At 31.7% G+C, this 121,896-nt stretch overlaps 3 protein-coding genes and 1 long non-coding RNA gene across 6 annotated transcripts; 2 read left to right on the top strand and 2 right to left on the bottom strand.

Moving 5' to 3' along the window:
• Positions 1-357: 357 nt before the first annotated feature.
• LOC134715374 (transmembrane protein 230-like) lies at positions 358-8,269 on the bottom strand. The gene is made up of 4 exons (XM_063577515.1): positions 8,185-8,269; positions 6,268-6,374; positions 4,034-4,156; positions 358-2,860 (listed from the first exon to the last, which is right to left on the bottom strand). Exons 2-4 carry the CDS (start codon positions 6,352-6,354, stop codon positions 2,720-2,722), a joined length of 351 nt encoding a protein of 116 aa, XP_063433585.1. The 5' UTR covers positions 6,355-6,374; positions 8,185-8,269; the 3' UTR covers positions 358-2,719.
• Positions 8,270-12,099: 3,830 nt separating this feature from the next.
• LOC134715371 (uncharacterized) lies at positions 12,100-24,128 on the top strand. 3 transcript variants are annotated; one of them, XM_063577512.1, is made up of 7 exons: positions 12,100-12,237; positions 14,399-14,475; positions 18,390-18,402; positions 19,871-21,458; positions 21,546-21,691; positions 21,953-23,514; positions 23,888-24,128. In XM_063577512.1, exons 4-6 carry the CDS (start codon positions 21,223-21,225, stop codon positions 23,422-23,424), a joined length of 1,854 nt encoding a protein of 617 aa, XP_063433582.1. In that variant the 5' UTR covers positions 12,100-12,237; positions 14,399-14,475; positions 18,390-18,402; positions 19,871-21,222; the 3' UTR covers positions 23,425-23,514; positions 23,888-24,128. The 3 variants fall into 3 exon arrangements, with proteins under 3 accessions (XP_063433582.1, XP_063433583.1, XP_063433584.1); XM_063577513.1 differs by having other exon boundaries at positions 19,871-21,691; positions 21,953-22,909; positions 23,084-23,514; XM_063577514.1 differs by having other exon boundaries at positions 19,871-23,514.
• Positions 24,129-25,487: 1,359 nt separating this feature from the next.
• Positions 25,488-33,771, top strand: LOC134715373 (uncharacterized). Its single transcript, XR_010106676.1, has 4 exons — positions 25,488-25,556; positions 26,331-26,398; positions 27,107-27,171; positions 27,492-33,771. It is a non-coding gene; the product is annotated as an uncharacterized LOC134715373 (long non-coding RNA).
• Positions 33,772-39,290: 5,519 nt separating this feature from the next.
• LOC134716650 (uncharacterized) lies at positions 39,291-76,780 on the bottom strand. The gene is made up of 16 exons (XM_063579660.1): positions 76,615-76,780; positions 75,405-75,475; positions 71,264-71,563; positions 70,744-70,782; positions 62,571-62,877; positions 62,172-62,380; positions 61,219-61,410; positions 60,177-60,452; positions 56,446-56,637; positions 56,118-56,205; positions 54,405-54,576; positions 53,861-53,971; positions 46,331-46,427; positions 41,313-41,466; positions 40,959-41,036; positions 39,291-39,712 (listed from the first exon to the last, which is right to left on the bottom strand). Exons 1-9 carry the CDS (start codon positions 76,778-76,780, stop codon positions 56,584-56,586), a joined length of 1,614 nt encoding a protein of 537 aa, XP_063435730.1. The 3' UTR covers positions 39,291-39,712; positions 40,959-41,036; positions 41,313-41,466; positions 46,331-46,427; positions 53,861-53,971; positions 54,405-54,576; positions 56,118-56,205; positions 56,446-56,583.
• Positions 76,781-121,896: the final 45,116 nt, after the last annotated feature.

The raw sequence follows: 121,896 nt of genomic DNA, 5'->3' as shown, positions 1-121,896 counted from the left end.
CAAATCTTTAGGTTTGAGAGTTCCTGATGGATGTAAATCAAGAAAAGCACTTTGAATGTATGAAATTTTATCAAGTGTTATTTTCTAAAATAAAAAGCCCTGACATGATGAAATGTAAATCAAATGACATAACAACAGCCTGAATTATGTAGAAAGCATACTTTTACATAGCCCCCATTCAAGTATTGGATTTCAATTATGTTTGTTGCTGTTAATAAAAAAAATCCTAGTTCTTAAATTGTTTTATAGGTTATAGGTTTCATCTATTTGCAAATCACGAATAAGATGGACAAGGAAATAATGTAAAACTGCTGAACAATATTGGTGTAAAGTAGGATTAAGTGAACAAAACTAATGCAGTATTCATATAATTTAATGAGAGTAATATTTACATCCAAAAAAATCATAATTACAACTTTATTTATAAGAATAACAGTTACCATGGATTTGTGAAAATGTAATAAAAAAAAGATTAAGAAATACAAGCACAAAACATTTGTATAGGTCAATTTGTTTCAGGATTATTCTGAATCAGTTTGCTTATACCACTGTCACTCTAATATGATTATAATCAATTTAACTATTGTCAGTTTATTAAATTTGAACCTTTAAAAAAATTGGAACCCCCCAAAAATTTTAATCCCCCCTTTGAGCAATTACCCCCACACTCAATCCAAGCATTCCCCTTGTAATATGCAACCTTGTAGAACAATTTCAAAGAGATCCATACTCTGAAACACAAGTTATTTTCTGGAAACTAGAAAAATGCTTGTTTTTTACCCTTTTTAGCCCCTAATTCCTGCATTTAACCCTAAACCTAATCCCAGTTTTCCTTTTGTGATATGGAACCTTGTGGTACAATGTCAGAGAGATCCATACACTTACACACAAGTTATTGGCCAGAAACTACAAAAATGCTTGTTTTGTGCCCCTTTTTGGCCCTTAATTCCTAAACTGTTGGCACCATAACCATCAAAATGAATCCAAACCTTCTACTTATGGTATTTAACATTGTGGTATATTTTCAGATCAATTGAAATATTTATACACAAGTTATTATCCTGAAAGTAGAAAAATGCTTGCTTTTGGGTCCCTAATTCCTAAACAATTTGAACCATCATCTCCTAAATCAATCCCAACCTTCCCTTTGTGGTATTGCACCACCTTATTAAATTTCATGGAGATTCATTCACTTAAACTTAAGTTATTGTCTGGAAACCAAATGTGTCTTCGGATGATGCAGATGACGACATTATATTTTATAAAAAAAATTGTGGTTGTATAAAAACACCATACATCTTCAGCCCTTCCCCCAAAAAAAACAGCTGAACAAATCACTTTGTAATTATTATCCTAGTTCCTATTAATTTTTGAAAACAATAAAATTCAATCATTCAAAATTTATGCTTTTTTAAAAAGTGAAAAGGATCTGAGATAAATCATTTCACAAGCATGATTTCAAAATACATAAATAAATCACATGATTTCAAAATATACAAATTAACCACATGATTTCAAAATATACAAATTAACCACATGATTTCAAAATATACAGATTAACCACATGATTTCAAAATATACAAATTAACCACATGATTTCAAAATATGTACAAATAAATCATATTACTTATATTTTTAGTACTTATAAGAACTGTAAAGACATTTATAATATGTAATACATGTACATTACATGTAATTACAGCTTCACCACAAACTTAAATATTGCACAGATCCATGAAATAATCGTTGTACTCCTTTACATTTTTACTACATGTATCAATAAAGGCAATATATTCTTATTAAATAAAAAATTGACAAAATTGTTTCATGTTTAGTCCACTCAAAGAAAATTGTCAGATTCATACTCATTATATTACATTCGAATAGAAAAAAATAAAAGAATTGCTCCTTCAAAATGTCAAAAATTAAAAAAAAAAACTTATACTGTCAAATGAAAGAAACTGCATTCTGCAGTCCGACATATTTTTTGCATTAAACGTATATGAACAATAAAAACTGGATTTCAGATATCACATTATGTAAACAGAAAAGTTAAAGGAAATATGACTCCTATAATTTATATTTCAAGTGAGGGCTGTTAATTAATAAATGGGAGATACATTTGTACAGTGAAAAAGACTTTTTTTTTATTATAAATTCCTTTATTTCTAAAAATTTGCTTTCTAAACAACCACCATCCACCAAACTTAACCCATTAATGAATAATATAAAATGATGGTACATTTCAATAACTCTTAACAATTATTATGAAATGAAATTGAAAATCACAAACAGCACTTTTAAAAATGTTATTACTTCTTTCAATTAAACATCATTTTTTTTACCAAAAAAACACTCAATAAATTCTTGACAAAACCATGCTACATGTAATTAGTTTTGCTATTGTAGTCATGGTTTTAAAATAAAAAATGCATACATTTATAATTATTTTTTCGGGGTACTATATTATGCATTAAAACAAAAATTGTGGTCTAAATACAAGTAACTGACACTTAAAATATATATTCAAATTATTAAAAGACACAATAATGATATGCATTTCTCATATTTACATGAGATTAAAGAAATGTTCTTTATATATATTAAGTTTTTTTCTGCAACACCTTATAAATGTCAAGAATTCTATGGTTTTTCCTCAATAAAAATGTGAAATTGCCTGATATAAAGGTGTTTTCAGGCTACTAAAATGTTCCTTGTGTTATTCATCAAATTCTGGAATGTCATCATAAGAATATCCATCATATCCTTTATAAGCATAACATGCCAGTCTAACATGATAGGCACCAGGAATAAACATGATAGCTCCTAAAATTATCACAGGCCAGGTTCTGTCACCATACTGAAATAAAATGTACATGTATATATCAATTGTTTATTTATTCATAGTTTTTCTGTATACTCAAAACTTTATACAGTTTTCTACTTAATTCATTTTAATATAGCAAAGTATGAATTAAAAATTGTTTCCATTAAATTACAGCAAGATATTTATGATACAGTCTGCTAAATATTCTATTCAAATAGCATTCTGATTTTATGGAATAAAAAAAGAACACCATGGTACAAGGCCTTGAGGTAGAACACTGCAGCAGTTATTTTTGTTTGTATATTTTGCTCTTTTACTTTAATTCCAACCAATTTGTAGGTAAGATTAAAATAGGATAAGTAAAAAGTAAAATCACAAAAATACTGAACTAAGAGGAAAATCAATTCCGAAAGTCCATATCACTTGGCAATATCAAATAACAAAACGCATCAAAAACAAATGAACAAGAACTATCATATTCCTGACTTGGTACAGGCATTTTCAAATGTAGAAAATGGGGGATTAAACCTGGTTTAATAGCACTAAACCTCTCACTTTAATGACAGTCTCATCAAATTCCATTTTATTTACATTGATGCGTTAACTAAACAGACACAATAAATAAAATAGTCAAAATATGGGTACATATTAATAAATGTATTGTCCCCAACAAAAAGTTAAAGACACCTAAGATTTGAAAAAAAATATCATAGATATCAAGACGAAAAATATTGACTGAATGATGACATGACTTGTAATTTTACAAATATTTACCATTTTTATGTGTGTTGTTTTTATGCCACTAAAATAAAGAGGAAAATGTATCACCAAGGTTGTGCAAAACAGATGCCACATGTGGGGCAGGATATTTTCATTGTTTCGGATGCACCTGAGATCACACCTGGTTTTCAATGGGGATCATTTTGTGAAGTTTTTATATTCTTGTATCAATAAACCAGTTTTTGAGAAGTTTCGGCCATTGGTCTTCTTCAGTTCTTTATTTTTCCTCACAACTACATGGCTAACATTACATTTGTATTTTCTTTTTCATTCAGAAAAAAAAAGTTTACTATGCTGTGGTTTGCATAATGATGTATGCCTTTTGATTGTTTTTTGTTTTTGCAATATCATTGTCAGTTTGTGTTTTTTATTTATGAGTTTGAATACCACTCTTGAATCTTTTGCCTCTCTTTCAAGTATTGTTACCTTAGCATCAATGTAACCTGTCAACAACATAGATCCAATAACAAGCAGGACAGTTCCTATGACAAACAGCACTGTAGCAAGTGATATAGCTTTGTATGGTATCTTTGGTGGTGGTCTCTGAAACTAAGGAATAAACTTCATTTACTGAAAGATCTTTTTCTTGGCAAGAAGTCCAAAGTAAATTAAGATACATTTTTCTAATGAAATCTACAAAACACTTTTCATATCATTTTGAATATTTTAATAAAGAATAGACATCTTTTGAGTTATGTCAGATCATTTACCAGATAGAGGGGACTACCAGCTGTATCCCTGCACTATTATAGTTCTTCAAGCGTCTTTGTTATTGTGCAGGATATACTGGCAATAATAATTGTTCTGTAGGTACTTAAACACAAATCCATATAATTATAGCAGTGCTGATTAGGAATTATAAGAATTTAATTTGTGAAACAATTTGTGCAATACTATGGATTCATTTATTTTCATGGATACCTATTTTCGTGGTTTGAGAAAAATCTACATATTTGTGGATTTTTAATTTCGTGGATTTGACAAAATCTACACTCATTCCTTTAGAAAATTTGTTATTTGTTGAACATTTGAATTGTGGTTCTCCTGTACCCACAAAATCCACGAAAATTGGTATCAAATGAATATTAATGAATACACAGTATAGCAACAATAAAACCAAAGTTTTGAAGGAAATCCAACCAACTTGTAAGATCTGATGTCTATTAACAAGGAAGGCTTTACTGGACTGAAAAGATTTTTCCTGTTCATTGTTTGATGTCTGATAATACAACTACAAATGTAGCAAGTAAAATTTGTCAATGTTATGACAAAATGATAACTAACATTTTCAAAATAAAGTGTATTTAAAGCATGGGTTACAATAAAATTGAGAATGGAAATGGGGAATGTGTCAGAGAGACAACAACTCGACCAAAGAAAAAACAACAGCAGAAGGTCACCAACAGGTCTTCAATGTAGCGAGAAATTCCCGCACAAACACATTTGTCATGCACAGAATATATATGTTTGACCTAGTATGAAAGATTTGAAATCTCATAAACTTATATATAATTAATTTAGATGAAATTTAGCTACTCAAAAGCTTTTAGCCTAATTCATATAATTAGCAATTAGTAAATTTAGTACATTTAATTGCCATATGACTGGTTTTCTCTCACTCTAGATCATTTTGTTCATATTTCGAATTGATCTGCCAAATAGAATAATAGCAACAATTTACATGTATCCTTACTAGCTTAAGTTGGTATGGGAGTCAAAAATAAAAATGATAGACTTGTTCATATGTTGCCAAAACCTTGTATATATCTATATAGATATGCATGTACATGTATGTTAAAAAATATAATAAAAAAGATAGGTTACTGTACATTTTCTCAAGTTACAAGTTGTGACAGAGTGACACATTTTGTATGTCTTATACAGGAAAAAACATCATTATGTGATTAGAAGTTTTAATTAATCAATAGAATTGTAAAATAAATACAAAAACATAGCTTAAGAAAATGCTTTGAGAATATATCAAAATAAAAGGTAGGGTCACAGTACGTTTTTTCGAGTTAAAATACAAAATAGGAAAATTCTATGTAGATTCCTTAAAAAAATGCACTGTTTCAGAATTACCTCCCCTTAGAATGCCAATTTCAAAACATTAAAAATCAATCAATAATAATTACTATTATTAGTTATAATCTTATAAATTTGTTCCTTAAAATGAATCAAATTTTGCTAACTTGATTGAAAATCTACTTGTATCTTTACTTACTTAAAGACAAATATACTTGCAATGCATTTTGTATCCTTACTTTTGTTTTACTTTGTCATTTCAGGGCCTTTCATAGCTGACAATGAGCAAATCCCATACCGCATAGTTAGCTATTGCAATAAACACTGTAATCATGAGTAATCTTAAGTAACCATGATTACTTTAAAGAAAAGTAATATAATGTAATTGATTACATATGAAAAAGGGTGTAATACTAATAGTAATGTTATCGATTACATTTTAAAGTAATTGACCTCATCACTGCTCATTGTTGAAGGTCGGACGGTTACCTGTAATTGTTAATTTCTGTGTCATTTTGGTCTCTTGTGGAAAGTTGTTTCATTTGCAATTATACCACATTTTTTTTTTTTCACTTACTTAAAAACAAATGTACCTGTATCCTTGCTTACTGAAAGACAAATGTACAAGTACCAACCTGTAAATCTATAAAGCCATCATCAACATTTCTTCTTAATTTGTGGTATTTCACTTCTTCACCTGATCCATTTCTTGATCTTCTCATTATTCAATCACAGTGCAGACCTACAAAGAGATATAGGATATATACTTTGAAAAATAAATTTAAAATAATTATAAACATCAGTCATGGACATTAATGTGGTAGATATTTGTCAATTAAAGGTACAATGTATGAGTATATCTATTACAGATTGTAATTAATTGATAAGAATATGTGAATCCGGGTCCATTCACGCCCATTCATGTTTGCCCCCTTTCACTTTTGCACCCTACATGTTCACACCCAAAGTCTGCTGGCACTCTACATGTTTTCGCCCAATTTTAATTGGTTTTGGGTTTAATTACTTTGTAATCAAGTTTTGGCAAGTAGTATTCTTATAAGTATAATGTTTTCGTTGTCTCAAAATAAAGTGAGACAGCATTTTTTAATGTGTTGAATAAATCGTAATTATGTTTTGGATAGTGTATTGTTAAAAAATTATATTCCTTTCTAAATAAAGTGGGATTCTGTCAACGTTTCATTTTGTGTTGAATAACTCTTAATCATGTTTTGGTTAGTGTATTGCTATAACTTTGTTTCATTGATTTGTTTCAAAATGGAGTGAGATTCTGACTACGTTTTTTTTTTGTGTGATGAATAAATTTTATCATGTTTGATCATGTTTTGGTTATATTAGTTTTAAACTTATTTATTTATAGTGGATTGGGAAACAAGTTTTGCAACTTAATTAGTGTTTTGCTATATTTTAATGTTTCATTGTTTCAGGTCAAAGGGACCATGCTGGTAAAATCAATGATCTTTTGTGTTTTTCATTTAAAATCTTCAATCTTTTATTCATACCAAGCTATAGATACATTCAGTATTTACATGAAAGCAATTAAGGGCATACAATACAGTAGAGATCCCTCGTTGATTTTTTCTTAAAATTTTGATAGAAGGTCAATTTAAATGTGTACTTTTCAAATATGCAAAGAAAAAGTACCTTCATGACTTACTTTTTGAGTTAATTTGGTTCGAACTTTGCATATTTGGAATAAAATCCCTGAAAGGAGTATGTTCGCTAAGGTCCTAAAATGGCCCCATTTTTTAGCAACAGAAATTAATGACGTCAGTGAATATTCCGAGAAATTTTAACGTTCTTATTAGAAACATCGCAAAATTACCACGTTCTGGTTACCAACGTCGCAAAAACAACAGGAACAGTTTTGAAAACTTTATTATCAGCTCCTGCTACTGTATCGTATTCCCTTAAAAACAACAATCATGATTTTCTAATTATTCAACTGGAATTTGAATTAAAATTGGGCGCAAACGTGTAGAGTGCGAACAGACCTTGGATGCGAACATGCAAGAGCGAACGTGTAGGGTGCAAAAGTATATTGGGTGCGAACGGACCTGATACCAGAATATGTATATGCAAACATTTCTTATCATGGGTCATTGGACCCTAGCTGCGGAACCGTAACTTTTATGGCCCTTTTTAAAAAATAATTATTTTGTGGTACGCAAATGGTCAAAAAATAACATAAGGACTTAAGAGCTACAGTTCTGCAGCTAATTGGACCCCACACTTGTTTTGCTACTATATTTCTTTTAATCTTTATTCTGGTCAACATCTTGATATAATGTTGGGCATAGTCATGTTTGAAACTTGATGGTATTTTCTTATTTATTAAGTTTGATTTACTTAGTCTTTCTTATTAGATTTCAATTAGAGTAAAAATCGAAAAAATTTACAATTATGTTCGAGCACTTGGGTGAGAACTCTAACTCAACTATACCGATAATGGGGTTAACTGAACTTTGTTCAAGGTCTATTAGTAATTCATATAAATCTTGAAGAATTTCAAAGGTGTTATTAAAAGAAAATACCGTTTGTAAAGGCTGGAAATGGGATGAGTGGTAAGGTAACACTATTTTTCTATTTTCTTACAACCGGAAGTAAACAAAGTGTAATTCACAAACGTTACCGGATGAATCCTGATTCATTTCCGAAAAATAATAACAGGATAATTTTTTAAGTGTCACAGTGGGGGAACGAAACTGTACGGTTTTCTAATAATTTAGTCATTCGGGAGATATGATTGTCAAAGTTTAAAAAAAATGGATTTAAGCAATTATAGTGATATAAAAAAGAAGATGTCGGCTATAAAATGGTAGTTTATATAACCAAGGATTTGTATAGTCTAACCACGGGGGGGGGGGGGGGTCTCAACATGGGATTTTGGGTACAGGTGTGCAGCTGGGATTTTTAAAAACACCCCCCATTCATATATATTGAATAATTGTGAAATCCCTACCTATACATATATTTCACAGCGAAATCATAACCCATTCATATATTTATCAGCTCAAGTAAATAAGTTTCAGCAGATGTGAAAATTTTAATGACAAAGAGTTTGGGAAATTCAGTGAAGATCGTTGCACAACAAACTGAAATTCATGACCCATTGATATATCACAATCGGTCAATTACTACCTATTGATATATTTCCTCGGTAAAATTGCACCCCATTGATATATTTGATGGATCAAAAAAGGGACCCATTCCAGCGGCACATATATATATACCTTTATATAGGAAGAGACCCCCCCCCCCCCCGTGAGTCTAACTATTCAAATCATTGATATAACTATGCAGATGACAATACTTTGTCTTTTTGTACTCCAGATTTCGATTTATTAACTTTGGAATCTGATTCAAAAATACTTATTGAGTGGTACAGGGTGAATAAAATGCAAGCAAATCCTGACAAATTTAAAGTTTTGGCTGTTGGCAAAAAGACCTTTGAAAACTGAGAACCCATCTATCAGACAAATTCAAAATTCGAACCTCACATGTGAAAAAACAATAAAATTATTAGGCATTGAAATAGACTACCAGCTAAATTTTGATGTTTATATCAGCTCAATCTGTAGGAAGGCATCACAGCAATTAAATGTTTTAAAACTTTTAGGCTCAGTTTTTGGATAGACTTAGTAAACTGCATTTTTGCGCCTGTCCCAATTCAGGATCCTCTGGCCTTTGTAAGTCTTGTATTATTTCAGTAATTTTAGTTTCTTGTGTACAATTTGGAAATTAGTATGGCGTTCATTATCACTGAACTAGTATATATTTGTTTAGGGGCCAGCTGAAGGACGCCTCCGGGTGCGGGAATTTTACATTGAAGACCTGTTGGTGACCTTCTGCTGTTGTTTTTTTTATTTGGTCGGGTTGTTGTCTCTTTGACACATTCCCCATTTCCATTCTCAATTGTATTACTATATTTCATACTTATTCTTAGTTTGCCCTTCAGTGGCATGGCATTTTTGCAATGAGAAAATTTCCAAAAAACTAGAAAAGGTGCAGGAAAGAGCACTCCGTTTTGTGTATGAGGATTTTACCAGCTCCTACGAGGACCTCTTACTTAAAGCTAAGGTGCCCTCCTTGCAGATCAGACGGATAAGAACAATGGCTCTAGAAACTTAAAATTATAAACAACATAGCTCCTGTGTGCTTAACTTGCACAATTTGGTGAATGTCAAAAAATCTAAATATTCTTTCAGGCATGTAAATATTATTGAAATTCCACAGGTAAAGTCAACCCGCTACGGTAAAAAACGTTCAAATTTGCTGCTGCTACTCTATGGAACAGCCTTCCAAACCATTTAAGGACTGAAAACAGTTTTTCACATTTTAAAAGTTTTGTTCAGTCCTGGAACGGTTTGGAATGTCGCTGTTCTTCTTGCAGATAATTCTTGAGCTGCTTTTTATTCATGCTGCTTTTGGTTGCTCTGGTCAAGCATGTTTTTACTTCATTCGAAATTTGTTGCTTATTTTTATTTGCATGCTATGTATATGTGAGATTTCAACTTTGTATTACAGGTTGTTTTATATGTCAAAATGCACTGTTTTTATGCTATTTATATGTTTTTATATTCGGTCAAAAGCTCCTTAGAGCTTGTGTTGCTTAATTGTACTTATGCCGAATCAAAATAAAGTTTTCTTATCTTATCTTATCTTATCTCATAAAAATTCCCGACATGAAAACTGACGGCCTATAATTTCATAATAAAACAATTTACGAAAAACATATATGACAGACATGAACCAACGACAACCACCGAACAACGGGCTCTTGACTTGGAACAGGCAAGGATTTTCTTACTATACAAATCCTTGGAACAGGTTCAGAAATACTGAATTTGACGGGGTTAAAATGTCTGTGTGCGCTCATTTCTCTCCAAAACTAGCACAAAACAAGACAAAACTATAAAAAAATCAGCTGAATGATCGGATCATCATTTAATTCTATCATTGAAGTACCAGGTGCGGATCCAGCTTTTCTGCAAAAGGAGATCCAAACCACGAAACAGCCTGAAAAGTCAACAAAATATTTTTTTCTCTCGAAAAAATGGGATTTCAACCACCAAAACTTCCTTTCCCCGCATATCAGATCCGCTAATGCAGACTACATCCATTAAAATAAAAGCTTCAAACATCAGTAACACTTTTGAGTGTGTAATTTAGGTTTAAAAAAAAATGATAACAATACCGAACTAACTGTAACTTAAATAGCAACAGAAAAAGGAGACAAAATTCATTCCAGACATGTGTTGCTTTGGATTGCAGTAGTTTTAATAAACTTCATGATATGATAGAAGTATCATGGAAAACATAAACTGATCATGAATGTGGCAGAAGAGATAGTAGTAAGCATTATCTACTTAAGAGTTATATTATAATATTAGTCATAAGTCACTAGAAACTATTACAGCAAAATGCAATGAGTGTGTAGGTAAAGGTAATACATTTGGCTAACTTGCTTGCTAGCTGTACCGTGAAGTCAGTACAAGGTAAAGTAGGTTACCCTCCTTTCGGAGTAGTCTAGTTGGCCAAACGATGAAAAGAAAGCTCCAAGCGGTTGTACAGGAAGTCTCCGAGTGATTCGGGTTGGAACCCCCCTTTTTTAGCCGATCAACGCATTTGAATGGGAACATATAGTTGGACCCCCCCCTCTTTTTTGTTGTCCTGGGCTGTGACCCCCTTTTTTTAAATAGCTGGATCTGCGCCTGTATGTTGTTTTAAATTAATAATATTATAATTGTCTGTATTTGGATCGCGCCTCTAAAATTGTGCTCTTTCCAATAAAATATTGAAGTGAATTGAATTGATTAATGTTGACATAAATCATAAATATGAATTTAACTATTTCAATTCTTAGGTGTTAAACCATAGCCAAATCAGAGCCATACACACTTAAAAAAGGCATAACAAAACGTCTATTATTAACAGGCAAATATTTCAACGTCTGAAATAAATTTATACTATATTGATAGTTTTCTCAGTTCCAAACATTTATTAAATAAATAGCATTTTTTTTCAATACGGTTACCTCTACGTTTTTTTGAATAAAAAGCCACTGAAATTTGGGAAGTCAAAATGCTACAATTGATATTATGTCCAAATATACATGTTAAAAATACTAGTATAAATGTATGTTCATTATTGCGATGCTGATATATTTTGTATTCTAATTTTTTTTAAGTACGCCCATTACGCCCTTACCTGGACCCGCCCCTGCAAAATGCATTTGTTCTGCAAACAAAAAAACAAAATGAAACAAAATAATCCTCATTTATTTTTTCTAGTGTCTTTGCACCTTAAAAATCACAATGAAACAGAAGTTGGCGTATTTTTTTTATATGGTTTTAGAAAGGTTAAACTTGTGTTTTGAACTTGAACAGATTTTACAATACTGTATTTAGGCTTCATGGTTCATTAATAAACAAAATACCTCACGGCTATTTATTGGGCACTATGATATGGCGCAATAGTCCTAACTTGTTCTAATTTGTGAACATTTATCATGAGGGATTTCATTTCGAATTACTAGCTACACAGTCACCGAGGTTGTGGTTTGAAAGTCTCTTGCAGAAGTTAAGGTAGGTGTTTTTCTTTCTTTAATAATCTGGTTTATAATCCTTCTGCAGCCAGTTTAATACGAACTTTTCAAACTGCAATAGTATCAAAACAACAAATTTAACATTTGAATAAAAGAGATAAGCCATTTTGTACATATACCTTATATTCCAATTATATATGTATATGCCTCTATTATTGCTGTTGTTACTAATTATGTAAATCAATTGTATCTGATTTTATGCCCTTTATGGGCCCTGTAATTTGGGAAAAAATAAAAATATTCTATTCTATTCTATTCTATACCAAGGAGAAACTTTGTGCAAAGCATTATTGTTTACTGTTTCACTGCATTTAATAGAAAAGGTGGAATTTGTGGCAAATAAGCTAAGATTTTTATAGAAAATCCACAGCCTTTAATACAGAGATTTTTGTTATAAAATTTAAAACGTAGATTAATGACTTGCTTTTCTATGAAGTGCTAGTGTTTAATTATTTTACAAAAAGTTCTTAACAACCTTTAAGTTGCAAAAAAACTCTGTTGAGTCATTTCAGTCGAGCGCACCTTTAAAGGTGTACTTTAGTGAGGCAGCAACCATTTGATTTTCTGGGGGGGCTATGGTTTTTCTTGACAATTTTTTTTTTCCGCATGTGGCAAAAAACAATCAATTTTTTTCGTGACAAGTCGAAAACTTTTTTTTTCTTTCAATTTTAGCATTACATATAGTGGCAGCTGAGGGTGAAACAAACAATGCATGTAATAATCCTCTATCAAGTATCGAATTGCCAAATATAAGAGTACAATTGGAAAGGCTGTGGAATTTCAATAAATTTTCCATATGTTTAGCATTGATTTAACACAAGAGTACACAATCCTTAATGAAAACATGTTAACAAATTACATGAATTAATAGTATAGTAAGAGAAGTGTTGCACAAAATGAATGTCCAGCTAACTTCTTATAAGCTTTATATTTAGGCAGCAACCATTTGATTTTCGGGGGGGGGGAGCTATGGATTTTTTTTTCTGGACAAATTTTTGTTTTCGCCTTTGGTGAAAAACAATCTATTTTTTTTGGCGACAAGTCGAAAACATTTTTTTTCTTTTAATTTTAGCATTACATATAGTGGCAGCTGAGGGTGAAACAAACAAATTTTTGTTCTTAGTCTCAAAAACAAATATTTTTTTCTTAAAAAAACTGTATTTTCCAGACATAGGCTGATATAAATTTGACTTTGAAATAATTATGATAAATCTGAAAAATAAAAGTAAAATTACCCTAGTTTCTTAAATATAATTATGTCATATGGCCATGAAATTTTAAATTTTTGTGTTTTTTGAGTTGAGAGATTTTATTAAAAAAAATAGGGGATTTTCCTGTTTTTCAGACAATAAGTGGTTTGAGCAGTTTTCATGAAACTTTGGTGACTTGTTTCTATCTATTAAAATAACCTTTTCTCTAATAGTCTAACTGAACTAAAGAAAAGTTTCTGATTGTCAATTTGGATATCTTCATATTACTTTGATTTAAGGTGGTATGGGAGTCTAAAATAAAAATGATAGAATTTGTTCATACTTTGCCAAAATGTAGTATCTATTGATACATGTTCAAAAATATTATAAAAATGATAGGTCACCATGGACTTTCTCAAGTTACAGGTTGTGACAAAATGACAGATTTTGTATGGATTATACAGGAAAAAACACAATTTTGTGAATAGAAACTAAACAAAATGATAGAATTTAAATACTTTAGGAAAAGATAGCTTTCAGACAATGCTTTGAGAATATCATAAGAAAAGATAGGGTCACCGTACGTTTTTTCCAGCTAAAAGACAAAATAGGCAAATTCCATGTATAGTCCTTCATAAAATGCACTATTTTAGAGTTATCTCCCCTTAAAATGCCAATTTGAAAATATTTAAAAACAACCAAAAATAATCAACACTTGTCACAATATTAATATTTATAGGTTATGTTCTTATAAATTGGTTCTTATAAATGAAAATTCACATTAAATATCGGCATTCCCGCATAAACTTGATAGAAAATACGGACCTTAGATTCTCTGTTTTTTACAATCCAAGATGGCGAAGACTACCACCTTAAGTATATTTTTATTTCAATTTGCTAACTGTTGTGACAGTCTCCTAAATATAAGAATAATTTTATGTGGTATTACAGACGGATGGAGCCAAGATGAACATACAGTCCTAGACCCGAAGGAAGACAATTTCATTTCAGTTGCCAGATAAGATGATGTAAGTATTGGGTCATTACAATTGTAATTGAATAGTTATCAAAGGTACCAGGATTATAATTTAATATGCCAGACGCGTGTTTCGAAACTATGTTATGATTTGTAAGGTATTAAAAAAAAATAGTTTTCAAATTTGTTGGAGAAACAGCTTGAAAAATCATTACAAATTTAGTTTCAAGATTTCTTTTTCAAATTAATATTTGAATAAAATATATTTTATAATTTATGAAATATTATTTAGTAATACAATTCTTTAAAGTTATTTAATGTCTATTAAATATTTGTTTTAATAACTTGAAATCTCATAGTTCAATAAATATTGAGATAATTTCTTCTCTTTATACCCCCGCTTTGAAAAAGGGGGGTAGGTAATACTGTTTAACCTGTCTATCCATCCATCCATCAGTTCGTCAGTCCGTCCGTCTCATGAATATTTTTTGTCACATTTTACTTAGGAACTACAATACAAGGATTTCTGAAATTTGGTTTTGGGGTTTATGTATATATCAGCTATATGTGATGCGTTTTCAGATCCATCACTCAGCAACTTTCTGTTTACTTAACACATGTATTATATTACACCTGATAGCCAAGTTGAAATTTTTCGTCACTTTTTTCACAGGAACTACAATAAAAGATTTTCTGAAATTTGGGTTTATGGTTTATACAAGTCAGCTATACTGTGTGATACGTTTTCAGAGTCATCACTCAACAACTTCCTGTTTAACAAACACTTACATATTTTTACACTATTGAAATTATCCCCTTGCGGCGGGGATATCATCAGTGACCAGTAGCTCACAGTTTCAATTGTTCAGTCGTCTATAATTATAATGTACTATGTACTAGTTGATGCTCCTGTAGTGCAGTTTGTTTAATAAAGAATGATAAGAATGTATTGTAATTTTAAATAAACAACTTGTCCTAGAATTTATAATATATAGTTATAATTTGACATAAACCATGCTTTCACATTAATTTCTAAATTAATTTCAACAGCAAATAGTCTCTCAACAATGACAATTTGGAAACCTATTCTCTTAGTCTTACTAAAACTATCTGAATGCAAGTTAAGTTTCTGATTGTCAATATTTTTTCAAAGTAATTTGAAAAATATGACTTGATGACGATTGTTTGAAATTCAGTTGATATTGAATCATTTTTTATCAAAATGTATATATATCAGATTGTTTTGGTTAGCCACCAACTTCTGATAATTTGACATGCACATTAATTTTAGAATACTGATTATATCATCTGATTGAAATATATATTCAAAATGAAAATAGTCAATGATAAGTAAACAAAAAGGCAATTGACCAATGTTGTAGCTGATTTAAAGCCACTTCTTTATGTTGAGCCTACGACTTTGTCGAAAAAGCAAGACATAGCAATCCTACATTCGGTCATTGATGGCGTCATCCACAGACATTCACTCTGTGGTTAAAGTTTTTGTCAAGCATGCAACATAGGGATAGTGATCTGGTGGCGGCGGCGTAAGCTAACTTCTAAAAAGCATTATATTTTAGAAGACCTGGATGTTTCATACTTAGTATATGGATGTTATGAAGTTTTCCGTCAGTCACATGTCACATGTCCAATGTCCTTGACCTCACTTTCATGGTTCAGTGACTACTTTTTTAGCTCACCTGGCCCGAAGTGCCAAGTGAGCTTTTCCCATCACTTGGCGTCCGTCGTCCCTTGTCGTCGTCGTTAACTTTTACAAAAATCTTCTCCTCTGAAACTACCGGGCCAAACACGAGGTCAAAATGTTTATCAGGTCAAGACCTATCTGCCCTGAAATTTTCAGATGAATCGGACAACCCATTAATAGGTTGCTGCCCCTGAATTGATAATTTTAGGGAAATTTTGCTGTTTTTGGTTATTATCTTGAATATTATTATAGATAGAGATAAACTGTAAACAGCAATAATGTTCAGCAAAGTTAGATTTACAAATAAGTCAACATGACCAAAATGGTCAAGTGACCCCTATAGGAGTTATTGCCCTTTAAAGTCAATTTTTAACCATTTTTCTTAAATTTTATATATCTTTTACAAAAATCTTTTCCTCTGAAACTACTGGGCCAAATTAAACCAAAATTGGCTACAATCATCATTGGGGTATCTTGTTTAAAACTTGTGTGGCGTAACCCGCCAAACCAACCAAGATGGCCACCATGGCTAAAAATAGAACATAGGGGTAAAATGCAGTTTTTGGCTAATAACTCAAAAACCAAAGCATTTAGAGCAAATCTGATATGGGGTCAAAATGTTTATCATGTCAAGATCTATCTGCCCTGAAATTTTCAGATGAATCGGACAACCCATTGTTGGGTTGCTGCCCCTGAATTGATAATTTTAGGGAAATTTTGCTGTTTTTGGTTATTATCTTGAATATTATTATAGATAGAGATAAACTGTAAACAGCAATAATGTTCAGCAAAGTTAGATCTACAAATAAGTCAACATGACCAAAATGGTCAACTGACCCCCTAAGGAGTAATTGTCCTTTTAAGTCAATTTTAAACAATTTTCATAAAATTTGTAAATTTTTACTACCGGTAACATTTTCCACAGAAACTACTGGGCCATGTTTATTATAGATAGTGATAATTGTAAGCAGCAAGAATGTTCAGTAAAGTAAGATGTACAAACATATCACCATCACCAAAACACAATTTTGTCATGAATCCATCTGCTTCCTTTGTTTAATATTCACATAGACCAAGGTGAGCGACACAGGCTCTTTAGAGCCTCTAGTTTAAATTCTCCCTTATTATAAGTAATGAGATACCGGTAACTATATTTGGTATGTTTGTACCTTGCAAGGTCCTCATGCTAATCAGACAGTTTTCTCTTGACCTTGACCTCATTTCATGGAACAGTGAACAAGGTCAAGTTTTGCCAGTCAAGTCCATTTCTCAGATACTATAAGCAATTATGGATCTAGTATATTCAGTGATTGGAAGGACTGTAAGGCGAACATATCCAACTGACCTTGACCTCATTGTGGTGGCTCAGTGGTTATAGATAACTTTTTGTGTTTATTCTGTTTTTCTAATACTATATGCAATAGGTCAACTTTATTTGGTGTATGGAAATATTTCATGATCAATATGTCAGTCGTGCAGGTTTTATTTGACCTTGACCTCATGTTCACAGTTCATTGCTTATTTTTAAGTTTTTGTGATTTTCTTCAACTATAAGCAATAGGGTAATTATATTTGTTGTATGAAAGAATTGTTAGCGGTACATGCCTGTCTGTCATTGTTCATCTGACCTTGACCACATTTTCATGACCCCCCTTTCATTGTTCATTGGTCAATGTCTAGTTTTCTTGGTTAAAGTTAAGTTTATGTGACAGTTGTAATAAAGCTTAACATTTATGACTATTAATATAATATCGATGATTAGTAAAGAAGGCGAGACATTTCACAGGGTGTGCACTCTTGTTGAAATTTTAATAAATTTCTTAAACTATCCTGGATTCCTACCAAACTTGGAAAGTAGCTTTGTTTATGATCATAAGATAGTTACTGTTATCCAGAATTAAATTTTGTTAAAAAAAATCCGGTTTTTCTGCTTTTTACTAATAAATGAACTTTATCTAGCATAACATAGTCTGCAGATAAAGTTTTTTTTTTAAACTTTTATTGAATTCATCAAATATCCTGGATTTTTACCAAACTTAGACAGAAACTTCTTACAATCATAAGATAGTATTGAGAGGAATATTTTATAAATGTTTCCCTCATTTTTTTTTAGCTTTCTATTCATAGAAAAGGCTAGACACAGGTCTTTTGAAAAGAAAAAATAAGCTAAAGAAGCTAATTTTTTAAAAGTTTTATATTTTGTTTGATATTTTTGAACTTATTTTGAACTTATTTTTGAACTTATTTTGTTTTTGTTTCAGATTCCAGCACCAGGTAAATAATAATAATGTTTATCTATTTCCTTTTATATGTTTTTCATGTGTATGGTTGTTTTTTTTTCTTTCTATTCTATAGGTTACTTAAAATAATTGATATGGCTATGGTTTTTTTTCTGGACAATTTTTTTTTTACAATCTATTTATTTCGCGACAAGTCAAAAACATTTTTTTTCTTTCAATTTTAGCATTACATATAGTGGCAGCTGAGGGTGAAACAAACAAATTTTTTTTCTCAGAATCAAAAACAAATAATTTGTTTCTCCAAAAACTGGAAACAAACTTTTTTTCTCCAAAAAAACCCATAGCCACCCCAGAAAATCAAATGGTTGCTGCCTAAGAAACCAACAAAATTATTTTCCCAATTTGCTCTTTATATCCTCAGAATGTTTTTGTTTAATTTTGACCAAAGCTGTATAAAGATTCTATTATATATAAGAGTTATTTCCCCTTTTGTATTTGATATAAGTGAAATGAATGTGTAACTGGAAACCATAAGTGATAGAGGCCTAGGGTCATTTGATTTGAGATCCTTGATCCATAAAAATGAATATGAGATCAAGGTCAAAGGCCAAGGTCATGTTCAAAATAATACATAAATTTGAGTTGGAAGGGTACAAAGTCTGCACTAAATGAGAGTTTTCTCCCCTGTATTATCTTAAATTACAGAAATGGTTATATAACTCATTTATCGTATATTATTAAAACATGGGTTCTTTTGATTTGAGGCCCTTGCTTTGGGTCTTGTTACGTTCTATAATCTGATCTTTGCCTTTTTATAAATCATATGTATAGATAATAAAGTCATTGGACTTTTTGCATTATGTTGAAATCCATTTAACCTTGAAAAAACAACCGGAAGTGACCTTTTCTAAATTAGAAGTAGCTATTTTTTTCACTAAATTAATGTAAAAGTATATAGAACCATATATTTTTGAAATCAGTGTCAAGTAAACTCTCAAACAGTACTGGAAGTGACATTTTTCAAAGCAAAACATTAAATCTCCTTTTTTTTTTTTTTGTATAGAAACCATATATTTTTGGAATCGGGGTACAATAAGCTGGAATCAACATTGATAATCAAATTTTAATTTTTTCATATCAAAATTATCCTTACTTGTGGAAAGACCTTCAATTGTTCACTCAACAATTGGTTTTTAATTTTCTTTGTTTTCTATAGCCTATAGAAAATATATAGTATAGGTAACTTCAAAGAATTGAAAGTGTCTGGCATGTTTATCTATTTCATTTTATTATTTTCAATTTTATCCGTTTCATTTTATATGTTTTTATGTGTATGGTTTTTTTTTTCTTTCTATTTTCTATAGGTGTATTTCTTTATTTTTAAATTTATTTCCATTTTCTATAGGTTACTTCATACAAGGATTTGTATAGTTAACTATACAAATCCTTGCTTCAAAGAATTGAAAGTGAAGTATTGTTATCTATTTCATTTTATGTTCTAGGTTATTTCCAGGATCTGACAGGCAGGTATGTTAAGATAGGATTGTGTATATTTTTGTATGCCTTTTTGTCCAAGTTTCCTCTAGGTGGCGTAACAAGGATCAGAAGGAAAGGTATGTTAAGATAAGATTGTGTATATATTTGTATGCCTTTTTGTCCAAGTTTCCTCTAGGTGGTGTCCCAAGAATCAAGAAGGACAGGTATGTTAAGATAAGATTGTGTATATATTTTTATGCCTTTTTGTCCAAGTTTCCTCTAGGTGGCATACCAAGGATCAAGAAGGAAAGGTATGTTAAGATAAGATTGTGTATATGTTTGTATGCCTTTTTGTCCAAGTTTCCTCTAGGTGGCGTCCCAAGGATCAAGAAGGAAAGGTATGTTAAGATAAGATTGTGAATATGTTTGTATGCCTTTTTGTCCAAGTTTCCTCTAGGTGGTGTCCCAAGGATCAAGAAGGAAAGGTATGTTAAGATAAGATTGTGTATATGTTTGTATGCCTTTTTGTCCAAGTTTCCTCTAGGTGGCGTCTCAAGGATCAAGAAGGAAAGGTATGTTAAGATAAGATTGTGTATATGTTTGTATGCCTTTTTGTCCAAGTTTCCTCTAGGTGGCGTCCCAAGGATCAAGAAGGAAAGGTATGTTAAGATAAGATTGTGTATATGTTTGTTTGCCTTTTTGTCCAAGTTTCCTCTAGGTGGCTTCCCAAGGATCAAGAAGGAAAGGTATGTTAAGATAAGATTGTGTATATGTTTGTATGCCTTTTTGTCCAAGTTTCCTCTAGGTGGTGTCCCAAGGATCAAGAAGGAAAGGTATGTTAAGATAAGATTGTGTATATGTTTGTATGCCTTTTTGTCCAAGTTTCCTCTAGGTGGCGTCCCAAGGATCAAGAAGGAAAGGTATGTTAAGATAAGATTGTGTATATGTTTGTATGCCTTTTTGTCCAAGTTTCCTCTAGGTGGCGTCCCAAGGATCAAGAAGGAAAGGTATGTTAAGATAAGATTGTGTATATGTTTGTATGCCTTTTGTCCAAGTTTCCTCTAGGTGGCGTCCCAAGGATCAAGAAGGAAAGGTATGTTAAGATAAGATTGTGTATATGTTTGTATGCCTTTTTGTCCAAGTTTCCTCTAGGTGGTGTCCCAAGGATCAAGAAGGAAAGGTATGTTAAGATAAGATTGTGTATATGTTTGTATGCCTTTTTGTCCAAGTTTCCTCTAGGTGGCGTCCCAAGGATCAAGAAGGAAAGGTATGTTAAGATAAGATTGTGTATATGTTTGTATGCCTTTTTGTCCAAGTTTCCTCTAGGTGGCGTCCCAAGGATCAAGAAGGAAAGGTATGTTAAGATAAGATTGTGTATATGTTTGTATGCCTTTTGTCCAAGTTTCCTCTAGGTGGCGTCCCAAGGATCAAGAAGGAAAGGTATGTTAAGATAAGATTGTGTATATGTTTGTATGCCTTTTTGTCCAAGTTTTCTCTAGGTGGCGTCCCAAGGATCAAGAAGGAAAGGTATGTTAAGATAAGATTGTGTATATGTTTGTATGCCTTTTTGTCCAAGTTTCCTCTAGGTGGCGTCCCAAGGATCAAGAAGGAAAGGTATGTTATGATAAGATTGTGTATATGTTTGTATGCCTTTTTGTCCAAGTTTCCTCTAGGTGTCGTCCCAAGGATCAAGGAGGAAAGGTATGTTAAGATAAGATTGTGTATATGTTTGTATGCCTTTTTGTCCAAGTTTCCTCTAGGTGGCGTCCCAAGGATCAAGAAGGAAAGGTATGTTAAGATAAGATTGTGTATATGTTTGTATGCCTTTTTGTCCAAGTTTCCTCTAGGTGGCTTCCCAAGGATCAAGAAGGAAAGGTATGTTAAGATAAGATTGTGTATATGTTTGTATGCCTTTTTGTCCAAGTTTCCTCTAGGTGGCTTCCCAAGGATCAAGAAGGAAAGGTATGTTAAGATAAGATTGTGTATATGTTTGTATGCCTTCTTGTCCAAGTTTCTTCTAGGTGTCGTCCCAAGGATCAAGTAGGAAAGGTATGTTAAGATAAGATTTTGTATATGTTTGTATGCCTTTTTGTCCAAGTTTCCTCTAGGTGGCGTCCCAAGGATCAAGAAGAAAAGGTATGTTAAGATAAGATTGTGTTTATGTTTGTATGCCTTTTTGTCCAAGTTTCCTCTAGGTGGCGTCCCAAGGATCAAGAAGGAAAGGTATGTTAAGATAAGATTGTGTATATGTTTGTATGCCTTTTTGTCCAAGTTTCCTCTAGGTGGCGTCCCAAGGATCAAGAAGGAAAGGTATGTTAAGATAAGATTGTGTATATGTTTGTATGCCTTTTTGTCCAAGTTTCCTCTAGGTGGCGTCCCAATGATCAAGAAGGAAAGGTATGTTAAGATAAGATTGTGTATATGTTTGTATGCCTTTTTGTCCAAGTTTCCTCTAGGTGGTGTCCCTAGGATCGAAAAGGAAAGGTATGTTAAGATAAGATTGTGTATATGTTTGTATGCCTTTTTGTCCAAGTTTCCTCTAGGTGGCATCTCAAGGATCAAGAAGGAAAGGTATGTTAAGATAAGATTGTGTATATGTTTGTATGCCTTTTTGACCAAGTTTTCTTTAGGTGGTGTCCCAAGGATCAAGAAGGAAAGGTATGTTAAGATAAGATTGTGTATATGTTTGTATGCCTTTTTGTCCAAGTTTCCTCTAGGTGGCGTCTCAAGGATCAAGAAGGAAAGGTATGTTAAGATAAGATTGTGTATATGTTTGTATGCCTTTTTGTCCAAGTTTTCTCTAGGTGGTGTCCCAAGGATCAAGAAGGAAAGGTATATTAAGATAAGATTGTGTATATATTTGTATGCCTTTTTGTCCAAGTTTCCTCTAGGTGGCGTCCCGAGGATCAAGAAGGAAAGGTATGTTAAGATAAGATTGTGTATATGTTTGTATGCCTTTTTGTCCAAGTTTCCTCTAGGTGGCGTCCCAAGGATCAAGAAGGAAAGGTATGTTAAGATAAGATTGTGTATATGTTTGTATGCCTTTTTGTCCAAGTTTCCTCTAGGTTGCGTCCCAAGGATCAAGAAGGAAAGGTATGTTAAGATAAGATTGTGTATATGTTTGTATGCCTTTTTGTCCAAGTTTTCTCTAGGTGGCGTCCCAAGGATCAAGAAGGAAAGGTATGTTAAGATAAGATTGTGTATATGTTTGTATGCCTTTTTGTCCAAGTTTCCTCTAGGTGGCGTCCCAAGGATCAAGAAGGAAAGGTATGTTAAGATAAGATTGTGTATATGTTTGTATGCCTTTTTGTCCAAGTTTCCTCTAGGTGGTGTCCCAAGGATCAAGAAGGAAAGGTATGTTAAGATAAGATTGTGTATATGTTTGTATGCCTTTTTGTCCAAGTTTCCTCTAGGTGGCATCCCAAGGATCAAGAAGGACAGGTATGTTAAGATAAGATTGTGTATATGTTTGTATGCCTTTTTGTCCAAGTTTCCTCTAGGTGGCATCCCAAGGATCAAGAAGGACAGGTATGTTAAGATAAGATTGTCTGCATGTTTGTCTTTTATTAAGATGATTTAAGTTTACATTACAGATGGAGGAGCCCAGATGAAAGTTCAGTACTAGACCTGAAGGAAAATTGTTTCATTTTAGTTGGCAGATAATGATGATGTAAGTATTTGGTCATTACAATTGTGTTTAAAACTATTTGAAAAAAATTATTAGGTAATAAAAATCCGTTTTTCGTTTTAAAGACCACTTGAAATTTATGACAAAATTGTCCATAATTTTTTATAATATCGAAAGAAATATAATTTTAAAAGATTCATTGTAATTGTAAATAGACTGATCCCCCAATTTAGGATTTGAAATAAAACATGCATCACATTTATTTCTGAATAAGTTATTACAACAAATATACTCTTAATATTGACAATTTGGATATTTACATAATTATTAACATTTTAATTGGGGAAATATGACTGTTTAGATTGTTTGTTCAAAATTGATACAAATAAAAATGAAAATGGCTAATGAATTATAGGCAAAAAGAGCAGAGACACAGAAAATTGCGCCATTGATAAAGATCTGGAAAGAAGCTTAAAGGAAGGAACAAGTGTCAGTCAAGATGGCAGATGAGTAGCAACTCCATGGAAGATGATATAGATCTTCAACCAAGTCCAAGGCTTTGCCATGTAAGCAGCAAGCAGCAAGGATAGCAGCTGGATTGAAGATTAATTATTACATTGATCTTCAACTAAGTCTGAGGCTTTGTCATGAAAGAAATAATGCAAGTATAATATTCCAGCCAATTAATTCTGTACATTATCTGGAAAAAAGTGATAGTCTATAAGGCAACACACATTTTTGTTATTTTGTACATTTACAACACACAAAAATAGATATTTATCAGTTTGATAAATGTTTTCCGGGAAATTGAATAAAATTTTATACCATGAAAAGTCCATCCTGATAGCATTTTTACTTCAAGGGAGACTTACTTAGTACAATAAACAGCAAGAATATCTCTTCCAGTGGGAGATGACTTACTATTATGCAATCAGAATACAGAATAGATTAATAATAAAAACTTAGGCTGGCAATTTAACAAATTTGTAAAATATATAATTTGTGTCAACATTAATTCCTTTTTTTTAGATTATAAAACAGTGCCAATGTTTTCATGAAGGGGTCCGGGAGTAAGACTTGTGGTATAATATATCTAAAATACAAGTAAGTATATAATTCCTCTTTACTAACAAATTTTATCATCATAAAATAAGTTTACAGGGAAAAACTTGCACTATGCTTAAAGTTGTAAATTTGAGGTCAAATGGTTTTTTTTTGTTGACTTAAGGTTCTAAAATTTTTAATTGATCACACCGATGTCATTGTAAAGACTTGTGTGCAGGCTTTGGCTAAACCACCAAATTAAGTTCCAACAAAATTTCAATTGTTCACCAGATAAGACACTGAAAATGGCCCAATTGATGCAGGTCAGGATATTAAGCTTGAAGGAATATTACTAGTCTATTTCATTTATATTGACCAACAGCAGCCTTATAGATATAATCTAACTTATAATTTTTAGTTTTTGTACCAGAAGCCGGCCAGTCCCAAGTTTCAGTCCAGATGGCAGATGAGCAGCAAGTTTACCTAGATCTTCAACCAAGTCCAAGGCTTTGCCATGTAAGCAGCAAGGATAGCAGCTGGAATGAAGATTAATTATTATATTGATCTTCAACCAAGTCTGAGGCTTTGTCATGAAAGAAATAATGCAAGTATTCAAGCCAATTAATTCTGTACATTTTCAGGAAAAATGTGATAAAGTTTATAAGGATTATCTATAAGGCAACACACATTTTTGTTATTTTGCACATTTACAACACACAAAAAATTGATATGTATCAGTTTAATAAATGTTTTTCCAGTACACAAATAAAATTTTATACCATGAAAAGTAAATTCTGATAGAATTTTGATCTCAAGGGAGACTAGTACAATAAACAGCAAGAATGTTTCTTTCAGTGGGAGATAACTCACTATTACGCAACCAGAATTCAGAATAAAATAATAAAAATTAAGGCTGGCAATTTAACAAACTTGTAAAATATATAATTTGTGTCAATTTAATTCCTTTTTAGGTTATAAAACAGTGCCAATGTTTTCATGAAGGGGAGTAGGACTTGTGGTATAATATATTTTAAATACAAGTACGTATATATTGATGATCTATAAGGCAACACCCAGTTTTGTAATTTTGCACATTCACAATTAATTAAAGTGCAACACACAAAAATATATATTTTATCAGTGTGTTAAGACGTCTTAATATACAAATCTGTATAAAATTCCTCTATTTAAACAAATTTTATCAACAAAAAATAAGTTTACAGGGGAAAAAACATGCACTAGGCCTAATGGTGTAAGAGTTCAATTCTTTTATTTTTGTTGGCTGAAGGTTCTAAAAATTTGAACTGATTAGACATGTCATTGCGGTTAAAGGAAAAAAAGTCACAGGAAAAAATGAATTAAAAAATGTCTATTTCCAAACAAATATCTATTGGGAATGTTTCCCAATAAATTCATATATATGTGCGGCCTTATGACCATTTCAATAAAAAAAAATACAAATTGGGAATGTTTCTCCTGTTGATACATGTATGTGCAACCCTATGACTATTTCATGCAAAAAATATATATTGTGACTTTTTTTCCTGTGACTTTTTTTCCTGTGACCTTTTTTCCTGTGACTTTTTTTCTGTGACTTTTTTTCCGTGACTTTTTTTCCTGTGACTTTTTTTCCTACATTCTAAAAGACTAATGGATGCAGATTTTGGCTAAACCATGAAATAAAGTACCAACAAAAATACCAATTAGTGCCGAAGAAAATAAGGAAATCCACAATCATATTACAAACCATATTCCAACATTGATTTTATATATTTTGTGAGAACTTTTGATTTACTAAACATTTTACTTTTCAGGCTAGCAATGATTACTGCTTTTTAGTATGAATAGAGTTTTAGAATTATTATTGGAGTGGACTTTTGAGGTAAGAAAGAATCATTGCATAGGTTTATGAACATAAGAACCGCTCAAAAATCATAATACCAAATAACCATGGAATTTATTTTAAATTTCAAGCATAAGAAATAATGCAAATGTCATGATTAAAAATAGTTCCCATAGTTTAAATAATAGCCTGTTATTCATTAATTACAGATCATGTAAAATGCCCTTAAATTATGTTAAGACTGTGACGTTTAAGACAAAAACTAGACTTGTGGTTTTCATTGAAGTCTAAGGATGTCGAGGGTTTGCGATTAGACGGAAAGCCACCATACTTGGTCAAATTGTTTTCCATCATGTGTAGTTGACCATAATGTACCATCATTTTAATTTGACCATTTTGAAAGAAGTTATGGGAAATCTTTCACAATTTTAAGTATTGTGATCATTAGAAAACTTCTAAACACAACTCCTCTGACCGAGACTCATTTACAGAAAGCTCCTGTACCTAATTGGATTGTTTTCCCATGTATAGTTATGAAAATAAGGTATGATTGCTAATGAGACAACTATACACCAAAGTTCAAATGAAGTGGATTGAAGCAATAATTGTCACATTGATGTGTTCTCTGCATCTTTTTTCACCTTGATATGTTATATATCGTATATTTCTATAGAATGTGCTTAAGTATACATACAAATAGTGATTCTTTTTTAACTATTTTCAATTAAGAAGCATTTTATTTTTCAGGTTAGCATTACAGCTGGTCTGTGCAGATTGATGTTGGAAATGGCTATATGAATTGACTTCTAAAAGTAAGAAAGAACTATTTTATAGATTTATAAAATTTTCTATTTAAGATAATGTAAATTCTCATGATTTTTATAATGTTTTTACAATTTAATGTTTTCTGGATTGACTTGTCAAGTTTTGGGAAAGGAAAAAATATTATTTTGGAAAAATTTCTCTGTTTTAATTGTATAAAGTTTTAAGCCATTGACCCATATTGGCGTAAAGTGCTTTTCAAACATTTCAATAAAGAAATAAAGTTATTCCCATTTTTTAATTGCTATTTGTTGCCTATTACAGTTTCTGAAAATATGACAGAAAATTGAAAAGTGTTATTCTTTTTCAGATATTAATTACTGTTGCTGAAGGATATAAATGTGTGATTATTTCTCCATACTCCTAAATTAGAACTTGTGAAGATTCTTAACATGTTGACAGCTGGGTGCTTTCTCTTCAGAAGACATAAGATTTAAAATCCCCATTCTGACACTGACATGACTGCAAATCTATATATCCTGCCTGAGTATCCTGCACTACCAAACATATGCCTTACTTTTACATGTATTTTACTGCATGTCTGAAGAAGACCAAGAGTGGCTATATTTCCTTTTGGGTCTTTCTAACTCTACCAAACAGTTTCCAATATAAACGGACCATATTAATCTTGCATAAATAAGAGAAAGAATGTAGTTGGTAAATTCTAAAATAATTAATGTAAAGATTCTCCATTTTCTACAAAAGTGGAAGTTTAAATTATTGAAGGTTAATGTATTGTGTTTTGAATTTTCGCTTAACTTTATTTCTCTCTCTACCATTAAATGCTATTGATTTTTTATTACTTGTTGCTCTACATATAAAATGGTTCTTATCAAGTTAACATTTACATTAATTGGTTAGAAATGGAGAATCTAAAGATAACAAAATTTAAGTATAGCAATGGTTTTATATGGATATGTATGTAAAATGATACATTCAAGAGATTACAGGTAGCAATATATAAGTAATCCTTATTTACTACCAGTCACAGACATTTCCTGACTAAATAACTAGTCTATTGCTACAGGTACTCGACTCAGTTGTAATTGATCATAAGTCTAACAGGATCAAGGGGAGGTAACACCTCATACTTTAAGTTTCTTTAGTGTTGAGCAAATATCACTTAGACATTCTCTTCTTCATTTTTTAGTATTTTGTTAGTAAATTGGCTAAGGTTGTTTTGTGAAAAAATAAAAGCAGAAGCATAGTTTTATTTTCAAAGATAGTATCAAAAGTAAAACTTGGTATTCAATTTTTTGTATCTCACTGATGAATTGACCAGTTACAGCTTAAAAACCTTCCTGGAATGTTATGAAATGAGAACATTATTATCTTTTTAACATACTATATAGTAAAATATCTTTTCTATCGATCACCGAAAAGGGAAGTCGTCAAGAACACAGTATTATTCTATTTAGGGGGTTCACTCTATACACACAAATTTTTGATGAAGAAAAAAAAATAATTATTTCTTCTTTCCATATTTTATTGGTAAATTTATTTGGGTTTTTACTGCAAACATCACACAGCAGTAGCACAGGCAAACTTTGGGGTTCTGAGTAATCCTTTCAAAAGTTTTTATTGCTGTTTTTACAAGTTGTGTAGTGTACATGTGTTCATTATTTCTACTTGTATCATATACATGTTTTTAATGGATTAAACTGTAAAACTATTGTAATTTGAGCACTACCAGAGTAAATGAACTGTTTTACAAAGCATTTATTTAATTTTTCATGCATTGAGTTACGCCAAGTCCAAAAAATTGTAGAATATTGATTAAACATCTTACTTTCAAGGAATGTAAAATAAAAGTTTCTGTAAAACAATAATTTGTGTACTTAATGTAATGTAAAATTTTGTATACTATTGAATTCATATGAAACTTTTTTCTTCTTCTGTAGGATAGTTAGTGGTTCAAATAATTTTTATGCCTGTTGAGAATAGCATTACATGCAAGTTTTTGGAATTTCCACTAAAAAGTAAAAATAAAATTTCCATCAAAGTACACTGTCTGCAAAAAAAGTTCAATGCAAGAGTCTTATAATACTCAGACTTTTTGTATCATGTCAATTAAGCATAGAAATAACCAAAAAGAAACAAATTTCTCTTTCCTAAAGCTTCTATATGCACTTTTATATGTAAATATGTGTTACAGCCTAAATTGGCCTGAACTTATTTTTAGTCATGCACCCCCTTGGACCATTTCCTAACTGTGTGGTATGCTATTGTAACTTTTCCATCCAAATAGAATTATGCAAAATTGCTTTTTTAAGCACTCCCTATTTTATTTAATACATGTACATAAAATAACAAGCCCCCCATTCATATATGGTGAAATGGGATAAAATCAACTTGGTTATCAGAATTTGTGATTATCTCCCCTCATTAAAAGAACTTATGCCAGTGTAGGAATTTTACAGGAAATATTTCGCCTCAAGTCTTTAAATAAGCCTAAATCAAACTTGATTCATCAAACACCTTGTTTTAAACTTCAGCAGAACAGTTAATATGCTGGTCAATGCCCCATGTCCTCTTCAAAATGAATAACTGTTTAGAAAGTCCTTAAATGATAAAGAATTGTTTCTTTGATCCAAACAATTGAATATAAGGGTAGGGGTATACAATAATCAACTAATGCAAAGGTTGTCTGATTTGATTTCAGTAAATGTCAATTATTGGCTTTCATTTTTATGATTGAAAAATAAGGGGAGATAATTTTGACATAGTAGAATCCTGACTGCAAAAGTAGTAGGAATGAAAATTTCCATAATTTTTATCTTAACAGCATGCTGGGTTTATTTTGAATAATGAATTTAAAAAAAGTGTTAATTTCGAAAGTTATTGTTAATAGGAAAATGAATGAGAGGTTTCCTGATTTTAACTTGATCTTTTGAGGAACATTTTTTATGCATTTGGTTCTAACATAACCTCAATAAGTAAATTCTTAGTTTCCAATTTCTGTTAAAATTAATTGCATAAATTTACTTAAGGTAAAAAAAATAACAGCATTGTAGACATATTGCTTGTTCATTTGGATCTTTAAAGGCTATTTCTTTTCTCTGTAAGATGGTTTTTTAAACCTCTAAAAAATATTTGCTAATCTGACCTGTAAAATAAGATTTTTCTTTCTTTAATTCGTAATTATCTAATATTAGGATCTATTAGTATGTCCATCAATATCTCCAATTCAAATCTCCAGTATTTAATCCCTAAAGTTCATGCCTCAGATATATATATGTAAAGTTGGGTTACATTAAACTGAATTTAAGGTTTCAGCAACACCTGAGGGATTGCTGCAGTGATTTAATAAGATAGACAAGTTTTGGTTCCTACAACACCCTCATCAGGATTAAAACTACAGAAGAGCACAAAATTCCCAAGTGATAATGTGTTCTTCACAATTTGTCACCATAAGAAGAAATTAAAAATAGAGAGTGAGTGAAGGTATGACAGTAAACTGGATTAAGAATGTTAAATAAAATATGTTTTTGCAAATTTGGACGACAATTCATTGCAATTATGTACCATTTCAACAATAGAAGTAGTATAGACCTGCAAATCCATACCCTTACATCACAGGAAGTAGTATGGTTGTCTGAGCGAAGCCAATTGGAAGTACGTACCTCTTAGTGAAGCTATTGGGAACACACCCTCTGTCTTGTTGCGAAGCTGATTGGAAGCAGTACATATATACCTCTGTCTGCTAAAGCTAATTAGAAGCAGTACCCCTGGCAGAGAGGTCCCAATTAGAAGTATGTAACTTTGAGGGAAGCCAATTGGAAGCATGTACCTCTGCAAAATTTGATTAAAAAATTATTCAACAAATTTTATTTAACATTCTTTTTACAGTTTACTTGCTTACCAACTCTCATTTTCTATTTATAATTACTCCCTTTTTTGACATTGTGACGTGCAAATTATCACTTCACCATTTAGTAGATCATTCTAATAAATCACTACAACACACGATCAAGTACTGTTATAAGTAGTATAATAGTTTATTAATTTTAGTTAATGCACCTTTAAATGATAACTTAACTTACTGTAACTTTTTGAAAGCTAAGGTTCCTCAAGATCTATAGGGAGGTTGATATAAGTTTGGTGTGAAGGGCATATGATACAGTAACAGGGGAGGTAATGATGTTGCTACTGTCTAATGTTACTTTAAGCCATGTCAAAAAGTTGCATATCAGGAAAAGACCCATTTTTTGACTGATTTAACATGAAAAGGAATTCATGGACCTCTCTTTTTAAAAATTACATCAGGCTTGAATATGTTTAAAGATTATTTGTGCCAATTTGAAGAAATCACCAATGGAATTGTTCTAAATAATATCAGTTTGTTAATTAATATTTGAGGTCTTGAAAAATCCTTGAAATAAAATAATTACTCATTGCACCAAATAGATTTTACTAGAAATTATTTTGTTATGTAGTAGTTTTAAGTGAAAATTGAAACTCTTAATATTTCTTTTAACAATTTTAAATTATAAACCTCATATATACTTTAAAAAAATTGTTTTTAATAAATTAAGACAATTTTCAGTTAAAATTCAATTTTAGAATGAATTCAAAGTTTTCCAATGTATATAGCTGCATACTAGGAATTGGTATTTGTTTACTTGACAAAAGTGGATTTTTATTTTCAGTCTTCAGGTCATGTATAAAAAATAGATTTCCAGAAAGTTGGCTTCTGAGGCTTGAACTTCTTTTCTTTACACTTCTGAACCCCAACCAAAAAGATACACTAGTTTTCTCCGCCAATTAAAAGTGCTTAAAAACAATTCAAAAGTTTTGCTATTTCAGTTATTGTTTGGATATTAAATACTCTTTTACTTTGATAGAAACAAATCATCACAATTTTAATATCTCAAAACGGACATCATGAGGACTCCCCAGTGAGAATGTGGGAGCCCTACAGTTTTCACTTTGTTCGTCTGTCTACAATTTTTGTAAAAACAAAACCTCCCATAGATAGGTAAATTAAAATTATCTTTTCTATTCACTGTGCTTCCAAGCACTTGGATTACCATTCTAGGGTTATGCCCCTTTACAAATGGAAAAAATCCTGAATGTTTTCGTTTCTGTTCTCTTAATTTAAGTTTGTCTTAACTAAATTTAATGAAATGTATATATTATGCTTATTACCACTAAACTCAGTTTAAGTTCAAATTTTGACATCTTCACTTTTACTGTTCTTGAGTTATGTCTCTTTATAAAGTTATATGCTAGCAGGGGTATCATCTGTGTCCCTATAGACGCATTGACACCATTTATTTTTATAATAGTGGAAGCAGATTAATTGTTATTTAGGTATTTTGTAGCATGATGCCTTATAATTAAATTTTGCTCGTGTTTCATAGAATTATGGTTGGAAATATTTTGAAAACCTTCACTATCTTCCCAGAGTGTCAAGTTACATGATCATGTGTTTTGTTTTGAATAGTTCTCCTTTATTATAGTATGTGTCCAAAGTATACCTCTTGAGTCAGTTCTTCCAAGCAAATAGTTACAAAACATTTTTCCACTACATATTGATTTTATCTGGTTTTAAATACTTCATTAATTATCATTATAATGATTTTCTTTATGTGTATATATTTATGCTTATGAGTTGTTGTATTCATGTATATTGTATGTATAATAATTCCTCAGTCATAAAAGTACAACATGAATTGATTGTCTTCTTGCTTATGTGTAATACATGTACATGTAGGCGTAGGAATTTTAGCATCAAAATATTTTAGTTGTAAAGTGACATCTTTATGTATTTTAGTTCTAACTTGAATTTTGAACATTGTATTTTTAAGGATGTTGAAAGAGCAAAGATTTGCATAATTTTGTATTTTGATATAAAATTAATTTTTATGAAGGTGGAATGGCTTTTATATATATAATAACATAATTGTATTTCAACTTTTGTACCATATATTTTATAGTTGTAGTCCTAAAGACAAGATTTCATTTTTACTTACATTAACAAACAAAACAAAACAATATACGTCCGAGTATGTCTCGTGAGACGACTTGTCGCATTGGGTCGGAGCATATATGACTGTTAATGCACCGATGGGTCGGACCCAGGTTTCCAGTTTCCCATTATTGGGTTTGTTTGGTTGTTCCTGGCCGGCGAGGTCGTTGATGATCGAGTTATCCATTTGTTCAGTTATTCAGTTTACATTCAAGTCAACATCTCTTGTTCCTACAAGGTTTACTTTTTCTAGCTAAGTTGTACCTACTAGTATATTTCAAGGTTTTTGTTATTAGGAATAATTGTGGTTATTGTTTTTTTCATATATTTATATATTAAGACGCATGTATGTAATTTATTAATGAATTCTGTTGTTCACTATGCTTGCTGGGCTATCGGCAACACTATATATATAGTATTCATTTATGCCTTATAATAGATATGAGCGTATAGGGTATACATATAGTTATTCAAATGAAAAAGGTTGACATGACATTATTTCTCTAGTACTGGTGCAAGTTATTGAATTCATATTGTATAATGTATGTTTATATTGATAATTTGTCTTATAAAATGGCAGCTCACAATATGCTGTACTTGAGCTAGTCAACAAACATAAGTTTGTGTTGCGTTTTTCTTTAAGGAGTTAAAGGTTAAATGTATTTAGTGGAAAGAAGACTAATTTAAGATCCTATGTCCTTCAAGCTGTCTGAGTTATTGATAAAAATCAGATGTGGTATGATTGCCATCTAAGGCTCAACTCTCCACAAGAGACCAAATGACACTAACAACCATAGGTCACGGTAAGGCCTTCAACAATGAGCAAAACCCATACTAAATAGTCAGCTATTAAAGGCCATGATAGACAAATCTAAAACAATTCAAACATTTGTTTTGTTAAGCCTATATATTTGAGGGAAAGAAGTTACGGTAATATTATATATATTTTAAATATAAGTATGTCTGAACCAGTGACGACTCTACAATAGTTCCAACGCAATCATGTTTGAACATTGTTTTCAATTTATACTTATTTATATTTTTTGTGTTTGAATAGACTCATATATAAAATGGACTTGACAAAACCTATGATAATACCCCTGCTATAAAGAGCGGTATATAGTGATGCACATGTCCATCCATCCCTATGTACTTCTGTTAGTACTATAATTTCCACTCAAGGGTTTAAGTACAGCTTGAACAAATTTTTGAAATATCAAGGCAATTTCATGGACCATATAATTGAGGGAAAGTAAGATTTTAATGGTTTTGACATTAAAGTTGAACAAGAAATGCCCAAGTTATGGCTAAAAATATGGGTTTTCATGATAATACTGCACGACCAAATCTATTGAATTAAGTTAGTATAAAAAAGATGGGGTATGATTGCCAATGAGACAACTCTCTTCAAGAGACAATAGGTCACTGTACGGCCTTCAATAATGAGTAAAGCCCATACCACATAGACAGCTAGCTATAAAAGGCCATGAAATGACAAATAAAAAATTCAAAGGAGAAAACTAACAGCCTAATTTATTTACAAGAATGGAAAACAAATATGAAACACATCAACAAACAACAATCACTGAATACCAGGCTCCCGACTTGGGACAGGCACATACATACTGAATGTGGCGGGGTAAATAAACATGTTAGCTGGATCACAACCCTCCCTAACCTTGGACAGTGGTGAAACAGTACAACATAAAAAAGAGCTATAAAAATCAGTTGAAAAAGGCTTGTATAACTCATCAGATTGATACAAATAAAAATACATCTAACAAAAACAGAGTGGACTTGATGTTTTTCACATTTACAATTTACTAGTTATGCCAAAAGTTTACCATAAAAATGGTATTTTGTATAATATTTAGGTATATATATTTCTTCTGAAAGTCTGTAATATTACTATTATTACAAATAATAGCGAAGATGTGTTTTAGAGGTCAGTTTGTATATGTTGTTTTACATGCTCATTGGAAAGTGTAGATTGTGTAGTGTAATTTTCTGCTGAAAATTAGCTTTTGTTGTCACTTGGCTTCCCTCATAAATTTTTAAAAAAAATCTTGTGTAACTATGAGATTAAAGGAGTAAAGTTTATGAAGGGTAAAAATTAGCCTTTAGAATTCCATGTCTTGTTTTAATCAGGCCAAAATACAAACTACAAATTTCACATAGAAATATTTGGGCTAAAACTATTAATACAAAATAACTTCTTTTTTGTCACATCACAATAAAAGTGATAAAGGAATGACCCCTTAAATATGCATAATTTGTGTTGTAATGCCAGTTTGGGTCAAATTTTCAATAATCTGGTCTTCCACCTTTCCGTGGAAAGACCTTTTGCTTTTGTTCTGATTATTATTTTTTTTCTTGCTCAGTCTTATTGTTTCACAAGATGTCTATAAGATTTTTGGATATAATATCGAACCATTTATATGGTTTTAAAACTGACCCTGTTTAACCAAACTCCTTTTTGTTGAGCCTTTGACTTTAGTCGAAAAAGCGAGACTAAGCTATCCTACTTTCCCTCGTCGTCGTTGTCAGCAAATATTCACTCTGAGGTTAAAGTTTTTGAAATTTTAATAACTTTCTTACACTATACTGGATTTCTACCAAACTTGGTCAGAAGCTTGTTTATGATCATAAGATAGTATCCAGAAGTAAATTTTGTGAAAATAAAATTCTATTTTTTCTGTATTTTACTTATAAATGGACTTAGTTTTTCTGCAGGGAACATAACATTCACTCTGTGGTAAAAGTTTTTAAAATTTTAATATTTTTTTTAAACTATCCTGGGTTTGTACTAAACTTGAACAGAAGCTTATTTATGATCATAAGATAGTATCCAGAAGTAAATTTTGTAAAAAGACAATTCTATTTTTTGTGTATTTTACTTTTAAATGGACTTAGATTTTCTTCCAGTTAACATCACATACAGTCTGCAGTTAAAAGTTTTCAAAACATTTATTAGATTCATTAATTATTCTAGATTTTTACCAAACTTGGACAGAAGCTTCTTACAATCGTAAGATAGTATCAAGAGGAATATTTTTATTATTTTTTTTCCTCATTTTTGTTGAGGTTGTGATTAACAGCAAAAGTAGGAGAGACACTGGGTTCCGCGGACCCTTACAAATTTTTATTATCCACAAACACTGTTTTTCTTTTGATTACTCCTTCACAACCGTAAAAAATTACAAATTTATTTTACTAAATTGCTAGTTACAACTTCAGGATTAGGATGACGATTTAAACCAAAGCAATCAGAAATGTGACAATGATAATACAACTGCATACCAAATACCATTAACTTATTATAAGTTATTCCCTTTAAACAAACCTAAACACAAACATAAACTTGTAAACTAAGTAAAACTTTCAAAGTCAATGAACCATGAAGAGGGGGTGGCCCAATATAATCTCCATGGAAATGATGCATGCAAATGCCAATAAGTTTTCATACCAAATATCATTGACTTAACATAAGCAGTTCATCTTAAACTGATCACAAACTAATACATGTACATGTAATCTGTGCAAAAGTTTCAAAGTCAATAGACCATGACTGAGGGGGCGGGCCAAACATTCTTCATGAAAAAGAGAAAAAGAGATGTGCTTTTACAACTGAATACCATGCAATTAACATTGGCCGTCCACTAATAGTTCTCCTTGAACTGACCTAATCACAAACTAAAACATGTTAGCTTATAAAAATTTTCAAATTTATAGACCATGACTATGGGGACGGAGCCAAATCGTCTCCATGGAAATAAGATATGCCAATGCTTCTAAAACTGCATAACCAAATACAATTGACCTTACACTAGTGTTTCCCTATTAACTGACCTAATTATAAACTAATACATGTGCAATAGGCAAAAGATTCAAAGTCGATAGAACATGACTCAGGGGGCAGGGCCAAATAATCTCGATGGGAATAAGATGTGCCAATGCAAATGCAACTGCATACCAAATATAATTGACCTTCCACTTATGGTTTACTATATACTAGACCAAATTACAAACTAATAAATTGTCAACGACGACACCTATCGGGCCTTTGCTGAAAACAGCATACCTATATCTCACTTTTTGACTCAGTATAAGCATGACACAAACTCATTTTGCGAAGATTTGAAATTTTTATTTACTTTGATAGCCTTCTTTGTATTTATATATTAACATAAACAATTGCTTCGCCAAGCACAGCTGAATACGACTAAGAGGTCCAATTGCGTTATTTTTAACCTCCCACCTTTTCCTCAAAAAAATTCTCCCAGAAGAAATGGTCATAATCTCAATTCAAATTTCCAAAGAAGTTTGCAACCATAATAACCCATTTGAATACATCATAAAAGTCTTAAAATAAAAAATGACATACATAATCAAGGCTAAAATTAAATTAACTCCCATCAGCATTTTTTAAAAAGTTACTTCTAAAAATAAACCTCCAGAAAATATAACATTTCTTAATACATGATTTTAAAGCGATGTAAGGGAGGTAATTGTCACTGTTGCGTTAATATTACCTCCTTTACACTGCTTTAAAATTATGTTTTATCATTTCACAGCGGTTTTATACTTGAATCATCCCTTATTTTCATTCAAACTATGTATTTACATAGTATCACAGATCAAATTTAATCGTCCATTGTGTGAAAATTCGTGTTCCTACGTTTTTAATTGAGTTAAGTCATTCCAATTGATATTTTATAATATAGTGTGTCTTTCTATGTTGTGATGTTGTACTATTGTTTCAGAAAAAGGGTGGAGGTTTGTTACCATTAAAACGTTTCATCCCACCGCAATTGTTTGCACCTGTCCTAAGTCAGGAATCTGATGTTCAGTGTTTGTCGTCTGTTTACTGGTATTTGGTTCATATAAAGTGTTGCTCGTTTTTTTTTTTTTACATAGATTAGACCATTGGTTTTCCCGTTTGAATGGTTTTAAACTAGTAATTGTTCGGTTTACTGTTATAAAAAGTTACTTGGATGAAGAGTTGTCTCATTGGCACTCATACCACATCTTCCTATATATCTATATGAAATATAAATTGAAAGGTTGCTGTTCACCGCTTTGAAAGATGCATAATCATATATTGAACAATCAAAATAAATGTAAATGATTAATTTTAAATTAAGTATAGAGTTCCCACAAAGTTACCCCTTCTACTAGAGTCAAATAAGCCTGGCTAGACCAGTGGCGGATCCAGAGGGGGGGTTCCGGGGGTCCGCACCCCCCCTTTATTTTGGCCGATCAATGCATTTGAATCGGGACATATGTTTGCACCCCCCTGCACCCCCCCTTTGCCCTGGGCTAGCACCCCCCCTTTCGAAAATACCTGCATCCGCCACTGGCTAGACTCTAAAATATTTATTGATAATAAACGTCCTGTTTGCAGCTACATAATTTGTACATTCCCATCATTAACTTATTCCTTTCGATGTTAGTTACAAAAACTGCATACCATTAGACTGCACTTTTTTATGCAAGATTTAAACAGAGTATCTTATGTCATTTGCCTATATACTGGAATCTTAAGTAGACCGTTGTTTGTGGAACAACACCAGTCTATTTGTTAGAGGGTTCAAAAATATATTATTAAGTTTTCTTTTATATTTTAATTTATTTGACATACTTTATGTGCTCTTATCCATATGATCTTATAATGACCAAGTCGATACATATTGCTACTCTCAGCTACAGTTGTGAGATTTTGAACACTTAAAAAAAGTTCATTTGAAAAATATTAATAAAACAATTTGATATTGAACACCAAAAGAGCAACTGCACCTGCACTCAACATGTCTTTTTGTAATAATTTGTTTGTAAATGCAGATCATGTTGCAAGAGTTTCTTATTTTTGCCCTTTTCTTGCATACTATGCAGAATGATTTTGCTCGTTGTTGAAGATGGTATGGTCTTGTTTTGCTAACTGTATACAGTTTGCGTTTTTCTTATTGTTGGAAGCGTACATTGTTTTGTTGTTTTTTACATCATAGCTTTGTCATTTGGTCTTTGGTAAATTCTTTAGTTCAACTACTGTCTCATTGACAATCATATCATATCTCCTTATTCTTATATAAGTTTAATATTCCATAAACAGTAACACAACCGTTCTTTTTTTCCCCATAATTTTATTAGATTAAATTCAAACATTCTTTTAATTGTTTTTTTTTTATTTCAAATTCCCAATATATTTTCTTCAAGTCTAATCTCGTGAATACATTCATCAATAAGTTTCAGGGTCATAGGTATTACAACTGCATCTTTTTGTTCTTTCTTTTCTGTGTTTTCATGCTTGTCCTTTTCTTGGGCTGCAACACATGGATTATCTCCCTGTCTTCTATTATCGTCAGAACAATCGGTTACTTCAATTGTTGGATTAACTTTGAGGGGTGATACTGATGTCACACCTATTGTTGATGTTGTTGTTGCATCTTCTGATGTCAGGAAATAAAACCTCCATGTTTTCCCTCTAAAGAATGAATTCTGTCTAACCCAACCAAAACCAACATTTCCTTCCATTAAAGACAACTTTAATTTGACTTGGTAACCTGTTGTAATAAAATAAAACATAAGATACATACTACAAACTAAACTGTACTCATTTACTGGCAAGCATGAAGCAACTAGAGTTGTTTCATTGGCAATTAAGTCATATCTTCTTATATATGTGTACCAAATCTCCTTATTTATATATCACATCTCCTTATTTATATACCACATCTCCTTATATATGTATACCAAATCTCCTTATTTATATACCACATCTCCTTATTTATATACCAGATTTTCCTTATATATATACCACATCTCCTTATATATATATACCACATCTCCTTATTTATATTCCAGATTCTCCTTATATATGTATACCACATCTTCTTATTTATATAGATTGGGGTGCTCATTTTCGGCACATCTTTCCATGTTTTCTACAGTTTATGTTCAGGTCTATATGTTTTTTAAGTATACTGATATTTCTAAATGAAGATAACTTCAAAAGCAAAATATTCTTAAGCTTCAAAACGTATTTGTTTGAAAATAATAATCTGAAAAGTTAGATTAAAGGGTGTTTGAAATTGCCTGATGTTTTGTCAATGGGGGACACATATTCACCGTTTTTATATATCTATTTAAACCCAAATAACAGCAGCTTTTAACAATAATTTTCAAATCAACTTCATTATAGATGGCAATAGCAGACATTTTAAAGGTGTGAAGAACTGAAATTCAGGGCAATCTGTAAAAGATTTACTAAGAAATACTTCTTTGAAATCATGATTTTCATTTAGGAAATTGTCTGAAAATCATTGTCAGTTTTTTTTGTCCTTTGCGGTTAGTGCTGCAATTTTGTCTTAGTTTAAAAAAATAACCATATTTGTTATAAAAATCTAAGTCACTAGCATATTTCTTCTATTTCAGCCATCTTTTGGAAGTATTTACACTTCAAAATAGTAAAACGGCGAAATTGTGTCCCGGGCAAATATGCGCACCCCATTCTACCACATCTTTTCATTCTTACATACTTTAATATTTGACAATTTATCTAAAAGAAGGATTAGTTTTACTTCAAATGTATGTTTTTCAAACTCTTGGTTCTGCATTTGAAACTTAAAAGAAGATGGTGGTTTTTAATCGTGTATTCTTCTGTATAAAGAATCAAGCTATAGGGAAAAGGGATGATCATGCTCAGTTTTTAAAAAAATATTTTGAAAATTGATTTAAGGAATTGATTTGGATATAATTCAAAATCGTTCGGTTGAAGCATTCCATCCAGATAGTAAATACTTAACAAACCTGTTTTGATGTTGAAAATTCCTCTGCTTTTTTCATCAGGTGTTAGAATTCCGTCATTTATTGGGAAGAAATAGCCTTCTAAAATAAATATTAAAATAAAATATAACATATCAAATGAAACTAAATTGTAGTTAAAGGGTTTGCTTTCTTTGAACAGCTCGAATATCTTTGTAGTTTGTACGTCAAATCCAGCTGTATTCATCTGTTAATAACAACCAACATATACTACTATGTAAATTTTCATATGCAGTTACTCAGAAATATTTTCTTTAATTACTTATAATTACTTACAATTTAAAATATAAATAAAAGCAATACCATAAATATTGTAAATATACAAGAAAGAAGAGTTACCTTTACGCCTCTCCATTTTGTCAAACAAAGATTTTTTCTATGTCTTTGATTTTCTGAAATAGTTTCACTTCTTCATTCCCAGTACTTCATAATCACACTCCTTGTAGTATATCTCGGACAACATTTAGTTGGATCCAGTGGTTTGGATAAAATCCTACAAAACAAATCTTGCATATTATCTTCCATTAAAACTGAAAACTGATGATATATTTTTGAGAAAATTACATAAGTTAAGAAGTTATTTTACAGTTAAAGTTTTGTAAGAATTTGATGTGTTTCTGTACAACACGTTATATTTATAACAAATAGTCATTGCTTACAATTACCAAAAAAAATCTCAAATTTAAACGCAGTGTTTCATATAAAAAAAATCATTTGAATTCTCATACAAGTAATCTACGATAAATATTATAAAACAGTGGCGGATCCAAAAGTTTATGTAAAAATAGTCCAGTCAATCTAGCATAAATTTGACCCCAACCCAAAGTAATTGCAAACGAAGATATTTAAGTTTTAATCTTTAGCAGGGGCGGATTTAGGTGGGTGTGTGGCGGGCGTGCGCCCCCCCCCCCCCCCCTACAATTTGCAAAGCATGGGTTGACTTCAACATATTTAAGTATCAGATAAGACCATAAAATCTTTTTTAACATTCAAAGTATATAAAACAGTTCAACAGAATCAACGTGATTACGAAACAACTGAACTACATTTTGTTAAAGTTTTGTAGAAAATTTTAAAAGGAAGGTGTCAAACGTGGAGGTTTGATGACAAATATAATAGGTTTTTAGCAGTTAAAATAAAAATAAATGATACATTGTATTTGCGGTCTTATAATCAATCCCGCTGCAAATGTTTGCACCTGTTCTAAGTCAGGAATCTGATGTACAGTAGTTGTCGTTTGTTTATGTAAATAAAAATTTGCGCCCCCCCTAACTGGAAATCCTGGATACGCCCATTTAGCATTATACCCCAAAAATACACAGAAAAAAGTCCCATAAAATCTAACTTGAGGAAGATTAATAATCACCATTTAAAATTCCTATGGAGATTTGCATTGAAAAGGGAGGTAATTCTTGCAAAAAAGACAGAAATATCAATAAAAATTGATACAAAATTATAACTTTACCGCTTCTATTCATCAGAATGTATTGATTCTTGATATTTTAGCGGTCTTTAGAGTATAACAAACAATTCTAAAGGTGTTTTCATATATTTTATCAAGCTATAATCTAGATCTAGTAATTCATTAGTTGACCATTTATTCAATTTTTCAACATGTCAATGTAAAAAATCTCAGATTTAATAAAAATAATTGAGCATACATTCTTCTTTTTGTGGTTTAAAGTTTCTTTAGATAAGTAAGTTGCTGAAAAAATATAATATACAGATATAAACAATACCAAATTTTCACATTATTTTTTCAAAATGGTTACAAAGCTGCAAATTTGCAATTTCTTCAATAAAAAATGGCAGAAAAAAATAAAACTACCCATAACAATTTTGTTTTGTACATTTCATGAGCAGAAGATTATGTAAGTTAGTCAAATACAAACTTATAACCAATCAAAGTATCATACTTTACATAAATTTTACCATCATCCCATCTTACAAATGAGGCAAAAAAGTTATGTCGTATAATATTGTAACCATGGAAACAAAATCCTTAGTTTTAATTTTTTCAATTTGCAAAAATTTCAAAAAAGTTATTTTAAACTCCAATACTGCACTAAAAAAGATTAAAAGATATATTATTTGAATCTAATATAATAACAAACATTTTAGATGTATTCGTAAATACTGGAAATAAACTTTTAACAGTGTCGCTATGGAAACCACTTTACCATGATACATAGATTTGATAAAAAAAAAATTAAAAAGTTTCATTTTTTTTTTTTATTGTGATTTACAGAAGAAAAACTAAAACAACTTACGTATGATAAAGTTATACTGAATACAAACATAATATAGATATAGGAAGATGTGGTGTGAGTGCCAATGAGACAATGTAAATATAAATTATTGTTTGTGTAGGGTCTTCAACTTATACAGTATTTTCTATTGAATGTGTTGACAACGAATAGTGCTGGCAGTCCATTTGCTGAAATAAGTTTAATTTTGACAAAAATGTATTTTGAAATAATAAAATACAAATACAAAAGACCATTCTGCTTGCATTATGCAGGTTGTGGTGATTTCAAAAATACCAACAATATTCAAGCTGCCTAAATCTTTGAAACACTGCAGTTATAGACAAAACAAAATGAGGTAAAATAACTGTAAAACCCTCAATTTTTGTGATTTTTGACACCATGAAGATTGACTAGTATTTGCTTTATGGCCAGTGACAAATTTTTCAGGCACATTCAGAACAAATATAACAGGAAGGTCTAGTAATAGGGGCTTGACAAGGATGAAAAATGGAAAATAAGTACCGATTATCAGGTTATCTACATGTTGATATCGTAAAATATCAGCTGCGAGACATAATATGAAGCTTTTTGTCGAGTGAGCGTAGCAAACGATATCAAAAAGCCTTCATATAATGTCAAGCAGCTGATATTTTACAATATGTGCCTGAAAAATTTTCAAGTTGATTCAGATCAGGGTCCAAAATTAAACTTTTGTTTGATTTCATCAAAAACTGAATTCTTTGGCTTCTTTTATATGCTGATTTTAACCATATACCTAGATTTTGGATATTGAACCATAAGAGGTTTATGCCTTATTTCAAAATTTTCAGTTGTTGGACCACATTCATTTTGTGTCAAAAACCTATGCTGTGTCATATATTCAATCACAATTCAAATTCAGAGTTATTTTAAGCTTAAAAGAGGGACAAAAGACACCAAAGGGACAGTCAAACTCGTAAATCTAAAACAGACTGACAACGCCATGGCTAAAAATGAAAAAGACAAACAGAAAAACAATAGTACACATGACACAACATAGAAAACTAAAGAATAAACAACACGAACCCCACCAAAAACTAGGGGTGATCTCAGGTGCTCCGGAAGGGTAAGCAGATCCTGCTCCACATGCGGCACCCGTTGTGTTGCTAATGTGATTACAAATCAGGTAAATAGTCTAATTCGGTAGGTCAAATTCATGAAAGGGAAGGGGATTGTAGTTACGATGTAAGGAACATATCCGATATCATTTGTGAAACGGTTATTCCATAACGGTCAACCAACTGGTGATGGCGTCCATAAAATTTACGAAGGTCACCATTTGGAACTCTTGGTTTAATAGCTTCCTTGTGAGCAGTAACCCTCTATCAAGAAAATCATGATAGGAAATGCAAGCACGGGAATATCGTATCAATTGGGAGATATATACCCCGTATGCAGGTGCTGCTGGAATGTTGCTACTTAGAAATGGAAAGTTCACAATTGGAAAGCTGAAATCATCTCTTTTGTCGTAAAGTTTTGTCTTCAACCGACCCTCATTGTCAATCTCTAGATGTAAGTCAAGATATGAAGCCGACTTAACTGTATCTGTAGTATCCTTTATCTCCAATTCGATGGGATAGATGCGATCCACATAGTCACCAAATTTTGAATTGTTTAGTGAAAGAACGTCATCTATATAGCGGAAAGTAGAGTTAAAGGATATTGCTAACTTCTTATCTTTCTTCCTAAGAAGTTCCTGCATGAAGTCAGCCTCATAATAATAAAGAAACAAGTCAGCAAGTAGAGGGGCACAGTTTGTTCCCATTGGGATGCCGACAGTCTGTTGAAAAACACGTCCTCCGAACGTAACAAATATGTTGTCAATCAAGAAATCAAGCATCTTGATAATATCGGTTTCAGAGAATTTTTTGTTTGAATCAGAATGGTTCTTTACAAAGTATGATTTATCCCTCCCTAAGACAAGATACTTGTATCTACGTTGGCCATTCTTTTTTATGAAGCAAAGTAATACCAACTCTTTTAATTTGTCTTTTAGTTTGGAATGTGGAATACTTGTGTAAAGAGTAGAAAAGTCAAATGTTTTAATACTGTTACAAGATGAAAGAGAGTTAGATTGTATGTACTCTAAAAGATCTTTGGAATTTTTAAGTATCCACATCTGATTCACGCCACCTCTAGAATAGGCAGTTTCACAATAACTTTGAAGCCCGTCTTTGATTGCTGATAAAATGGATGTTAATAATTTAGAAAGGGGTTTCGTGGAGCACTTGGAAGACCCAGCAATATACCCTTGTTTGTAAGGACACTTATGTAGTTTAGGTATCCAATACAGTGATGGAAGATCCAGTTCTTCATCTGTGGTTGAAATACCAAAGGAACAAAGAACAGACCTATGATTATCCAGGATTTCCTCTTTGGTAAGTGTCGTGGGGGTATATGTTGGGTTTCCAAGTGAATTGTCTATACCTAATCCGTTTATCAAGCAATTAATGTAATGACTTTTACAGATAAAAACGATGTTATTTGGGGCTTTGTCTGCGGGGACAACAACATATTCATCATGGAGGTCAGATAGGTGTTTAGCAACATTTGGATCTTTGAAGATTGACGTAGCCTGGGCATTGATGGACCCATTTAGTTTCTTAATTCTGATTTGTATTAACGACCTCACTGCCTTAATCCATTCGGATAGAGTGTCTACATCTTCCTTCTCGCGCTTAGCCCATTGCCTGGCATAATCCTCGACTGAATCCATAAAAATTTTAAAGTTGTGTTTCCAATTGATGGATTTAGGCTCACGATATTTCGGACCTTTCGATAACACGTTTCGTAGAGAAGTGTTATTAACAATGTTAAGGTCACCGGTAATAACGTGGCCAGCATGTTGTGTTCATGGTTTGAACCAAGCTCTGGTTGTATCAAGCTGCGCTTAGCAGAACATTTCAATAAAAAAAAAAAAGGCATGCTAACACATCAACACAATATGATATGACATTTCATGCAATACCTAGTTTTTGTATTGTCTCAGGCAGAAGCGACTACAACATAAACTTTTACATTTCAGAAGTTAGAAGATCTGGGTGCTTCATCTGATATATATACTGATACCTTATGTTATTAAGTTAATTGTTTGTCATGTCCATTGTCCTTGGCCTCATTTCCATCAAGGATTTATAGATACAAATTCTTGTTTCTTTCCTCAGTGCTTGAAAATAGTAAAAAATAATGTCATGTTAATTTATTCCCATACTATGAGTAATATGATAACTATATTTGATATAGATAGATGGAAACTTTACATAGCAAAATGATCAACAAGATAATTTCCACAAATAAGCAAATTTTTGTCAAAATTCTTGGTTTACTTTTTATAGTTGGTTTGCCTTTATACTTGAAATTTTCATTACTGGTTTTTGTGTTTAGAGCAAAAACTAAAGAAAATAGAGAGAAACTTTAAACAGAAATTAAGCAGCAAAAAAATCAAGATCAAAAAATATTTTTTTACATGAATTATATTCTAATCCACAATGTTATTGAAGATGCCCGTTGACCAAGGCGAGTGACACAGGCTCTTTAGACAGGATTTCAAGTTTGTTTTTCTATCAGAACTGTAGTATTATATACATATTAATATGAAGATTAGATAAAATGAACAATATACATGTATTGTAAGAAATATACTAAAAGTAGAGCCTTACACCAGATTACCAATTAACTTTACTTTAATAAATACCAACTGAATAATGTTAAGGATCTATACTAAGTTTAACCTGACAACTTTGGTTTGATATACATATTGAAAAATGTTGTTAAATTCAAGAGAGAACAATTTGAAAAAATGTTTATTATTAGTTAATTAATACAAAGTAGAAACACTAACTTATTAAGTATAACAAAGAAGATTTGGTATGATTGCCAATGAGACAATTCTTCACAAGAGACCAAATGACACAGAAATTAACAATTATAGGTCACCATGCAGCCTTAAACAAACAAAACCCATACTGCATAAATTCCTATAAAAGTTCCAGAAATGGCAAATGTAAAACAAGAAAACTAACAGCCTAATTTATGTGCAATATAAAGAATGAAAAACGAATATGAGTCAATATTGTATGTTTAAAAACAGAATCGAAATTTTATGATTGCATTTTATGTCCCATCAAAAGTTCAATGAAGGATAAAAAACTTAATTCACATAGTTTTTTTCACTGACACCCCCCCCCCCCCCCCCCCTCTTAACTTAATTTGGGAAAAATTGATGATTGATCAATAGGGATATATGTTAAATCGATTTTAGATTAACTTGCAGCAAAGTTGACCCCCACCTCAAACTATTTGATTTAAGTTTTTTATCCTACAATCTACATCAATCTTTTGATGTCGTCCCTAACATCCTGAAAAAAGCCACTTCATAAATCTTTCCGACTTTTTTACTTGCTTTTCAACCACATCCTATATACTGTTGTCCTGTTGGAGTGGATGCAAAGGGGAATGGACATATTATACCTATGTCTTATTGACTTAAGTAGCAAACCATGACACAAGGTTTCCCTTACTATCTAGAATATGTATGACATAAGTTTACAAGACAGTCACTATAACATTGTCTGCTGGAATTGTCACAAATCTGTTGGGTGTAAATGGTTTCTAAAGATGTGATAACGACACTATATATTAGCTAAAAAATATACATTAAAATAAGTCTATGTCTACAGGGGTGTACACAGGGGATATAGAGGGTGTATGATTGCCCCTCTCCCCACAAAAAAATCTCATCACACAATTCATAATGATTGAATTTATAGCATAGAATTGTTCCAAAAATTATTTTCATGTATGTATATATATATCTTCCTTCCTTTGGAACACAAAAATCATGCTCGAAACATGAAATCAAGCATTTTGATTGGTTGATTTGCAGTACGAGTACAAAATTTGTGCTTGAAATTTTTATGACCGCAAGGCCTGTTCTGGTACACGTTATTTTTCTGTTGTAATCTAGTTCATTAGAGTTGGTCTGCCGCGTTAAGACCTCAGTTCTTAGATCATTTATTAAAGTTTAGGTTACATGAATGATTAAGTCCTTTCCCAGATACTATAAACGAAGGTAAATTATATGTGATGAAATGACTAAGGGGTAAATGTCAGTCTTGCAGGTTTCATGTGACCTTGACCTCATTGTTACGGTGTCGTTTGTCGATCTATGATAAGTTTTTAGTGTTTTGACTGTTGTTCAAGTTCTATAATTAGCAAAAGGTAAACTCTGTTTGGTTTATGGAATGAATGTTAGGTGTACAGGTATTCCTAATTTGAGGATTGTATATACACAGAAGTAGTATACCTAAAACGACAAAGTTATTTTTCATTTACCTGTTATAATCATGAAACTGGTTTTTTTTCAAAATTGATGATATTCTAAGGGTTGTTAAATATTTCGCGAAGGTGTCTTGTCATGGCTTTGTTTGCTTTTGGTCCCTCATTTTTATTAACTATGTATTTGCATTCAGGTATCGCAGATCAAATTTATTCGTTCAAAGTGTGTTAATTTTATTTTTTTTGAATTTGAGTTAAGCCTTCCAATTGATATTTTATTGTGTGTTTTTTATGTTGTGATGTTATACTATTGTTCCAGAAAAAGGAAGAAGGTTTGGTACCATTAAAACGTTTATTCCCGCTGCAAATGTTTGCACCTTTTCTAAGTCAGGAATCTGATGTACAGTAGTTGTCGTTTGTTTATGTAATTTATACGAGTTTCTCGTTTCTTGTTTGTTTTATATAGATGAGACCGTTGGTTTTCCTGTTTGAATGGTTTTACACTAGTAATTTTGGGGCCCTTTATCCTTTATAGCTTGTTGACCGCCGTGTGCGCCAAGGACCCATGTTGAAGACCTTACATTGACCTATATTGACTTTTATAAATCGTTATTTGGATGAAGAGTTGTCTCATTGGCACTCATTCCACTTCTTCCTATATATATCTATGTCTGTCTAGCCGATTCCATCTGACCTTGACCCCATTTTTATGGTTCATTTATCAATGTAAGATTTGTGTGTTTTGGTCGGTTTTCCGAATACTAATAGCAATAGGTCAGCTATGTTTGGTGTATGGAAAAATTGTAAGGTGTAATGTGTATTATCTGGGTATTGCTAAACGGCTGAAACGGAATAAGAACGGAAAGAGAAACAAAAAGGAAAACGGAAAAAAAATATTCTATGGACAGAATATAAGGAGAGAAATGGAAAGAACTACGAAAATCAATATACACTGAATTAACAAAATCACACAACAAAATGAAATATGTTGACATTTCATCTATGTCTGTGTGCATCTAAACAAAGGGAACTCTCCAACATTATAGACTTGAATAAACCATGACAAAAATCACTCTTTCTTTACTTCTTAACCCAAAACACAAGAGATGATTAAAAAAGTTGTCATTTAAGGGCTATCATTACTTGAAAAGTTTACTGACTAAAACAAAATTTTGATCACTCTTTTAACCCAAAACACCGTGCAAGAGAATGTCAACAATGAAAGTAAAACTACGGTAAATCATTTGATTACTAATTCGATGCACATAAAATCATTCTTATACGGTTAAAAGCAACGAGAAACATCTATTTTCAATCTATAAAATAAAATCAAACAGACCTATAAAAATCCAATTGCACGTGTTGGTTTAATCTAATCATATCTTTATTTATGTTTTAATTACATCGCTTATATGGTCATCTGAGGTCAAATCGATAGTTAATTAGATGGCGTGTAGACTAAAATACACGAGAAACAAACCTATATACTATCTACCCCATGTTCTGATTATTTTAAACATTTGATAATTTGGATAAATGTTTTACATTGTTATAAATCAAATATGAGAATTTGAGTCAAATCGGTGACCATGAATTTGACAGCTAGTGCCCCTTTAACCACATACTGTATATCTCCTTATCAATTGCAAAAAGAAATTCCTTTTTAGTTAAAAAAAGAGGGACGAAAGATACCAAAGGGACAGTCCAACTCATAAATCTAAAACAATTGACAACGCCATGGCTAAAAATGAAGAGACAAACAGACAAACAATAGTACACATGACACAACATAGAAAACCAAACAATAAACAACACGAACCCCACCAAAAACTAGGGTGATCTCAGGTGCTCCAGAAGGGTAAGCAGATCCTGCCCCACATGTGGCACCCGTCGTGTTGCTTATGTGATATCAAATCCGGTAAATAGTCCAATTCGGTAGGTCACATTCATGAAAGGGAAGGGGATTGTAGTTACGACATAAGGAACATATCCGATATCATTTGTGAAACGGTTATTCCATAACAGTCAACCAAATCGTGATGGCGTTCATAAAATTTACGAAGAGATGATTTCAACTTCACCATTTGAAACTCTTGGTTTAATAGCTTCCTTTTGAGAAGCAACCCTCTAGTAAGAAAATCATGATAGGAAATGCAAGCACCGGAATATCGTATCAATTGGGAGATATATACCCCGTATGCATGTGCTGCTGGAATGTTGCTACTTAGAAATGGAAAGTTCACAATTGGAAATCATCTCTTTTGTCGTAAAGTTTTGTTTTCAACCGACCCTCATGGTCAATTTATAGATGTAAGTCAAGATATGAAGCCGACTTAACTGTATCTGTAGTATCCTTTATCTCTAGTTCAATGGGATAGATGCGTTCCACATAGTCACCAAATTTTGAATTATTTAGTGAAAGAACATCATCTTTATAGCGGAAAGTAGAGTTAAAGGATATTGCTAACTTCTTATCTCTCTTCCTAAGAAGTTCCTGCATGAAGTCAGCCTCATAATAATAAAGAAATAAGTCGGCAAGTAGAGGGGCACAGTTTGTTCCCATTGGAATGCCGACATTCTGTTGAAAAAAACACGTCCTCCAAACGTAACAAATATGTTGCCAATCAAAATATCAATCATCTTCATAATTTCAGTTTCAGAGAATTTTTTGTTTGAATCAGAGTGATCCTTTACAAAGTAGGATTTATTCCTTCCTAAGACAAGATACTTGTATCTACGTTGGCCATTCTTTTTTATGAAGCAAAGCAATACCATCTCTTTCAATTTGTCTTTTAGTTTGGAATGTGGAATACTTATGTAAAGAGTAGAAAAGTCAAATGTTTTAATACTGTTACAAGATGAATGAGAGTTAGATTGTATGTACTCTAAAAGATCTTTGGAAGCTTTGTGTGCTTGTATCTGTCTTTTTCTTTAGGTTGTCCAAGTATTTTGAAGGCCCACTCAAAGTTGTTTTAGGCATCTTTGTCTGATTTTATGAATCACATTTACAAGTCATCTGTAACTTTCCTCTACGTCTTAGTTCTAGGATCATGTCATAAACTTACTAAAGTTGGTAAATGCACTGAGGTTTCATTTTAGATCATGACAACTATTTAAAATTTAGCCAATGACATTCAGTATAAAAGAGGGACGAAAGACACCAAAGGGACAGTCAAACTCGTAAATCTAAAACAAACTGACAATGCCATGGCTAAAAATGAAAAAGACAAACAGAAAAACAATAGTACACATGACACAACATAGAAAACTAAAGAATAAACAACACGAACCCCACCAAAAACTAGGGGTGATCTCAGGTGCTCCGGAAGGGTAAGCAGATCCTGCTCCACATGCGGCACCCGTCGTGTTGCTTGTGGCAGATTTTACAATAAGAAGGAATTATTGTTTTTTTGTATCCATCAAAAAAGCAATTGCTGAAACTGTGAAACAGACTGTGTAATGGAGTAATGCATTATGTTATTGAATAAAATGTGTCTTTCTGAGTAAATAAAAATAAAAATTACTCTGTGTTTGTGTTTTTTGTTAGATTTAGAGGGTTTTCAATTTCAAAATATTGGACATGGAATAGACATCATGACCTACTTTACTGACATCCAGCTTATTTGGAGTGGAATTTTGAAGTATTATTTATAAGTTGAGCCTAATAACATGGACTTATATTTTAATAAAAAGTCTTCTTTTGTGTTTTAATCATAACTTTAAGGCAGATTTTTTTTGGTAAAGGCTAAAAAAGGTAATTTAATAATATTGTTGCTAACGTCACATCTTTTCCGTCCATTGTGGTATGTCACGATCGCAATTTTCTTGTTGGTTCTCAGACAGGCCATTGTAGTTATTTTTATCCCGGGTTTTATAAATAATTGAAAATAGCAATCATATTAAATTTGGATGACGTAAGGGGGTCAAAGGACTGGAGGAATCAATATCATTGGCTGTTTTATTTTTTGCGAACGTTACTGCTCAAGGTTTCCGTCCTAATCAGTGTCACGTGAGCAACATATATTTAGATCTGTAACTCTCCTGTATAGGAGTTACGATATCGCCCTTTGCAGAAATAGATTCGGAGTCAGTTCCTTCACATGATGGGGAAGCAAAGAAGGTCAGTTGTATGTAATATTGTTACAAGAGGACCTTAAATGTATTCCGTCCATCAAAAAGACGTTCGCAACAAAGCAAATAGTAGATGTTGCTAATGTTACTATTACGAATTGGTTTCTTGTGTATTCATTTGATATAAAGTACACCTACAAATGACATTCTGTATATTTAGAAATTCTAAACCAGACTGTACAATTTTATTACTCCAGGCATATATTAAACATCACTGTGTGCATACATTTTAACTTTTAAAGATGTTGTTGCTCATGTGACATGTCCAAATGTCGCTAACGTTACTTTTTTTTTGGTTTCTTGTGTATTCATTTGATATAAAGTACGCCTGCAAATGACATTCTGTATATTTAGAAATTCTAAACTAGACTGTACAATTTTATTACTCCAGGCATATATTAAACATCACTGTGTGCATACATTTTATCTTTTAAAGATGTTGTTGCTCATGTGACATGTCCAAATGTCGCTAATGTTACTCATTTTTGTCTCTGTCACGTTAGCAACATGAAAGTAGGAGACAGAACACAATACTGTAAAATCTGCCTTATGTGATTACAAATCCGGTAAATAGTCTAATTCGGTAGGTCAAATTCATGAAAGGGAAGGGGATTGTAGTTACGACGTAAGGAACATATCCGATATCATTTGTGAAACGGTTATTCCATAACGGTCAACCAACTCGTGATGGCGTCCGTAAAATTTACGAAGGGATGATTTCAACTTCACCATTTGGAACTCTTGGTTTAATAGCTTCCTTGTGAGCAGTAACCCTCTATCAAGAAAATCATGATAGGAAATGCAAGCACGGGAATATCGTATCAATTGGGAGATATATACCCCGTATGCAGGTGCTGCTGGAATGTTGCTACTTAGAAATGGAAAGTTCACAATTGAAAAGCTGAAATCATCTCTTTTGTCGTAAAGTTTTGTCTTCAACCGACCCTCATTGTCAATTTCTAGATGTAAGTCAAGATATGAAGCCGACTTAACTGTATCTGTAGTATCCTTTATCTCCAATTCGATGGGATAGATGCGATCCACATATTCACCAAAAATTATAATAATCACAACATTAGTGCAATGCTTATATCTCATCCAATGGGAAATATTTTCCTTATCTAATTTAATATTTTCTTAATTAAAACATACTGCCAGCTGAATGCAACATTATTATTTAGGATTTCTTACCTTCAGTACTCAAAGATCTGCTGACAGTTTCCTCATTTGTCCAGTTCAATTTGATGAGAAGTTCAGCTGGCTTAGGTGGAGACCCAAGAGATTTCCAGGGAATAAGTTGTCCTAAAATAAAGGAAACAATTATTTTTTCTACCAATAGGATCTAAATGATAACATACCCTTAGATGTAAATGAAACACTTAGCAAAGTCATCAAGTCATTCATGCAGAAAATATTGGTCACACTATATATGCTTACAGCTATCACTTTTATGACTGGTAATGGTTTCGTGAGGGACAGATGGATGGACAGTATATGGCCGCAAAAGCTTGAGTTGCTTCAAGGTTAAAGTGATCAAATTATTGGGTTGAATTATAAATACTTCTTTAAACATTACTGATAAAGCACATATACTTTGACAGGTCTAGAATTGTTAACTTTTTATACATCGGGACTTAGATGGATACATTTTTTGTAGTTGTCTTATTGACACTGATATCATATCTTCTTATTTATACTGAGAAAGTATCTTTATGTAATTCACAGGTCCCTTCACCTTTTCCTATTTTGTACGCTTTCCATACTTTCAATCCATCAGACTCAAATTGGAAGTTATGGAGTTGGGTAATTCCTGCAATTGATTTGGTATTGTTTTTTTCACCATCGGTAACGGTTACAGTGTCCACAACTTTAATTCTAAATTGACCATTTTGTCTTGCATCTATGGCCTAAAAAATATAAGTTGTTGATACATGTATGTCTGAAATCACATTTATATAAGACCCATAATACAGTAAGTAAGTAAGTAAGTAATTAGTTTATTACAGTGTCACAATCTAACATTATACATAATATATTATACATCAGATAAAAACAGCATAAAAATACATTAGATTCCTGCCTTAAAAGACATATGAGACACTTTTACCTCATGCACATTAAATGCATACACAATTTAATACATTTTTCAAAAGTAAAATTTAAAAATACAAAACAATTACTTCGTAAATTAACAATTTTTAACTAAAAAGTACGAAAAGGGTAGAATTGATTTAAAAATCTTTAATAATATGCAAATAAATAATAATTAAAAATTTTAAGTTCTTTAAAAGTTATAAATTTATCTTTCTCCTCTTAAACATCAAATGCAATGTTTTAGCTAACAAAAATTGAATTTCATCACAGCTCATAATATAATTAAATTTCTCTTCTACACTCAAGATTATAAAAACATAGTTTGATAAAAAGGGTGAATTTAAAAGTTCCTCTCTCAAGTCCGAATAAAAATTACAGTTCATTAAAAAATGTTGTTCAGTTTCAATCGTATTTCCATCACAAAACTGACAAATTCTTTCATTTAAAGGTGTAACTGGCTTGGTGTAACGTCCTGTTTCAATGGCGAGTGGTAATGAACCACAACGAAAGTTTGATAAAGTTCTACGATAGTCTCTAAACTTGACGGATTTCACAAAACTGCTTGGCTGAAGATTACTTTTATACTGTCTAATACATTAGTAGGGTTTTTATTTTATGATGTATTAATTTCGTAACAAACTCGGCATCCACAAATACAGGAAAAGAGAAATCACTGAACTATTCAGCACTGTTTTGTCACTGAAGTTTGTCCATCAATTCATAGTTTAAAGGACTTATGAAGTTGGTTTACTTTAAATAATTTCTTTTTGCATGCTAAAAATTATCATACAAAACAGTTGCATTTTACATGTGAATATAATGCTTCCCTGAGCACAGCCTGATACGGCTGCAGAGATAAAATTCTAAACATTTAGGGCAAATTTGGACAAAAACATTCAAGCTTGATACTGTGAATTTGGATTGTGATCAAATTGTTGATATATAATATAGGTTTCTGACACAAAATAAATGTGAACAAAGATATAACAAATCTATTTTGCAATAACTGTGCAATTGAAGATTTGTTCTTGAAACTTTTGAAAAATTTGAAATTTTAAAAAATTATAAACCCCTTAAAGAAATTGGAAAAAAATACTCTCCCCCCTTTTTGGACCAATTACCACAAAACTCAATCCCTGCATAGAAAGCACCATTCACTTATACATAAGATATTATTTTAAAAAATCCATGCCCTTAAACTTAAGCTGTTGTCTGGAAACCAAATGTCTTCGGACGACAAGGATGATAACAACAAAGTAATACCAAAATACTACTGGAAATATTTATTAAGTTGTTTTGTGGTCATATAAAAATGATTACTGGATATCTTTACAAATTTAATAAATATACATACTACTTTCATTTCTTCAGCTGAAGTAACATCATGACCTTCATTTATGTATCGCTTGATAACTGACTTAATATGGGAGGCTCTACGATCACTAAAGAAACAAAATCCAACTATTAAGCTAATTAATTCAGTATCTGCACAGAAATCTGCAGGCAGTGTCATAATTTTTACTTTAATTTTTAAAGAAATTCATTAGACATTTTGCCAATTTTCTGTAAGCCGTCCTCATAATGTTAAGTTTTAAAACAAAATAAATTTTGAAAAGATTCAACAGTGAATTTATTATATGCATTTTTTGTCAAGTGTATACAATAAATGCTGCAGATCCTACCTTTGCCATCCTGAGCTTCTGAAAAGTTGTACGATTTTATTTTATTGCCAACATCTCTTCTGAGTTAAGCCATCATTAATGTGTTTTTATAGCATCCTGCATTGTCTGAATATATGTGGATTTCTTGAATATCTGGTATCAAGGTATGAAGATCAGCAACAGTGTCGATGTTATGGGGGAATCTTGAGATATCTGAATAACAAAATGTTGACTTAATTAATACATGTAATAAGACAAATAATAACAAGACACATATTTCTGAACTTAAATTTGAAACAACAAATATGCAAAAATGTTTGTTTTCAAACTTTATTTTATTTTTTCTTTGCAGCATTTGTGCGTATGTAACAGTAAATTTGGTCCGGTAGGAAAATTTGTCCGCCGGACATTTTCCCCTAGGTAATCAAGTCCATGGCCATAATTTTACTAGGAATAAAAGTCCTAGGACAAATTCTCCTAGGAAAATAAGTCCATAGCCAGTAAAATAAGTCTGGCATTTATTTTCCTAGAAAAATTTGTTCTAATCAAGGCTTCCAAAACGGTCATATATTCCGGACATGACCGGAACTTTTATAAAAAGACCGGCTGCTCTCAGCCTCAAACGGTCTAATAGAATTATTTTTTCAAGACATTTTTCATAAAACGGTCATTTCAATTTTGAACAACTTTCGATCATTTAAAAAAATGTCCGTTTGGGTTTTGGACATGTCCGCTTGGGCATACTATTTCACAAAGATATTTCGGTCATAATTGGGTTTATTACAACAGATGCAGCATATTTAAGATTCTTTGAAGTGTCTCAGTTAGTCTAATTCTCTGGGAACATAAATGTACGGCTTGGTCTTTAGCTTGTGTACATCAATAAAAAGTAGAAAAAACATGTTTTCTTTTATTTAAATAACAACAAGCTGTCAAACAATTATCCCTTCAATAAGTTATATTGAAGCCATAAATCATTCACTGATTACAGGTTTGTTACCTTTGACGAGGTGTCCTTAGCTTGTCTCTTTATCAATAGAACTAATGATGCATAACAAGGTACACAAAGGTGATCAGGTAACGAGGTCAAATATGTAAGCGTGTACTGAACAACATCATATTTAATGACGCTTTATAGATATTATTTTAAATTAGCATTCAGTTTAACAAAGTTTCCTGATATTTAAAAGTGATAATTTAAATAAGTATATTTTTAAATGAATTAGTATGATATCAGATATCTAAATTTTATTTGACACTGTACATCGTGTTAAATACTGGGGTACTACAAAGGGGAAAATTAATTGAAATATATATTAAAAACACCAAGAAAAGCTTTGCTTGTGTATACCAAGCTGACTTGTCCAATGAATAAGAGGGCGGTCTTTATTCTTGTTTTCATATTTAAAAAAATGTTTTTACAATTGAAATCATAAAGAATAATATCCAATCATGACAATCTCTGACTCTTATAAAGACTTTGTCTGAAATTGAAATTGAACTTTATAAATCTGCCAGTCATGGGCAAACGTAAATTATTAATCAACAGAGTATGTTTTTATTTATTCTTGATTTTCTAAATCCGGTTCGAAAATTGTACAACAAAAAAAAGTTTATCACTGTTCAGTAGATTGTACACCGTTTAAAACAAGATCCTTCATTGGGCCTCTTCAATGTTATCTATAAATACCGCAAGTTGTAAAGGTCACGTGGTCAGGTAATCAATACACAAAAAAGAAAAGTATCACGTGTATCAAGCTGTACTACAATAATAAAGTCAGTTGTCATCAACAGTTTTAAATAATATGGCCTTAATTAACAAGTGTAACTAAAGTACCCACAGAGAGAAGATAGATTATTTAAACAAAAACAAAAACATGAGAAAAGTCAGGTACTGAAGCTGACTTATGCAATGCTGGTTCCCGATACACAGAAAAATGACACAAAAACGAGGAAAATATTTTATTCATTTTAAGAATAAAGACAACAAAACAGTTATAAATAATTTATTGCATATAACACTTCTAATTACTTAGACACATATAGCTTATGCATCCTTCAAGTTACATTTAAGAATCCAGCTGATCATTGACCATCAAAAATATTTCTTTGTAAAATGTCCGGCTGTCGTCAGGAAATTTTGGAAGCCCTGGTTCTAATACATGTTTTTCTAGTACTAAGTGAGCTTCAGTTCTATTTAAAACTATAATAGAATCATGACTGGTGATTTAAACATTGATTATCTTAAAAACAAAAATCACTACTAGAAACAATTTTATGATGAAAACTATTGAATAAACAACCCCATCTTAGTTAAGAATTGAAAGTTTTGATAATTATTTCCAATTAACATAAAAAAAAAGTGGACAAAATTTCCTAGGAAAATTAGTCTTAGGAAATATTTCTTTTTTAATCTAAATACATAACTCTTTAAAAATATCAAAACAACACTTAAAAATAACAAACATGGACGTTTCTACCTAGGAATAATAAAAACATGGACATGATTTCCTAGAAATATTAGTCTGGGGAAGAAAAAAAATTCTTCATAATATCAATACACAATTTTAAAACAATATTAAAACAACACAAGCCATGTTAATTAACCTTTAAACATAATTGATATGGGTGTCTTTATCTATGAAAAATAATGACATTAACATGGTTTCCTAGGAAAATTAGTCTGGTGACATAAATTAAAAAAAAATATTAATACATAACTCTAAAACAATATTAATATCTATTATGTAAATAAACCTTTGAAATTAAATGATATGGATGTTTTTATCTAGGAATAATTATAGCATGGACATGATTTCCTAGGAAAATTTGTCTGGGTACATATTTTTATCATATATTATTACATAACTCTTTAACAAAATCAAAATACATGAAAAGGTACTGGAAAAAGTTAAGTTGGTTAAAAATAATCTTTAATTCAAATTATAAAAATCATATACATTTTTTGCCCTCAGTATTAATATTAATACCACGGACATGATTTCCTAGGAAAGCTAGTCTGGTTACTTACATTTTATCCAAAATATAAAAACACAACTCTTAAAAAAAATTTCAATTATGTAAATGAATTATATGTTTCAGATTTAAAAAAAAAAAGAACATGGACATTTTTACCTCGGATTATTAATGACATGGACTCAAATTCCTAGGTAAATTAGTCTGGGGACAAAAATTACTAACATCAGACTATATTTACTAGTAAAATTTGTAACCATGGACATTTTATACTAGGAATATGGGTCCGCTGGACATATTTTACAAGGACAAATTTATCGCTTACACGTATACATGTTAATTCTTTCTGCTTCCTGACAAATATTTTCTACAAATTTATCTTGTCATTGTTGTAGGGCAAATTGTTCTGTTTTTGACTATAAAAGAGTTTGTGAACATATCTTATTAGTTATTCTGTAATTTGTTGATAGCCCTTCTTATGTGAGTAAAACGGGCATAGATGTAGAACTACTGTTTGCTATTGGTACTTTATTTTTGTTGAAGGCCTACATGCAGGTACTTTCTGATCCAGAAAAAATAAATATAAGGGCTGTTGCAATGCAATTTTTTTTATTATTTCACTGTATGTGAGTTTACTTGTTGTTTTATGCACATTTACTGCATAGTTTGATATATGCAGTGACAACATGTTCTTATCACAATATTCTAAAACTAACATTAAAAAATTGGTGAGTGAATTAAATGGTATTTTAGCAAGTAGAAATATAGAATCATACCTGAGCTGAAAATATATGCACATGTGTGAAGTTTTTGATGCATCCCTGTTCTTTAAAAACTGACACGGCTATGTGCCAGTTCATGCCTCTCTTTGCAAACCAGTCGGTTTGACCCTCCATATACTTTCTTGGCAACATCTTCATTGCCCAATCACACGTCACTAAAACTTGTCCGTTTTTCAAATCTCGTACAAGATCTAACCTTGCATCTTCTTGGTTTCGTGATCTCATTATATGGGCTTTCCAGTCTGTAATGCTATCAACAGCTGACTCAACCTGATGGAAATTTAATAAATATTAAAAGGTTATACTTCAAGCAATTCAACTTGTAATTGAATATCAATTTAAAACAAGAATATGTCCATAGTACACGGATGCCCCACTCGCACTATCATTTTCTGTGTTCAGTGGACCGTGAAAATTGGGGTCAGAACTTTAATTTGGAATTAAAATTAGAAATATCATGTCATAGGGAACATGTGTACTAAGTTTCAAGTTGATGTAACTTTAACTTCATCAAAAACTACCTTCACCAAAAACTTTAACCTGAACTTTGCACTATCATTTTCTATGTTCAGTGGACCATGTAATTGGGGTCAAAGCTATAATTTGGCATTAAAATTAGAAAGATCATATCATGGGGAACATGTGTACTAAGTTTCAAATTGATTTGACTTCAACTTCATCAAAAACTACCTTGACCAAAAACTTTAACCTGAAGCGGGACAAACGGACGCACAGACGAACGAACGAACGGAGGCACAGACCAGAAAACATAATGCCCCTCTACTATCGTAGGTGGGGCATCATAGGTGGGGCATAAAAAGATGTTTTAAAAACAGATACTGCATTCATCAGACAAAAGTATTTAAAAAATAAAAAGGAAAACCTCTCTCATGTGAAATGACATAATGATAACCTACTTGACAAATGGTCAAAAAGGGAGTACTAAAAAAATGTCTCAAGAACATTCTAAATCATAACTACATAATGATGCAATCATGTTCTAATTATTTTACAGTAGAAAAAACATGTTTAGTACCTGAAAAAGTACTGCATCTTTGTTTTCCCAGTTGACACTCTGAACAATGGTGGAAATTTCATTCAAGATTTCATCAAGATTTCTGCATTGCAGACAAATTTCTGTATGACTGTGACCACACTGCTCTTCACCTTCACTCAATGCAAAAAGTCTGCAATGATCTGCTATATTTGATTCAGCCTCTATGTGAACCTATAAAAATAAAATGTTTCTGTAATTTAAGTCAATATTTGACAATTCTTGAAGAAATAACATATATCATGTATATCAACAAGCATTAATTTGATTCTTGAGTCTTATGTTAATTTTTGCATTTCATGACTGATGGCATAAGATAAATACTTGATCTTGTAAAGATCATATATGTTTAGTTGCTACTTTTTAACATATCTCCTCTAAAGTTGGATGGTTAATCAGCCACATCTCATATAGTTTATAAGCTATCTCATATAATTTTCTTCATATCTTACAAATTACATGAGATTACTAATAAATTATCCCTATGATATAGCTTGTAAACTAAATAAGATAGATATCCTACATACAAAATGTTAACAAGTTATCTTTAATATAAAAAGTTTAAAAAAAGATATCTTTATATCTTATAAAGTAATATATAATAAATTTTATAAAGTTAATTAATAAAATGTATCTCATAAAAACTATACTAATTGAGATATATAAATGTTATAAATCATATGACATATCCTACTTATTATATGAAATATCTAACATATTATATGAGATATCTTTCATATTATATGATATATCTTTTATATCATATGAAATATCTTAAAGTTAGAATAGAAACAACAAAGGCTTGCCACAAATAAATCTTAGTTGAATATGAAGTTATATTGCCCATGTTCTGATTTATTAGCCTTTCAAGTTGTTTTTTCAATATCATTGTTCTAAATATTCTGGTTTATATGTGCATACTCTATATATATTACCTTAAAGTCTGACTTTAGATAGCTTTTACCACTAAGAAGACATGAAATCATCTGTTTCTTTCTCTCATCAGTGATCTCTAATTTTTCTATAATGTTTTCCAGGTCTAGGAAAGATCTTCCTCCCTCAGCCACATAGTAGCGTAACCCCTCTATACATTTTCGTACAGATGCAGAACAGTCATTTAAAATCTTGTATAATGTTAAGGATCCTGTAAAATGAAGTATAAATTGTGAATCTTGAAGATCCAATTTTAAGTTGGAGGAAGATAAAAGTAATATTCATATAGTTATTATATAGAGGTTCAACTTAATTTTTATCATGTGTCGTTATATGTCTGATTAGCAAAATTAAAAAACATTTCAAAGAAAAAATATGCAAACTCTAATATTCTATTATACCTAATGATTTGATATCTACTGCTTCACAGTATTGTGTGTACTGTGTTATCAGTAAAGATGGTGCTAGGCTTCTAATGAGGTATGGAACTTCAACAATCTCTCCTGAAGAAAGTTTCATGGTCTTTGTCCCATAAGGCAAATCCTTTATAATGTTAGATGACAGTATGTAGTCAATAAAATGTTCAAGTTTTTCATTGTCTACCCTGTTCCTACATTGTTTGTCAAGTGCAACTGGCATACCACATCCAACATCATTTGTATGGTGCTTGGCTTTATTGAACTTCCAGGCTGACACATTAGGTAATAACTGAAACTAGAGGCTCTAAAGAGCCTGTGTCGCTCACCTTGGTCTATGTGCATATTAAACAAAGGACACAAATGGATTCATGACAAAATTGTATTTTGGTGATGGTGATGTGAATGAAGTTCTTACTTTACTGAACGATTTTGCTTCTTACAATTATATCTATCATGAACTTTGCCCATTAGTAACAGAGAACTATATTTGGTAAAAATTTACATAAATTTACCAAATTAATGAAAATTGTTAAAAATTGACTATAAAGGGCAATAACTCCTTAAGGGGTCAATTGACCATTTAGGTCATGTTGACTTATTTGTAGATCTTACTTTGCTGAACATTATTGCTGTTTACAGTTTATCGCTATCTATAATAGTATTCAAGATAACCAAAAACGGCAAAATTTCTTTAAAAATTACCAATTGAAGGGCAGCAACCCAACAACCAGTTGTCCAATTCATCTGAAAAATTCAGGGCAGATAGATATTGACTTGATTAACAATTTAACTTCTTGTCAGATTTGCTCTAGATGCTTTGGTTTCATAGTTATAAGCAAAAAACTGCATTTTACCCCTATGTTCTATTTTTAGCCGTGGCGGCCATCTTGGTTGAATGGCCAGGTCATCGGACACATTTTTCAAACTAGATACCCCAAAGATGATTGTGGCCTAGTAGTTTCAGTGGAGATTTTGTAAAAGATTACTTAGATTTATGAAAAATGGTTAAAGATTGACTATAAAGGGCAATAACTCCTAAAGGGGTCAACTGACCATTTTGGTCATGTTGACTTATTTGTAGATCTTACTTTGCTGAACATTATTGCTGTTTACAATTTATCTCTATCTATAATAATATTCAAGATAATAACCAAAAACAGCAAAATTTCCTCAAAATTACCAATTCAGGGGCAGCAACCCAACAACCGATTGACCGATTCATCTGAAAATTTCAGGGCAGATAGTTCTTGACCTGATAAACATTTTTATCCCATGTCAGATTTCCTCAAAATGCTTTGGTTTTTGAGTTATAAGCCAAAAACTGCATTTTACCCCTATGTTCTATTTTTAGCGGTGGCGGCCATCTTGGTTGGTTGACCAGGTCACGCCACACATTTTTTAAACTAGATACCCCAAAGATGATTGTGGCCAAGTTTGGATTAATTTGGCCAAGTAGTTTCAGAGGAGAAGATTTTTGTAAAAGATTACTTAAATTTACGAAAAATGGTTAAAAATTGACTATAAAGGGCAATAACTCCTAAACGGGTCAACTGACCATTTTGGTCATGTTGACTTATTTGTAGATCTTACTTTGCTGAACATTATTGCTGTTTACAGTTTATCTCTATCTATAATAATATTCAAGATAATAACCAAAAACAGCAAAATTTCCTCAAAATTACCAATTCAGGGGCAGCAACCCAACAACCGATTGACCGATTCATCTGAAAATTTTAGGGCAGATAGATCTTGACCTGATAAACATTTTTATCCCATGTCAGATTTCCTCAAAATGCTTTGGTTTTTGAGTTATAAGCCAAAAACTGCATTTTACCCCTTTGTTCTATTTTTAGCCGTGGCGGCCATCTTGGTTGGTTGACCAGGTCACGCCACACATTTTTTAAACTAGATACCCCAAAGATGATTGTGGCCAAGTTTGGATTAATTTGGCCAAGTAGTTTCAGAGGAGAAGATTTTTGTAAAAGATTACTTTAATTAACGAAAAATGGTTAAAAATTGACTATAAAGGGCAATAACTCCTAAACGGGTCAACTGACCATTTTGGTCATGTTGACTTATTTGTAGATCTTACTTTGCTGAACATTATTGCTGTTTACAGTTTATCTCTAACTATAATAATATTCAAGATAATAACCAAAAACAGCAAAATTTCTTCAAAATTACCAATTCAGGGGCAGCAACCCAACAACCGATTGACCGATTGATCTGAAAATTTCAGGGCAGATAGATCTTGACCTGATAAACATTTTTACCCCATGTCAGATTTGCTCTAAATGCTTTGGTTTTTGAGTTATAAGCCAAAAACTGCATTTTACCCCTATGTTCTATTTTTAGCCGTGGCGGCCATCTTGGTTGGTTGACCGGGTCACGCCACACATTTTTTAAACTAGATACCCCAAAGATGATTGTGGCCAAGTTTGGTTTAATTTGGCCATGTAGTTTCAGAGGAGAAGATTTTTGTAAAAGTTAACGACGACGGACGACGGACGACAGACGACGGACGACGGACGACGGACGCCGGACGCAAAGTGATGGGAAAAGCTCACTTGGCCCTTCGGGCCAGGTGAGCTAAAAAGTGATAAAGTAAAATATTTTTAATATTTTGCCAGGAAATTTATGTTTTAATATAACTATATGTAAGTCTAGAAAGTAAATTATTTCCTGTCAATAATATAACATCTGAATTAGGATCTGATAACTACATTTTTTTATTGGCAAAAATCCCAACAAATTCTAAAAAAAAAATCTATTTTTTGATAATTATTAAACCCATAAAATGAATTATTTTTGGAAATTAATCATGAACCTTAACCCTCTAAATATTTGAAAATAAAAAAAAGTCTTTTATGGCATACACATAACTGTAGTAAATGATGTCGTATACAAGTTGCAATTTTGTACAGGTTATAACATTTACAAAAATATTGTACAGGTTAAAACTTGTATAATGCAAAAATACAAGTTATAACATGTACAAAAGTACCTCATACATGTTATAACCTGTACAACATATTGCTTAAAAATAGTTTTAACTTGTACAAAATTTAAGATAAATCTTAATGAAGTAAAATATACATTTAAATTCACCAATGCATAAAGAACAACAATAAATAGGTGAGAACGTGTCTTTTTCTGTTAAGGACAATGATCACAAAGTTTCAGAAATATATGTTTCATGAATAATGTTGGCGAAATGTGTTTTCATGTAATTGTATTTTTTATGCAGTCCATCATGGCTTAAATAAGTGTGACACTATTTACAAAAAGCTTGCATTTCCTCAATGACAATTACATTAGATACTAGTAGCTAAATTCTTCCAAAAATTTAAGAACAATGCCTAATAATTTTGGGTAATACTCCGCCCTTCCGTTTTATAGCATGCACAGACTTAAACAATGTCTTATATGCTTACTCTGAAAAAACAAGAGAGAGCTGAAATAGTTTTAGATCATTTTTTAGTAGTAATAAACAAAAGAACTATGTCAATTGGACATGCTTTGATACTATTTATGCGCTTGAATTTTTACTTGATAACATTTTTGTTCGCTTTGGAGATTCCGTATATCGTCAAGTTATTGGAATTCCAATGGGGACTAACTGTGCACCTCTTATTGCGGACCTGTTTTTGAATTGTTATGAGTTACAATTTATGACTAAAATTAGCAAAGACCCATCAAAACAACATTTGATACAAAAATTTAACAATACTTTTAGATATTTGGATGATATATTGGCTCTCAATAATGACGACTTCAGTATGTATACTAAAGAAATTTATCCTGTAGAACTTACTTTAAATAAAGCTAATACTAACAATGACCACTGCCCTTTCCTCGATCTTGATATCTATATCATAAACGGGAAGCTTAATACAAAAATTTATGATAAAAGAGATGATTTTTCATTTCCTATTGTTAATAACCATTTTTAGATGGTGACGTTCCCTTGTCACCATCTTATGGTGTTTATATATCTCAACTTGTACGATTCACTCATGTATGTAACAACGTATTAGATTTAAGCGAGAGAAATTTATGTATTACTGAAAAATTATTACACCAGGGTTTTCGATATCACAAACTGGTCAAAACATTTACTAAATTTTATCACCGGTATAAGGAAATAATTTGTAAATATAACTCAACATGCAGACTCCTTATACGTTCAGGTATTTCACATCCAATTTTTCATGGAAATATTCTTTATAAAGCACAAAAATTTGTCAATATTCTCCTCAGAAACTAACAAAACCTTTAAATAGACTTATTAAAAGAGAATATAGTTACGATACTGTTGTCAGGTCATTAAAGATTGCATATTTTGGCTTTAACATTGATTCACTGATAGGGTCTTTGCATAGGAACTAAACACATTTATTTCTAAAAAACAGTTGTTGGCATGACACGGGTTATGTTCTTCTCATATATTTTATGATAGTATGATACTAAACCCCTAACGGGAGGGATTGTACCTGATATTCATATGATGAAGACATAATCTTTCAATCAGTTTAATTGAGGTCTGGAGCTGGCATGTCAGTTAACTGCTAGTAGTCTGTTGTTATTTATGTATTAATGTCATTTTATTTATTTTCTTTTGTTACATCTTTTGACATCGGACTCGGACTTCTCTTGAACTGAATTTTAATGTGCGTATTGTTATTCTTTTACTTTTCTACATTGGCTAGAGGAATAGGGGGAGGGTTGAGATCGCATAAACATGTTTAACCCCGCCGCAATTTTGCGCCTGTCCCAAGTCAGGAGCCTCTGGCCTTTGTTAGTCTTGTATGATTTTAAATTTTAGTTTCTTGTGTATAATTTGGAGTTTAGTATGACGTCCATTATCACTGTACTATTATGCATATTTTTAGGGGCCAGCTGAAGGACACCTACGGGTGCGGGAATTCTCGCTACATTGAAGACCCATTGGTTGCCTTCGGCTGTTGTTTGCTCTATGGCTGGGTGGTTGTCGCTTTGACATATTCATCATTTCCTTTCTCAATTTTATTCATCGGACATCGCTTCATTATCAATATCGATGGATCTACTCTTCAAGATTTTTGGCCTTCGGCATGACATATGTAAATTTTAAACTCATTTTTTTATAAACTGTAAGATCATTTCATAAGGTGAATGTCATTTTGAGGCTTTACATATATATCCTCTACTTTGAAATTATGTATTTGTGGCCTTTGGATGTTAACTGCTCCATGAACGGTTGACCATTATGGAATAACCGTTTCACAAATTATATCGGATATGTTCCTAACTTCGTAACTCCAATCCCCTTCCCTTTCATGAATGTGACCTACCGAATTATACTATTTTCCTGATTTGTTATCTCATAAGCAACAGGACGGGTGCCACATGTGGAGCAGGATCTACTTACCCTTCCAGAGCACCTGAGATCACCCATAGTTTTTGGTAGGGTTCGTGTTGTTTTTTTTGTTTAGCTTTCTATGTTTTGTCATGTGTTCTATTGTTTGTCTGTTTTTCTTTTTTTATTTTTAGCCTTGGCGTTGTAAGTTTATTTTTGATTTACGATTTTATTTGTAGACACATCTATCCTGGCTATCCTCTTATGTCTTTTAGTTTCAACTAAAATGAAAGTATTTTACTATTGCCTTCAAAGTGGACACTCATAATTATAATTTATCAAATAACTATATGTCCATAGATAGTCATAAGAGGATCATAAAACATGTCCAAAATAAATATCTTATGACAGGTCTTAGGAATTCTTTGTAATACCGAGCCCTGGACATTAACTGTATTTAAAAAGGACAAAACATACAAACATGAAGGAATAATAAAAAAGTTATGAAAATATTTTTGAGGTTAATAAAATATGTTGCGATAATAGAAACATATCCTTATTTTTGGATTTTGTACAAGTTAAAACCATTTTTAAGCAATATTTTGTACAGGTTATAACATGTACGAGGTACTTTTGTACATGTTATAACTTGTATTTTTGCATTATACATGTTATAACCTGTACAAAATCGCAACTTTTACACGACATATATAAATATTTATCATATACTTAGACTAAATAACCTATGATTTTTACTGTATTATAAAAAAGAAGATGTGGTATGATTGCCAATGAGACAACTATCCACAAAAGACCAAAATGACACAAACATAAACAACTATAGGTCACAGTACGGCCTTCAACAAAGAGCAAAGCCCATACCACACAGTTAGCTATAAAAGGCCCTGATAAGACAATGTAAAACAATTGAAAAAAAAACAAGAAAAGTAACGACCTTATTTTAGTAAAAAAATGAACGAAAAACAAATATGTAACACATTAACAAACGACAACCACTGAATTACAGGCTCCTGACTTGGGACAGGCACATACCTAAATAATGTGGCGGGGTTAAACATGTTAGTGGGATGATTGATTATTATCATTTAATTCATGTAAAATCTGTATGTTTCAAACTGGCGCTTAGCAAGCAGATATGAAAAGTTTATCACATGCCTTTCCACAAAGTTATCGCTTGGAATTCTGATGATACTTTGCAAATTCCGGAAAATACACTTAAATGATACATTTTAATGTTTTATCTAAAACCGTGAAAAATTAACTAGAGGCTCCAAAGAGCCTGTGTCGCTCACCTTGGTCTATGTGAATATTAAACAAAGGAAGCAGATGGATTCATGACAAAATTGTGTTTTGGTGATGGTGATGTGTTTGTAAATCTTACTTTACTAGTCTTGCTGCTTACATTTATCTCTATCTATAATGAACTTGGCCCAGTAGTTTCAGTGGAAAATGTTAATAAAAATTTACAAATTTTATGAAAATTGTTAAAAATTGACTATAAAGGACAATAACTCCTTAGGGGGTCAATTGACAATTTCGGTCATGTTGACTTATTTGTAAATCTTACTTTGCTGAACATAATTGCTGTTTACAGTTTATCTCTATCTATAATAAAATTTAAGATAATAACCAAAAACAGCAAAATTTCCTTAAAATTACCGATTCAGGGGCAGCAACCCAACAATGGGTTGTCAGATTCATCTGAAAATTATAGGGCAGATAGATCTAGATCTGATTAATAATTTTACCCCGTGTTGGATTTGCTCTAAATGCTTTGGTTTTTGAGTTATAAGCCAAAAACTGCATTTTACCCCTATGTTCTATTTTTAGCTGTGGCGGCCATCTTGATTTGATAGTCGGGTCACCGGACACATTTTTAAAACAAGATACCCCAAAGATGATGATTGCCAAGTCTGGATTAATTTGGCCCAGTAGTTTCAGAGGAGAAGATTTTTGTAAAAGATAACTAAGATTTACGAAAAATGGTTAAAAATTGACTATAAAGGGCAATAACTCCTAAACGGGTCAACTGACCATTTCGGTCATGTTGACTTATTTGTAAATCCTACTTTACTAAACATTATTGCTGTTTACAGTTTATCTCTATCTATAATAATATTCAAGATAATAACCAAAAACTGCAAAATTTCCACAAAATTACCAATTCAGGGCAGCAACCCAACAACGGGTTGACCTATTCATCTGAAAATTGCAGGGCAGATAGATCTTGACCTGATAAACATTTTTACCCCATGTCAGATTTCCTCTAAATGCTTTGGTTTTTGAGTTATAAGCCAAAAACTGCATTTTACCCCTATGTTCTATTTTTAGCCGTGGCGGCCATCTTGGTTGGTTGACCCGGTCACGCCACACATTTTTTAAACTAGATACCCCAATGATGATTGTGGCCAAGTTTGGTTCAATTTGGCCCAGTAGTTTCAGAGGAGAAGATTTTTGTAAAAGTTAACGACGACGGACGACGGACGACGGACGCCGGACGCAAAGTGATGGGAAAAGCTCACTTGGCCCTTCGGGCCAGGTGAGCTAAAAATATAAGGACTATAAAGCAATTTTTTTATTTTTTATTTTATTAGGTCAATAGTATAAGGGAGATAATTCCAATTGAGGTAATAAATAAGGGAGATAATTCCAATTGACGTAATAAATAAATGTACTAAAATTCATTAGGACAATATCAGCCAAGCAAATTGCAAGAAATTACTCTAAATCAGGATAAAATTTCACGCAAAGCAGCTAGCATCAATTTTTTTTATTTCTATAATTACATGACCTTACTTCCTTAATCTCTCCAAAAGTTCTGTCTAATGTTGTAATCTATTATAGTAACAATAGAAAATTTTTAGAAATGTGAGTCAATATAATATACATGTACATACATATATGGTGATATTCCACATAAAGAACCAACACTGACTGAGACTGAACACTAAATCTATGACACATCAAAACACAATAATTATGTTATTACATGATCAGTTAGATATATAATAAAGAGTTCTAGAAAAACAATATTTTAATTGTAATGTACATGTACAGACGTATATAGATATCATTAGAGTAATGGGGTCATACATCATTACTACAATTTAAAAATATAAAAAAGACATGTGGTATAATTGCCAATTAGACAACTAATATATAATCCACCAAATTTCAAACATAGTAGATGTAAGCAATTATAGGTATTTTTAAGAAGGCTAATTTCCATTTGATTTGTTCTATATTCAGGGACAATTGTTTTAACTATAGATTTTAGTTTATCATGTTTAACTGCCATGTTTGCAATTTAAATTACCTTTTCATTAAGAAGAGTTTGTTTTGCCTGTAAAACCTTGGTTTCCAATTCTTCCCCTTCACCTAGGCATATTGTGCTGCAAATAGCAGTAAGGCACTCCAATGCTTTGGATAGACACTTCTTTCTTGTTTTCTCACAGGAAGTAATTAATGGTGTTGTCTTTTCTTTTACTGGAGAAACATTTGTTATTTCAAGATAAGCATTAAGCTTCTCAAGTTTCCAAATGCCACACACAGAAGCCTCAGAGTGTTGGCTGAATATTGGCTGGCTTTCACTATCAGCATCAGAAAAACAATTTACCTGTAAAAGTGATAGAAAACTTGACTATATGAAAGACATGGATGTCTTAATCAATTGTGTTAAATTAAAAGAAGCTCACTAATATTTTAGTTAGGTCATTATTTACCTTTACAATGTATGTTGGTTTTCTGTTTCTTTAAGACTTCTTGTTAAATATCCTAACAATCAAATAGAAACGTATTGCATTGTGGGAACAAACTTAGGTCAGAGCTATTTTAGTGTAGGTGAAAAAGGTCAATCTAAATATATCATAGTGGATATTTCTACATAAATATATTGCAGTATGGTATTTGCTCATTGTTAAAGGCCATACAGTGACCTATAGATGTTGATTTTGGTTTCTTGTCTTGTGGAGAGTTGCCTCATTGACAATCATACCACATCTTCTTTTTTAAATGTACATGTATATGTCATGTACAAGTTGCTATTTTGTACAGGTTATAACATGTACAAAAATATTGTACATGTTATAACTTGCATGATGCAAAAATACAAGTTATAACATGTACAAAAGTACCCCATACATGTTATAACCTGTACAAAATATTGCTTAAAAATGGTTTTAACTTGTACAAAATTTTAAATTAAATCTTAAAGAAGTAAAATATACATTTAAATTCACCAATGCATAAAGAACAACAATAAATAAGGCTAATATATCTTTATATCAATATCTTTGGATCTATTCTTCAACATTTTTGGCCTTCAGCATGACTTATGTCACTTTTTGTTTTTAAACTATAATATCATTGCATGAGGCGAATGTCATTTTGATGTTTTAAATATATATCATTTACTTTGAAAGCATTTATTTGTAGTCTTTGGATGTTGTCTGCTCCATTTGCGGGTTGTTGTCGTTAGACACATACCCAATTTCAATTTTCAATTTAATTTGTAGACACATCTATCCTGGATATCCTCTTATGTCTTTTAGTGTCAACTAGAATGAAAGTATTTGACTATTGCCTTCAAAGTGGACACTCACAATTATAATTCATCAAATAAAGATAAGTCCATAGATAGGCATAAGAGGATCATAAGACCTAAGATATATGGGTCGTTTTCAATAAATCTTGAATTTTCAGTACACCCATGCTAACTTTTTTTTATTTCTAATGGAAATTTCAGTTGTAATGGTTTAAATGAAAGCTTGTCGATTTGTGATTCAGAACATTAATAATAAACACACCTTACATCTATTTTGATAAGATTATACTGCATTTAAGACCTATTTGGGGGTATTTGTCTGCGTACAGTGTCAGAAAATCACAATTCAAATGATTTTTTTGCGATTTTCTGATCGGCTTGATATCTGCAAACGGTACTTTTTAAGAACGTTAATATTACTTTAACGAAAAATCGTAGCTTCTATATCATTGTATGTAACATATTATCTACAAACTAAATCGAATCTGCGTACAGGAGGTACATGTCTTTCCTGTTACCGCTACTTAAATCAGCCGTTAAATTATTCTCCCTATGAATATTGAATCAGTCAGTGTTGATCTCAAAAATACAAAGTAATCTTTAAGAATGATACTGCCTGCTGATGAGGTAAATATACGGTTTTATTGACTTTTAAAGTGACTACCAATAAATGATTTCAAAGTTAATGATATATATTTAAAACATCAAAATGACATTCGCCTCATGCAATGATATTATAGTTTATAAACAAAAAGTGAGTTATAAATTTACATAAGTCATGCTGAAGGCCAACAACGTTGAAGAATAGATCCAAAGATATTGATAATGAAGCCTGGTCCAATGAAAACTATTTCAGCTCTCTCTTGCTTTTACAGAGTAAGCATATACGACATTGTTTTAGTCTTTGCATGATTTAAACATGAGAGGGGGGGAGTATTTCCCAAAATTATAAAAAATCGATCTTAAATTTGTTGGAAGGATTTAGAAACTAGTATCTAATGTAATTGTCATTGAGGAATGCAAGCTTCTAATAAATAGTTTCACACTTATTTCAACCATGACTGCATAAAACATACAATTACATGAAAACACATTTTGCCAACATTATTCATGAAACATATATTTCTGAAACTTTGTGATCATTGTCCTTAACAGAAAAAGACACGTTCTCACCTATTTATTGTTGTTCTTTATGCATTGGTGAATTTAAATGTATATTTTACTTCTTTAAGATTTATTTTAACTTTTGTACAAGTTAAAACCATTTTTAAGCAATATTTTGTACAGGTTATAACATGTATGGGGTACTTTTGTACATGTTATAACTTGTATTTTTGCATCATACAAGTTACAACATGTACAATATTTTTGTACATGTTATAACCTGTACAAAATCGCAACTTGTACACGACATATATACACAAGTTCTAATTACAAGCATTATTTACTGTTCAGGCTGTGATTCAATTGCTTATTATTTGTAGCTAAATTAATGTATTGACCTCAACAATAGTGTGTCGTTTTCATTTTTCCTCAGCAATTGCAATGCATGATGTGGCACCCTCCTACAAAAATAAAATAAATTAAAAATATTATTTAGAGAAAATGGCCTTAATACACCTATGTACTAGTATCCTAAAATAAAAAAACAGTTTTGCTATTTCACATTTGCATATGATTGTATATTAAAGTTTTATAATATCACTTGAAATTGTTGACTCTAAGATGAACATGTACAATTAATAAAAAAAAAAAACATGTACATGTATGCTGATATATAATACATCCACAAGTATACGTTCAAATTGTATTAACAAGAGAAACATCTTTAATTCTTCTTATAAACTATGTTCCTTTTTATAATATTTTTGCATAAAATAAGTGTGTTATTACTGCAAATAAGACTACTTAATCTATTGAATGAAATGGATATATTAAATATGTAAGGAAACATCATTACTGTTTAGAAATGTGAAAAACCCATACTACTAGAACACACCCGTGATATCGCGGGCACGTGACTGAATTAAAGTATATAACTATACGCAAGACTTATTTTTGTATTACTATTGTCATCTGATAAAGTCATGCCGATTATAAGATAGTTATCACAATTTTCTCTGTTTTCAAATCTTTCTGTTTGAAACCGTCTAACTGGAACTTATCAATTATTGGTAATATTAATTATTTGGAAAACAAAAGGTCCTGGGATGGAGTATTTTTTTAATCAACAGCATTGTCCTATATTAGTTATAAATAAAGTTGAATTCTTTGATTCGCTGTTTTACGTCATGCCCGCTAACAAATTGAAAACTGTACATATACGCCTTATTTTTAGTATTCGTATTGTTATCTTATAAAGCCTTACTGATTAAAATACTACAATAGGTAAAAATTTGACAATTTAGTAGTGTCAACCCTGTGATTATGACCCGTGCATATAGCATATCCTGACACCGTTTGGTGGTGCGCCTGTCATTTGCAGAACATACAGATAAGGTAATAGGTAACAGATGAATATACTATTGGTATCGGTATCGGACTCGACCCGGAACTTCTTAATTATTGGCAATATTAATTACGTGGAAAACAAAAGGGCCTGGAGTGGTGTAATTTTTAATCTACACCTTTGTACTATATTAGTAATATATAAAGTTGAATTCGTTGATTCGTCGTTTTTACGTGATGACGGCTGACAAATTGGACCTCGTAATTTTAGTATTATAGATATACATATAGTTGAACATTGTTGAACAAATAAAAGGTTTCATCTTGACAACTATGAAAAAATAAGAAAACTGACAAACTGAAATTTAAAACAAAATAATTTATGGACAACAAATATGAGACTGAAACAAGTAAAGTGTGCAACTGGTATAGTTTTTGTAAACCATACATTTTGTAAATAACTTACTGCATAAGATTCATGGCAAATAGTCTCTACTGGTTTAACTGACAACTCTTTTCTGCAGTTTGTGCAAATTGCTGGAAAAAAATACAGTTTACATGATTATGTATATATATTTGTGGATACATTTAGTACTAGGAAATTAGAAAAAGTCATAATGTGCAAGCTTAAGATAAGTTGGTATAGCTCTGAGGTCCTTTCAATTTATTTTGTTACAATACACCTCTGTAAGTGTCCCATGTTTTGTTCCATTCATATATGACATTTTACATGTACATTTGAGAATTAAGAGTATGTGTAGTGTCTGTGTCTCATCCAAAATTGTTGGTCGGCTGTTAAATAACTTATTGTCAACACACATGTCACAGTACAATAATAAAAAGTAAACTTGCACCAATATTTCACAAATAACAAAAATCCTTCTCTAGGTTGAAGTTTTTTCTCCTAGTTCTTTACAATGAACAAAAACAGCCAACAGTTTACACAGACAAGAGGCAAAAAGTTTTAACAGGCTTCCATACTTTGATAAACTATATATAAAATTGTGAACTTTGAAATCAACTTCTCATCTTTTATTATAGCTACACGAGCCTTAACAGTCATGTGAAATTATGAAAGGCAATAAAGGTGTCCAAAAACATGAAGTATTTTTTCATTTTTTTTTTTTTTAATCATATTCACAATTAATGTATGTAAAATTGAAAGAGTGAGACTACATGTACATTACTAGATGTGTATCTGATTTAGTAGATACATTTGTACTAGATTTCACTTTTTTTCTTAGTGTCAAGGAAAACATTACTGGATCCCCCTTTTTTCTAATTTTTTTTTTTACTTTCAAATAATTTTAGGGGGACAAAAAAAGGAGAAGAAAAACTGCAACCCTCCCTCATGTATAAAATTGAAAGAAAAGCCTGGCCTCTTATGAAAAAAAAATAGGAAATTGTTAAACTAAAGAATTGTAACTATAAATTAATATATTCTTGAAAGAGGGGCGGCATGACCTTTTAAGAACATCAAGATCAGGTGTTTTAAGCTTGTAATTTCGGGATTGACCCTTTCTTTTTAAAGTTCAGGATGTCGGATTTAAATTTCTTTAAATTTGGGACCTCAGGATTTCATGTTTTTAAGCCCGGAATTTCAGGATCAGGACCCCTCCAACCCCCCTCTTGAAAATAAGGCATATGTTATAAATTATAAATATAAAACTACTTACGTGCACCAATAGGCACTACAAGTCCAGTTGTAGTAAGAATTTTATGCATGACATCCTTTGTTATTTTTCTGTCTCCTTTATCCACACTTCTTCTTCTTCTTCTTCTTCTTCCATATAAGAGTTGGGTTCCTTTAATGAAACGTTTAAACTCTGCGGGACTACGCATGGTGACATCACATAACTAGTCCCCTAAGGCTATATACAGTATTTACAATAAAATCAGGTTGTTACGGTTAAAATTATGTACAATCGTCCAGTCTGGTATTAATGTGTTGTCTGTAGCCCTGAGCGAAAATCTTCAACTGATCCCGCTTCAGCAACCCTGGCAGGTAATGTATTCCATTCCATGATTGTTCTTGGAAAGAAGGAGTTCCTGTAGACATCACTGGTGACCCTCTGTTGGTAAAACTTGTGTCCTCCACGAGTTCTACTGTCGCCACCTTTGAGGTAAGCACTCTTGTTGATGTCTATCAGCTCATTCTGGATACGATAGAGCATGCATAGCCTGTTGTCACGGCGTCTTGTCTGTAATGTGTCCCATTTTAGATTTTCTAACATTGTAGTGACGCACCCTGGTGTGCGTGATGTGTAGTCATTATAGACAAATCTAGCAGCTCTCCTCTGTATAAGTTCTAGTGTGTTGATGCTTGCTTGGTTGGTTGGGTCCCATATAGTAGAAGCATACTCTATGACAGGTCGCACGAGTGTTGTATAGCCAGCAGCCTTTACTTTCCTGGTACATTCTTTAAGATTTCGTTTGACAAACCCAAGTGTTCGGTTACCCTTTGCTGTAACACTCTGGATATGTTTGTTCCATGAGAGGTTGTTTGATATTGAAACTCCCAAGTACTTGGCACTATCTACTGGTTCGAGTATGTGTCCATGTAGAGTGTATGGGTATTGTATAGGTTCTTTGTTCTTTGGTGGTATGCGGATAATATTGCATTTTGTTGGATTGAATCTCATCATCCATGTTTTTTCCCATTTTTCTAATGCTTCAAGGTCTTTCTGAAGTTGTTCTGTATCTTTGGTGTTACTAATTTCCCTGTATAGTAGACTGTCATCAGCAAAGAGGCGGACATCTGATTGAGTATATCCGGGCATGTCATTGATGTATGTTAGGAACAATAAAGGACCTAGTACTGTGCCCTGTGGCACACCTGACAGAACATCGTCTTGTTGAGATCTAGCCCCTTCCAATACTACCTGTTGTTTCCTGTTTGATAGGAATGAACTGATCCAGGAGTTTGTCCGGCCCCTTACTCCATAAAATTGGAGTTTGTACAGCAGTCTTGAATGAGGAACCTTGTCAAATGCCTTTTCAAAATCCAGGAGTATGATGTCAATCTGGGTTCCATTTGAAAGGTATTTGGCTATTCGATCGATGGTGATGATGAGCTGACTTTCACATGATCTGCGTTTCCTGAAACCATGTTGGTTGTCACAGAGTATATTTTGTTGGTCAAAATGTTTCATTATGCTGCTGTGAACTATATGCTCTAACAGCTTACAAGTGATGGAGGTAAGGGAGACTGGACGATAGTTGGCCGCTTTTGTGTGCTGAAGTTGAGGATGGAATGCAACATTTTCTCCTGACCCATGAAAGACGATTTTCTTCTTTAATATTCTTTAAATGTTCAAAACAAATGGCATACTCCTCTGTTTTGTAGGTGTTGAACAGACCTATTTCAGATAACAGTAGATCTGCATCGTCCGATTTCAGAGATGCTAGTAGAAAATTCTTTCCATCACACCTCACACCTGCATATTTCATGTATTTACTGTCTTTAAATTTACAACTCATTCCATTCACGTACAAATTAATGTTTTTTTCTACTTTTGTTTCAACAGCTCCTCATATGGCTTTTAACTAGGATCTCTTTTGAAAAATTAACAAATGTTTCAAGACATTTTAAAGTATGGATAATATTTTTTGCTTTAAAAAATTGTGTTCAGATTGTGTCTGCCAAACACACACTCCTTACTGACTTTTACACTGAAGAGTTCTGCAAGGGGAAATAACTCTTGTGTAAAATGAGGGAAATTGAGGGAATTCAATAGGCCAATGTTTCTAAATAAGCATAGACCCCACCAATTTTTGTTTTGAAATATGTAGTTTTATATTTTTTCTTCCAAATGGGAAAAAGAATTAATTCTTCTGATTTTGACAAAATATTTTTTTTGTGTTCAAAAATAGGTCAGCTGGACCGAATCTAGGTCATATTACTAAGTTTCATGGGACAACAAACTTATTTTTTTTGCATAAAGTTTTCTTTCTCCAAATTTAAGAATTATTTGGATATCACTCTGATAAATTGAACCAGTAATGGAGATTTATTTATTAGAGAAAGAATGAAATTCATCTTTGTAGTAAGTAAGCTATATTTTCACAGGAAATGTGGAGTAAGGAACATTTGCATGCCGTATCCATGGTAACCAAAGCATTTCAATGAATCAAAGTTATGTTTTTCAACATATGTTAGGAGGTCCTTCAAATTTATGTTGAAATTCAAAAAATATGCAACCATGCATTTCCAGCTAATTTTGGTCATTACATATAATTGCTTTTTAAAAGTATCCACATCTGATTCACGCCACCTCTAGAATAGGCAGTTTCACAATAACTTTGAAGCCCGTCTTTGATTGCTGATAAAATCGAAGTTAATAATTTAGAAATTGGTTTCGTGGAGGACTTGGAAGACCTAGCTATATACCGTTGTCTGTAAGGACACTTATGTAGTTTAGGTATCCAATACAGTGATGAAAGATCCAGTTCTTCATCTTTGGTTGAAATTCCAAAGGAACAAAGAACATACCTATGATTATCCAGGATTTCCTCTTTGGTAAGTGTCGTGAGGGTATATGTTGAGTTTCCAAGTGAATTGTCAATACCTATAATTCGTTTATCAAGCAGTTAATGTAATGACTTTTACATACAAAAACGATGTTATTTGGGGCTTTGTCTGCGGGGACAATTAGCAACATATTTATCATGGAGGTTGGATAGGTGTTTAGCAACATTTGGTTAAAAACGGGAAATTAAGAATATGAACTCATCATTATGCTCTTGGTACTCTTTTGAAAATTAAAAAAAAACTTCTGCCAACTTTCGTAAACTATTTCATGAAGGTTTGACCAAGTTGTTGATATTAAAAACAATTTAACAATATATTGAACCTAAACGTTGACGCCGCCGACAAAATATAGATTCACTATTTCTTTTCTACGCGTCATAAATGCCACAGGCTCGGCTTAAATTCAAAGCACATATCGAATCTCAGATGATTATAAATTGCTTTAAACAAAAGAAGAATTCCCAGTAGATTCCGACTATGATTGACAGAAAATAAAGAAATATATAATAGGGTTATATTTGATAAAAGGAAATTTCATCACTTTTATTCGAAATTGCAAGCTATTGAAGAAAGATTTACAAGACTGATGTGCTTTAAAATCAGATCTTTTTAATTTATTGAGATTAAAATATTTTTTTTACCAAAATTCAAGTGTACGCCCGGGCTTTTCAGCCCAATTAATTCGATATACATTCATAGTCTTTTTCAACAAGAGTGCACACACTGAAATGTCTCGCCTTCTTTACTAATCATTGATATTATGTAACTATTGTTGATAGTCCTAAATATATGTAGCTTTATCACAACTGTCACATAAATTTAACATAAACCAAGAAAACTAAACATTGACCTTTGAACCATGAAAATAAGGTCAAGGTCATATGAACCATGCCAGGCAGACATGTACAGCAAACAATTCTTCCATACAACAAATATAGTTGACCTATTGCTTATAGTTTAAGAAAAACAGACTAAAACACAAAAAACTTAATACAGAGCAATGAACCTTGAAAATGAGGTCAAGGTCAAATAAAACCTGCGCGACTGACATATAGATCATAAAATATTTCCATACACCAAACAAAGTTGACATATTGCATATAGTATTAGAAAAAAAGACTAAAACTCAAAAACTTAACTTTGACCACTGAACCATGAATATGAGGTCAAGGTCATATGACATTTGTCAGCTAGAGATGAACACCTTACAATCATTCCATACACCAAATATAGTAGACCTATTGCATACAGTATAAGAAAAACAGACCAAAACACAAAAACTTTACTATAACCACTGAACCATGAAAATGAGGTCAAGGTCAGATGACACCTGCCAGTTGGACATGTACACCTTACAGTCCTTCTATACACCGAATATACTACACCTATTGCTTATAGTATCTGAGACATGGACTTGACCACCAAAACTTAACCTTGTTCACTGATCCTTGAAATGAGGTCTAGGTGAAGTGAAAACTGTGTGACTGGCATGAGGACCTTGCAAGGTACACACATACCAAATATAGTTATCCTATTACTTATAATAAGAGAGAATTTAACATTACAAAAAATCTTAACTTTTTTTTCAAGTAGTCACTGAACCATGAAAATGAGTTCAAGGACATTGGAGATGTGACTGACAGAAACTTCGTAACATGAGGCATCTACATACAAAGTATGAAGCATCCATGTCTTCCACCTTCTACTGAAATAAAAAGCTTTAAAGAAGTGAGCTAACACCGCCGCCGCCGACGCCGGATCACTATCCCTATGTCGAGCTTACTGCGACAAAATTCGCAGGCTCGACAAAAATGATGAACGGTTCTTTATATTGGTATGTAATTATTTTAAACGTTTCAAATTTATGAAATTATATTCGTACATCAATGTTTTTGATACACCAATAACAAAAACTGAAATATATTGAATTGATACACTTTCAGATATGCTAATTATTTAAAATTATATCAGAAACTTAAACTTAATTATAAAATAATGAACCTGTTAAGGGGAGAGAATACTCGCATAACTTTTTCGAATTGACACATAATACAACGAAATGTCACTCTTGCATACGAATGGCACATCAATAGAATATTTTAACTGCGCAATCGTCCGCCACCTTCAATGATGATTCTAAATTATAAATATAACCAAAAGTTGTCAATCTATAGATAGTGAAGACTAATGAAAGCTAACCCACTGTAAAAATATTGTTTTGCAATTTTTTAAAACTTCCTCAGAAAAATGCTCGAGCCACTTGACTTTCAAAGCTCAAAATTAACGTTTTTACACAATAATTGAATAAAGTAGTTAAAGATTATTCGCCTCTCAAAGTGTAAGACGCCATAAAAATCGTATGATCGCACCTTCCTACCGAAATGCGGATTTAATTAAGTCCTGAACATTTCGACATTTCTTCGTATATTTATAACAAAACAGGTTTTAACCAAATCACAAGTACGTGTTTTAAGATCCGACTAAATACCTATTTCCCGATATGGTCAGGTAAAATTGCTACTAAGAGGCGCTATCCAACGTGCAATGTAGGATAAAAAAAAACTTAATTCACATATTTTTTTTCTGCCCCCCCCTACCCTTAACTTAATTTGGGGAAAATTGATTAACCACTATGGATATAGGACGCAACGTCAGATATTGCTACCATTTAGTGTAACAGAAAAATGACGTTAAATTGAAAACGCACACTATCTAATTCTTCCTGCTTTCCTTTTTTGGTAAATGCAAAGTATAACACACAAGTGTAAATGCTGTGAAAATCCAATCCAGTATGATTTTATAATTAACATAGGAAATGCAATTTTACTGCTAGTAATTATGTGTTTTTGGAGGAATTTTGCTGCATTATATATTCAACCCGAGTATGATTTTATTCAAGCAGCAACATACAATAGCTTATAGTTATGATACTGAAGTTTTCTTACTTTTTGATCGTCTTATAGATGTGTATTTTTGTAATGTGTGCATCATTTCGTTTTGTTGAAAGCAGGACATTTATATATATATATAGTGGAGGAAGGAACAAGCGAATGCAGTTTATGCCGTCCCTATAGCTAGCATAATGCTTCTGGCGACGTCAAATTATGATAACGGACAAACTTGCAAGACATTTTCATTAATCCGTATTTTTTATAGATAACCCTGTAATATTAATGCTATTTGGTGTACCAACTTCAACTTTAAAAGTACTTTTTATTGGTATGGTTATCAAAGCCGAAAAATAATCTTCACGAAATCAAATCTCTGTTTTTTTGGCCGTAAAAGTTTTGTGAAGGCATGAAAGTTTAACTCGAACATTTCCGCAAGACATTGCAAATCTATTGTTTTGAAAGTTTAACTCGGACATTTCCGCAAGACATTGCAAATCTATTGAATTTGATATGTAGCTCAATTTATTTTTCGATTCGACATTTTGGAAGCTTATACTTAGTACAAAACGATCGTGCTGACAATTTAATGAATTTTCTGTCAAAATTTTATTTTTTAACTGAAATGTTTGAAGTTTCCAAATTAAATTTCCGATGGGACATTTCCGTACATCATATTCTTTTGAAAATATGTATGCAAATTTTAAATGGAGACAGCCATGTTAACCAATACTGAAATATATCACGTCATAGAATGTTCATGCAAAATTTCGAAGAGTTGCGTGAACATTTCGCGAATTGTGCGAGTTTTATGTCCCGAGTTTGTTACATGGGACAACGCTAAGTAAACGTTTTTCGGATAATATGTGTCTTCCTAAGCCTAAGTATATTATATTTTTATTCTTTCTCTATCATAATGTGAAAATGTAAGAATCAATCTTTATTTTCATGTATAATTTGAAATATTTATTTCAGCATTTCTATAAAAAATTTCCGGTCAAATATTTACTTAACGCTATATTTCGTGGTAGTAGCAATATCTAACGTTACGTAATAATTATATGTAAAATCGATTTTGGATTAAAAAAGCTTGCAGCAATTTTGATCCCTAACCCCAAACTTTTAGATATAAGTTTTGTATCCTACATTGATCTTTTGATGTTGTCCCTTAAAAAGTGTATTACTTGTATCAGTAACTCTTGTTGCTTTATCAATTATACCTCCTAGATTGAATAAATCCAAAGTGTCAATAAGTTTTTTTTTATTATTGACAATACACAGATCAGAATTTTAAAGGTCTCCAGTGACCACTATATTTTCGTATATTTGTAAGGCAGTTTGAACTTTCTATTGCATGATTTTATCGTGCACAGAAGTCGGTGTCCGCATTCGGTGGATATGAATGACCGAGAAGGAAATGTTTACCTTAAGCTCGTACATTTGTATTTCAACCCAAAATGAAAATGTTTCATCAAAAGGATTTTCTTACGGACAATATTCCGTAGAATATAAATTTGTTTCTAATACATATTAATATGTGTCACCGTCATATTTATGTGTCTATTAAATGGTTATTCATCAGTTCATTTATTTCATTCATTCATTCATTCCATTTTCTGTTTCATCATACTCATTATGACGATTGACTGAGACTGACGACATTTCTAATATACGTCACTGCACAATTTCATATACACGTCACTTCACACCTGAACGATTTAAATAGAATAAAATATAACTGCACGAGCGCGGGAAAATATGTGTACGCCTTATTTTTATATAGAGATTTAGGATTTCATTAACTGAATAGCCGCCTTTCAAAGCTGACGCTTAAATGCTAAAGCAATATTTACAGGTTAGTTAATTTTGTTATTTGGAAAATATTATTTAGTTTCTAGATAGAGTTTCATTCATTAAAAGTTAAATGGAAATATTATGATAGTTTTATCATAATTTGCAATACGGCTTTTCCGTACTGTTTACATAGTTTTTAGTAAAGTTCAAAATTACTGTTACAGCTAGAAATTGTTTTATTGGCGATACTAATTCATGGCATAATTTTAAAGTGCTTTGTCGAATTCATTAGTCCGTCAGTCCTTGTCTTATTGTAGTTTGTGGTTTTATATTTAGAGTATGAATGAATGTAATTGTTTTCGAATTTGTTGAAAGATTTGTATATGTTGAAATAAATGTATATTTACAGTTAATAAAAGTGGTATCAAAGTCACTGACTAGTTATAGCCATCACGATAATTTGGTGTATGTCAAGTTTACTGTGACATATGGATTTATCGATCTCAATTCATCAGGCACCAGAAGGTGTACTCGAAATGTTATTTTCATCCAGCAAAAAAGATAATTTCAATCTTGGGATTTATTGACTGTAGACAAAATAATCACGAAAGAACACAGAAGAAGTCATGTAAGTTAATTTTTATTATTTCTAAATATGTATAACAGTGGTCACAGTGAAAGTTTTAAAGCTTGAAATAGTTTTGAAATTCTAAATTTGTTGATAAAAAACAGTTAAATGCAGATGTTCACGAACGATTTTATTTCTGCAGATAATAATTTTACCATAAAAGAGTTGAAGGGAGTTTCCCGTAAGATTTTAAAAGTTGAACTTTAAAAAATGAAAATGTAAATATCAGCTATATTAGGCTGTCAGTTTTTTTTCGAAAGATCGAGAGAACACTAAAAAAACATTTCACTAGTTTTATGGAAGGGCAGATTAGAATTTATCAGAGAATGCAGATGAGATAACCTAGATAAGCCTAGTACAGAAATAAGGGTTTTTTTAAGTTTTGCATTTAAAAATTCCAAAATAAAGTCTGTTATCAAGGATTTTTGATAAAGAATTAAGGGAGAGGGAGTGAACGATGTCTCCTACTTTTCTTGAGTGAAAAATGAGTGAACGGAAAAAAATACCAGACTAAGAAATACACTTTCATTTAAATATTGGTAATATCACGAAGCTTTTTTTAATAGTTTTATGTGTCAAACAAACCTTCTCTATAGTAATGTCTCGTTATTAAGGTATTTCATTTCACCCATTTATTGCATTTTCTTATACTGTGAATTCTTAGTAATATTATATTAAAATACAGCCTTTATATTCTATATCTAAAAAAAATGAATCTAAAGCCAGATATATCAAACATTATTTTTATTTATGCGTTTTCAGGACAAAACAATCAACTCAACCCAGCCACGTCCACACCTTTTTCAACTGATGTTTATGCATTCGTCAAAGACGGGACGTATTATGGTATACAAATGTCCAGTGTCCGTCTATCCGTCTGTCCGTCTGTCTGTCCAGCGTAAACATGTCGCACCGTATCTTGAGAACGACTTATCCAAATTTTATGAAACTTAATATAGTTGTTTCTTATGATGGTCAAATGATCTGTATACTTTTTGGTGAAAATAAGATTAAAACTTTTTGAGTTACGGCACATTGCAACTTAAACAGGGGTGTGGTTTTTTTCACATGTCGCACCGTATCTCAAAAACAATTCTTGATTGTGACTTAAAACTTTAAGGTTTATGTACCCTTCTGTAGCCATTTTTGTACGAACTTTTCAAACCTCAATTGTATCAAAATTACAGATATAATGAATCATAGAGATAGGCCATTTTGTACATATTCCAAGGGGAAACTTGATGCAAAGTCCTATTTTTTACTGTTTCATTGCATTTAATAGAAAAAGAGGACTTTGTGGCAAATAAATCAAGATTTTTATAGAAAATCCACAGCAAAACACATATCATTAAACAATACACCTAAATTATCATTCCACCAAGGTTTTTTAATTCTCTTTCTCTTATTACAATACGTACTATCAGACATGACAATTACTTTTGAATGCAACTTCTGATTCATTTCTTCGCTGACAATAGCACAAAAATCAGTATAAACTTGATCAATATTACATTGGGATACCTCATTTGTTTCAAGACCATTGATAGTGTCCAAAAGTCGCAAATGTATATCATCGCCGTGACAAAAAATTGAAGGTATGTTTTTTACATCAAACTTAATAAATTCAGAACTACGATTTCCTGAGGTATGACACGACGGTAATGAGGCACGGATATTTAACTCACAATACAACAAAGAATGGTCGGGTATCGATCTCGCATCCAACCCAGTCATATTAAGCTTAGATTTTAAAATTAAGTCCGAAGCTCTAATAACTTTGAAGTCTTGAAAAAAATGGAAGATTTTCATAGCTAGTAATACAATAATCAACAAACGATTGACCCTTTGATGAAACACATGTGAAATCATTGTATGTACCAACTCTACCGTTCAACATACAGCAATTGCTACTTGTTAAAAAATCAATAAATGTAGAACAGTAACTATTACGTGTAAAATCTATAACACTTCTCATATTTATACAATCAACTTCAGGAATGTAATCATACTCATCCCCACATCTACTATTAAAGTCTCCACAAATATAGAATAAACCATCATTTTGGAATTCATAAACTTGTGAAATTAATGTGTCAAAAAATAGTTCCTTGTCTACTGGCCTAGTAGAGTGATCAGGTGGAAGATAGCAAACACATATATTACATAAAAAATTTGACAACCTGTGATGCAGGTACACCCATAAAATACCCTCAAAAGTTTGATCTAAAATACCAATATCAAAAATTTCAGTCAAATAATTTTTAATTAAAAAATTTACAGGGATACCCGACTGAATACTGTGAGTCGAGTAAGTTGTAAACAGCAGAGAAATGTGCAATAAAGGATATATTTTATTTAAAAAAAGAATAGAGAATTGTAGATGTTAAACCAGATACCTCGTGTAGGGAGAATGCCCCATTCTCTGCACATTAAAACCTTTGTAGCATTCTTATAGCGTCATTGTAGGCAACATGTTTTTAAAATTTCAACAGCCCTATTACATAATTTTTTTTATGAAGATTGAAGAAGTTCTTAATGCAGTCATATAAAAAAAATCGGTCTTTTTACCGTTGTTTTTTTCAGATTAAAACTCCAACTAGTGTTAGTTCCGTTAATAAACGGCACAGTAAAACATTAGGTCCAGTCCATCATTCCCGCGTTACTATATCGATACTACTCGCCTATCTACAGTATTCATTCTGAATTCAAATAATGCGTGAAATAAAGAATAGTAAATTGGTCTTGTATGTAATTTATGTTTTTCTATGCTTTACACGTATTTTTCATATGATATCATATTACACTGACACCGTCTTCAACCTATGCCAACATTTGATAAAAATATATTCAACCTATGCCTACAAACAAATTACAATAGGTGTTGTTATAGCAATTTTTAATTAATAATAGGTTAAATACAGTCAGTATATTTAAGCATTAACTATTACTCTTTTAAAACTCAGAAACATTTTGCACAATTGTGTTGTAGTACAATTAGAATTATATATTTTTTTCTTAAAAGACAAAAATTGTCAAATACTAGAAAAAGTGAGATGAAATAAATCTAAAATTAAAGGGAAACTTCGCAAAAAAATCAAAAATTGATATTATGTCCATTCTGTATAAAAAGGCTCAAATTTATAGATATTAAAGTTTTATTCCGCTAGATAAGAGATCAACATCGATTTTAAATTTTGAGTATCAATTTTCTACGCTCCGCCATTTTGTAATCTTCTACGATTATAATCACGATATGTCTATAAAACATAAAGGACCAAAACGACAGTAACCGATGTAGTCGTAATTGCGTGTCGATATCTTGTCAATCGTACGATTGTTTTATCTGACTAACTGTAAACTTGATACGGAAAATGTTCTTATTTTTTTTTTAAATGACCATTATTATATATCTGTTATTTTTAAACTGTTAATATTGGAATTAGTTAAAAAGTCAAAGTTCAAATAATAAATAAGTGTTCCGTGAAAATTGTTTTCAAAAATCTAATTCGTTCATAATTCTTTAAAGTAATAAACTTTATTCAAATAAATTCGGATCTTTCCTCGTCTGATCACCAGCATCGCTAAAGGTATTACTCCCAAAGGTATTGTGAGGGGTGTGAGGACTCAGGTGACACGTCAAGGTATTCAAGCGATTTCCTGTCGGGCTTGCAAGTTCATGCATCGTTTCACTTCTGTAGGTATTGATCAGTGTACACGGCAGACTTATAACTTTCCATTTTGAACTATCAAGTGTATAATACACATCAGATCTGTCTTGTGTGTCCGAAAGTGATATGATGCCAATAAATTAACTCGTACGCTTGTTTATAAATAACATTTCTGGTGTAAAGAATATTATTTATGAAAATATAAAAAATACCAGAAAAAAAAAAAGATTTGAAGAAATAAAAATCTATATACATATTTTTTCCGAGGGTTAATTTGGGAAAATGTAATTTGTCAATAGTGAAGGACAGAGTGGAACATACCAAAAATATTGATTTAAAAAATGTACGCACTTGTCGATGTTGGCTTATACGCCTGGATAGAAAGTTACGGAACTATAGTGCAATTTAACATATATACATGTATTAGACTATATTGTATACCAAAAGAAGAAGAAGAAGAGAACCAGTTTGATTACAATACAGGTCGATATATATCTTGCTTTGGTTCATCGAAGTTATGAACATAGTAAAATCCCAGTTTTATATATCAATTAAATTGTTCTCGGATAAAGGAATAAATTCGTCATCATCACAATTGTTCCGACATTCATGTAAAATATATGCAACTGGACGTCCCAAAGGGGTGTGAGTATTTTCTAGGAAAACTATTGAGTATTAAATTTTCAAATCAATTTCGGGATTTATTTTCTTTCTTGCCGTGATATGATAGCAATTTAAAGAATAAACTGCTTGTCCGCTTTAGCGGTATTCTTGCCAGTTGAACAGCCTTATAAGTTACATTTAAAAATAGGGAAGGATGACATAAAATTCGTTGTCTTTTGTTTTTGAACATCGTTGGTCAAATAGATAAGTATTATACGTTGTTAGACGAGTACTATTTCAACAAATACTATAAATACAAGTGGAAGTTTTCGTTTTTTGCAATTTGAGAGTAAATGATGTATCAAACGTTCAAGACTACGCATGTAATATGTGTCACTGGATATAAAAAAAATCAATCTCAAAACCTACTTCCGTATGGAACTTCCCCTTTCAGTGACCTGCAAATTTAACAGATGATACACTTTATAAGATTTACATGTCCAACAACGACCCACTGCTCTACATGTGTTACTGACAGCCTAAGATAGTAATTCTTCTGTTAGGTCAATTCTCTTTCGAACAATACCAGAAAACATGGAAAATAAGTTCTTTAAATTTTGACTCTGGAATTAACACCATTTTTTCGTGCGACAAACTTTATTTCTGGCGATGAGCAGACATGGGCGGAAAACAATAAACAGATAGGTTTAATATTTGTTCATTCATTTAACATGTATAATATGAATACGATTGTACTTAAAAAAACTTATATATTTAGTTTCAAGAACAACCGGGTTCAGACAAACTGTTCTGGAATCGATGCTGTTACTAATGCATTCACCCAATTCAAAATTACCATCAAAGAGAGTAAATTCGTGGCAACAAAGACATTCCGTTAATAACGGCATAAGTATGCATTTAGTACACGAACACCAATCTGTGTTTTAAAAACTAGCGATGGTTGCTAAGGATATCTTGATTTCGGGAACTTTCTGCAGCTTCCATTTCATGGAGCTCTTCTTCGGTATACTCTGGCTCTAGTGCGTACCCAAAATGACCATACTCGTCAAAATCTGACTCTTTTGACTGACTGGAACCATTGTTATAGTACTATCATTCTCCGAACAAGACATTTTTAGTTATGATTTTATGATAAATTTTTCAATTTGGACCATATATAAACTGTTCTATAAAAACAAGCACGCAAAAATCATAAGATAGAAATATAAGTAATATGTGAGTAAAGTTAATTGAATCATTTAAGTTAATATCCTTTGGTCTCGAATGTAGTTAACTAATAAATGTGTTTTATAGGATAGGTCAAATCCTCATCCAAATAATATAATCTAGTATATGTAATAACCCCTTCCTACTACACCGAGTTTTAATGTCAAGCGGTAGACATATTTTAGGTACCAATTAAGTAATTGAATGAGTAACAGATAACAATAATTAATCATAAATGTGCAAAGATTTAAAAACAATTTTTTTCTTTGTTCGTACATATTATACTCCGCTTCGGTAGAGTTATCTACTTATCTACAGATAGTTTCAGATATCTATTAATACATGGCTTTCAAAAGTCTAAATGTAAGTGTTCTCGTACATTTTTTGCCTAATAAAGAAAATCAAAATGCTTTGGTAAAGCTATTTCTAATTTCCCCTTTTTAATGAGACATAAATCAAGGACAAGAGGTGTATATCATTTCATTCTGACAAATGAATTAAGTTTCCCATCTTTAACCGAAAATTGTTTATTACTTAGTAAATTAATTGATTTGAATTGAAATAAATGATACAGCAAATATAATTTAATAATTCCACGGCGATCTATTTTTATTTGTGACAAACTTGAATTAGTATTATAGATGTGTATATTGAATGCTCCCTTGTTTTATAATCCACTGCTCCGAATAGACAGTCACACCTGGCAAGGTGTGCCCTAGAGGCGTGGTTAAATACCGAAGTGCAAATAACAATTTACCTTTCAACAAGCCATCTACGAGTATTCAATTGTCCACAGAACCGTGAATACACACATCGTATAAATCTAGTCATAGCAGAGATAGTAAAAGGTCAATAAGAGTACACCAACATATTGTCTTTACATATTATTGTACTTTAATTTGTTCATCTCATATATCAGTCCGAAAATGCATTAATTAATAAATTTATAACTTTTTTGGTTGTCTACAAAAATAATTCGAATATATACGTTTAACATAGAAAATTTATCTCATGAATGTGTACAATTGCACGTCTGTGCGTCTTATCTTCTTATTATCGGATGTTTATTAGATAAACCATAAGTCATCGGCGCGCTTACGCTTACGTTTAAATATCATTAAAAACCAAGACTTTTACTGATTGTATTTTAAATCCCGGCATGCAAAAACCAGGAGAAAACGTCACGACCTACAGGAAGTAGTTAATAATTTTTCATTAATTGTTGAATTTCTCCTTTATTACTGGACATATAGCGATAAAACTTTGTGAATATATATATTTTGTCATAATGAACATATTTAAACCATAAGTAAAAAATCGCGAATTTTCCCTTTAATTAATGATAATAAAAAAAAATCTAAAATCAATTATTTAAGTATATTAACTGTACTTGAGAAAACGAGTTAAAAAGCTATTTCATTTGTGCAGATTTGTATGATAAAGTTTGATCATTATTTTGTTGTATTTAATATGAAACATACTTAGACCGTTGGTTAACCCGTTTGAATGGTTTAAAACAAGTAATGTTGGGGCCGGAGGTTGGGGCCCTTTATAGCTCAATGTTTGAGGTTAGCCAAGACTCTGTGTTGAAGGCCGTACTTTGAAATATAATGGTTTACTTTTATAAATTGTTTCTTGGATGGAGAGATGTTTCATTGGCATTTATACCACATTTTCCAATATATCTAATCAACAAGCAACAAAATATATCATACTTCAACAGAAACATTTTGTTTAAATCAAATGAATTTTGCAATACAAAACTTAAAATAAATATCAAATAAAATGATTTTGGTCCTTTTATAGGCTGCAACTTTTCAGTGGGACAGTGCATCCTGTAATTACTTTGTTTTAGTTCATAAAATTGAAGTACATATCTATGTGTTTGTTTTTATCCATTATATTGAGTTGTGAGATTTATGGTTACATTTTGTGTCTCTTACTTGGAACTCCAACATCCGAATTGATAATTGGGTAATAAAAGAAATAATTTGCAAAATTAATATTAAAAATGAGTGTTATTTATATAAACAAACTTGTGACTATCCTAAGACCATAAGAAACCTCTCGTGTAGTCCTTACTTTGTGACCAACTTTTAAAGATGTCCAAATTTAGAAATATTTTGTAAAACCACCGAAGGACTAGAATATATACCGTAAAACTATCCTAAGACATGTCTTACTCATGAGATAGTGTTGTGAAACTTGCCCCAGAGACTCAAGGATAACAACATGACACCAGTTGATTGTGCAGATGCAGCATCATATCTTATAGTAGGACTTCTGAGACTTTTATATTATTCACTGATAGTTATCTAATATGACTAGATTATTGTTTCTTTAATAAGACTTATAAAATACTTGCCCACCCATTATTTCCAAGTTGAGGAAGAGCGTCATTTTTCAATCGAATGCTTACTTCATAGACGTTACGCACGTTATTGCGTCCATACCGTGTAATCAACCAGTCCACACTAATAAACAGCTTTTCTATAAAATCATTACCGTTAATTTATATATAAATCTTATATCCATAGACTAGAAAGGTAAATACTATTCAAAAAAAAAAGTACAAATTGTTTTATCATTGCGTTAACCCCTGTGGGTTCACGCAAATTCCGAATATATTTATGGACCCATTTCCCATGTTATAACAGGAGATCTCAACATCGTTCAAGACCGAGAGTTAAAATCATTTCTCAGTAAAGGACCTAAATATCGTCCCCCGTCAATTATTAATTGGAATGAGTGTCGTAATATCATCCACGACTCACTCCTTACTTACTGTATGAAATGGATAAAACGGGAAAAAGCTGACAAAAAATCTTTGGACTCTTTTTTTAATTCAGTAATGAAGATAGTTGATATACGTATTCAACATTTTAAAGAACATTTTACTATTAACAATAACCACAATAAACCTATTTCTCGTATCAAACATAAACTAAAAGAACTAGCCAAGGAATTTGTTTTTGTCCCGGCCGATAAAGCTGCTAATAATATTATTATTGTTTGACGTAAATTTTACATCGAGGTTCTGAAAAAGGAAATCACCAATTCACCAACATTCCAACTGACTCCATTTTCAGAAAACGAAATCTGTAACAAACATAAACTTTTAGCCACCGCTTTACAAGCAGAGCCAAATACAATGAAAGTTCCAACTATGTATTGGATTCCGAAGCTACACAAAACCCCTTACAAATATAGATTTATTTCGTCTTCAAGCCATTGTTCAACTACTAAATTGTCTATTATTCTTACCAGCACACTTGGTACAATTAAAAACCTTATAATAAATTGTTCAAATAAGGCCTTCGAAAATAGTGGAATAAATTACTTTTGGAGTGTCAAGAACTCGTTGGAAGTACTTGATAAATTGCATGCTTATATTGGTGATTTTGAATCTGTTCAAAGTTTTGATTTTTCTACCCTGTATACCACATTGCCTCACATTCTCATTAAGAAAAAAATCACACATCTAATTAAATGGGCATTCAAAAAATCAGAATGTGAATATATATATGTTCAAACTCTTTTAGGTCATTTTTTAGTAGCAATAAACAAAAAAACTATGTTAATTGGACATGCTTTGATACTATATATGCCCTTGAATTTTTACTAGATAACATTTTTGTTCGCTTTGGGGATTCCGTATATCGTCAGATTATCGGAATTCCAATGGGGACTAACTGTGTTCCACTTATTGCGGACCTCTTTTTGTATTGTTACGAGTTACAATTTATGACAAAAATAAGCAAAGACCCATCAAAACAACATCTGATAAAAAAATTTACTAATACTTTTAGATATTTGGATGATATTTTGGCTCTCAATAATGACGACTTCAGTATGTATATTAATGAAATTTATCCTGGTGAACTCACTTTAAATAAAGCTAATACTAACAATGACCACTGCCCTTTCCTCGATCTTGATATCTATATCACTGACGGAAAGCTGAATACTAAAAATTATGATAAAAGGGATGATTTTTCATTTCCTATCGTTAATTATCCGTTTTTAGATGGTGACGTTCCCTTGTCACCATCTTACGGTGTTTATATATCTCAACTTGTACGATTCGCTCGTGTATGTAACAATGTTTTAGATTTTAACGAGAGAAATTTATGTATTACTGAAAAATTATTACACCAGGGTTTTCGATATCACAAACTAGTCAAAACATTTACTAAATTTTATCATCGGTATAAAGACATCATTCGTAAATATAGCTCAACATGCAGACTTTTTATACGTTTAGGTATTTCACATCCAATTTTTTATGGAAATATTCTTTATAAAGCACAAAGGTGTCAGTATTCACCTCACAAACTTACAAAACCTTTGAATAGACTTATTAAGAAGGGATATAATTACGATACTGTTGTCAAGTCATTAAAGATTGCATATTTTGGCGTTAATATTGAGTCACTGATAAGGTCTTTGCGTCGGAACTAAACACATTTATTCTAAAAACAGTTGTTGGCATGACACGGGTTATGTTCTTCTCATATATGTTATGATGGTATGATACTAAACCCCTTACGGGAAGGATTGTGCCTGATGTTCATATGATGAAATCATAATCTTTCAGTCAGTTTAATTGAGGTCTGGAGCTGGCATGTCGGTTAACTGCTAGTAGTCTGTTGTTATTTATGTATTATTGTCATTTTGTTTATTTTCTTTGGTTACATCTTCTGACATCAGACTCGGACTTCTCTTGAACTGAATTTTAATGTGCGTATTGTTATGCTTTTACTTTTCTACACTGGTTAGAGGTATAGGGGAGGGTTGAGATCTCACAAACATGTTTAACCCCGCCGCATTTTTGCGCCTGTCCCAAGTCAGGAGCCTCGGGCCTTTGTTAGTCTTGTATTATTTAAATTTTAGTTTCTTGTGTACAATTTGGAAATTAGTATGGCGTTCATTATCACTGAACTGGTATATATTTGTTTGGGGGCCAGCTGAGGGACGCCTCCGGGTGCGGGAATTTCTCGCTACATTGGAGACCTGTTGGTGACCTTCTGCTGTTGTGTTTTTTTTTATTTTGGTCGGGTTGTTGTCTCTTTGACACATTCCCCATTTCCATTCTCAATTTTATCTATGGAGGAATATTCGGAACTCTCTTATTGTTCATTCGGAACATTTGTTCTTATCTGTATTAGCTTCCTGCAATTAAGAGCACCTCCATACGGGGTTTTCAATATATTTAAAACATGGCTATAAAGAACTTTACACTGATCGCTTACTCACTTATTTGCTATTTGCTTATAAAGTATATAGTTGAAAATCTGTATAGAACAAAACGAAATAGCTATCCATACGTTTAATTTTAAAAGTATATTAAAATCATATAAAACATGGACACATATACCTCAGCCTTCCAAAAATTCATGAGAAATCATAAATGCATGTAATGAGCCATTGGGAATTGGTAAACTAGTATGATACAACATTGTGTACTAATTAATGTTCCTTACGACCGATCATCATAATAGGTGTAACTCTCCCAAGAGACGGCCCGGATTGAGATTGGGAAATTAATTGACCTAATATAAAACCATTATTGAAGAGGCATAACTTTTGAATTCCAGATACAACAGATTTCATTAATAAGATAGAGTCACACAAGATAAAAGGGAACGCATTCTAAGTGCCTATGATGTAACGTAAATGTACACAAATAAGATCGTAAATTTAAAACTCAATGCAGTAGAATTAATTGATACACAAGATTCCCAACAAAAAAAGGTTTAACTGTATTTGTTAAATTATTTCATAGAAACGATAAATTTGGGTTTAATGCACAGTTATACAAACAAGTTATAAGAGCGCTCATGGGTGCCAGGTATATTTTCTCCCTTACGCACATATCTTTACATTTCTGTCCTTTCGATAAATATCTTCGATAAGTTCCAATGGAAAGAACCCATGCTCCTGATTTCGGACAGGTATAGTACATGTGTAAGCAGCAAATTGAATGTATTAGCTGGACCCAAACCCATTTCTAATGTGGAATCTGGTTATTACGGCATAAAACAAATGATTAGGAAGTAGCTTTTGTCTTATTGGTAGGAATAAACATTCCATATTCTATGAAATCAAATAACCGTACTTTAACGTTTTATCCCGCTGCAAATGTTTGCAGCTTAGTCTGGAATCTGATGTACAGTAGTTGTCATCTGTTTATGTAGTTCCTCCGTAAGTTTTCCCTGTAGAATGAATTTATATTAGTAATTGTTGGGGCCCTTTATAGCTTGCTATTCGGTGTGAGCCAAGGCTCTGTGTTAAAGGCCTTAACTTGACATACAATGATTTACTTTTATAAATTGTTACTTGGATGGAGTGTTGTCACATTGGCACTCACACCACATCTTCCTAATCTGTTTAATATTTTTTTTAATAGAAAGGTAAATAAATGACTCAGGGACCTACATGTAGGTGAAATGTTACCTCTACCAATGAGAACCCTAGAAGTGTCATCCATTGGTAGTAGTTTGAACTTCCACGTTGGTAAAAAATAGTATCGAAATAAAAACATTATGTATCTCCTCATATTTAACACCACTCTCATTACACAAATTTTCCAGATTTACAATACAAAGAAAATATTGTCCTCCACAAACATGACACTGAAACACTGAAATATAATTTACAATTCATTTAAAATAAGAATTAGCATTAAAAAAAAGTTCTAAGGTTCACGTATTGACTTTTTTTAAAGCAACTTGTATTTTACTTTAGTCTAAAAGTGTGGACACAGATGAGTGTGGATAGTATGTTTGGATGTTTGACAGTGTCTTATGACAAAAGGAGTTCTATGTTTTTCCTATATGGTGTTATTAACTGTGTTGCACGGTGACAACCGATCTGAGCATTAGGAGTGTTATTTATTTAATATTTTTTTATGTTGAATACAGACATGGGGAGACAATAATTACATTAGTTACCTAATGATTATGATAGAACATGTTCTACATCTTTGGTTTTGAATCGTTTGTAGCTGGGAGAGCAACACATAATAGGTTCATTTTTTCACACGTTTTTTTTTCTAAATGGGAGATGATATCTAGATTTGAGAACATCATTATAAGAGCCTGTAACTCAGTGGTTGTCGTTTATTTATGTGTTACATATTAGTTTTTGTTTATTTTTTTAACATAAATAAGGCCATAAGTTTTCTCTTTTGAATTGTTTTATATTGTCATTTCGTGGCCTTTTAGAGCTGATTCGGCGTTATTGGCTTTGCTCATTGTTTATGGCCGTACAGTGACATGTAGTTGTTAATTTCTATGTCGATTTGGTCTCTTGTGGAGAATTGTCTCATTGGCAATCATACCACATCTTTTTTATATGTATTTGCTTACTATTGGTATGGTTCTATTTAAATTACTTTGCGGTGGATCGTCAGTATCATTAGTAAATGTGTTTGTTAAAATGTCGAATTGGTTACTCAGATTAGAATACATTTATTGGTTTTAAGTAATGACAATGGCTTATGCCTGACATGAATATTGGGACTAAATGAGATAGGAAGTAAACCTGTGCTGATTTATATCAATTCTTTAATTATATCTCGTCCAAAGCTGGTCGAAGCAAAGACAAATTTTGACCAATATGAAAATGATTTCACCAAAAGAACCTTTGTAAGCATGCTTCAAAGACTCATAACTGCTCCAAAAGTAATCTGGTAGAATTTGAAGCATGTCAAGCAGATATCATCAACATCTACTTAATAAGTCTTAATTTGTCTAAATACCTAAAAAGCTATAGTATTAAAAAGGTATTGCAAAATTATTCCTTTTCCTTTTTTGTTTTGTTATATGGATACAAATATAAGTGATACATGTACCAATACAATATTTGTTGTGGTATGAAAGTGTAGTAATTAACATTTACTGTAACAATGTTAATAATTCACACAAATTAAGAAATAACAAATGAATGGAACAGATACTCCCCAGGGCGCAGCTTTATACGACTGCAGAGGTCGAATCCTGAACGGTTGGGGCTAGTATGGACACAACTTTCAAGCTGGATACAGCTCTGAATTAGGATTGTGGTTAAATAGTTGACACTGCTAAGGTTTCTGACACATAATGAATGTGGTCTAATGCACTTATTTTTTTTTTTCTTTTGTGCAATTCACCAAGCTGTTGAATATTAATCCTTTTTAAAAAAAATTCACTTGGAAGTAATTTTCTTTTTAATTTCTGAAATCTGAAATGAGAAAAATTCCCCTACCCCTGTCCCCCAATTTTTTCAACTCACCCTTTCCCTTATTCCAACCAGATGCTCCACAGGGAGCAGCTTTATACGACCGCAGAGGACGAACCCTGAACAGTTGGGGCAAGTATGGACACAACATTTAAGCTTGATACAGCTTTGAATTTGAATTGTGATTAAATCGTTGACACAACATAGGTTTCTGACACAGTATGAATGTGGTCTAAGAACTTCAACTTAAAAATTTTAAATTGGACATTTACCTATTTTGGTCCAATCTCCAAAATCTAAATACATGGTTAAATTCAGCATATTATAGAACCCTAATTTTAGATAAAAATCAAATAATGTTTAATTTTTGACCCTTTAGACCTCCATGTGAACCAATCTGATAACCGTGCCCAAATATTAAAAATCTAAATACACGGTTAGATTCAGCATATTGAAGAACCCCATATATTCATTTTTTGTTGAAATGAATCAAAGTTCATTTTTTGTCTCTTTGGATCTTAATGTAGACCAATTTGAAAACGGGACAACACTGTGCAATTGAATATTTCTGGCTATTGCGCAATACTGTGCAATTAAGAATTTCTTGCTATTGCACAATACTGTGCAATTGGAGATTTCTTGCTAGTATTGTACAATACTGTGCAATTGAACATTTCTTGCTATTGAACAATACTGTGCAATTGAACATTTCTTGCTATTGCAGAATACTGTGCAATTGAAAATTTCTTGCTATTGCACAATACTTAGTATAATAATTTTGGAACCCGATTTGGACCAACTTGAAAACTGGGCCCATAATAAAAAATCTAAGTACATGTTAAGACTCACAATATCAAAGAACCCCAAGAATTATTTTTTTGTTAAAATTAAGCTAATTTTAATTTTGGACCCTTTGGACCTTAATGTAGACCAACTTGAAAACAGGACCAAAAATTAAGAATCTGAACACGGTTAGATTTGGCATATCAAAGAAGCACAATAATTCATTTTTTTTATGAAATCAAACAAAGTTTAATTTATTAAATTATTCCTTGGGACCAAAACTCCCAAAATCAATCCAAACCATCCTTTTGTGGTCATAAACCTTTATAGATTTCTATTAACTTATACTAAACACAGTGTGGGAACGGAACTGTACGGTGTTTTAATGTTTTTGTCATTCGGGAGACTGTCAAGCTGGGTTCCGACATTCGAGAGCATTTTCAGTTACGGAGAAGGTAAGTGTTTTATATAATTACTATATCTGGGCTCACTTTCAATGCATATGAGAAAAGTATTGCATCTGTCGAAAATATTCAAACATACCAGGGGTCAGAAAATATTCTAGAGGCAAAAAAACAGGAAAAAAATGGAATTAAAGTAAGAGCTCCGACCCAAATTATGCAAATGATTGTCTTCATTCAGCTAAAAATCTGACTTTACAAAATTTTACGTTGTGTAATAAGAATTATTATATATTTTCCCATCATATACAACTTCACTATGTTTACCGTGATGTGAAAACAGAAGTCACTAAATATTTTTCACTGTACGGTCGCTCGTCGGTAAACAACTTTCGACTGTATTATCACTTTTATTGTCGCTTGGGAGCAGAGTAATGATTTTGACTACAGTATTCATGAGAAACCTCGATTTTAGTTCAAATGTTTATAGAAAAAGGAAATTTACAAATCGCATATCTTTAAATAAAAACTCAGATTATATTTTATAGCCAATGGGATATTTATAAATATATACATTGACCTGATAAACTTCTTTATATATTTATATTAATATCATCAGCTGTAGTGTTCCTATAAATTATTGAATTGACTCCAAAATAAGTAGTAATCGAGACGTCCTTATCATTTACATTCACAGAATTGCGCACTGACACACACGTAAGATCTATATTATTATTAACAAACTAGCTGACAAATACAAACACAAGATAAATTATTAATGGAGAAAACATAAAATGAACTTAATTGTTAAAACTTCGTGTTTCATTTCTGAAATGCATAGCGCGGTTTGTTCGACTTGCTATGGCAATGTTAATTCTTTTTTTAATCAAAGTGCTGGATAGCACCTGTGGAAAGTTTGCAACGGTAGATTGTAATATTTCAAATATATTGTGTGTAGATAGCATGGTTAACTTTTTTTCCTACTTAAAAAAGAAAAAAAATGATCAAGAAATAATTGTAACAGGATGATGCTACGAAGTCTCCCAAACAAAGCTCTCAAAATTAGTCATTCCCACGGTTGCCTGACATTAAGCAAAGTCCAATACAAATTGGTCTGGTCTAGTAAGTGATATTCATGATTTTGGGGTGGGGATCTAGACAGTTTACAAGTTCTCAAACAGACATGAGGTAGGGTAAGAGTGGCCCTAGGGGACTAGCCTTTTATTTCATCTGATTTGTTTTATTATTCCGTACAAGAATATATGTTGTTTCGGTGTGGGGATTTCAACAGATTTCAAGTTTTCGAAAAGGGGTGGATCTTGACTGTTTACAAGTTCTCCAAACAGGATGGGGTGGGTTACACCGAGGGACTTCCTTATATTTCACTTTATTCGTTTTGTTGTCCAATACAAGAATATTTATGATTGAGGGTTGGGGATCTCAACCGTTTACAAGTTCTCAAACATGAGGGGTTGGGGATGACTCAGAGTTACTCCCCCTATATTTCATTGGTTTTGTTTTGTTGCCCATAAAAGAATATATATGGTTTAGGGGTGATCATCTCGACCGTATAAGTTTTCAAAAGAAGTTGGTGGGGTCACCCCTGTGGACTTCTATATTTCATTTTGATTTATTTTATTTTCTCATACAAAGATATATATGGTTTGTGGGTGGGGATCTCAACCGTTTACAAGTTCTCAAATAACAAGTGGGAGTGACCCCTAGGGACTCGCCTTCTTTTGAATTTGATTTGTTTTAAGTTGTCCAGTACAAAAATATATATGGTTAAGGGGTGAGGATCTTGACCATTTCCAAGTTGTCAAACAACAGGGGGGGTGGGCTGACCCAAAGGGACTCCCACTTTATTTCATTGAATTTGTTTTGATGCCCTATACAAAAATATATATGTTTTAGGGGTGGGAATCTCGACCGTTTACATGTTCTCAGACATGAGGGGGTGGGGCTGACCAAGAGGGACACCCACTTTATTTCATTTGATTTGTTTTGTTGCCACATAAAAAAATATATTTGGTTTAGGGGTGGGGATCTCAACCGTTTACAAGTTTTCGAAAATAAAGGGGTGGGATGACTGACCCCTCTTGAGTTCCTCTATATTTCATTTGATTTATTTCATTGTCCCATACAATAATATAAATGGTATATGGGTGGAGATCTCAACTGTTAATAAGTTCTAAAAAAAAAACAGGGGGTGAGAGTGACCCAAGGAACTCGCCTTTTATTTCATTTGATTTGTTTTATTGTAACGTATAAGAAGATATAATGTTAAGAAGTGGGGATCTGACTGTTTTTAAGTATTCAAACATGAGGGGTTGGCTGGGGTGACACCATGGACTCAACCTAAATTTAATTAATTTTATTTGTTTTATGGTCCTATGATCATTACTGAAAACCATGTGTGTATGTCACTTACTGTTTTCTTCAAGTTTATAATTTATTATTGTTATTGAAAATTTAAAAAAAAATCCCTTATGGTTCTATCGGAAATTCCTCCTTTCTGTTGGCCCCTCAAAATACAACTAAATAGACCCCAAGAAGAAAAATAATAAGAACTGAGCAAAAACTTTGTTTAGGAGTCTTAATAGCAATTAGTATAATTTCGATTTTTGTTATAGTCCGATTTCTAATGCCGAATATATAAAAGACCGAGTCTATTGTAGTCCGAGTTTGTTGTGGGCCGAGATTAGATGAGATACCATGATACTTCCGATACTCTCGGGCTTTTATCTTTTGAATAGAAATTTGTAAAAATCGTAGTAAGCGACGAAAAATTTCATTCATGAAATATTTTATACACGCTATTAATTTTCTCTTCAACCGGAGGAAGGTAGGAAACCTTTGAAACCGGGATTGTAGTACTCCCGTTTGGTGGCACACATATATGGATCTGACGCATGTCTGAAGAATACCGATAAAATCATACCACGTAGAAACTGCTGTCTCGTGTGTGTATTGATTTTACTTTCCGCGTAGCGCAGATCCGCGAAGTAGTTTGTTCGTCTTTCAAATGAAGTTGAATTGTTTGATTTATCGATGAAATTTCAGTACATTTTTATTCAAGCTGTATGCTATTAAAATAGAAGAGCTCAAAATTTCAAAAGCATCTTTTTATTATTAGTTTTCAAACACCAGTACTACATTATCTAGAAGTAGGACACACTTCCCAAAGTAAGTTAGTCTGTCTCTTTTCCGGTTAGGTCGATGCCTTAAGAAAGTTTATTGCTACAGCAAGCTATAGCAAACTTTCCGAAAACGATTTTATGACGATACAAAGCATGTAAAAGCATCAATCAATTTGGAGTTCCATTTTTCATATAATAAGATACGTAGACTTGTTCAAAAATTTATCAATAAAAAGTAAACAGACAACCCGTCGTTATGAAGACAAACAAAAAACCCTCCCTTATCAACTTTAAACATGGTATTTAATTTCTATCCCAATAATTTTTGGATTGCTTCCTTCTGAGAGTGGTTTTTCAAATCAAGCGCTGGAGATAAAAAAAAATCCAGAGCCATTAATTTTAAGTCCAGCGCTGCAGATTTCAAATCCATCCACTGCTAAAGATTTAAAATCAAGCAATTGAGATACAAAGTCGTGCGCTGTGTAGATATAAAGTCGACCACTGGATTTTTTACATCCCGAGCGCTTGAGCTGAAATGTTAAGATGTGGACTTAAGATTTTCAGCGCTTGACTTTAAATCTTTGAAACTGTACGCACTCTTTTCACTAAAAATGTTAAGTGTTACATGCATCTTACATGTATAGTAAGTTTAAAATATTCCTTAACAATTCAACTAAACATTTTTGTCGTAAGATTAATTCTACACTTTAGACTTTTTATGAAAAGGGCTACTTTAAGATTTATGACGCTTGACTTCAAAACCACAACCTTTTTTGTATGAGATAAATATCATAAATGCGTCTCTTAATTATAAGAATCGAAATCAAATAAAATTGAAAAACTTGGTTTCTTTAAGTTTAAAGCGCGAGTATGTCTCTTTCTCCTTTTCAGCACTTTAGATTAGTATATAAAATGTATGAGGGTTAAGCGCTAGATAAATATATATACACGTATAAGTATTGTAGTACTTTAAATATACAGCGCTTGAATTGACAGCGGCAAACTTCACATTTCCACCGTTGTACTGTTTATATATCTACAACATTAAACTTTAGATCTGAAGCGATCGTGTTTATCTCTTCATCACTGGACAGTTTTCAATGCAGGACATGACACCTCTACCGCTGGACTTTGCTCTACAAAGCTTTATTGACATCTACCGTACAGTACCAAAATGCACATCTCCAGCGTTTAACGTTTAATATAGCTACAGTAAAAAATATACCACTGGAGTTTTTTTGGTATCTTCATCGCTGGACTTTTTATCTATGTAGCGCTGCACTCAGTGGCGGATCCATAAATTTTCATAAGTGTTTAAGAGGGGATCCGCTCCAGTCATGCTAAAGTGATTTCCCTATATAGTAAACCAAATTTAGACCACAAAAAGAGGGCCCCTAGAAAACCCCTATAAACACCCTCCTGGGACTTGATTTATATCTCTAACGCTGGACTTTACATCTTCAGCTCTTAACATGACATCTCCATGCTGAAGTTTTCCTTCTTAAAATCTTAAACAGACTTCATTATTTGTTGTATATGGTTGTCATATATTGTATAAGGCGTTGGAAACTTGCATGTTCAGTATGTAAAGGCGATACATAAAATAGAAGATGTGGTATAATTGTCATTGCGATAACTGACACAGACATTAACATCTGCAGGTCACCGTATGGCCGTCAACAATGAACAAACGTTTAACATGTAAACAGGAGTGCACCTAATTTACCGAGATGATAATCGAGATTATTGAAACTATAAAGTTGATTTTATTTCATAAATTCAAAATTTCTTGAAACGCAAAACATCATACCTACCTGTTTGATTTCACAACACAACACAAAACCATCCAATGAAAATAATGTTTCGTTTCTTTCAATTTTCAGAAATTGACCATGGATGAATCTTTCGAAATAGAAGGAGTTGATAAATCGCTTGTAACGATTGAGTTGGAGACAGAAATTCACATCTCCAGCATTTAGTTGGCAATATATACATATGAAAATTTCGTTTCCGTCCATGATGTGTATCCTAGTGAAAAAATTAAAGATTGAACGCTAAATTGTATTCCATTTAAAGAAGTATGATATGTATATTTAAATAAATAGTATTTGATTGATTGGTGCTTACTTATTGTCCAGTGACAATTATAGTTCGTGTATAATCAGACCGTAATATTTATATAAGTTTAGTATATAAACTGTCACAGAAAACAGAGGATATCCTCGCATCTTTTATATTGTGACCAAACGTGAAATCAATTCCCAAGACTTGAAAGTAAATTTATCATTTTTTTATATGGAAAATATTGGAATACTTGAAATAATTACTCTATTGACTGAATTTTGTGTGACGAGCTTATTATTCTTAATCGATATTTATTATGATGTGTGCTTTACGTTTTTGTCTTGTATACTGATTTTCGACTATGTGTCTCTGGTATAAATAAACTACGTGTGCGTCAGAATGGTGTACTCGATTGAAACTTAATTGGAAAACAAGGAGAAAATTTATGTTCACTCTTATTTATATATTTAATACATCAATATTGAGTGAAGAAATAGAAAACAATGAAATAAATATGCAATCTATTTTATTATTTTGCCCGAGTGATTGAACAGAAAGGCTCCAAGCGAGAATACAACAGGCGAACAAGCGATTGTACGGTCAATAATATTAACCAACATCAAGAAAATTGATTTATTTAATTTTCTACTGAAACAATCGTTATAGAACTTTCAGAATGGTAAGACTATATATCACCAAAGGCTTAATAGTAAAAATTGGTGTAGTTATGAATATACTTTTGAATTATTTTTTAACTTTTATTCGATGTTGATGACGAATTTTGAGCGATTTACTCGGAGCTCAATCGTTTGTTAGAAAACGTCTGGCTGTATATATGTCGCTTACAGCATTTGATTGGTCTATTATATTTTGTAGAATGTTTTCGTTACCAAATCTTTAAGCAGAAACTTAATATTATAACGTTTGCGTTAATCAAAACTAACATTCATCAACTTGTCGTTTTTCGAATGTCGGAGCACCGCTTGACAGTCTCCCGAATGACCAAAATATTAAAACACCGTACAGTTCCGTTCCCACACTGTGCTAAAGTTGTTGTTCAAAAACCAAGAAAAATACTTATTTGGGACCTGTTTTTGGCCCTTAAATTCTACACTGTTTGGACTAAAATCACAAAAATCTATCCCAACCCTACTCTTGTGGCCATAGACCTTATGTTAAAATATCATATACTTCTGTTTACTAATGCCTAAGTAATAGAGCAAAAAACAGGACAAATGCTAATTTGGGCCCTTACTCCTAGACCAAAACACCCAAAATCAATCCCAGCCTTCCTTTCATGGTCATAAACCTTGTGTCTAAATTTCATATATTTCTACTTACTTTTACAAAAACCAAATGTCTTCGGACGAAGACAATAACGCAAACGTTATACCAATATACAACCAAACAGTTTTCAATTTTTGCAGGTCGTATAAAAATGATCTCAAATCAAATTTCTTATGGAGTTTGCAATAATAATTATTTAACTACTCATTTTAATACATCATAAAGTATTAAAATATAAAATGTCATACAGTCATGAAGATGATGCCCTCGCTAGCATATAACGTTATAAAGGTACATAAATCAAGAACTGTAAAAGTGAAGCTGCCAAAATTTGAACTTAAACTGAGTTTAGAGGTAATAAGCATTATATACACATTTCACTAAATTTAGTTGAGACAAACTTGAGAAATTTTTCCATTTGTGAAAGGGCATAACCCTAGAATGATAATCAAAGTGCTTGTAATCACTGAATGGCTATTAAAGACTGCTTAAATTTGTCAGTTGGTAGTAAAGTGAATTTTGCATTGTATATATAGCATTATTTTAAGTTGATTCAACTACTATTCTGGACAGAGAAAGATAACTCCAATTTTCAAAGAAAATTTCATAAAGCATTGGCTTTAGGTAATTCAACAACCATTCTGGACAAAGAAAGATAACTCCAATTTATTGTCTTGAATCTACAAAACAGTTTGTTTTTGGCCCTTAATTTCTAGACTCATTGACTGTTTGCCCCATAACCCACAAAATAGACCCAACCTTTTACTTATGATATTAAATATTATGGTACAATAAATATTTTACTATATAGTATGTTAAATACATCAAAGGTCACAAAACATTATATTTACAAAGTCATAATTAACAATATTTTACTTCATTGTTCAGTTCAAATGGAGAAGATGGATAATCTACCACGTTGATGAGTCTGTTTTTGGTATCTGTCTTTCAAATGTTGGAGTATGGTGTCTATTACTCATGTTACTCTGTATCATCGTCTTTTTCAGTGGATAATGTTGCATTCTGTTAGTGCATGTGTCTTCTTCAATGATCTCGTAGATGTTTGGATGGACATGTTTAAGTCTCTTCAGACTTCTTAAGTTTGTTGTGCCATCCATCCAGGTTATTTGTGGTTCAAGGTTCCTCTGTGTAGTAGTGATTCCAAACCAACCGGTAGCTTTTAACCCTAAACTCTGTCTTGTATTCTGTAAATGAAGTTGTAGCGGGTATATTTTCAGCTTCTCCCATGTCTTCTTAACATCCTCAACAAGGTGGGATGGAACAAGAGGTAGTACTGTGGCTCCTCGTCTCAGTTGAGTAATGTCTTCATTTTCTTTATAATAGGACTGTAGTCCATATTTCTGTGTCTATTGTCAAATACACTGGTGAAGTTGAAGAAAATGCTAGCTTGGATGCAGATTACTGTTCAAATTGTGTCATATTTATAGTTTGGCTACTAAACAGTCGCATTTATATTCTAGTTGTTAAACTATTAAATCTGAATCTGAATCTGTTAGAATTAGTTGGATATTTTTTTATATTAAATCTCAGAACAGTTTATTTTATTAAAATTCTAAAAAAAAAACGTTGAATAAAGTCAAAGATTTCTAAATGAGATTTATTCTATCAAATCTTTAGTTTCATTCTTTTACTTTTTCTTTTCTTTTTCAGAATGTACCAATAATTAAAACTATTTGTTGATAAAGTGGAATAATAATTCATTAAGTACACGTTTTTCTATTTTTTTTATAAATAAAAAATAAAATTACATTTTCCTGCCAAAGATATATAAAATATAGAAAAGTTTTGCACATTTTCATTGTAAATATTTAATAGCAGAATGTAATATTCTTTTAACAATAATTATTTACAGGTAAAATAAAGAGTAAAAAATATGACTACAATTTCAGAAATAAACTATAATTGCTAAATCAACAATTGCTACTATGTTTACAAATACATGCAATTAAAACGGCGTTTTGCATTTGCGCCGATTTTTTTTCATTTGCGCCGGTTTTTTTTTCATTTGCGCCGATTTTTTTTACAGGTAAATTACAGGTGAATAGATATAAGAAGATATGGTATGAATGCAAATAAGAGAACTCTCAATCCAAGTCAATGTTATTTTTCATTTATCATTGTAACCTCTTCCATTAGCCATTTGTACAAATGTAATGAATTGTCAATCATAACATTTATATAACTGTTGTCCCTTGCTCACTATAGGGAGATGGAAGAAAGGCCTATACCAGATGTACACCTCCAGACTTTTTCCTTGACAGTACCCGTAGTTCTCTAACCTCTGTCTTTCGGACATCTGCCACATGTTTATGCTCGATCAGTGTTTTGACAATAAAATCCGTTGTGACTTTGGCTTTACACGATTTGAAAGATATGCTGTTATGTTTCAGGACACGTACCTTTCGATATGTATGCCCCTCGATAATTAAAGAATTGATTCCTCGGCTCGTCAAGTTCAGTGTGTAAAACGTCCATCATGTACAACGAAGTTCCAGAACAATATGAATCAAAATTAACTTCAACATAAATGAACAAAAAGATTTTATCAATGGTATAGTAACAAGTATCAACTAATTTACTTGCCTGTAAATCTAATTAGGAGCAAATATAAAATCGGCGCAAATGAAAAAATGAAATCGGCGCAAATAAAAGAATGAACATTTTCGAAATCGGCGCAAATGTCATACGCCTAATTAAAAGTGGGCAAACCAGGATGACACCCTTTGCTCTGATTGTTACAGGCCACACGCTGACCTATAGTTGTTAATGTCTGTGTCAATTTGGTCTCTTGTGGATAGTTGTCTCATTGTCTTTCACACCACAATTTCATTTATTTATTTGACCTCGTAAACAGTTTTATTAAAATACCGTAATCGGTAATTTACTAAATTCATATCGTGAAAGAATAAGTCGGGTACACCTTTTTACATCCGGGCATGCTTAAGTTACACTTGTTGTTTCTTATTAATAAAAAACTTATTTTAATTTTAGCATTTATCTAAAGATTAGATTATTTACACACACACAAAAATAGGGATAACTGTTTATTTTGAAACACATGAGATCCATATCTTTATAATTACATTTAATAGATGGATGTTTCATCATAATACTTTATTCTGATTTGGCTAACTGCACATCACGTGTTATTCCTAAAGCAATTGCATCACTCAATAAAACTTTTCATTCATCATAACACGTGGTCCCATAATAAAGTGCACATGTGAATTAAATAAAACAATTATAAAATTCGTGTTTTCATGATCATAGCTAAAAAATGTAATTATAAGTATTGAATGCTTCTGTTTGTAACTTCATAGGGTTGTAAAAGCGTCAGTGACTGTACGTGCGCACATTTTAAGTAAGAAGAGCTTCCACTTGCTTGATTTGTTTGTATATTGTACAATCATATCAGTAGGATAACAACCAATTAAATTCAAATATAAAATATACAAGTTAAACTATGCCTATATATATATTGTTTAAAGATGTCAATCTTGTTTTCAAAGCTTGTATAAAGTGACAACTATACACACAAAGCAAGCAAGCCAATCAAAGTTTTACTTTGCAAGCATTAGGAAATCAGCTGTAACGATTTTAGTCAGCAAATGTCAGAGTCAGTTAAAAAACGAAAACAAAATGAAACTACAGTTGCTGACTTCAGTACCTTCAAAACAAAGGGAACAGTTTGGAAGTCTCATATACTGAATTGTGACAAACATAAATACTTATAGATTTTGTTAACACTGCCATGTATGTATACATATTTCTTCGCCTTTTTTACGAACACAAAATTCAAGGATCACACATTTGCCTTTAATAATCTATACTGAAATTGCTGTAATCGTGAATATTAGCACCGGCTGTTATCGATGGCTTACTTTACAAACAAAACAAACAAACAAACAAATAATTTATTAGAGTCTCACCTCTTTAAAACATTTGATATACAACACAATATAATATTAACAATTAATAAAAGAGCCACTCTAAAAAGAGTTATGAGAGACTGTAAAAACACAGATTAAAATACATTTATATTACATCCATTACATATATCAATATATCTTAGCATAAAAAACCATGTTATTAAAAACACTTGTACAAAAGAAAACAAGCGGCAACATTATAATAACTTATTACGAGTATAAAATACATTTTCTCTTAAAAAGTACTTCATGGCAGATTTTGGCTGTAAAATAACAAACTCTATCATCATAAAACATAAATAAAAACTTTTCTTACTAAAACAACTTTCTATATTACATACACTGTTAAAAAATATCGTTCGCAGATCTGCATATTCTGGGCATTCTAATAAAACATGTTTTTCATCTTCAATTATATTCAAATTGTTTTTCTTACAATTGAAACAGAACCTTTCATTTACATCTATACCTTCATATCTGCCAGTTTCAATTTTAATCGGAGCAACACCTGCTCTAAATTTAGCATATGCACTTCTATATTTACCGGGCATAGTAATACTTAAATATTTTTCTGTACAATAATTTGATTTAAATAACCTGTAAGTACGCAATTTACTGCTTTCATTAGCTAGTAAATTTAAATGCCAATTATTCTGGTACATAATAAATAGATTGTTTTCAATATCTTTAATAACAGACTTGCTCAAAATACATTCAATATTACAATACTGATTAAGATCAAGTTCTTTAAACTTTGTATTCACTCTACAGTTCCAATTTTTTACTTTTACACTAGTAAGTTTGTCTCATCGGTAATTGTGTTTTTCGCTGTTGTTTCCTTGCTGTCTGGTGGACGAATACATGAAATCTCAACCCCCTTTTTTTGCCGATCAATGCATTTGAATAGGGACATATAGTTGGAACCCCACCTTTTTTAAATGGCTATATCTGCCCCTGTTGAAGGTTACAAGAGCGCAATTATTTGTAATGCATTTTCCATAGGGTTCCACTGGTGTTCCATTTTTTTTTCGCGAAGACTACACAAACTAGGGGACAACAGGTAGCAGTTCCTGTTACTGGAAATGCCAGTGTTTCATTACAACCAAAATAATATTTAGGGTCATGCGGCTCAAATTGACTTAAAATGTAGTTGAAAAAGATCGTCTTTTTTTTTTTTAGCTTAATGAAAAAGACATGATTTTAATGGCTCAGACGTGCAGAAATGGAAGATATTTTCTATACTACGTAATATGTAAATATGATTTTAGGCAATTTTTAACCTAATCCAATCAGAAGCCCTATAGGATTCTGGGGCGGTAAAATGTAAACAAATAATTGCGCTCTTGTAACCCTACAAGTGATATAAGACTACTATAACACATAGTAGTCTCAGGGCGATGGCAATACACCCGAGGCCCTGGCGGTCCGTTGATGTAACTATAATAGAGCTTTAAAGAGCCTGTGTCGCTCACCTTGGTCTATGTGAATATTAAACAAAGGATGCAGATGGATTCATGACAAAATTGTGTTTTGGTGATGGTGATGTGTTTGTACATCTTACTTTACTGAATATTCTTGCTGCTTTATACAATTATCTTTATCTATAATGAACATGGCCCAGTAGTTTCTGAGAAGATTTTTGTAAAAGATTACTAAGATATACGAAAAATGGTTAAAAATTGACTATAATCATAGTATAACTAATCGCTGTATTTGAATATCAAAAAAAAGTTCGGTCACAAGTTGTCTTATTTTTTATATTCAAATACGGCGATTAGCTATACTTTTTATTACATTGGCTAATTTGGCTTTCTTTATGAAATAAATGTAGAAAATGTAAGGAACCATATGTTTTTCCTACACATTCACAATTTGTTTTGATCCGACGTTATCGACACTGTGCTTAAACGGCCGTGGGTAATTTAAGTTACCCACAGCCCAAGATGGAGCCGCCTGGCTTCGGTTAGGAAGTTTGCTCCTATATAATTACAATACCATGAATGCAAAAGAAATGTTCAGTAATTAAAAAGTTATATAAATCTTTAAGGAAAACTCTGCAATGAAAAATATGGTTGGTTGTTACAAAATAAACGATTTAGTACAGCACGATTTTCCAAAACACTTATGATGTCCGTAACTTCAAAACAACTTGTCCGTAACTGTTCTCCTTATACCAATAGTGATGTCCGTAACTTTAGAATGATGTCAGTAACTTTCAAAGAATCTTTATTCGTAGGTGTAATTATATTAAAAAAAAATGATAAATAACAAAAATCCGAACTCCTAGGAATATTCAAACGGAAAGTCCTTTATGGAATGGCAAATACAAAAGCTTAATTTAACACACCAAACGAATAGAAAACAACGGCCATAATAGGCATATTCCTGCCTTGGTACCGGCATTAAAAAGTAAAATTACAAAAATACTGAACTCCGAAGAAAATTCAAAAAGGAAAGTCCCTTATCAAATGGAAAAATCCAAATCTCAACTGGCTTTATAGATTGTCAACTGCTGAAGTTTTAGATGATAAATCATGACATGCAGGTTATAAATCTCACCATTTCCAACTGTAGAAATTACATTAATAGTGAACATCCTCAAGGGTGACTGGGGAATAGAAATATGGTCTCTTGGTCTTCTTCCGATCGGCAGTAAAACTCTTGCCGAAGTGAGGCGTCCGTTTGGCTCTGCGGGATGTATCAAGTACGCAGTCACGTCCGGTCAGATTGGGGACGTTAAATCCAATGCCTCGTGTAAGGAGAGCACGATAAGAACCCTTGCAACAATTCTTTGAGGGGTCCGTAGGTGGCCTGTTGCAAGGCAAAATTTCTGTCCCTATCCAATATACCCTCATTTTCCAGTGGCAGTCCAAATTTCTCCAACCATCATCCCAGATGGCTTCTATTATTTCAAGACATACCTATAGTATTTATTGTGAACTTGTTCTCGTCCAGAATATGCATGAAATATTTGCCACTGGACGTTAAGCAACCAACAATCAATCAATCAATTAATAGTGAACATATGAAAATGACCTTAGGAGAACAAGTTCGGAGGTCAATCCTTAGCAGAAGTACATAGATATATCAGTCCACAACTCTAAAGAAGATATGTATGTTTGCTACCTGATCTTATTGAATCCCTAAGGTCAATTAAACTTTTAGAAGCTTTTAAATCTACTTTTATCGCTATAATAAACTGAATCCTGTTCGACAATATAGCCTTCCATCTATCCTAGATATTGGCATGTTTTCTCTCACAATCAACAACATATCACACTAGGTATAGTGAAGAGTTATCAAAGATACTAGGATTATAATTTAGTACGCCAGACACGCGTTTCGAAGATACATAAAACTCATCAGTGACGCTCATATCAAAATATTTATAAAGCCAAACAAGTACGAAATTGAAGAGCATTGATGATCCAAAATTCCAAAAAGTTGTGACAAATACGGCAAGAGTAATCTATTCCTGAGATAAGCAAATCCTTATTTTTGATACCATACTTTTTTGGCTAACAATTCAGAAACTATTTAATTAAAGGAAAGGATATCAATTTTTCCGCGGCTACACCGACCAAGGACTCATCAGTTCAAACAATCTTAAAAGCTAGCAGAATGTTACATAATTTTCGCTGTACCGTAAGATCCCCTTTTATCCCGGGAATATTTAAAAAAAAAAATTAACGGAAAATCCGTGACACTTTTGTTTGCTTTTTTCTCTTGTTTAGTTTGAAGCATATCGTTATTGTATAAATCTATGTAATAATCAAGGGGTTTGATAGTATTTATTGTCCTTTAAGTGTTGAAATTGCTAATCTTACAATTTTGAAAAAAAAGTTACCCACATCCAAAAATAAAGTTACGGACAGTCTGATTATTTTTGACATAGATTCTATAAGTTACGGACATCTTATGCAATTTTTAAAAGTTGGCCTTGCGCTAAAATGAAGTCAAAATAAACAAATTTGTAGTGATGGTAAGTGATTTCTGTATTGAAAATTCTTATCAATATTTACATAGATCATGAAAAACGTTGTTAAAAGTAGATTTCGTATCAACTATCATCTCAACAAGTTTAGAGCCCGCCATCTTGGGCTGTGGGTAACTTAAGTTACCCACGGCCGTTTAAGCACAGTGATCGACATCTAGACAACGCCTATTGTTGTGTGACGTCAGAGAGTGAAATAACCACGTTTATTTCACATGTGAAATTATCGGTTTTTATTTAACTGGGAAATCAATGTAATTTATTGCAACCAATGTAATAACGGTCATGTAGACTTATTTGCGGTCTCACTAATTATCGACAACAAGCGTCAACAAGCGACAAGAAGCGACAACAAAAATTATTTTAGCGACAACAAGCGACAAGAAACTATTTAGCAACAAGAAAACATATTTTTTTAATTAAAATTAATTATTTCAATAAATATTAAAAGAATATGCAAAAGAAAATAATTTTAACGACACGAAAGAAATAGAAAAAGAATTAATCATTAATTTATTTTATCATCTATTACGTATAACAGCCAGTATTACGTTTAATTATTGTATTATGAGATTACTTGTCCTTGTGTTTTAGAACATATTATTTATCTTATAATTTGTTTTTTAAAACTCTTTTCGTGCAATATATAGTAAGCTCGCAAAATGAATTATTTGTGCAAATTGTGAAATACAAAAAGAACTGAAATCAAACAAGAGGAAAAGAAAATTGAAATGTGAATGTTTTCATCTTTTTATTTGTTTATTGCTTCATTAAACGATATTTATCATGTTAATGCATAATGTTCAGACCACAGGCAAACCACCAAATGTTATCTGCTACACAGATTTCCAAATGAAGCATTTTGCCAGTGTTTGTTGACAGAACATTCAATTTTGGCGCCTGCTTTGTCACGGCTCAACTGTTTTTCAGGAAAACAAACTTAAACACAAAAGGAAAAACACAAACCCAATAATAATGGGACCAATTTATTTGCATTGGGATGGTGCTTGCATTGCCACGCATACCAACGTTTTTTTATTCATATTGCCTCAGTGCTTGATACAACAATAAGTGATACCTAGCTCTATGGCAGATTAAATCGGAGAAAGAAAAGGCTTTTGCATTGCAAAAACTCTTGACTCATGGGAGAAAGTTAAACACAATCCCAGAGTCTACCACTTCCACAGATGGTGGACTGACAATCCCCAAAACAAGTGCATGTGCACGTAAACCTTGCCAACGGAAACGTATTAAAAATGTTAAAACTACAACTTCAAAAAGGGCAAAAATACAGTGAACCTTAGTGGTAAAAATCTACGGCTTATCAGAATTGGACCACCATGGACAAAATGTATAAATATTATGTTAGATAGGAATGTACATATTACTATATAATGACTAAAAATAATTTAAAAAAAAAATTTAAAAAAAATATAGGGACCCCAAGGTAGAACCACGTCCTCGTCGTGGGGTCTGGAAACACGCATTAATAATAAAGATGGCAAAGCGTGGCTAAGAGTTCTACAAATAAAGCATCAATTTGACATAACAAGACTACACTTAGAGCATAGTATTAAGCAAATGAATCAAAATATTATATTCCATTATGCCCGCTCCATATATATCTCCATTTGTTTATTCATACTTTGACTTTGATGAAAACAGATACATACATTATCTTATACATATTCTTCATATTTAAAAATTAAAAAAAAGAAGCTCCATCTCTTTCTTCTTCACAAATATTAAATTTCTTCATCTAACAATATACTAATATAAACTTCACAATCTCTTTCTTCCTCACAAATGTTTCATTTCTTCGTCTATCTATATAATAAAACATTTTAATTAGACATATCTGCTCGTAAATTTAAAAAAAAAACGTTGCATACAAATTTCTTTATATCTAATAAAAAAAATGTTTTCTTGTCGCTAAATAGTCTTCTTGTCGCTTGTTGTCGCTAAAATAGTTCTTGTTGTCGCTAATTAGTGAGACCCCTTATTTGTAAATCTTACTTTGCTGAACATTATTGCTGTTTACAGTTTATCTCTATCTATAATAATATTCAAGATAATAACTAAAAACAGCAAAATTTCCTTAAAATTACACATTCAGGGGCAGCAACCCAACAACAGTTTGTCTGATTCATCTGAAAATTTCAAATAAGATAGATCTTGACCTGATAATCAAATTTACTTTGTTCAGTCAGATTTGCTCCAAATGCTTTGGTTTTTGAGTTATAAGCCAAAAACTGCATTTTACCCCTATGCTCTATTTTTAGCCATGGCGGCCATCTTGGTTGGTTGGCCAGGTCATCGGACACATTTTTTTTTAAACAAGATACCCCAATGATGATTGTGGCCAAGTTTGGTTTAATTTGGACTAGTAGTTTCAGGAGAAGAATTTTGTAAAAGTTAACGACGCCGGACGCAAAGTGATGGGAAAAGCTCACTTGGCTCGTCGGGCCAGGTGAGCTAAAAACAATATAATCAATCAAAAAGCTTTAGAAACCTGTGTCAGTGGACCTCTGACCTACACCGTAAAACATGTGTGTATTGGCAAATCAAAATTCAATAAAAAAAAAATATCAACGTATATGCATGTACATCAAAACGTACAAGTTGAGTGTTCACTTGTTGCACTTGTCTTGAAAGTGACCCTATGCTTTATTACCAGACAGTACACCCATTGGTCACTATAGGTGACCCTTTTATATTTTATTATGATCGATAGACATCAGTACAATATTTCCCCACTATACTAAAACAAAACGGGGAACATAGTTATACTCAAGTCTCCAATAACTACAGCATTTGCTGCATATTATTCTACTTCTAGAAATAATCTACAGGCAATATTATATGATAAACAAACTTTCCTTGATTTTACAAATACATCGAAACTAACACGGTGTATGTACCTTAAAGGTTACCCTTGGTTATAATCATTCCTAAAGCTGTATTTGCTGAAGATGCACATAGTACTGTCAATATTTGTGGGTGGATTTTCCCCCTAAAGACCCTAAATGGAAATTGTTAAATAGCAATTTTTTCCACAATTTTAAACAAATTAGTCAATTTTACAATGACTATAAGCTTTAAGGATGTTCGCTACTCTGTTTTAAAATAACAAGCTTTTTAAAAGACTGTTATAAATTGATAGTATATAAATAAAGAAACTAAAAAAGCAAAAAAAATGGTGGGTCCGTGTGTTTGTTTTCAAGATATAAGCCATTGAAAATTTGGCGGGAAATAATTCTCTCTAGATTTTTCTTACATTGGAACCTTTTTTGTTTAAAAACTATGAAAAAATAACAAGGATTTCATAAGATTTTGAAATATGGCTTTTTAAACTGTATGTAATGAAAATGTGAAAAGAAAAGTGGGGGTTAGTGGGCAACATTTTTGATGTTAATACATGGATAAAACCAGAGGATTGCGAAAATCTGGCAAAAATTCAAAAAATAGAGGAGCAAACATCCTTAACTAAAGGCTCTCAAGAGTCTGTGTCGCTCTCCTGTATTTACTGATGCGTTGTAAATCATGTAAAATTAGGTTAAAACATATTAAATAGTAGTCCTTATTTTTGAGTTTATTATGATTTCAAAGTTTATATTTGACATAAATTAACTAACACCAAAAAGGGGCTGGGGTCATAATGTATGTACAGCTTCCTAAGTCAAAGTTAAAAATGTTGGTTTCAGAAGACAACCCCATGTCTATGTTAAGAATCATGTCCATTTTGTTTCTCCAGAACTGATGTGATTTCAACGTTTATACTTGACATGTCATCAGTAACAACATATTAAAATTTGGGAAGCTTTGGTAGAACAGTTCATTTGTAAATGCATGGACACGACTGGAAACTCCATTTTTCAATCTTTCAAGAACTATAACTCCTAAACAGTAAAAGTCAAAATCGCCATTATTAAACTTGACCTTCATTTTAGTTGTCAGTAACAACATATTAAAATTTTAAAAGCTTTGGTCGAAAAGTTGATGAGTTAATGCGCGGACAACATTTGATTGCCGCCCGACCACCTGCCGTACATCCCAAAATCAATAACCGACATTTTTGTCACAAAAATCCGGTTAAAAAACTTAATGTACTGTAGTACATATTCACTTTTGTTTGTTTGTATGTTGTTATGAATTCTTCTCCATCATATGCAAATCGATATAATAGCTTTTGTAGTAATATAAAATGATAAAAGTATGTGAATGTGTGATTTGGACTCGTCAGTAGGCATTACACACATTTACATAACACCAAAAAACATCATGTTTGTTGGGGGACTTATTTCATTGAGTGTGTCTGCCTAGACTCCCAAGGCTATTTTGACAAACTAATCAAATATGAGAGAAATGTGTTTTAAAAAAAAATAAAATCCAAAAATATATTGCTAATCGCATTTATAAATATTTTCATTTTAATTTTTGGTGTCAATTTTGCCTTGTGAGTTTCGTCCCTTTAGTGCTTTTCTACAAAATGGTTAACATTGGTCTCAAGTTATCAAATAAGTTTTTATAGAAAATGTTGAAATTCAGAAAGGGAATTGATGTAATTATTTGAAAAATGATTCATATTTATTTTCTTAGTAATTAATTGGAAAGTTTATTTAAAAACTGAAATAGTTTTTATTATTTCAAAAAATTTAAAGTTATAATTAAATAACTTCACTTAGGATTTGAAAGTCTAAAATAAGAAGGAATGAACAGAATTATTCAAAGTATTTCAGGAACCATAATTTTGATGATTTTGTTTTATAATGGTGTTATTTACTATTGTTAACTATTGTCATTCTGTGTATTAACATAATGCAAGATAATTAACAATAATTGTTTTAATGATAAACTTTGGAGTTCAAATAAACAGTTGTAAGGAAATATTATTTTGAAACATATAGTGCATAGAAACATTGAAATATTTTTAAAAATTCAAATCTTAAAATGGAATGTTTTAAAATCTTTTATATCAAATTTAATGAAAATACAACTGTTTTAGGATTAAAAAAGTAAAATATTTGTTTCTAATAACTGATTATGAGACCTAAATTATGTTTTTTAGTAAACAATATAGGAAATAATATTCTAAATGATTTATGGTTGAAAGGATATTTCAGTTATCATGGTTACTGCACATATTTTAATATTGATAAAAGTAGAAAAGGAACATTGTTATTACTTTAGAAAAGTTGCATTTCGCAGAACTGTTTGTTTTATACATGAGTTATTATATTAGAAATTTTTATTTCCTGCATTTTGTGTATATTCAAAAGTGCAGTCAAGTTAAATTTAAAGAGATTATCAATTCAAGCTCTATTTAAATCGATAGTTGAAAAGCTAAATTATTTGATGTAAAATAAATAGAATTCGAGTATAGAAAAGTTAGTAATGCATTACTTTAACAAGTATTGATATTTATATTGGGCTGATGTTTAGACGAGTTTATATATATGGATTGACAAATAAAGGGACGAATTGAAAAAAATATACATAACATAAACACAATATATTAAGCAATAGTATAAAAACAATAATAGTCTATCATCACTAAATATAAAATATAACAGTAAATATAAAATATAGCAATAAATTTAAAATATAACAGTAAAATATAACAGTAAATATAAAATATAACAATAAATTTAAAATATAACAGTAAATATAAAATATAACAATAAATTTAAAATATAACAGTAAAATATAACAGTAAATGTAAAAATCAATAGAAATATTTGGAATTTATTGAAATCTGTAATAAAGACTTTTAGGGTATGTAAGAGGTGGGGGGGACCCAGGGAATGGTCACATATTTTCTCAAAATTTTGGCTAAAAAAGTTTGACTCGGTTGGTAATGAAATAAAAAAAAATACAATTTTATTCATTTAATTTCCAAAAAACTATTTAAATATTTTGATAAATTCACAGTTCAAATGTTCATGCACCTTCTATGACTTAACTAATATGTTTTCTTTAAAATTTAGGACAATAAAAAGTCATTTCAGAATTACATTGACAATTCCATTTAAATGACAAATGACAAAACCATATCCTAAAGACATAGAAAAACCAAGAAACACACCGAGAACTACCTCAGTAACTCCAAAACAAACTATGTTAAATGTTAGTGAAGATTATACCATGCAAGCAAAATGTAATTCTGAAATGAATTGATAATTTGATATTTGCTTTGTCCAAAATAAAACTTTAAAGATATAAATTCTAAGGTGCATGAACTAAACCATAAGTTTTGGTGTAAATTTGAAATTGATTTCTTTTAAATTCTTAATTTGAAATAAAACAAAAATGTTTAAAAATGTTTGAATGAAAAATTCAGGTAAAAATTATTATTATTATTATTATTATACAATATTTATATAGCGCATTATATAATTTGAAAAATTACCCTAAGCGCTTAACAAGAATAAAAAAATAAGATACATAAGGTAAAAGCAAAATATACAATCACATAAATACAATTTCTGAGCAGTGGCATGTAAAATGAAAACATTGATTGTCGGTTGAATAGAATAATATAAAAGAATGTACAACCCACACAAAAATTATCAAAAATTTAAAATTAATCAAAATGAAAAAAAGTAAAAAGTTTACAAAAAATAAAAATGAGTAAATAAAAAAATAAAAAAATCAAAATAAAAAAAATCACAGAAATAGCTATTAGAAGTATATTAAATATGATTTAAAATTTCCTCTGTAAAAATTTAAAATAATGATTATCATTAAACCACAGTGACTCAAGTATTAAAAATTATTAATAATACAATACAATCAACTGATAAAACAAATTGTTCATAAATTTCAAAATTTACAAAAAATCAATGAAAGCACTTTGGAATATGTCTTAAGATCCTTTTTAAAAACGTCAAGAGATTGTTCATTTCATAAGGATGAAGGTAAGCTGTTCCAAAGAGTTGGTGCGGCAATATCGAACCTTCGTTCACCATAGATTTTTGTCCTAACATCGTTTGGTAGTCGTAACAGCATGCTTTTCTCCAATCGCAAGGCTCTACCAGGTTTGTAATGTTCAACTAATTCCTGTAGGTATGATGGTGCCTTGCCATGAATTGCTTTAAAAGTGTACAGCAGGAGTTTGTACTGACAACGAAAATGAACCAGTAACCAGTGCAATGAAATGAGAACAGGTGTTATTGAATCATATTTTCTCTAGCACGTTATTAGCCGTGCTGCTGTATTTTGCACACGCTGTAGTTTTGTTATTACACAGCTATTTGTTCCATGTAACAGGGCATTACCATAATCTAGTCGTGATGTAACGAGTGAGCACACTAGAGTCTTGCATGCCTCATCTGTAATCAGGGATCTAATGCGACCAATATTTTGTATCTTATAAAAACATGCTTTTGTCGTTGCACTAGCTTGTTGTTCCATGCTGAGTGATTTGTCAAAACAAAATCCAAGATTTTTCACACAAGAAGCATCAGTCAATATAGTTCCATCAAATGTTAGTTGGAAACTGGATAGTTGCTTTAGTTGTTGTTTTGGTGCAAACACAATTAATTTGGTTTTGTCTTGGTTTAATTTAAGCATTTTGATACTCATCCATGCACTGATATCCGACAAACAGTTCTCAAGACCATTGGAGAGGTCAGATTAGTCTCCAAGAGGTTTAATGACTTGATACACTTGCGTGTCGTCAGCGTATGAATGGTAAGACATCCCATGTCGCCTGCAAATTTCTCCGAATGGTTTGGCAAACATACATAAAAGTTTTGGTCCCAACACAGAGCCTTGTGGT

This window comes from Mytilus trossulus, chromosome 4 (genome assembly GCF_036588685.1).
Source record: "Mytilus trossulus isolate FHL-02 chromosome 4, PNRI_Mtr1.1.1.hap1, whole genome shotgun sequence".
NCBI classification, from domain to species: Eukaryota; Metazoa; Mollusca; class Bivalvia; order Mytilida; family Mytilidae; genus Mytilus; species Mytilus trossulus.
The sequence above is the reverse complement of the archived record's forward strand: the minus strand, read 5'-3'. Positions and strand labels throughout refer to the sequence as shown.

What these genes read in the sequence shown, in the direction of transcription:
- LOC134716650 (XM_063579660.1), bottom strand. Translation starts at nt 76,780, where the DNA reads ATGCGTAGTCCCGCAGAGTTTAAACGTTTCATTAAAGGAACCCAACTC. An exon ending in TTTGCCATGAATCTTATGCA is followed by an intron (nt 71,564 to 75,404) that starts GTAAGTTATTTA and finishes TCACTTTTACAG; the next exon opens with GTAAATTGTTTTTCTGATGC. An exon ending in AAACTCTTCTTAATGAAAAG is followed by an intron (nt 70,783 to 71,263) that starts GTAATTTAAATT and finishes TTACTATAATAG; the next exon opens with ATTACAACATTAGACAGAAC.
- LOC134715371 (XM_063577512.1), top strand. Translation starts at nt 21,223, where the DNA reads ATGTTTGTATGCCTTTTGTCCAAGTTTCCTCTAGGTGGCGTCCCAAGG. An exon ending in CCAAGGATCAAGAAGGAAAG is followed by an intron (nt 21,459 to 21,545) that starts GTATGTTATGAT and finishes CAAGGAGGAAAG; the next exon opens with GTATGTTAAGATAAGATTGT. An exon ending in TTTGTCCAAGTTTCCTCTAG is followed by an intron (nt 21,692 to 21,952) that starts GTGGCTTCCCAA and finishes AGTTTCCTCTAG; the next exon opens with GTGGCGTCCCAAGGATCAAG.
- LOC134715374 (XM_063577515.1), bottom strand. Translation starts at nt 6,354, where the DNA reads ATGAGAAGATCAAGAAATGGATCAGGTGAAGAAGTGAAATACCACAAA. An exon ending in ATGGCTTTATAGATTTACAG is followed by an intron (nt 4,157 to 6,267) that starts GTTGGTACTTGT and finishes TTTATTCCTTAG; the next exon opens with TTTCAGAGACCACCACCAAA. An exon ending in CAGGTTACATTGATGCTAAG is followed by an intron (nt 2,861 to 4,033) that starts GTAACAATACTT and finishes ATTTTATTTCAG; the next exon opens with TATGGTGACAGAACCTGGCC.